Here is a 142774-nt window from a genome sequence, read left to right as displayed (position 1 = left end):
CTCTAAGTATGAGCTGATAGCTTCCACTATGCATCATATGAGTGATCTTGAGTCTTGATGCATCATAAGAAAGAACCTCCTTGTCCCAAGAATGGGATGTAGAAATTAGAATGCTGGGTTTGACAGATACCGATGCCAAAGTTATTTGGATTTGTTCTGACCATTGCCACTATCTTGAACAAATACTGTTAGGTAGGCAGCAGAAGTGAACTACTTGCTGCGAACAAGAGTTGAAAGTCCTTTTCATGCCAAAACCCCATATTAGTCCTACCTATACAAGTTTCTTGCACCAAGTGATTATTCCTGACAATTTTCCTTCAACGATATCTTTCATAGATTGTTTCCTTCTTTTTGCATCTTCAAGATCTAGAGTTCGATAAGCAAGAGCAAGCAAATAAATTGCTGGATGTAATCTCCTGCTGATGTTATAGAACTTTAGGTGAAAAAAATGAAAAACTAAGTGCCACATTTATGCAAAATGAAAAAAATCTTACTGAAACTTCACAAAGCTCCCAGATTCATGGAAATCAAAACCGAAGCATCAAGGAGGGAAAACTAAGTGCGAGTACCAATATATTTACCAAGGATAAGATGCTTATATATTCAGCATTTGCTGAATCTTGATGCATTTGTGAAATTAAGTAGTTTATAAGAACGAAAAGATGAAATTAATGTTTCATGTCAGATTTGTTTGTTAGGGCGGAAACCAACCAGATTTACACCCCTGAAGATGTTTACAGTAAGTTTTGGATTCTCTAACAACTTCAAATTTCAAGCTATTCTGAAATGTGCCTAGGTCAAGTTTCAAGGATATCAAAAACTTCCAAAGCATAGCAATTGCTTCTCTATTTACTCATTACTGCTAGGAAACACATGTCGCCGACTATTCCTTACAAAACCAACATGTGAATAAGAACCTTTTCCAATAATAATGCTTAAATGTGCTAAACCAGAAAGAACAGTGAAAAACTGAATTTGCTGAGGCTTATGTGGCTCGAACTTACTTGTCAAACTTTTCGTCCACATCAAACCCATCCCAATACCTTCTAGATGGGACAGTCCGGCCCTTCCTGTCTCTGCCAAATGTCTCCACATACCAACCACCAATGTCATGCATGCCACAGCGAGGCTCAAACAGCCAAAATCTGTTGGAAAAAATCATCACAAGTTTGAAACATTACTAACTACTATTATGTAGTATTCTTACAAGAGCTTCAATAAATACGTATATTAATAAATCCCATATTTATCTTGAAAGAAAGGGCGTTAATATGTTTGTTGATATGTCGACTGGGTACAGCGTCAATGTTTAAGGTTCAGTTCTGAGCAATAACGAAATTCTGAACCTACTTCAGTGTACCTCAGCTAAAAAAATTAGAACACAGAAAGTGATACAACATACTCCACTAGTTTTCAGCTCCGGACAAGGAATAGAAGCCTGTGTTTTGCACGTTTCACTGAAAGTGCACAGCCACTCAAGAACATGAAAATGGAGGGAGAGAAAGAGGGAATACAAAACACAAGGCAACAAACAAAAAAATGTGGCTCAATGGAAGCATGCAACATGTCAAGGTAACATCTGTCTTGCAGAACGGGAAGAGAATCATAAAATGCTTAGCAAGGTTATTGCCTTTGTAAAAAATCAATTTTCTCTTTAACTTCTCCTGAATAGTCGAAGGAGGATTATTCGTTTACTCTATTGGGAGGACAAGTAGAAAACCTCAGAAAATCCATAAAAGAAGACCTGGCAAAAAGGCAGAAGAAATTTCTTCCTTCAAATAGTTTAGGTCAAGGTCCATTTGTTTCAGCTGCAAAATTTGTTCAACACCTATGGACATCAATATCAGAGAAGAATTAATCTTACTTGCTTGGTGGTAACCGAGCTCTGCTGCATCTACATTCGGCCACGGAGACTCTATCACCAACTTGATACCAGTGCAAGTGTTTTACCTAAGATATGTTTAAATGTAGGGAAATCCAATTAGCAAAGAAACAGAAGCTTTTGATTACATCAATCCACTCCATGCATCAATCTGCTCATTCATGGAGCACCTTGCAAAATTTCTGGTATAAGATAAGTCATTTCGAACAAAAAATTCATGGTGTAATAGAAGCCATTTAAAAGACAAACGAAAGCACATAAACTCATCAGTACATTTTAAAAGGCTCTAGGCACACTGAAGCACCATGGTCCCCTAGAGCCTAGGCATGATGCAAGCGAGGCGCAAGTAGTGTAAAACAAAAACAAAAAAGAATTATGATATAGGAAAAAATTTCTACGTAAGCAAAAAGTCCTCAAGTTTCAAATACCTTAAGATAACATTCCACACATTCAAGTCACCACATACGAACAAAAGCATATACATCCATTAAAAAGAAGAAAAGAAAAGTAGCAACAGGTGTCCATCATCATAGTTATAGTCTTATAGAAAAAAAAGAACATCGAGTGAGAAGGAGAAAAATCAATCAAAGCAGCCGATTTACTCTGTTAACAGTACAGAGAAGAAAACAGAGCAGAGAAGAGAAAGAAGAAGAAGAAGAAAATAGAGCAGAGGAAGAGAAATAAGAAGGAAGAAGTTTCTTGGAATGGAACCATTCAGCAGACGAAATCTGAGTGTAGATATGAGAAAAAACCATGAGGCTCTCACCTAATGCCCCTCGCGGCAAGGCGCGCACCTCAAGGGCTTCAACTGTGCTTTACGTACCTGCACCTCGCTTCGCAGTGTCCAAGCCCTTTCAGTGCACCTTCCCTCGCCTTAGCATCTAGGAGTGCACCACATTGTGGGTTCCAAAAGAGAAATCAAGAGGCTCACTTGTATGGTCCTCCAAAATCCAATCCATTTTTAAGTATAATATAGTACAAGGACATTGAAGCATGTGCTAAGTGCTAAGTTATTTACAAATAATCTTTTCCACTTGCAGGCAGCAAATGGTTCCCAAAATCATGCTTATGCAAAAATATGCATATAAGCAAGAAAGAAACCAGAGCCTTTGTTAAATCACAGGCTAAAGAGAAACTAGAAGTTCTGATAAGCAGGGTTACACATACCAGTAGCGTCCGATGCTTCATAATCACGTGGGTTTTTGTTCTATTCGTATCGTAGAAAAAACAAGACCCTTCTTCAGGGTTGGTTCCTAACCCAATTATTGTTCCCAATGGAATCCTAGACCCTGCAATGGTGGCTATAGAACTTCCTTTGCTCGTGTATATTGGATCTTCCTGTGAAATAAGATAAACATGTATGTGATCCTGAGAATCTTCATTTCTCATCCCACCATAACAGCTTTTAGGCAGGACTCTGGTAGCCACAGCAACCATCTTCCCTGAAACATGAAATTCTAGATCCTTATATGCATCTGATGTGTGGTAATCGTTCTTTTTTGCTTGCATCCCACGAATTCCAACATCAGGATTCTCCGTAGCTTCAAAAGATGTCAGTCTTTCATTGTAGGATTGTGATAATTCAGGAACCTTGTCAGCTAGGCATATCATTCCAAAAAGGTCACGCCCTGAAACCAAGTGCAACACTTCTGGAGACTCATAGGTCGACCTCTCCTCAGCTTCAAAACAATCAGGGAGGAGGTTCACAGACTCAATATCAGGGCCGTAATATGCTGCATGTATAGCTGAATAGAAGTCCCTTTCCAGTATGTCAAAGTAGCCTGACCCAACCACTACTCTTTTCTCTGACAAAATCTCATTTAAAGCACATCTATACCATTTTAGCCATTCAACAACTTCCATCTGCTTCACAGATATTCTGTTTGTTTCATATGTGTACATCATTGAAAATTGCTCAGAACATCTCTGAACACGCATTCTTTGAGATAAAAGGTACCTGTCATAATGCGACCTCTTCTCAGAATCCGAGAGTATCTGCATTACATTGTCCATTGCTAAGTTAGAATTTTCTTGTATGTCTGAAGCAACAATTAGATTTAGGTTCCAAAATATGTTGGAATCTTGTATAACGACATTGTGCCAGATGCATGTGCAGCAGAAACATCACATTTGATGTAAATAATTTCCGCATTACCACTGTATCACTTAAACATTTCACACAGTGATACACGATATTTCTAGCATGTCCCAAATATAGGTATAAGTTCATTCAATCCCCTAAACTAATGCAACGGTCATGTCAAAGCACAAATAAAGTAATTCCCTATGACAAACGAAGAACCCAAGCTAGAACGAAACATCACTTGAGATATAACCCTCACCCTAATATGCTTAAAATGATGCAAAAGTTGAGAACCATGCCTCCAAGATGAGACAACTTCTGCAAAATGTATACCTAGGTTCTGTCAATTCACAATAACAAAAAAAAAAAAAGTAAAAATAATCTAGTGATACAAAAAACAACAGGAAGTACCCTCTTAGCATTTGGCAAGTATTTGCACAACCTTGACCCAACAACGTGGCATTTCCACATAAACAACACATGCAAATCTAAACTCAAACCCATGAGGATAGCAAAGATGTAAGAGGAACAAAAGATGATGATTTCTAGATCATAATCATATCAGTTATGAACGTCTCACTCAAGGCCCATGAAAAGGATTTTACTTCTAGGCTAAAAACTTTTCAAGATTTTGGAGGTACTCCAGAGCATAGTTGTTAGAATCATATGATTCACGATTCACAATTCGTATCGTACTATTCGGTTGGTAATCAATACAAATAGGCTGCCTGAACCGGAATTAGCTGCGAATCGTAAGTGAATCCGTTAATCGTTCGATTCACTTAAAATCTTTGAAATTCATTTTGTACTCTTGTTTTGCTTTGTTGTTGTTGGAAAAGGGTTCAAACTTCAAACTATTTTTTGAAGGACTTTAGTATTTTGTGGTACCTGCTGCCCACCCTTCCTCCAGTAAATCGCATATTACCAACATCCAACAAGACACTGGCCTATGCTGGTGTGGACTTACATCTAAGGGAGAAGCTGGGTCTCATTCTTCCAATTCCAGAAGCTAAGCTCCCTGTTCGATACCTTGGTGTCTCTTTAATTTCTACTCATTTGAGATCCAGTGATTGTGTGGTATTGAAGGAAAAGATTCTGAGAAGAATTCATGGTTGGTCGACCAAGAAACTGGCCTATGCAGGAACGGCACAGCTAATTCAATCTGTCTTGTTCTCTATTCAGGTTTATTGGTCCTCAATTTCATTCTTCCTAGCAAGATCATTAAAGATATTGAATCCTCTTTGATGGCCTTTCTATGTTCTGGCCCTGACATGAAACATACTGGGGCTAAGGTGAAGTGGGATCACATTTGCTGTCCTAAGTTGGAAGGTGGTCTTGACTTCAGAAAAGTTAAAGAATGGAACAAAGCTACCATGCTTAGATGGGCCTTTTCTAAGAAGGCAGATTCTCTTTGGGTTAAATGGGTACATGTTTACATTATCAAAAATCAGAATTTGTGGCATATGCATAATTCTAGAGATGCCTCTTGGACCATACCAAAGATTTTTGGAATATGGAGTCTTGGACAACCTTTGACACAATACAGAGTGGGCAATGGGCAGTCTACTTTCCTTTGGATTGATAGCTGGCACCCCTTAGGTCCCTTGTACAAAAGGTTTGGAGAAGGAGTGGTTTACAATCTTGGTACTTCCCTGAATGCTATAATGTCTTCCATAATCTACCAAGGTCAGTGGAGGTGGCCAAGAGCTAGAAACAGAATTATCTAATTCATCATCGACCAAACTCCTGCAACCTTACATCCTGATTCTGCTTCTGAGGATCTGGTGGTGTGGATTCGTAGCTCTGATGGATTAAACCCATAAGCATTTATTTTTTGAATGCTCTTACTTAGCGTTTGTATGGTCTACAGTTTGGATTTTGGAGTAAATCTTCTTCCAATAGAGTGCCTTACACTTTGGGAGCCCTCTTGTATTGGTTTGTCCAATCTGTGAAGGGGGATAGTTTCAAAAGTAGAATTATGAAATCTTCCCTGCCTGCTACAGTTTATTTCATTTGGAGGGAAAGGAATCTTTGGGCTTTTCAACAGAAAGCTCTGGCTCGTGATCGGTTGCTCTTAATACCTTGAGTTCCATACGTGATCTTCTTAGCTCTATGAGAAGGGTTAAGGCATCCATAGAGAATAGAGGGTTGTGTGCTAACCGGGGACTAGCTGAGGAGTACATTCTTAGATAGCAGTTGGTGGTTTGGGAACAGATGGATGACTCTGTGCTGCTCTTTGGCTTTCGTTCCTCTTTGCAGTTTTGTTGATAGGTTGTTTATGCCTTTAGTCCTCTGTATAGGTTTAATGCTTCATTCTTCTTTTTCTTATACTCTGTAATTCTCCTTTGAAGGAGTATAGTCGTATTGTCAGGACAGTCTCCTGGACTTGGTTTCTTTCAGTTGGGGCTTAATAAATGGATGAGTACTTATTAAATAAATAAAAAACATCCAACAAAAACCAACAAAATAGAGCATAATTTCTCAAATAGAGTATAATTTCAAGAGGACAACATCCAACAAAAAACAAGTGTAATTTGTCAACTTGTTCATGTCAAGTTATAAACCACATTTTTAGACGTGTTTTGACCAGTTTCTTATGTTATTCATCTTGCTAAACTCCAATCTCTCTAGCTCTTGCGGAAAAGCTTTCGATCGCACAATTCTACGTTCTGGAAAGTAGACATTCCACAATGCTTGTTCCAAAATGCAATTAGCTAGCATAGTAGTGTTTTTTGGTAACATAGGATGATTACAACCCGGAGGCCAAGACCGTGTAACAGCAGTTTCTCATTGAACTAATTTATGCAGATAAGAAAAGAAAAATGACGAAGTGTTTTTTTTTTTTCACAGAAATGACGAAGTGGTTAAGACCCTCCAAAGTGCTTTACTGCCATCTGACAGGTCAGCAAATGAGAAACTTCACTATATTGGTCATGCTGCGGCATCAACAAGTTAGACTCCTAGTTTGTAAGAATGACAAAGCAAATTCTTACCAATAATCGTATTTATCCAAAATTTCTCATCAATGAGTAATTTTTTTATCAGATTCGAGGTATTTGTTCACAGATTCCCCCACATTTTAACCATTGATACATATACAACTCAGTCGATTAACTTTGCAGACCATACAAATGCCTTTAACGATTTTAGTTCTAAACCAACACAAACAAGCATGTTATCCAACAACAAAAAAAAACCTTCTATTACAATATTCACATTCTCCTGTTACTTTGTGATGAAAGATGGAGAATCAATTTATTTCCACCATCATGTCCTATCTTGCAACTTGAACTTATTATCTAACACCATAATTTCCCAAGTCCCAGCCCATGCTACTCCTAAGCAACTTATGACCCCATCCACACAAATTCAGCGGCGGCTTGGACCTATGGTTTAGAGGGTTCAAGCGAACCCCTTGGGACTCGAAAAATGCACTAAAATTCCATATATATTTTTTTACCGTTTGATTTTTCTTTCATACTGTCTGCACAAAATTACCAAAGCAAACTCATCTAAAAAATTGGATACCATTTCCGCAAACAACAAACAGACACAAATTCAAATCATCGAAACACGCCAAAGACAATCACTTTCGACCAAACAATCGAGAGTACCTCGTAAGCAGCGAGGATTCGAACGAACTGATCGGAAGCAAAGGAATGGTTGTGCGTTTGAGCGAGGTCGGGGTGGGTTTCTTTGGCCAATTTACGGAACGAGGCTTTGATTTCTGCGAACGAGCTGGTTTCCGAGACTCCTAGGAGTTCGTAGGCGTTTTTGCCTGCGAGTTCGGACGGAGTCGACTCGGCACCGGTGCTGAGCCACTGGTTTCTGCTACGATTTGGGTTTAGGCATAAGAGAAGATAGTAAGCGGTGGCGTTGAAGGAATTGGATTGCGGAGTGAGCGGTGGAATTGGACGGTGGCGATTGTAGAGGCCGACGAGAGAGGTACGGCGGGTGAGGAAAGCCATTATTGTTGTTGTTTTTGATCGGGAAAAAATTAAAATGATGGGATATACAGTAGAAAAGAATGGTGAGAGCTTCAGGTGGTGTTCCAACTAAACAAAATGATTTTGAAAAATGGAGTTAATTTCAAATCCAAAAATTATCTGTTTATGCAAATAATTTTTTTATCAATATAGATCTTGTTTGATAGATTTCATTGACATCTTTTATACGATGCAAAAAAAATCAAAAAAATATTTTTCATCTTTATTATATTTAAATTTGAAAATTGAAGAAAAAAAAGTTTTAAAAAAGGAAGGTTACCCCGTTCCCCTAACAACTTTTTCTCCTTTTTTTATTTTGATTTTGATTTTTATGTTTATTGATTTTGCGGCAATTTTTTTGTAACTTATTAATTTGTCTTATCAAACTAATCGAAAAAATAATTTTTTTACTCTTACCCAAAAATAACCATTTTTTAGCCCAAAAAAAAGTCAATTTTGTCTTGTCTTTAACACATTGTGATCGCGGCAAACTTGTACTTGTTTATGGCTGCTAAACGAACCAAACAGCTTGAGCTTGGCTCGAATTTTGACTTGTTCAAACTTGTTTATAAAAATATACAGAAATGCTCAATCACATTTTGTTTGTTTATTTATGAATTCAAGTCAAGTTTGAGCATACAGATGTTTGACTCGATAAGTTTGTAAATAAAAAAGCCATTTTGTAAATAATGAAAATATAAGTGTACATTAATAAATATTCCAAATGATATAGGAGTTACGTTCAATATAGATATTTCACAAGTTTTATATAGTATTATTGCATCAAAAGAAAATCTCCTAGGTGAGATATGGAAATTTAGGGTTATATTAAATCGTATACATAATTCTTCCATGTTGCAATTCAAAGGTTTTATTGAGCAAATTTGGAACTGCTATCATATTATTCTATCTAGGTTTTCTCAGCAAATATTAGAGAGGTAATTAATTGATAATATACTTCATCTTCTCTTCTTTTATTTAAACTCTATGTAACTTTCTTCTTTAGATAATTGTTGATGTAGGACAAAATTCAAGAAGATTTAATATTCTTATTTTTATTATTCTAGAATTAGATTTTGAGGAGGAATTTTATTTTTACATATAGAAACTTCTTCTATTTAAACTCTATGTAACTTTCTTCTTTAGATAATTGTTGATGTAGGACAAAATTCAAAAAGATTTAATATTCTTATTTTTATTATTCTAGAATTAGATTTTGAGGAGGAATTTTATTTTTACATATAGAAATATCCAATTTTTTATTTGAGTTAATTCTATTTTTCTATTTCTTTAGGATTATTGATCTATAAGAATTAAGATTTTATTTAGGAATTTTTATTTCTTTAATGCCACTTCTTTTGGAATGCTTTAGAATTTATTTTTCAGTAGTATTTTTAGGATCATGGTCTTATAAAAAGGGCCGTAACCTAATCAATGATTCAACTTTTGATCAATAATATTTAGAGTTTCTCTCTATTTTCTTGTGTGCAAGGTTTGCTCGTGAAATTGAGTGTCTATCTTGTTTGGAATAGTATACAAACTATTCTCTCATGAATTCCACTGTGTCAACTATTCTTCTTAAAAGCTCGAAACTCATGCTTGGAAGCTCGAGATTGACTTCCATATTTCACAAGCCAAGCCCAAGCTTCTGTTTTAATCTGGGCCTTCAGATTAATGTGTTGGTAGTATTTGGTGCAAATGTGGTAGATGTGGGAAGAGAGATATGTGGAGAGGATCCGGATCCAACCTTCGCACGAATACAAAACTTCAAACGCAAGCCAAGCTTGAACAATTAGTCTCAAAAAGTTGTCAGGTAACGAGGAGTCAAGCCAAACCAAGTCTGAACAATGTTGTGTTTGCCTTGTTTGGTTCGATTAGCACCCCTGCACTTGTAGTTTTTTTTTTTTTTTTTTGCCACGGCGATATACATCAAAGGGGGTTTGTGGAGGTGTTAGAGTTAGTACGGGAAGACCCGTCCTGGTCCCCTAAAGGGCCTGCTCTTTGTGGGGCTCGAACCCAAGATCTTTCACAAAAAAAGAGGCAATGACTGACCAACTGCACTAAACAGTAGTTGTCATCTGCACTTGTAGTATAGCTGCGTGATTTCTTATTGAGCAACAAATTCTATAATTGTTGATATAATTGTCGATTGCTCGAGGCCTATTGGGCCACGATACATGATGGTCCACATTCAGTCTATCCACACCCCACTATCAAGTTCACTCCACATTGTCCAAAGTTAAGGCAAAACATCGCCACTCTCCTCCCAACCTTTCTTTCTTAGCAATCCTTTGCCCAGAAAACCCAATACTCTCTCTCTGGTGCGATGCCGAAGCTCTAGGACTTTCTTTTTCCTTCAACTCGATTTAGCCGTCTTCAGTTCTAGAGGTAGATTTCTAATCGATCACCCTTTTGCGTTTACAGTTTTGTCTATGCTTCTTGATTTATCCATCCATCATTTTGTTCGAAATCGAAGTCTTTGCTTTTGAATATAACAGTAGTGTTATTTCGCATTTTATTCTTACCTAATAAAAGATCTTTTTTGGTAGTGATTGTGATGGGGCCATGTGTAGTTGTTGTATACGTGGTCTACATATGTGTCTGTGTATCTCTGAGCGAAGGCCCATTTTGATTCTGGTGACATCAAATGAACTATGAGTTAACCTAAATTAAGGGTTTTAATTTCTTGAATGGTTTTGTATTGTGGGTGGAAGTGCGATTCTGTTTGAATGCTATGGAAAATGAGTTTTAATCTGATGATGTTGCTTGTTTGCATGTGAGGTTACGATGGTTGGAGTTCTGTAGGTTTTCTGCTCTCTGCTGGTTGTCTAGAATCATCTGTCGATTGAGTATGGTGTAAGTGCCATTTTTCTTGTGGTAGCAATGTAGATGGTACAATTTGGGTTACTTTTGTTGTAGAATGTATGCCAGCCGGAAGGTATTGATGAGATATAGTATTGGAATTTTTTTTATTGGGTATATTAATTGTATATATTCTCATCTGGTCTCTCATATAACTATGAGGGCTTTCTGAAGTCCATTCTCTTGGTCTCTCAGAACACTTTATGCCCTTGTTTATTCTCTTTAAGGGCCGCAGCTTATTAGAATTTTACTGTTCATGATTTTTGTGGGTGTGTTATGTGCAGTACACTTGGATCCGATCCCCCCCCCCCCCCCCCCCCCCCCGATATCAACTTCAGAGGTTTTGCTGTAAGATATCAGGTTTTTGGAAATTTTGGGAGATTTGAGAATGTCGTTGCGTCATTTGGGCCGTTACCTCCTATCAATCTCATGGATGTAAGTGTGGACTTGTTTTGTTTGACACTGCTAAAAAATCTGACAGGTATTTTCTCATGCTTGAACGTTTTTAAGGGTCCTAATGTTGTCAAATGTGTCTTGGTCAACGACTGAGAAGTCTTGATTGATTGGGTTAGGGACGATTTTCGTAGTTGGCTCGATAGATCATATCATGAGTTTGCTAGTCAACCATTACCGGGTTCCTGGTGGCAATTTATTCGGCCAAATTTCAAGATTTTATTCAGGTGATTCTGTTTGATTTTACTGTTCATGGTTTTTGTGGATTTTATTTGAACAAAAAATTGATTTTTCTACTTGTTTAAGGGTGTATGCCAAGCCCTTCTGCATGTGTTTGAACTCGGTGGATTTTGTGGTGATCTTTTGGATGGTTTGTCTATTGACATACTGACAAATTTTCCAAAGTTAACTAGGCTCAATGAGCGTGAACAAAATGGTTAGTTTGATTTTGGTACTCAATGTTTGATTTTCTTTTTTCATTCTTATACTTTTTTTGTTCTTATACTTTGTGCTGGATTTTTGATAGATTTGGCTGGAGTAAGGTTGGACTTGGCAGAGTTAATTAGGCCATTCAAGGATATAGAATTGGAGGTTAAAGGTCGCCATTCAAGGATGTAGAATTGGAGGTTAAAGGTCCTTGGGAACAGCTGGTTGTTAATTACATTGATCATTATGAGTTACCTTATGACTTAAAGCTGTTTTTGGCTAACCTTGAGGATCATCATAAAGTGTAAGTTTTTCTTTTTTTTTCTTTTAATTTTACATTTCTGACTTCCAACTTTGATTACGATTACCCAATTAATTAAAGCAAGCAGACCCAAGAGCAATTTGTAAAATCGAACAACCACAGCGAAAGATGCTATCAGTTATTTCAATCGCCTCCATATCATCCAGTTAACCCTAACAGAAACCAAAAATATTCAAAACTAATAGAAAAAACATTCACAAAACTATTAAAAAACAATAAATGAAAAAAACTTACAACATGAGTTGATAAATGTCCCACTATATTCTTGCACAGAATACTTATACCCAAAAAAATACTATCAAAAGGAATATGGCATTGTCCTCCTCTCAGCTGTCAGCGCTTTTGAATATGATCGGATAACGTTTGCATAAAGATGGCTCTCACCGGTCTAGGTGGGATTAAATTGTACCAATTGACATTCCTCACAAAGTATGAATTTTCCAGGTATGCATTTAACCGATATAAATGGGCAATATCGCGAAACCGATAGAACCTACAATGAGTTTTCCGAATAAAAGAGAGTTTCTTTGAACTATCCCAAAAGAAAAGGGTGTCCAAAACCCATGAATATGGGCAGTAAGCACTGAAGGAAAAAAAAAACATTATGAGTTAAAGCTTCAGAAGGCTGGAAATAATAAATTGAAAGGTGACCGAAGCTTTAACTCGTAATGTTTTGTTGATTCTGTGTTTCCTGCAGTTCTTATTGGCTTTATTCATGAGTTTTGGACACCCCTTTCTCCTCGGATAGTCCAAAGCTCTTTTTTATTCAGAAAACTCATTGCAGTTGGTACAATTTAATCGCACCTGGACCGGTGAGAGCCATCTTTATGCAAACCCTATCCGATCAAATTCAAAAGTGCTGGCAGCTGAGAGGAGGACAATGTCATATTCCTTTTGACAGTATTTTTCTGGGTATGAGTATTCTGTGCAAGAATATAGTGGGACATTTATCAACTCACGTTGTTGTAAGTTTTTTTCATTTATTGTTTTTAATAGTTTTGTGAATGTTTTTTCTATTAGTTTGGAACATTTCTAGTTTCTGTTAGGGTCAACTGGATGAAATAGAGGCGATTGAAATAGCTGATGGCATCTTCCGCTGTGGTTGTTCGATTTTACAAACTGCTCTTGGGTCTGCTTGCTTACTTTACATAATCAAGACACAACAACTGCATTTTATAAGGCTTTAATTAATTGGGTAATGGTAATCAATGTTGAAAGTAAGAAATGTAAATTAAAAGAAAAACTTACACTTTATGATGATCCCCAAGGTTAGCCAAAAACAGCTTTAAGTCATAAGGTAACTCATAATGATCAACGCAATTAACAACCAGCTGTTCCCAAGGACCTTTAACCTCCAATTCTACAGCCTTGAATGGCCTAATAATAGCATCTTCCACTAGAAGCCTTAACTCTGCCAAGTCCAACCTTACTCCAGCCAAATCTATCAAAAATCCAGCACAAAGTATAAGAATGAAAATCAAATATTGAGTACCAATTCAAAAGTGCACCTGGACAGGTTGGTACAATTTAATCGCACCTGGACCGGTGAGAGCTATCTTTATGCAAACCCTATCCGATCAAATTCAAAAGTGCTGGCAGCTGAGAGGAGGACAAGACCATATTCCTTTTGACAATATTTTTCTGGGTATGAGTATTCTGTGCAAGAATATAGCGGGACATTTATCAACTCACGTTGTTGTAAGTTTTTTTCATTTATTGTTTTTAATAGTTTTGTGAATGTTTTTTCTATTAGTTTTGAACCTTTCTAGTTTCTGTTAGGGTCAACTGGATGATATGGAGGCGATAAAAATAGTTGACGGCATCTTCTACTGTGGTTGTTCGATTTTACAAACTGTTCTTGGGTACCATTTGGGCAAGTGGCAGCAGGAGCTTAGCTTTGGACTTTCTACCTCAGCAGTCAAGCATACTAGTGATACTTGTGTTCAATTTTTCCCTTTCATTGTGTTCCTTAACATTGTTGGTTTGGAGTTGTGAACTTCCCTGTCATTTTGTATTTACTTGAGATGCTAAATATCTCTTGACCGTGTCGATACTGAGTTGCATATTTCTCCTGGTGTCTTGTGCTTTATTAAGTTTTGTGTGATCTGCTTGCGATATTCTAATTGTACGTCTCGATATTCTTATCTTCCAAGTCCTAGTGCTTTTCCCCAGTTATTGGGACTTACAAAGTCAAACAGTTTTACGGTTGTTGACTATAATCAATCATTGAGTTGAATTAAAAAGTCTCTATATGTTATTGTCTGAGTGTTATGTTGAATTGACTTTTAGAGAACGATGTTAGATAGTTTTGCTCAACCAAGCAATTTCATGACAGCAGCAGTACAAGAGAAGTACATGAATGACGATGAAATTGATTTTGACGACTAATGTTGGGGTAGATGCTGTTTACAGTAAAGGCCGAGGTTTCACTAAATTCCATAACAGTAATGGTTATTGTCTTAGATGGTATTGGCACAGGTCCCTTTTTAATTCCTTTTTGTTTAATTTTCTGTTGTTCTCTTGACCGCCATTGCTTTGTGTTTTATCCCTTTGAAATATGAGATATGGGCATACGTAAAATCAAGAAAATTCTCTTAGTTTCTAAAGACATGTACTATCTTTTACATATACGGCTCTTGCTCCGGCGTCGTGGTTCTATGCAGTTTTTTTGGTTTGTTGTATTTTCTTTTCTTTTCTTAGTTTCTATATTTTGGGACCGATAGTGTGCCAACTAATTGTACTATATTTTGCTTATATATAAATCGAGTTTACTTTCTGGTAAAAAAAAATGAAAAGAGTGACTTACATAGAAAGACACGAACAATAAAAAGTGGCCAATTCCCTGAACTTGGCACACCATAAATTCCTCCCCTGATTCGCTAAAAGCCCTTACATTTCTCATTTCTGAAGCTCAGAACCTACTACTATTCTCTCTAAAACCATAGCCACAAGCTACTCTTCCTTTACTCATCAAGTCAAGCCATGCTAGGAGCTTTTTTATTGCTTGCCACCTCCCAAACTCTCTCTCAATGATTTTTCATCGATTCCACACTGTTGACAGTCATTGATTCTGCTGCAACACACCTTTTAGTTCGATGATTTTATGTCAAAGTTTACAAAAATTGCCCTAGTTTTGCAAATGGCAGTATCATGCATTCTTTTGGACAAAACGGTTCTACTTGGTTGTTAAGTAGCAGCATTGAGTACAGAAATGATAATATTGTCATTATGTATTTACTTGAGATGCTAAATACCTCTTGACCGTGTTGATACTGAGTTACATATTTCTCCAGGTGTCTTGTGCTTTATTAAGTTTTGTGTAATCTGCTTGCGATATTCTAACACTACGTCTCCATATTCTTACCTTCCAAATTCAAGTCCTAGTGCTTTTCCCCAGTTATTAGGACTTACAAAGTCAAACCCTGTTAGTTGGCATGCGGTAGCATAACAGATTCACGGTTGTTGACTCCAATCAATCAATTGAGGAAATAAGAAGTCTAAATATGTTATTATCTGAGTGTTATGTTGAATTGACTTTTAGACAACGATGTTAGATAATTTTGCTTAACCAAGCAGTTTCCCAACAGCAGCAGTACAAGAGAAGTACAAAACTTCCAATTAAGCTACTAGATTATGGTTTATGTATTTGTTTCAAGAGAGTGGAATTTCTTGCAAAACTTCCAATCATTTTCTGCATCTCTTCCTTGGTAGGAATTGGTGATTTTTTTTTTCTTTTCCCGTTAGGGTTTTGTATATAAGTTAGTCAAGATTCTATGTCGAGTACTTTACCATATGCTTTTTCTTTCTTAGTTGCATTGTTTTTGTTTTGTCATTCTGCCATTTAGGATAGTTAGACGATAGTGTAGATCATGGGTTGCTAATATCAATTGATGTTGTCCTTCCAATTGCAGGCAGTTAAACAGATTTGAAATGACAAGATTCGATGATGATCAAGTTTCTCAAATAAGAAGAGGGATTGTAGTTGCTAAGGAGGGTTTGTTCGTCTTGAAGTGCAGGATTTGCGATTCATCCACTGTGGATGCTCTAATGGCATGGGATTGTAGACAAGAAAAGGGTTTCACGTTTTCTCTCTGTTAGCTTTGAAAGCGGCTTTACACTTTCTTCGTTTAATCTCAGACTAAATTTTTTTTGTGTTATAAATTTTTTACAGCCTTCGTTGCAGCCGGTCAGTTGTAGGTTAACGACCAAAAAAAAAGAAGTAATTGCATTATCATATTGCCTATATTTTGTGTTCGTTAATAATTTTGACAATTACATATTGGTTCCATAATGCATTTTACCACGAGTTTAGAAGGGCAAAGCTAGAAATCAATGAATTACCGAGTACAGCTCTTTAGACGGATCAAACAACTTATCAAATTTGTGTTCAAATTTCAACCATAGCAAACAAATTTCCAACTTAAAAAATTTAGTATTCAGTTTTGAATGTGGAAAGTGAAAACTTTATATCTATCTTAAACTCAAGCGGCAAGAAGTGGAGAGGTTCGAACATTATGTTAAGTGAGCACTAATTCCACTTTCAAGCAATGTGCGACTATATTTCTTTAATATTCCTATCACTTGCAGACGCGTTTTCACTCTATCACATGTAAACATCTTTTGGGACTTATCATCGTGTAGCCTTTTTATGGTTCATCATGGTGCGGTTTTTTTTTTTTAACAGAAGAATCGTAATTCCTTTATAAACGTTACAAAGATATCTATTCGACAACCATAATAGACAAACCAATCAAAGACAAACAATGAGCTCTGATGGAAATCCAAGACGACCAAATTCAGTCTCACTCAGGACCTTTAATCTCATGGTGCCGCACTGGCAAGCTTATGGCGTGAGGCATGATAAAACTCCGGCGATCAGGTCGCCAGTGAATCCCCGCAGCCACAAGCACAGACGCTACTCTGAGGTGAACCCCGCAATCATGGCAGGCCCTAGACGCAAGAAGCAAAACACGCAAACCTTCACAATCAAGGCGAACACTGGAGAATCCCCGAGGCCACGGCAAGGAAGATGCACTCGGAGGACCAAACGTGCAGCAAAGCAAACCAGCCGAAATGACCGCATCACTGCTGGTGAACGGCTACGATCTTTGGAGCCTCTGAAGCACCAACCACCAAGACTAACCGCAACAAGACTAGAAACAGAAAAAAGTCTGGATTTTCAGATTCGGTAACTCCGGATAAAGCCAAACTGGAAAGGGAAGAAAATCTCACAATCCAAACACAACCATAAAACGCTCCTACTCTGGCGAACCAAGCATGCACAAAACGGACCTCGACAACCACACCTGCAAAACTAATCCGCTATCCGAGACGCACCTCGGTGATGGAACGCCGACGACCACACAATGGAGAAGGCAGAGGAGGTTCAGCGGTGGAGAAAGCAGAAAGTCGAGGCAGCTGGAGGCGTAGGGCTAAGACAATGGTTGAGGGTGATGAAAGGAGGAGATAGATCTTCAATCAAAGATGATGGAGAGAAATCCTGAATGGAGAGGCTACCCCTGGAGGGAAGGGGGAGAGTAGTGAAAGCAACGGCTAGGATTTGGGAAATTGTTAGAGAGAGAGAGTCTCGTTTAATAAATAAATTATGACTATGTTCTTGAACTTTCCTCATGGGGTGTGAAATGTAAGATGAAATAGACCCCGCTCTAATATCAATACCATCATACCATGTAAAAATATCAAACCCAAATCAAATAAGCAATGTGGAGAGATCTCTGTTATTAAATAATCTAACATTCCATACTCAAGCAATGTGGGACAACTATTCTAACACCCCCCCTCACATGCAGCCTCATTTAAGTCTGTCACGTGTGCTCACATTTTGAGTTCTTTCACATGCAGCCTTTTTTGGGCTTGTCATCGTTGGATGGGAGCTTGATTTTGATATAAAAAATGGGATAAATAAAGCCCGCTTTGATACCATGTGAAAATTTCACATCCATCTCAAAACCAATTGAGTGGAGATATCACAGCAATATATTAAAGTGACGACTCACTCCGCTCTCAAGCAACGTGAAACTCTATTTCCTTATCATTTAATACTTAAACTTTCAGTTTCCAATTTTATCAAAAAAGCACCTTAGTCTTTGAATTGTTGCATGTATCCTCAGATGAGGATCTTCAAACGCCATCAAATCTATATACGTAATGATATTATAAGTATAATTACATATGCAAGAAAGAAAACAAAAAAATTCTCCCAAACCCTAATAATTACAACGGTTCCGACCATGCCCTACGAAAACCAGGGCTATGACTCTCTAGACATAAGTAACCGTAGACTTATGACTAGTACTTCATTTACATACAGAAGCAGAATAGTATAGTTGGTTTTCGCAATACCGAAGCTTTGAACCTTAAGCAAACTCCTAATCTGTGGAGGTACTGCTGCGGTCATGGAAGCAAACAGCAGAGAAGCCAATTGTTCTCCTGCATGTCAAAGCCAACCAAGTTATCGAATGAAGATTATTCTACACAGAAATATTGATCCTAAAACATGAATCAAAAAGTGGAGCGAGAATGGGTAAGGCCAGGAAACAAGACATCATTCGTCAAGTGTACAACGAGATAAAAGATCTCATTTCAAGTTAAGAGACGCAGTATGTTCAAAGAATATTCCCAACACATTGTAGTATTATGGAAGTGTGGATAATACAAGAACGAGGGAAAAATAGCAGAAAATGCCATTGTATAAGTTTTGAACGTGGATTCAGTTGGTTCCCAACACGCAAAACATCAACCAAACACTGAAATGCATCCACCATAGTAAATCTACCCTGCATGTCGTCATATGTTTTAGAAGATTTTATCAACACAAATCAGCATCCTCTTTTCCATTATTGGTGATTTGAAAAGGTTAGTTCAAGATAACTTGGTCATATGCTACTGCACCATAAATGCTGAAGCAATTGGGAAGTAGTCTGATGAGATACTCATGACGGCCAATTAGCCCACCCGTAGGTTTTATCGAATACAGAAAGTTGCCTGCTGCTGTGAACTGGGTTAGCTTACCCCATAGGCTTAGTAGGAAAAACACAGACACACGATACAATACATACACACGTCACAACACTCCAACACAAATTTGCTAAAATTTCTGGATACGAGTCGTACGACACGTTGGGACATTAAAAAACTATAATTATGCATTTTTATACACTTGATGCTCAAATAAAATAAGTACATAGGATACTAAGATAAGGTTTACTTGTAAGCAACTCTAAGTATGTACCAGAGGATTAAAAAAAAAACTGTAAGTCTGTAACATACCATATATGACATCATTCACATATAACAATACCACATCCAGATTTGTCATTACACCATTCAATAGGGTTCCAACAGAAAGTGTTCATTGTATAGATGTGTTATTTTAATCTCTTAACCATCATTTGACACACAAAAGGAAGAGTCCCCTAAGTTTTGATAGAGCATACTATTTGAATTGACATCCCTAACCTGTCCCACGTCTGCCATAGAGTGTCCAAGCACATTCTATAGTGTCCCCCAAGCGTCCAACATAATAAAGTCCGAACAAAATAGGACACTTCTAAATTGGTTGTCCAATGAAGTGTCCGTGATTCATAGCCCATACGTATTTCGAGATAATCAGTACTGCACGCAGGTTTTGAAGGTTTGGAAACAAATTTAATTGGCCCCTTCAATTTCTTAAAGAACTAAAAGACTGCAATCTTAACCATAAAATGGTGGGGGAAAGTTCGTAACTAGAACCTTTTCAAAAATGATTGAACCATGTACGGCTAGTGTGTCAAGTTAAAAGAACAATTACCTAGTCGTTATCCTCATCTGTAGAAACAGGTTTACTACCTTTTGCTCAATAGATTTTGTAATTGTGTTTGCATCTGATTTCTGGGGGTAGTAGTAAGTGATGTGGACGGGAAGCAGCGGAGATTCTTGAACTTACTGAAAGAGGGTGTGTGCAGGGAAGAATCCCTTTTATAGGACGGTCAAACCAAGGGAACCAACTGTTCAGTGAGCTAGTGACCTCAACGCCTCAACCCTAAATGATGTCAACAAAATTCCACGATGAACACTACCAGTCCAAAGCTATTGCATGAACATTCTAACTCATCCTAAGTTGCAGCATCCCCGAAGGAATTGTTGTTGACCAAAGTCGAGCTCCCAAGATCAGTCACCTCGACAAGACTGGCAGACACATGGAAGAATGGGAGACTGGATCTGCTAATTTCTGTATTTCAAGACAGACTATCTAAACTACAAAATATGACATTGAAATCCAGAATATGTTCATCTTCCATGAGCAAAAAAAGGTTAGTAAAGCACTCAAAAAAAGCATGTGCATACTGTGTTTATGGAGTTTGAATGCTCCCAGTCATTCCACGTCCCTCATCACCAGGCTTCAGCTCCCTCAACGTACTGCAGGAAAAATGAGAGAAACAACCAACAAATCAAATGAAAAGTAAACAACAGACAATCGGTCAATCATGCACCCATAACCAATTAACCAATTGCCGACGAAGAAGTAGTAAAATTTAGTGTTTACCTTTCATTTTCTGTAACATGTTGGTTAAGTACATTAACAGTTGGAACTGGAGCTGATTTCTCATCTGAGAAACCCTGTTTACAATCATGTGGCAACAGTTATTCAAGAAACACAATTATCAATTTCCATGTCAACATTACTCAAATGCAACTAGAGTATGAAGGAAAATACTTACTTTTGCATCACACCCCGTCCACCCTGGAATGCTCCTTGACAAATGGCTAATATATTGCTCCATGGCCTCCTCTCGACTCATGTCTCCAAGCTGCTGCCAAGCATTCCTAGCGCAAAATAACACTTTTTCTATTCATTAAGCAACTCTGAAATTGAATCCTATTATAAAAACTAACAGCCAAATTGCACTCTGGGACATGGTTAAGGATGACTTCAGATCTAGTCTACAAATTCTATTCCCTTAGTAAGATAACTACATACAGTAATCCATTCTGTAGTCCATTCGTTTGATACCTAGAAAAAAACTTTTGCTGCAAGTTCTGACGGGGCTAGGATAGTGAAAAATGAGGGAATCGGGATGTTGCCCCTGTTTTTATAAAATCCTATGCATAGTTGCGCACCGATCCCTTTAATAACTATGTTACGATAAAGGACAGAGTAAAAAGGGCCAAAAGTCAAGTGAGCAGGACAAACCCGACTATGTTATTTGTCCTCTTAAGAAAAACAATCTCACAAGCATTCCTTTCCTCTTTTGTATTCACTCAAAGATTCAAGAAACCCCTAATGTCAAAAGCAAAGAAATCATCTAATTTGTTTTGAAGATCATCATAGTGCAAGACTCAGAATTATGAAGTATGAAACTTCTTGTAGCAAATTAGAGATAGAAAAAAAAAAGGAATCATGCACAACAATGTGTTACTTTTTCCTCATATTTTCCTCTTTCAAATATTCAAATTTCCAATAACTTTTCATGTTCCAACCTATCACATTGCACCTGTGTCAAGCTTCAAACCTCTCAACTAGTCCCCACATACTATTTTACAAGCTGTATCCCATCGGTGAAAGAGGCTTATCCTAATGCTGCCATTGTCATTGATCCTTCCAATACAAAGCCCTAATCATTTGAGTCTACCGATTTACTGAGCTCTAATCTCTCTTTCACACCTTTGTTCCGTATATTTAACCCTGTTTCTAAATCAACCTTTAACATGTCTTCTATCCCTTTATGGTCAGTTTTGTGGTGCATATCTAAGTACTGGTTAGCCTACAAAACATAGCAACCCACTTACCATATCCAATAAGAAAACGCTGCAACGGATAGTAAAAGCATAACAAAACAAATAAACTTCTTCCAACCCAAATACTAATCAACAATCAAAGTAGCCAAGCTTACTACCACTTCGCGCGAGCAGAGACCTTCAACGCCATGGGTGCCGGCACGCTACACGTCCCTTCGATCGCAACCTTATGCAGCCCATACAACTGCATTTTCGCATCACTATCCAGCCTCGAAATCTGATCGGCATTGCTCTTAGACCCCACGAACACCACCGCGTCGCCGAACTGTTTTTCCAGCTCCGTCCTCTCCACCCCCTCCCAGTCACCGAAACCCCCCTCCCCCTCCTCTCCTCCACCCTCATTCTCATTGCTCCCCACTCCATCGCTCTCGTGTCCCTTATTGTCCTCGCTTTCGCCCACATTTACCTCGTCCCTACCCGATTCTATCTCAATTTCACGAAACCCCGCCGTTTCAGGAATTTCGTCAAACACCTGGTCCTCGTATTCAACCCCACCGACTTTTGCCGCCTCGGTCAAAATACTCCTACTACTCCCTTCTAATTTAATCCTGTTTTCCAATCCAACGGCCAAGGACGCGTTTGAGTCCTCTCGGTTCAAAACGACCTCGTTATCATTATCATCGTCGTCGTCGCAATTCAATATGGATCCGACTGTGTGAGCCCTAGAGAGGTCGTTTTGTTCGAGTTGGTTAAGTTGCGCCGCTTGATCGGCGAGGCTGACACGTGTCGGGATTTGGTCGGGGTTTTGTGCGACGAAGACGGATTCTTTGGAAAGGGCAGGGGAAGGGGAGGAGGAGGAGGAGGAGGAGATGGTGTCGTGTGGAGTAGTGGAAGGAGAAGGGGAGGCCATTGAGAAGAGCTTGGCGAGGACGAAAGAGACAAGGAGGGAGATACCGACAGAGATGAGGAGTTCTCGGAAAAGCTCCATGTATGGAGAATTGAGAGAGAGAGAGAGAGAGAGAGAGAGAGAGAGAGAAAAGGGGGAGTAATGGGAATTTGGGTTTTGGACGGTGATTGAGAGAGAGAGAGAGAGAGAGAGGGATTACGAGAAAGGAATTCGCAGAGCAGAGCAAAGTATATTCGGCTCTCTTTTTTTCGTTTTTCGTATTTTGCTTTTGGGCAGGTCCCCTCAGGTTGCCTTTTAGACCGCAAAGGATGCAGTTGGGCCAGTTTTTACATCGTTCTGGAAGTACTACAATGATCTAAATCGTTCATACGGTAGAACCTGTTCATAAATACGATAACCTGAAAAATTAAGTTGATCGGATAGAATAAATATCTTAGCCAAGCACATTTAGATGGGTTCTTCAAATTATATCTAGTCTACCCAAATTCATTTTTTCGAAAAATAAGTCTGCTATGTTCGATCCGTCTGACTCCATGTTTTGTTGATTGTTTCCCCAACAAGTTCTACGATAGAAACGAGTTCGATTATCGAAATGAACTCAAAAAAGGTCAGACCGAAGCCATTCCAATGGACAACTTGACTATCAGAGGGAAACCACCTCCGTTTAGTTTCTTCTTCTTCTTCTTATTTTTTTTACATTTTGATCTATGAAACCGTTCATTAAAAAAAATGAATAGTCCAAATTTACATCACTTGAAATTGTACAGATTCACAATAAATCTGAACCATTTGCTATTTTATTTCATGGACTGTTTCATAAACCGAATATCATGTACGGTACCATCCCTCTTTTGGGTCCTACTTTGCTCATGAGTGTCGGTCCCACGTTTGCTGGCGAGAGATTGGAAGGAGAGGTATTCGAAAAGGACTTTTGTTTCTCTTGTTTCTCTCTAAGCGGCGGTTAAGGTATCCCATGTCCACTACCTAATTTTATGAGCTGTTATCCCCCTTCGGTGAATTTTTCTTTGTTTTAAATTGAAAAGTAGTTCTAACTTTCTTTCATTAAGTAGAAGAGAACCAAAGATGTACAAATTCATCCAAGAAAAAATAGTAAGGCTTCTCTACAATTTAAGGTTGGACTACGAAGAGTAATTTATGTAATTCCGAACGTTGAAATGTAGTTTTGATAGTGCAAATTTGTTTGAAGACTCTTTTTCGAAACGAATCGTTTAAAGTCTAGATTATTTTCAATATGAACGATTATAATGTAACTGCAAGAAGGTCGATATATAAACTAAATCCAAGCCAGACTATACAGCACAAGGAGTAATTGATCTCTCCCATCGATTGACACAATATATATATATATATATATATATATATATATATATCAAGGAAAATGAAACCTTTGTCTCATGCTCACATTTGTTGATGGCTCCAAACTTTGAAACAATAAAATTGTACAAACTCACATGGTAGATTGTTTTAGAAAAACACTCAAAAGGGTAGCGAAGTAATTTTTCCAAAATCAAAAGCGATGTCTACATGCATGTTATTGCAAAACCTGTAATAACTATTTGCTTCTGTAGAAACAAACTTTCAGAAAGCAGACGTAACTACTTACGATGATGTATGTCACAAAATTATGGAACGAATTTGCTTTACTATAAATTGAAGATATCATGTCATAATCAAATTATATTTTCAAAAGGTAAAAGAATAAGTTTTTAAATGAGATTCTCCCAACAGCACTAATTCATTTGCCTTTCATATAATAAATTAATAACCATATTCTGTTTAGTAGTTGGTTTTCCAATGATCATGGGGCAGTACTATATGGAATTATGGAGTATTCGCCGAATTTGATTGTTGTTGGGTTTTGAGTTTTGAATAGGTAGCTTTAATTTGTGAAATTCAAATTGTGGCTTTAAATTATTAAAGTAGATATGATCAAACAGTACTCACCGTGACTATGATTTTGATATGATTAAAATGATTTTACCAATCTCCCTTTTACTCCCACAAGCACGCCAATCGACACTCGCTATCATCCTTCTCGGGCTCTTGTAAACTTCTGATGTACAAATTGAAAGGTTAATTTAATTTTAAATATGACTCACAATAAAATCATACTCCTTTTTCCATTCAATAACATATTTTTGCTTGCTTCCGTATAGCAAACAGGAAATCTGTAGAGTATATAGAAATATTATATGTGTGTGTGTATATATATGATAATACACGAAAATTTGGAACTCTCATATATAATCTCCCTTCCGCTAATTTTCTTATTTTGCTAATATTCTTATTTTTAAAGTACTTATTTCTTATTTTACAAAACATGTCATTCTCTCACAATATGTCACATTTAATTCAAAAAATAACTATTTATTTAAAAAATAAATACTTATTTCCTTTAGTGGAACGGGACTTATGGTTTTAGTAATATTTTAGCTTATTGTTTAAGGAGCGAACCTTGTATTATACTCTATAGTAAATAAAAAGCTAAATAAATCAAGACAAAACCAAAGACCCATATACTAGTACTAATCCCCCTTTCAATCTCACACGTCACCTACAATCTCCCTCCTCATGCTCTTGTAAGCGTTAAGGGAGTCCACTTTGATGTAACTGAAAAGTTCATTTAGTCTCAATTGACTCACAATAAAAAAATCATAATTTTTTTAATAAATACCATGTAATTTTGTGTGTTTTCGTATATTGAAAGCCAGAAAGTGAATAACTCTAATATGCATACACTACCTCCATCCATTTTTAAAGTGTATCATACGAAAATACGTGCAATTTTCAGATAAAAATTAAAGTACTTTCTTGCATATATTTTTGAACCAAATTAAAGATCTAAATTAACTTTTTAAATTGGTGCAAAAAAAATTTAAAAAATTATTCACGAAATTACTTTAGTAATTGTTAATCCAAATTGCATGTATTTTCGTATAGGGAAAAAAGTTACAAAAGGGATTCAGAGAAGTATAATAAAAGAATGCACAAAACTTAAACAGTAGTGGTCTTAGCTAGATGTGAGTAGTTTATTGTTCAAGCAACAAATAAATCAAACACAATAAATATTCAACAACTATAAGTGGGGGGAAAAGCACAATGTTGAGTACGCTGGTATTGACGTCAATCATTTGGACCAATAAGTCCTTTTCAGTGGAAGTGCACATTAAAAACTGAGTGCTTTCCAAGGAAGCCCCCAGAATTGTATTTGGATGATTATAAGCCAATTGGGTCATGTTACGGTACACACTTTCGTACCATATGCACTCGTATAATCAAACCATTAAGAGTCATAACCAAACACCATTGAGAAGCATAATAATTGAAGAAAGTGTTTGGTTACGACACTCAATGATTTGATTATATGGGTGCATATGGTACGAGGGTGCATACTGTAGCATTTCTCCAATCGGAGATTCAATATAAGGGGTATAATAATCAAGAATTTGTACGTACTGCCTTGTTCGTTTGGGGTTTTGAGGGAAGTTTTTTAGATTAATGAGTAGAAAAAGATAGATAAAGAAAATTTATTAAAGACCATGTCAGGAGATTTGAGTCTCCAAACGAACATGGTCTGGTTACACTGCTCTAAACTTTAGCTTCTTAATTAGGAATGGAGAATGACAGAGAAATTCATGTGTTCGAATAGGTCTATAATTTAACCAATTGGTGATAGCTCAGTTGGCCAGAACTCTTGTATCTCACTAAGAGGTCTAGAGTTTGAATCTCCCCAGTTGCATGTGGGTGTTCTCTTCGTAGAAGGACTTTTCCTTTCTTTCTTTCTTTGTTTCAACCTATAACGGGGCTTTATTTCTTGTACGAATTGAGTTGTTAGGCTTTGTTGTCTCGTGAACTCTCACTATTGATGTTGTATCCTGGATTCGTACTTTGTATTTCATTATAATGTAAATAATCTCTTCTATCAATAAATAAATAAATAAAAAAAAGTAACCTATATTAATCTTCTCAATAGAAATATTAGGAATTTTTCCTCTTATAAAAAAAACGAATGATATCGATTAAGAGGTGCATGTCCCATACCATTTTCAACCACACATTAAATGAGACCTACCAACCTACACACTTATTTTGGGTCTCAAACCAACATGTGTGGTGGAGGGAGGTCTTGGGCACGAATAATTTTCCCCTTAGTAGTTGAACATAAAATTCTCTGTTCTTAAATTCTGTGGGCTTACGTTTGTACTTTTTTTTTCTGAAATTTTGTTAGATTTACGTAAGATTTTTCGGTTAATCATTCGTCTTGATGAATAGAGTCTAAAAGGTAACAAATTATTACCAAAAACAAAAACAAAAAAATTTACTAAAGACGAAAATTACTCCACCAAACATCTACTAGTAGTATTTTTTCATAGTGTCGTCTTATATGAACTCTTTTTAACTTCGGTCCACATTTTTATATTTTTCTAATTCCTCACGAATGATTAATCTAAAAAATTGACTAAAACTATCAAGTTTTTTTCCCCCTCATAATTGACTAAAACATAGTATTGGTGTAAATTATATTGGAAATTGTTTTTGACACTCCAGTTTTAGCCACTAGCACTCCACTTTGTGTCTTGATCATGTGAAAAAACAAAACAAAAAGTTGAGTGCCATCGTCTAAAAGTGGAGTGCCAAAATCACATCCCAAATTATTTAGTCTACTTAAACAAACTAGGATTTTAATAGCGTGCTCCGCACGTTCGGTTATGTTCGTTGGTCACGGATGACGATTATATTCACCACAGATAGTACTTTACCGTAGCTTTCATTCTAATCAATAATCAGAATTTTTTAAAATTGAAAATTAGAGAAGGGAAAATATATTCACCACATAATAGATTCAATAATTTACATTGGCACACATTTTCACAATGGAAATATAGATTACATCTTGTCTTACTGTTGAAAATTAAAACTTAAGAATTCATCATACAGAAGCCCAAGTCAAAACAATACTACTCCCTCCATCCCTTTTTTTTGTCCAATATTCCATTTTGGCCTGGGCTGTCCTTTAATAAGTGTTCATTTTGTAAAGTTAGGGGGGTAAAAGTTGGTGCATTGTCTATTTTGTCCCTAAAAGTATATTTCATTTTGAAAAGCTAGTGAGTAAAAGTGTAATGATAATGGGTAAATAGGAAAAGTGGATGAAAAAGTTAATGTGAAAGGTGTAATGATGATGTCTTTTTAATAAGTTGGAGTTACGAAGCAAGACACTTAAAAAGGAACGGAGGGAGTAATAGTTTTCATAAACAGATCATTCAAACCATGAGTACATTTTTTCAAATCCATTTGAGTAGAGTACCAAAAGACGAACATCATCTGGATGCCGGAGGACAGCAACAAGCATGAGATTTGAGTCTTGTAAGTTCAACATAATTTGTAGGATTTCGAGACCTATGGGCTGAAGACTACCCTGAATTTTTGGAATTTCCAAGGTTAACCGTTTCATGCGAACAATAATTTTGTCAATGTTCTCCTCCTGAAGTAAAGGGTGGAAATAAACTGCAAAAAGCTGGAATATTTTTGCCATTAAACTCTAAATGGAATAAATCAACCATAAACTTATGTCAATTATGTAAATTTGAAGAGGACCTGACTCACTGAAGTTTGAGGTGCCTTAACATATGCGAATTGTAATGGGTAACGATCAGCAAAGAAAATTGAAGGCAGCCATGCTGTCATGATCTCACCTAGTTTACAAAACTTCATTGGAAACGGATTCAATATCATTTGACATGCAAGAAGTACTTAAAATTAAAGAACTTAAACCATGGCATTGCTAACCAGATGGAGCATTGTTGTCAACGAGATCAGAATTTGCATTCATAGGGCCATACTTATCACGATTCAAGTTTTCGTCTAACATAAAAACCTCGAAAATCCATTTGTGCTGGTAGCCAAAGATAATCTTAAATTCTTGTTGCAAGTGATTATCATCATAAAATTCACCCCACCCATCCTCCAAACTATTGTTGATGACATGCAAATTCTTACAGTATTGATTCAACATCTCTAGTCCTACACTGTGTTGGTTGCTACTTCAAAGTTCGAATTGCTGAAACAACATAAAAGTGAACCTTAAAAACAGAAAACAAAATACAGTTAAACTATCTCCAGATTTCACAGCTACCCAATATCCTAATAACATCACAACAACTACCAAAACAATGTCCTGAATTTGTACCTAATTTGATCTGTCAGTTTATGCAGCTCACACTCATGAACACGAATCCATAACCTCCATAAAATTTAATTCAACCTGCAGTCTTTCTTATCGTTTCCAGTTTAAAAAAAAAAAGGTGTTAAACTAATTTGGAATCTTGTAAATAAAGCCAACTCATAAGGGAAAAATCTTAACTTGTTATGCACCTCACACCCATGAACACAAAACCGTAACCTTCATAAAATAGAATCTAATTTATACCTATCCCAACAACTATACAAAAACTACATGTATGTGGTTCAGTAAACGAATCACTCATCAAGGGTTTATTAAAAGCACCCCTGAACAAACCAACTGGAAGCTAAGTGAGCCACCCTTATAGTCTCCCATAGGAGTCAATCCTTGCCAAGAGCAAAGACTTAAAAATTACCGCCTGAATGGGGTCGTTTGTAAGGGTTTTTTTTTTCTTTCCCTCAGCGGTTATTTGTTCAGTTGTTTGATCCCCTAATGGGCTATCAGTTGGGTTTAGTATTTGTGGGTAATTCGTTATTTATTTGTATTCTTTTACCTGTCCAAATAAAAAATAAAACATCCGTGAACCAAAAACATCAAGAAAAGAAGGAAAATATGCCAATTCAGGAGCCTAAATTAAACCCAATTAGAGATTCAAAATTTTGAAGAAATTAAAACCATTCCTCAGTAATCTAGGCCCAATTTCCTTTATTTTCTCTCCCTGACAAACAAAATATTTTTGGAAAAAAAAAAAACCCAACTCCAGAACCAAACTTACGAGGGAAAAGGAAATAATAATCGATGAAAAGAAGCACACAGAAACGAAAAGAAGGAAACCTCTGTTCTTCACCGTCGAGCCGATGTGAGCATGTAAAATAGAGACTTCTCCTGGAAGAGGGTCTTGCCGTACTCCCAGTAGCACTCCCTGAACTTGATCTTGACATTCTCCATCATGGACCAGTAATGGTCTCCGTACACCTTGGCCAGTCGCTTGCGCCGGCGCAAGCGGTGCTTCAGGACCTCTTGCCGGGTCAGGAACTCGGACCGGGACAAGGCGGCTGTGGGCCGATTCAGGACCTCCAAAATCGTTAGTAAGAATAAGAAGAGAAGAGATAAGCAAAACAGGAACAGCAAACCCTAAATCGATTTAACAAAACCCTGGAGTAAAAAATTAAGCTAAGATACGAACAACAATACCATTCTGCAAATGACGAAGAGCTACTCACCGGCGGCGTTGGAACCTCCATCTCGATCTCGCCCTTGCGGAGGCGACTGGTGCAGATTAATAGCAAAGATTTGTGTCCGTTTTTGGGTATGTATACGGCCCGGCCCGGCCGTCCCTACGATTTCGATACCGACGGGTCGGTACCTGTAGCATCACTCTTCTATCCCTTTGTTCAAGGGTTTTTCATGGAACATGGAGGAGGAGACAGAGGAGACCGCGAGGCACGTCGGCCTGGAGAGAGAGAGAGAGAGAGAGAAAGAAAGAAAGGAGAGTCGTACGCGTGGAGCAGGAGCAGAGGGACGAAAAGACGAAATCAACCTTACTGAAAATTGGGAATGCCAGCCACTAAAAGACAAAAACAGGCCAAAAATTGGGGACACAAACGGAATATTGCTAAAGTCAGAAAACCCAATTTAGTAATTTGGAAAATAACCAAACAGTAGCAAAGGCCCACCACAAAACACGTGAAAAGACGGTAATGCCCCCAAACTTTACACTGGAGCCTCTCCCACCCAGGGACCCAATTGGAAAATCATGGTAAAATTGGCCCGACCTCAATCTCAGGATTCCTTCTCCCTTTACTATGGCTTTGGATTTGGATTTGGAAATAGTACACTAAGTTACTAACTCAAAAGTTTTTTGGACAGCCCAATCGGAAAAAATGACCTTTGGTTGGGCTGGGACTAGAGAATTTGGGCTTCGATTTCGGGGCTGGACAACTTTTGAAGCATTCCGGATCAACCCGGATAAAATCTAAGCCGGTCAAAACCAGCCCAGGCCGAGTTTTTTTTTTTTCCCCGGGTTGACAATGCGGTAACTTAGATTAAGTATAACATTAAGTCTGGGATATTTAACCCCTACAAAGTCTTCATGAAATTGAAATGACAAACAAGAAGGAACAATAGTACAAGAACTAAAGCCAAATGAATGATCGATCCAGAGCTGTCTTGGCCAAAATGTAGGCACACTTGTCGGTCTCCCGAAAGTCATGATTGATCTACACCGTTGGGAAGCTCGCTTTCCATTAGGGACTTGCAGTCAGAAATTAGATTACACAACGGTTGGATATCTGCACTTTGAGGGTCTCAAACGAGGTTAACAGCAGAGACTGAATCAACAATAATATGAACTCTGTGGTAATCAGAATCCTTAGCCAGGCCGAGTTGCACCCCTACAAGTCACCATCTTGCCTGACACAACAGCGGAAATGACACATTATTCCAATTTCCAAGGGGTCCCAAACAATACGTATCCTTGGCTATTTTTGCTGGTTCGAATCTAATAATGTATACAAGGGATTGACAGTAGTTCTCTTAATCATAACTTCAGGACCACTTAGTTGTGTAAACTTAGCTCGAACATCTAGTTGTAAAAGCCTAGCATACACCTTTCACCGGATTAGAATGATTAGGTGCCTCAAAATACAACTAACAACAGAAAATTCCAATACAGTAGAACCAATTAATAATCCATTGACAAGATTTGATTTATTGACTTCTCAGTAGAAAATGAATGAAGGTGGCTCACTAGATTAGCCCTATCTGGTTATTAAGGCTAAGTTCTACTAAGATTTTTGGACCGTTTCTTATTTTGTCCTTATTCAATTTTAATTTTTTTGCATTTGTTATTTTTGCGCCTAACTTTTGTGAATTATTGATTCGTCTTGTCAAGATGAATCCAAAAAGTGACTATTACCCTCTTCTTTTTTTTGAAATATCTAAGATAAAATCCAAAAAGTTACTCCAGCTAAGTGTGAGAAACGCGTGCAAAAAAGTTTTAAGTAAGGACAAAACAAGAAAAACCTCCAAAACCCCAAAAAGCTCTCTAAGTGTACGTGTTACTTACAGCATGGCTCTTTTTGGACACTTCACTACTACTCTATCTCTTTGGCTGAAATATCACTTCAAGTGATTAAGGGGTCACATGGTACCCTTATGGTGATAGAGAGCGACACCTCAAAAGGACAATATTGGAGTGTAGGGTACTGTCCTCTGCATGTGTAGGGTTTTTCTCTTTGCATATATGGATCAAATGAATTTAGCAGGAATCTCAAAATCTTGCCCACTCCTGAAATTATTACTAGTTCAAATGTGGGGGCTTGTGATGCAGGTCACATCTTGGCATCGCTTAGCTAAACACTGGTGTGCAAGGTTAATAGAGATGAAAACATAACCAGAGAAAGACAATCTTAATTTTTCATTCTAGGCTGCTACAGTTCTTAATTTTCAAAGTACATCAAATAAAATTATCCCGCTTTCCCCACTTGTTACTCCTTTTTTTTTTTTTCCCAAGGCAAAAGTAACATTTTATTAGGGAAAGAAAAAAGTGAATACAGCCGAAATAAAATTATCCCACTTTCCACCTACCTTATAATGCAATTGCAACTTGTTACTCTCAATGGAAGGTGGACAAAATTAAGGAAACTGTATGGTGGATTGAAATAGAATGATCCGTCAACACAAGGGAGCCCTCAAATTTATTGCATGATTTGAAGAGTCATACCTGACTGAGGAAGCCCCATGACAAGTACAAGAGCCTAGCTTAGCTTCTTGTTTCTTTAATCTGAGGAACACCATTTATTGCAGAATGCGTCCTTTCACACTCGATCTCCTGCTCAAATTTGTGTCGGTACCAAACAAAGACTCTCCACAATCTTCATTCTGCAGCCCTTAATATTACACGTAGCTAGGAAATGGCCAGGAGGGCTGGCGCTCAAAATAGTTAATTACGTACCCTCTTCTCTTTTGGGTACCTCCATGAGTTACAAATCATCATAACCCTATTATTGAGACCAGTATTTCCTACCGTTTTTTTTCCTTCACAAACCTCAAGGAAGATTAGACAAGTATTGTGTTCGTGTTCGTGTGTATATTTATACGTACCCACGCATAAACATGGCTCTTCGAGTGATCGAAGTGCACGATGATGGTGGTGGCAATGTTTGCAATGTTGGTGCTAGCTCAAGAAGGTGTAGTGGCTCCAGAAATGGGGCTCAGACCGCTCACTGAGCTACAATGCACCGAGCGAGACCAAGAAGACCTCCGCTCCTCATCCAGCATAGGGTCCAGAGATCCCATAGCATCCCCTCGGAACATCGCCCGGTAAGAGGAGTCTGGCTGGGCCTTGTTGCTGTCTAACGGCGTGGAGCCCGACTCCCCGAGGCTGCTTGAAGGAAGACGGTTACGCCAAGAGGGCCCCATACGGTTACACTAGGAGAATTATCATTGGGGTCTGACCCAGCCATGTGCTCCATAACCGTCTTATCCCGTTCGTCACATATATATCATAACGTCACCCGAGGCGGTTACCTGAGCGTATCCTCCAAGCTAGCGCTTGGAGGCCAAGCAAAGCAAGGTCTATAAATACCAAGGGATTCTAATCTAAACAGGTATGTCATTCTACCCTAACCATAGACCTATACACTTTTCTTTAGATCTAACTTGATCGTCAAAGGGTCACTTGGCTTTCACAACCCTAGTGCAGGTTAGGCGACGGGCGCGCGGAACAATGGAGGAAGGAACCAGAACCGACTCACGATCAAGATTCCGTTAAACCGAACCCCTACAGAAGGCAACAATGCAAGTTATCTCGTTGGGATTTTTCTATATATGATGATGTCCAGCTGTGGTATTTGGGCACCAATATTCATGCTGGCTATTTGATCAAAATCTGAAAAGGTTACAGAAATTGATTTTAGGGCAGTGATCCCAAGTCTATGAACAAGAGCCTACCATCACATCCTTCCAATGAACTCTACTTACTTTCAGAGCCTACCATCACATCCTTCCAATGAACTCTACTTACCCCAAGTCCCCACCACTCACTAAGACTATCTTCCCCTAGATTATTTGATTATTCCCATTTCCCATATGGATTTGTTTCTCCAATCCTGTTGTCCAAAAAGACTATCTTAGTGCGGTGTACAAGAAGAGCCATGACTAGTGGATAGTGAACAAGGAACGGATCGATCCAGGAATTTAGCCTAGTTGAAAAATTCTTTTTTCTAGTTATACAATCATGCTAAAATGTTTGACTACAAAATTTATAATGTATACTTTTTATAAAAAGATCCAAAAATGGGCACACGATCTTAGACAAGACCTTGTAGAGTAATTTTTTCATTGGCATCAGCAAGTCTTTAGAATGGTTGAAATGGTTTCATTAATGACTTTCTTTAAAATATTTCCCCACAATGATTAAAAATCAAGAAAATCAAGAGATAAAGCTCCAAATAGACGAACTAATAATACGTAATGGTATATTAGAATACAAATAAAATCTACAATTTTTTCTGGACATTTTACAAATCAATAGGTCAAGTGACCTTATTTGGTTTGCTTTATCCCAAGGTTTCAAGTTCGATTCTCCTTGCCAACAACTCTCGGAGTCACCTCATCCCGTGCATAAGCGTGTGAAACGGCTGTGGGAGGGGCTATAAGAATCAATCCAAGGTGCGTGCAAGCTGGCTTGGGGCACTATGCATTACCAAAAAAAAAGAGGTGACCTTACTTGCCATACAGTCCCTCCGCCCATGCTTGTATATATTCCCTTCCACACAAGAGGAGACTCACATGAGTAGAAGGATTATGGCACAACAAAACTAGAAGTACTCGTACCCTCATTACCACTGATTCAATTCAGTTCTAATTCAAAAGAGAAAATGGTTAGCGAGGCAACAAAAGAGTTAGAAATGACATGTTCAGTGGGAGTAGTTGCTTCACAAAAAACCACAAGGGGAAGCGCATGAGAATGTATCTTCCCACTTCTCCCTCCATGTACTTTACATGATGGGGACTTGAACTAAGCAAAACATTCTCCAGCTACTGCAATGGCGGATCTTGATCATGAGAAAATTGGACAGCAGCCCGCCACCAATACTGTCTGCGCCAAGAAGAAGGAGCTCCTTTCCACTGCCATGAAGAGGACTAGTGAATGGTTCTTGTTTCCTACCCTTCTGTTTTCTTCATTCTCTCTCTCGTGGCTAGCTCTCTTCATAAAGGTTCTGAAATCTTGTTACTTTGATTAGAGAATTTTTTTAAGAGTTTCTTTGAATTTCAGCAGGATTTTCACCCAGGAAATTCCCATTGATGTCATCATTCACGCTGGTGGAACTGCCTTTTCACTACACAAGGTATGAGGAAACTTTTAAGAAGGGTTTCGCGTATCAGACTTGTGTCATATTCGTCTCTCGTAGTGAGACTGCTCGGCTGATCTTCGCCCGCGAACATAGGTTTTACGTAATAATCACATAAATCTCCCTTTTTCTACGTGCCATTGCTTGATTTCTTGTCTCCTTTGTCTCACCGATCGAGTATCACAGCAACAATAACAGTACCCATGTAACGACTTGTTTTACTTCTTCATATGCAGTTTCCATTAGTCTCAAAGTGCGGATACATAAGAAAATTGGTGTCACAATCAACCAATGATAATCTCTGTACGATTCAACTCCCTGATGTTCCCGGCGGAGCTGAAGCATTCGAACTGGCAGCGAAATTCTGCTATGGAGTAAATTTCGAAATTACCATAGAAAACATTGCTATGCTCCGATGTGCAGCCGAATACCTTGAGATGACAGAGGAATATGCAGTTAGAAACCTTGTGGGAAGAACCGAGGCCTATTTAAACGATGTGGCACTCAAAAGCATTGCAGGGGCAGTTTGCATTTTGCACAGTACACAAAATCTCATTCCAATAGCAGAGGAAGTAAAATTGGTGAGTCGATGCATTGATACGATAGCATATCTGGCATGTAACGATAGCCGTATTTGCGAACCAAACAAGGGCGAAAGTGGCATTGAAGGTGTCAAGTGTTGTTCAATGGATAACTTGGAAAACATAGTTGATTGGTGGGTTGAGGACCTAACTGTTCTCAGAATTGATATGTTTCAGAGGGTTCTGATTGCAATGGTGTCAAGAGGGTTCAAGCAATTTGCATTGGTTCCAATTCTTATGCTCTACGCACAAAAATCTCTCCAGGGATTGGTGAGATCTCGTTCCCGATGCAAATGACTGGTTTTTCATTGAAAAGAATCTATATGCAGTGTGACAGCATTTTATTCATTTTCGCGGAATTAGATTTGCGAAATTGAATGGAGTGCTACCTGCACAATATTTTTCCATTCTGCAAAATTTCTAAATGCGTCTAGATGTTAAATGACAACTTTTGATTCTTTCTGTTGGAGTTTGGCCATGAACTTTTGTCTAAAAAAATGTAGCATTTGCTGCGTGTTCCTTTCATTCGCGAAACATTCGTAGATGTTCTTGTACAAGTTCTTTGAGTCTATGTCCTGGTGGAAGATCGCTTCCATGTTTTTTTTTTTTTTGATAAGCAAGATCGTTTACATGTTTAGATTGATAAACTTGTTGATGGCAGGAAACTTTTGGAAACCGGAGGAAGAAAATCGACCCTAGACAAGAACACGAGAAGAGGGTAGTAATAGAAACAATAGTCAGTCTCCTGCCAAGGGAAAAAAACTCCATCTCAGTTAGCTTCCTCTCAATGCTGCTTAAGTCCGCAATCCATCTCCAAACAACGGTTGCTTCCCGTCTTGATTTAGAGAAGAGAATCGGGTTGCAACTAGGACAAGCCGTTCTCGATGATCTATTGATCCCTTCATTCTCTTTAACTGGGGACACACTGTTGGATGTGGATACTGCAAAGAGGATTGTGACGTATTATATTGAATTTGAACTAGAGGGGAGCTGGTTGGGATACGGCCACATGGGTGGCGATCTTCTCTCTCCTCCGACGAGTGACATGGAGAGGGTGAGGAAGCTGGTGGAAAGCTATCTTGCTGAAATTGCGTCTGACCGGAACTTAACCGTATCCAAGTTTAGGAGTGTTGCTGAACTTGTACCGGAACAAGCAAGGGTGAGAGACGATGGGATGTATAGAGCCGTTGATGTTTACTTGAAGGTTGCCTCTTCAATTACGCCATATGATTTTCACACTCATATTCATAGAAGTATTGCTAGTTTTTTTTCGTGATTTTTGGTAGGTGTGTTTCACAAAAATTATCTACTGAATTCACCTTTTCTCTTTTATAATCGCAGGCTCATCCTGCATTGAGTGAAACAGAAAGGAAGAAAGTATGCAGCCTTATGGACTGCCGGAAGCTGTCACCCGAGGCCAGCGCCCATGCCGCCCAAAATGACCGCCTCCCTGTCCAAACCACGGTCCAGGTGCTTTACAACGAGCAACAATGGCTCCGCCATATCATTAACGGCAGTTTCACAGGCACCGACGAATGCCCTGACTTACCCCACAAATTCAACTTGCACGACGCCACTGATTTCCACCCTGTCTCTAGTGAGCTCTCCAGTCTGAAAAGGGAGAATCAGGAACTCAAAATTGAGCTGGTGAAAATGAAAATGAGATTGCAAGGAGTTGAGAAACCAGGTGATGAATCTGCTTTGGGTAGTCCCTCGGAGAGCAGCATGGCATCTGCTGATAAGCCTCGTTTGGCTCGTAAATCATTCATAAGCTCGGTGTCTAGAAAACTTGGGCGATTGTATCCTTTTCTGCTTGGTGGGGATGGAGCCAGTACTCCTAGTAAAGATCGGATAACACAAGGAAGAGATCGACGCCATTCCATATCTTAATAAAATGCTGATCGAATTCAAATAATGTACTGATTGAATCTCCTGTCCCTTTTAGTGGCACTCAGTATTTTAGCTCTTATTTACTGAGACTCGCGTACTTAAAACTGGTGTACATAGAGAGTCAGAGACTCATGTATTTCTATATTTTCCAACGTTATCATTTCAATGAAAGTGCATTGAGACAAGATATGCAAACCTTTTGTAGCATAGCTGATCTCTAAATATTCAAAGGGTAGTAAATAGAGATTGTGATATATCAGTAAGCATTTTTCTGCATTCTCACCGGTTTCCAAGTGATAGGTCCAATTCTGAGTGCAAGTAATGGATTTTCTTAATAGTACCAAACATGAAGTTAGTACAACTTGTAAGAGCAAGTGCACGCGTTAGGGATGAAATAGAAACAAACAAAAAATTGGTTTTGGTTCGGTTTTTTTAAGGAATTGGTCCGGCCCAATTTTGACGTTGTAAAAATAGTTGGAATATGTTTGGTTTCGGTTTTGATCTGGCCTAACTCGTGAAAAATTGAACCGAACGGAAATTTCACTTTGACGGCCTAGATGGATTATGGGTGGAGTTGCTAGCATTCGCGGGGAGGGTGGGGAATTCCTCACCTCATTAGTAAAACTTGAGGTTACTTCAAGCAAGATGTAAGCTTTTAGAAACAAAAAGTGCAATACCTGAATAGGACCGAAAATGCAAAAAGTTTTTCCTGTGGAAGACAACTAAGTAATCAACAATCGTAATAATTTTAATCGACTTGACTCAAAAAGTTATTCAGTGTTGGAGCACCATATAGGGACCTTCATCACCACACATTTACGCAAGAAAATTATTCAGTGCTGGAGCACCATGTGGTGATGGAGGTGCTCCGAGAGAAATTAAAATAATTTCTCATTTTGTGTAGACAACTTTAGTAAAAGAATCACCAAAAGGACAGGCTAGAATAGAGCATGTCAATTTCTGGCCTCAATCATAATATGATCCAAAAGAGTATGCAATTGAAAGGGTGGGGAATCCATAAAGATTATTTTTAATTCCAAGGAAAGGAAATCATATCCAGGACATACCTTATTCAAACATTATTGCTCATTTGGAATGGGAATCTAGTGTCCTTGTAGTGGCAGACACAAACAGATCAAGGCCCTTCTAACCAATAATGAGATTCCTCTCAACTACCTTATTGTAGGAAAAATGGCTCCTTTGTTTGTCATAAAATTAGCCTATTGAAAACAACCAAAAACCTACCCAAATGTGATCTCCTCTTATTGTATAAACATGTTTCCTGAACTACTTAATGTTCAAAACAAATGATTTGAAAGAAGATGTGCCTTCTCATGTGAAATACCAACCCAAATGTGATGTTTATGTTATGTTATCATCATTTTTTGTTCATTATATGGTATTTTATTCGTCTGATTATGTTTGTCTACTATTTATGATATCTCAATCTTTTTTTCCCTTTTTTAAGTCAAATAAAAAAAAACCGTACGAGATTCTCTCTTTGCCCTTACCTTGTGAGTTGATGAGACAAGTCTTACGTCGATTGAAGGGAACGGAAATTCAATTTTAAAGAGAGCAATGGTTATGGTCCCTTAGTAAATTGAATTCCGAAAAATAAATCAACACATGATTTGGGATGGAGGGACTACTATTACGAGAGATTAATCTCCTGTTACAAACCATCCCTCGGTTGTGATTGGATTGGTTAAACTGGCGGGATCCCCTGTTTTTTTCCTCTTGCCATAACCACCAAAACTGCTGAAATTGATTTGCAGATAGGCCTGATTGCATGAGAAATGAAAACAGAAACTTAAGTACCCTTTTTTCTAAACCATAATGGGTACTTTCAAAAGCCAGGGAATTACAAGTGAACTAACTTCACACAAGACTTCCCATCACCCATTATTATACTACAAAAGACCAAAAAAGAAAAGAAAAGAAAAGAAAGAAACTACAGGGGAAAAAAATCATCACAGAATTAGTCCATGAGAAGATTCTTCTTCAAGTCATGTTCAGACTTAGAGGTTGGAAAAGCCAAGAATCTAGCTGTTTAATCCTATCTTCTCCTTCCACATCAAAACTGCTCTTCCTTCCTATTCGTAAACCCGAGTTCGCATCGGGGTTAGCCGCGGTTAGCTCCCATCTGTGGCCCGTTAAACCTTCTTCCCTTGTTGCTGAGGAGGAAGAAGAAAAGCTCGGTCCAGACTCTGGAGTCGGTGGCGTCTCGGCTTTCTTTCGCCTGTAGTACTTGGAGGGGCCTAATGTCAGTTGGATTTCTCCTTCATCTTCATCTTGAATCTCTAGCTCCACTTCATTGACCTGATTCAATCTGATCTGACTCCTAGAATAAAATTCCCATCTATCTAATTGGTTCTCTCTGTTCGGCTGGCTGCCTTTTATGCTTCGCATCAGGGATTTCTGGACCCGGTAGAGACGATGAAGCTCCAACACCTGCGATGTATGTGACTATCGAGAATTAAACAGAGCGATTCGCACAAAAACACAGCAACGGTTTCATAATTCGATCTAAAATAGGAAAATACAGCGAGTCGGCTATATCCCGCTTGCTCCCTTGGGGGGGAAAAAAAACAAACTAAAATCCCCAAGTAATAAGATGCACACGAACAATACATAATCGAGTTAAAAGGCAAAGATTTTTTTTTATCAGCAACAAAATTTTGTTAACAAATCCACAAAGGGTGCATCGAGAAGCCAAATACAAGCCACAAACATGCTCGCAACATCAATCGGAACCGTTGTTAAACCACGGTGGAAAAGAAGCAAATGTAATTCTAGGTACCTGTTGTTTGAAGGTTTCTTCGTGCTTCAGCATGGCCATCTTCATGCACTCCTTATCATATGGCTTCAACATCTTCTCCTCTCTAACTTATCTGCAAAAGTCTTCTTGTATAACTCTGTCCTACAAGATGAATCTGAAAGTAGAAATTCTTTGTAGCGAATATCGATCGATGAATTCTCTGTCCCAATCACTTCACTTCTAGCTGTTCAGAATCTAGTACTCCTTGTTGCCATGCCTGTGGAAATCGAAACATGACAGATCAAATCTAGGAATAAATTCGTCGATATGACACACAACAGATGAGAGAGAGAGAGAGAGAGAGAGAGAGAGAGAGAGAGAGAGATTTAGAAGGAATGAATCTTCTGACCTGTACTAGACCCATGAATTCAGGAGATGAAAAAGATGAAATCTTTATTTTCTTCTGGGAAAGGCTACAAAAGCTCTTTGGAATTTGATAGAGAGAGAACTTGATGTTCCTCTTGATAAATATTCCCACTAGTATATATATACACGCAATCTAGTAGACACAGAGCAAGATATGAAACTGAAGAGGGAGAATTTTTAAAGATTCCTTTGATTTTGGACACAGAAAACGAAGCGATTTATGTGGGCATTTTGGGGCGGGCATGCCAAACAAGAAAACAAAATCCCAGTGCCTTGGCCAATGTGATTCCGGTTTTGTGAAAGAGATATGCCCCCCAGACAAGTCCAGCGACGCAGCCATATTATAATTCCATATCATTAAACTAATTAATTATTTGCGGATCAAAAAAAAAAACTAATTAATTATTTTTCCTATCTCTGACATATATGTGCCTGGATAATCCCTTATTATAATTCTGATAACACATGCGACTTTGGATATTGGGTTTTTTTCTAATAGTGCGTTTAATCCTTTTCACTTTTTCCCAACTTTGCCCTCGTGAAGTCCAGGTGTGTTTTCACTAATCCTTTATAGTCTAAATTTGTGTGGTCATAAATTTTATTAGATTTGGGTTAATTTTTTTGAAATAATGATTCGTCACGAGTCACGACGAGAGGAGTCTAATATTCAAATAACTGTGATAAAAAAAAAAAGGCCACTAAAAACGAAATTTTTTTGAAACAACTGCATTTTTTAATTGTTAATATTGTTTTGTATTAACTTTATTTCACGGTTCTTTTTTTTTTTTTATCTATTCCTCTCAATGAGACGAATGTTTGTTAAAATTTTTTTGACAAAAAGCTAAACAAAGATACTCTCTCTCTCTCTCTCTCTCTCTCTCTCTCTCTCTCTCTCTCTCTCTCTCTCTCTCTCTCTCTCTCTCTCTCTCTCTCTCTCTCTCTCTCTCTCTCTCTCATACTTCGTACCTTTGATCTTTGTGGATCTGCGATATAAACAATAAGTGGTCTAAATTTGTTAAAGACATGATTGAGAAGAATGGACTCTTACCGGCTGGAGTTTTTTTAACAATATGATGATTAAATACTTTTGGACATACGAAGTATTTTTTTAAACCAATTTAAGGATCTCAATTAGTTTTTTAAATTGATGCAAACATTTAAAAAAAATTATATGCAGTAGCATTTATATTTTATTGAGAAATGACAAAATTTTCCAAAAATGTCCAAATAAATGAGGCGAAGGAGTTTGTTACGGCAGTATAGTGACTCAAGTGCATTTTATGTTACTTCAACATAATGAAATAATTGAATACAATGACACTACTGCACTGTGGGACAGATAAACTGACTAATCAAAAATAATATACGTCGGCATTCTAAAGTGATACATGTTTCTTTTTTGCACTTTTAATATTTATTATGTCAAGATTTTGCAAATTTAAATTGATTGAAAGACCCTAGAGTGAATTTGATTGGAAGACTCATGCATCATTTTTTCTCAATAAATGGAGTACCGCTCAGATCCGGGGAACCAGGCTAGAATATGATTAGATCTATAAGATGGGCAGATTAATAAAAATTACTAGTAGTATTTGACATTTACCACGTGGTTGGTTTAAAATATGGGTTTAACACTCGAAGACGGAGGGGTGTTAGATATTTTTTTTTTTTGCTTTTATTATAGGAGTAGTTGTTTGGTGGTGGTAAAAGTTAAAACTACTATTTTTTTTATCGGTAAAAGTAACAATTAAATTAGGAAAAGAGAAAGGGAGTTCAATTAAAAGTTGGAATTGTACAACCAGATACACAAAGCCCAATATAACCTGAGGACCTAAAGTGTCCAGATAAAAGCAATGAACAGCATAAGGCACAAGAGGCATCTAATTAGCACGTCGCACTTGCGACCTCCTTTAATTCAATATGTACTTTCTCTCGGTGGCGGAGGTACTTAAGGGCCCGAGGGGCCCCGGCCACCTCCCAATTTTAGAATTTTGTTAATATTATATATAAGATAATTAGTACTATTTATATAATCAGTATACAAATCTCTGAAAATTTAAATACTTTTGATGCGATCTTATCAAAAATTATATTTATTCTACATTGTCATGTACTAAAATTTTCTCACTTTTTTTAATAGATGAAAATAACCACACATGAGTATTGCAATTGTCAACTGAAAAACAAAACAATGTTGTATACAATATAGTAATGTAGTACAAAAGTTACATGATATGCTGTTCATATTTTTCAATGAAAATAATTTCTTAAGTCGGCCCCGCTCGATGTAAAATTCTTGTTCCGCCATTACTCTCTCAATCTCTGTGCAGTTAAATGTATAGGAACGAAACATTACACACATGAAAACAAATGCACATGTGTGTGTGTGTGTGAGAGAGAGAGAGAGAGAGAGGCACGCGTTGCCGGCGCAGGAAGGTGCAGCGTGGGTCCTTTTGGGTTTGCTGAAAGGCTGAGCTTAGGGCTCGCACAGTTTTTATTTTTCATTTCTGTCCCACCTAGTACAGAACATGAAGAAATGGAAGGACAGGAGAATTGAGGGTGTGTTTAGAATGAAAGGATAGTAAAAAATGAAAATTAAGCAAACACAAAGAACACGAATACCACAGAAATTACGTTGTTAAATCCACGGACAAAAGAAAATTTTGCTATATTGTTCGAGTAATTTCAATGAGATAAAAAAGAAGATAATAAATCTGTAGCCTAAACTCGGAAGTACTTTTTTTTTTCTTTTTTTATCTCTCTCATAATATATATTCTCTTTTGCTCCATATTCCGTCTATATTCAACAACCCAAATGACTGGAATATTTATATATATATGCGTACCTAAACAATTAAATAAACGACGACTCTTTCAAGAAATCTATCAGTGTGACAAGTAGTGCAATTCTCAAGTAAGAATATTTCTCTTGACCTTATACTTCCACCAATATCTATTTATTTGCATCTTCCTACCCAAGAAACGCACGAAAATTCTCAAGGCCGTTATTTCACGTGGGTGAAGCACAAGATTAATTTCATCTATTATTCTTTTAGAAAAGAAAACTAGATTGATTACAAATTTAGAAAAAAAAAAAAAAACAATTGGGAAAAAAATCTACAAAAGAAACGGTAAAAACTCAAACCATGTAAAACTACCCAGATAGTGAACAGAACCTGAATATGCAATTAGGAAGACATACGCAAGGCCCTATAAAGTCGCAATCTTACGCAAGCAAATTAAAAATCTCATAACATATGGAACTAAATAATAAGATACACGTATCTCTCAATTAGTGATCACGTATGCGATTAGCGATCACATATGCGATATCTTTGTATGCTATCACCATTATACGAAGTATTTAGTTGTGTAGAATTGAGAGGTACGTACAACCTAACTCTCTTGTTTAATTTCCAAAATATTTTTGAAACATAAAATAATAAGGGGTTCTCAATGGGGATCTCCCAGTCCTTTTTTAATGGACCGTTAAGCAGTCACCCATACATGGGCTCTAATTAACTAAATCCTCCCCAGTTAAGTGTTTCCTAAACGAATTAATTACTAGTAGGGGTAAGCAAATAATCCCTTAAACCGTGAATCCAGTCCAAATCAATCCAAACCGAATTATTTTGTTTGGTTTTTAAGTAGTGTGGTTTGGTCTTGGTTTTAAAAAATTCAAAACCGAGTTATATGGTTTGGTTTGTGGATTTACATTAACGGTTGCGGTTTCAAACCGATCCGAACCGTATATATGCATTTATATATACATATATATATATATATATATATATTTAATTTAATATAGATACACCAATAAATATAGGTTATGCCATGGTGAATTGATTCCTAATTTAGTACTCCACTTCACCGCTACATTCCTTTATTGCGAATAGTAATTGCCCTAAATTTCTATTAGTTCACGAGTTTTGGTGATGGTTGATTTTGATGAGTTTTTGTGATTTCAATAGAATTTTAAGTTTAAATATAAGTTTTGGTTTTATTTATCTATGTCATTTTGAGTACTTTAAATCGTGTGTAAAATTGATATTTTAACTTCAAGCAAACCGTGGTTCAAAATCGAAACCGATCCGTATCTTAAGGGTCTGGATTGGTTAGGTTTTATGAATTTTAGGAATTAGTTTGGTTCTCAAAATTTATAATCCGTAGGTATTAAATTGGTTCTTGGTTTACTACAAAATCGAACTAATCCGGACCATGCTCACCCTTAATTTCTAGTATTATCTAAAAGAGGTATCCAAATCATGCGGGTACCAATTCATATCGGATGTTTTTCTTTTCTTAATTTCTTGTACTAGGTTCATTGGATCATGTGTTTTAAACTTAAATGGCATATTAATTTTAGGTTAGGTATCGAACCAAACCCAAGTTTTTTTTGTTTTTCAACTAACATCAAAATCCATACCGGACAAGTTGTTCATGCAATGACTAAAATACGAATTGTTTTTTCTTTTCTTTTCTTTTCTTTTTCCAGTGGTTGTGATCACGGCACGGGTGCTGGCATATTTGCTGATACAAGTGGCAGGGGTTAACTCACTCTCATTGGTTTCAATTATTTCTTACTGTATAATTTATGAACCCCGGATAAGGACACTAATCATGCCTGATGGTGGAAGAATCTCACATTATATATATATATATATAGACACACACACACACATACAGTCAGTCTCAAATGAGAGAGTCTGCCTTTAAACTAAAATGCGGAACTCCTCATTTCTTCCATTTTCCGATCGAATTTCGATGATCCGAGCCGCTTAATGTGTTCCGAATGTGATTTTAAGGGTACTCGGTTGAAATCGGCAAAAAAAATGATCGGGAAGGGCTTCATCGGAGCAGTTTTTGTTTCAACCGTTCGATAAAAAATAAACAAAAACTGCTCGGATGAAGCCATTTTTGATCATTTTTTTGGCTGATTTCTTGTGGGTACCCTTAAAATCACGTTTTGAACACATTGAGCGGCTCGGATCATCGGAATTCGATCGGGAAGGTGAGGTCCGCATATTATTAAAATGAGGTGGTCCTCATAAGAGTCGGACTGTGTATATATATATATATATATATATATATATATATATATATATATGGTGTCCCCGGTCATTTTGGAGACACCGTAATTTTTGGCATAACTTCACCAGTATGAGCATAACTAAAACCTATTACAAGCATAACAGAACCCAAATAAAGCATAACCAAGGAATATCCAAAAAACCAATCAAGGCATAACCAAACCCAATCAAGGCATAACAATCAAATTATGCCTTGTTATGGTTCTGTTATGCTTATAATGGTTTTGGCTACACTCATAATAGATTTTGGTTATGCTTATAGTGGTTTTGTTATGCCAAAAGTTATGGTGTCCCCAAAATGACCGGGGACACCAAAGTCATTCCCACTATGGTTAAACAGATAAACAGTCAATGAAGTGCCTGAAACTTAAAAGTTTCTTCCTACATGGGTATTAATTCGAAATCTCCTACATGTTACTCCATCTCTTAGAGCATCCGCAATGGTAATAATCAAAATCAATAATCAAAATGCACGTCAGCATTTGATTATCCATTTAGCTCATAATCAAACTTAACAACCTCTACCTCCACATTGGTTATTTTTGCATTCCTAACCAAAAAACCTCGCACAATACAAAATGCACATTTGTCCAATCACAAATGAATTTCAATTATGCACCCGACCACACCAAATTATTCGTCTCGATGAGACGATTCCAATGTGGGGTGTTTTTGAGTTATTGAGTTTTGAGTTTGGTTATTAAGTTTGGTTATTGAGTTTTGGTTATTGATAAAAGTTGTTAAGTTTGGTTATGGAATGAGTGAAATTTGATTATTTACTAAAAGACTTGTAACTTTGCTTATTACAATGTGGGGTATTTTTTGAACATTGTTGTTAAGTTTGATTATCCAAACTCATTTGTTTATTACAATGTGGATGCTCTTATGAGGTTAGTCGATACGGTGCAGTAGTAGACATGATTAGCACCCAAGATTGTATAATCTTGGGGCTTTAATCCTCTAATTTGTAGCTTTTATATGTTTAAGTAATCGTTTTTATCCCATAATGCACGTAAGGTATTTTTGTGTGTATTTCAGGAAAAACGTGCTAATAAGGCGATTTTGTATGCCAAGGGACGTTCCGGTATGTCACCAAGAGTTCAAGTGCCCGGCGGCATATGGTCATTGTCACCGGAGCCTAACGGTGCCACAAGAAGCCTCGGAGATTGGCCGGAGGTCAAGGTTGGCGAGGAGTGAGCCAAAGTGTATCAAATGAGGCAAACGCATCAGTGATGGTTCCGAGGACATCCGTGGGACCAAGGCCACATGGCATACCTCCGCCAAGTCTCGTTGATCATGTAATGAAGCATTGGAAGGCCGTCGGGGCACGACAAGGCATGATGGCCCAAGCTGACCCTGTTCTGCTGTTTTCACACAGAGGTACCAATACCTCATTTTTTAGGTATTGGTACCATCATGCCGAATTAGAAGACAGTTGGATTGGTACCAATACCTCATTTTTTAGGTATTGGTACCAATGCCCTTCGGCCAGCAGCTTTTTGTGCTGAACATTTCAACCTTCTATTAATAGAAAGTTTCTACTTCTAGTATGTTTTTGGGATATTTTAGGGACCTTTTGGTCCATTGTATGGCTGATTTGTGTGGCCTTTAAATAGCTTTGTAAGCCATTATTGGCCATTATGTACTCTTTTACACTTTAAGTCTTTTATTTTCTTAAGAGCTCCATAGTTATTTCTCCCAAGTTCTTGCATTCAATTCCTCAACAACTCAAGTAAGTAGTGGTTGGATGATTAATTCTCGTTTGTTAATGTTGTAGCCACTAGTGAGATCTCTATATAAATCAAGTTTGTTTTCAATTCTATCGGTTAATCATGTTTACCTTTCTTAGCATGCTTTCTAGTCTTTTTATTATGAGTGAGTAGATAATCGGTTCGGTCATGGGGTGAGGTTCACCCTATGGATTAGTCCATCAAATGGTTTCTCTTAACTTTAGCTTAATCTCAAGGTTTTGAATGAATTAAACCCATGATTTCTAGCTTTGATCATGGGGATTGGTGGCTTCTTTGATCAATGAAGTCTATCGCCTTGTGCTACGTGCTTGATAATCCTATGCGTGCGAACGATCTTTTTTCGTCTCTCACTTGCGTTAAATGAGTTCAATTTGAATTAGAGCTTTGAATTAAGTTATAAGTAGTCTTCAGCTTTTAATTCTTCTAGTGGAATCCGGACGGTTTCGGTTCACTCATGAGTTAGATGAAGGAACCGTTTGATGGCTAAGTCGTGGGTAAATCAATCCCTTTGACTCGACCATCTTAACCTAGTTTATTTCCAAGTTTAATTTCATCAATCGAATCAAAACTCTAAAGTTGGCCGCTTGAACGCCGCAATCTTTAAGCAACTTCTATTCCAAATTCGCTAAAGAAGATTTCTCTGTGGGAACGATCCGGTCTTCCGGTTTATATGCTATCAACGACCTAGCCCTACGCTTGGGGTGCAAACCTATTTCTAAGAGGTTAGGTTGCGACGAGAAGCATTTTTGGCGCCGTTGCCGGGGATATCTTTCTTATATAGCTTATTGGGAGGTTTGACAAACCATTGTAAGTATTCCATTTAATTTTCCTTTGTGCATTGCATACTAATTCTAGTGGATACCTCTAACCGATCACACTATCAAATTGAGGTGTAACGAAGCTAGTGTTGGTATCTATTGCCTTTTGTTTTCTTTTCTTGCATACATATATATATATATATATATATATATATATATATATATATATATATATATATATATATATATATATATATATATATATATATATATATATATATATTGAGGAGGCGGCATAGCCCCTCCAGTCTGTTTTTCTTATTGCAGAGCGGTTCCATAGCTCTTAATCGGTCAAAGCGAAGGTTCATGCTTGTGGTATATCGTAGTCCTCGCTCAAACCGGCTGCATCGATCTAGCTCTCCACCTCGTGTTCGAAGCAATCTTCGAGCTTACTCTCCACCAAGCAGATATTCTCAACCGTACTCTCCACCAAGAACATCAATGGCAGATGAGGAAGCTCCTCCGGTTAGGACTCTTCAGGACTATTTGAATCCGGAACGGGTCACTCAATTGTCACCGATAGTTTTTCCACGGCCCACCACTGTTGCAAACACATTCGTGTTCAAATCAGACTATCATCGTTGCATTCCATTCTTCCATGGTATGGAGCGCGAGGATCCGTACCAACATATCCGAGAATTTGAGGAAGTTCTCCAATCGTTTGTTAGCGGGGAGGTGCTTCTCAACCAAGCAAGATTGAGGCTTTTTCCTTTCACTTTGAAGGATAAGGCTAAGACATGGTTTCACTCTTTGAAGCCTCAATCTTTGAACACATGGGGGGAAGTGCAAGATGTTTTTCATAAGAAATTCTTCCCAGCGAGCCGAACAAAGCTCTTGATGGATCAAATCCAGGGTTTCAAGCAACGTGAGGGAGAAGCTTTCCATCAGTATTGGGAGCGTTACAAGGATTTGCTTTCTGCGGTTCCTCACCATAACTTTGCCTTGTATCAACTGATTCACTACTTCCATATGGGTTGCACGCAACAAAGCAAGCAACTGCTCGACACCATGTGCTCCGGAGGATTCATGAATAAGTCACCCGATGACGGTTGGGATTACTTAGATGAGTTGGCCAAGAAGTCTTTGACTTGGAATTATGAAGATGCTGGTGATAGAGCTATGGCTAGCCAAGGTCCCGGTGGCTCCGGAAAGTTCTCCATAAATGAGCACAATGCTATCGAAACACGGATGGAGCAACTAGCACAAAAGTTGGAGAAGTTGGAGTTGAAAGGGGTAAAGGAAGTTAAGGCAGTGCAAGCGGTAGAGGAGATGTGTGCTATATGTGAAACATCGGGCCATTCCACCGACAATTGCTTGTCTATTCCCACTTTCAGACATCATTACGGTAACCTCAACCTTCCGCTCGAAGAAGTTAGTGCGGTAAACCAACGGTTTGAATCTTTTCCCCAAAACTTCAACCAAAATCAACGACAACATCCGGGATTCCGTTGGAACAATCAGATTGAAGGCGGACCATCTCAAGCACCTCCCAGTTCTCAAATGCAACCATGGCGGTCTGCTCAAGGCCAAGGGCAGCCTCGTTTTCCACAAGGACCGCCAGGTTTCGCACCATCCGGCCCGTTTCAAGGATCTAACCAATATCAACCCCCGCCAAGGCGATCTTTGGAGGACACTCTCCAATCCTTCATGCAAGCTCAATCGAATTACAATGAGAGTAACACCCAAATGATGGGGGAGTTGAAGAACCAAATGGGAAAGATAACCACATCTATAGGGCTTCTCCAACAAGAAAAAGGAATGTTTCCGACCCAGCCACAAGCCAATCCACAAGGTCAACTTCTCATTGGTAATTCTTCCATACCACCGCCCGAGCAAGCTCAAGCAATTATCACTCTAAGGAGTGGCAAGGCGGTTGACAATCTCGTTGTCAATCCGCCGGCTACACCTATCTTAGAACCAGCTTCGACATCAACAAGTTCTACAACGCTTGGGGAATCTCCCAAGTCATCTCCGGAGGAAGACGGGGAATCTCCCGTTCAAGTTTCAAATGAGGCCGACACCACTCCAAGCCCACAAGTCTCTCCCTTTCCTGCGCCCTATCCTTCCCGACTGAAAAAGCCGGCTCACCCATCCAAGGATGCCGATATTCTTGACGTGTTCAAAAAGGTAAATGTTAACATCCCGTTAATGGATGCTATCAAGCAAATTCCTTCTTATGCCAAGTTCTTGAAAGATCTATGCACTCAGAAGCGCAAGCTCAACGTGCACAAAAAGGTGCTTCTCACCGAGCAAGTTAGCCAAATTTTCCAAACAGATCTTGCACCTAAATACAAAGACCCCGGATGTCCTACAATTGCAATTACTATTGGGGGTAAGAGAGTAGAGCAAGCTCTTTTGGATTTGGGTGCGAGTGTCAATTTGCTACCTTATTCGGTGTATCAAGAGTTGGGTTTGGGGGAGATGAAGCCTACACGGGTTACTCTTCAATTGGCGGATAGGAGTGTCCGAATTCCTCGTGGTATGGTGGAAGATGTATTGGTCCAAGTTGATCAATTTGTATATCCGGTGGATTTTGTTGTATTGGATACTTGCCCGACGTCTTCATCGCCATTGTCTACTCCTGTTATTCTTGGGCGGCCGTTTCTAGCAACCTCGGATGCTGTAATCAATTGTCGGAATGGGCTATTGAACATGTCCTTCGGCAATATGAAGATGGCGGTCAATATGTTCAACGTTGGGAGTCAAATGGGAGATGATGATGATGTTCAAGGTGTCAACTGTATCGATTCATTAGTTCAAGATCATGTGGATGAACTCTTATCCAAGGATGATTTGGAGGCATGTCTTACCGCCGAGGAAGCCGATTTTTTGGAATCGCCGGAAGTTGCGAATCTTTGTTCCTTGCTAGACGAGGAGGAAGTTTGTGGGGCGGAACCGTGGATTCCTACCTTTGAGAAGTTGCCACTAATTGAGGGAAAAACTTTGCCATCTAGTGTCGAGCCGCCTAAGCTTGATTTGAAGCCCCTACCTGACCATTTGAAGTATGCCTACCTTGGCGACAACAAAACTTTTCCGGTGGTGATATCCTCAACTCTTGAGAATCTTCAAGAGTTGGAGTTGCTTGCATTATTACAGCGGCGTAGCAAGGCTATTGGGTGGACTATAGCCGATATACAAGGGATTTCTCCTTCCCTTTGTACTCATCACATTTATCTTGACGATAATGTGAAGCCATCGCGCCAACCACAACGACGGTTGAATCCTATTATGAAGGATGTAGTGCGTGCGGAGGTGTTGAAATTGTTGGATACGGGGATAATCTACCCAATTGCTGATTCTCAATGGGTGAGTCCTATCCAGGTGGTGCCTAAAAAGTCGGGGGTAACAGTTGTAAAGAATGACCAAGATGAGCTTGTTCCAACTCGGACCGTCACCGGGTGGCGTGTTTGCATTGATTACCGCAAGCTAAATGCGGTAACCCGTAAGGATCATTTCCCTCTCCCGTTCATTGATCAGATTTTGGAAAGGGTAGCTGGCCATGCCTTCTATTGCTTTCTAGACGGCTACTCAGGGTATAACCAAATCGAGGTCGCCATGGCTGACCAAGAAAAGACTACGTTTACCTGCCCGTTCGGGACCTTTGCTTATAGGCGCATGCCATTCGGCTTGTGCAATGCTCCCGGCACTTTTTCGAGGTGTATGATGGGTATTTTTAGTGACATGGTGGAGAAGATTGTTGAGGTCTTTATGGACGATTTCTCGGTATTCGGGGACTCTTTTGAGTCGTGTCTAGCCAATCTTAATAAGGTGTTGGAACGATGCGAGGAGAAGAACCTTGTTCTAAATTGGGAGAAATGCCATTTCATGGTAACGCAAGGCATCGTGTTGGGCCATATCGTGTCATCGAAGGGCATTGAGGTTGATAAGTCAAAAATTGATCTCATTGCCAACCTCCCTACTCCCAAGTGCATCAAGGATGTCCGTTCTTTCCTCGGGCATGCCGGTTTCTACCGGAGATTTATCAAGGACTTTAGTGCTATTTCTCGGCCATTATGCCATCTGCTTTCGAAAGACGTCCCTTTTGAGTGGACGAATGATTGTGAGGAAGCTTTTCGGAAGCTTAAGTCACGCCTTACTACTCCGCCTATTGTGCAAAGTCCCGATTGGAACCTCCCATTCGAACTTATGTGCGACGCGAGTGACTACGCCGTCGGGGCTGTTTTAGGCCAAAGGAGGGAGAAGCAGCCTTGCGTTATTTCCTACGCGAGCAAAACATTGAACGATGCTCAAATGAATTACTCCACCACTGAAAAGGAGCTGCTCGCGGTAGTTTTTGCCTTGGATAAATTTCGCTCCTACTTGATTGGTTCGCCTATTGTCATCTACACGGATCATGCTGCCCTCAAGTACTTGCTCACCAAGCAAGACGCTAAGGCTCGGCTTATTCGATGGATTCTCTTGCTCCAAGAGTTCGATCTTACCATCAAGGACAAAAAGGGAGTGGAAAATGTGGTGGCCGACCACTTGTCACGATTGGAGTTTGAGGATCGTACATCTAAACTTCCAATCATCGATACTTTCCCGGATGAGCAACTTTTTGGTGTCTCAAGTACCCCGTGGTTCGCAGATATTGTCAACTATTTGGTAACAGGGTTACTTCCGACACATTGGACTTCTCAAGAGCGGAAGCAGTTTCTTTCAAGGGTGAAAAGGTTTTCTTTTGATGATCCTTACTTGTTTAAGTACTGTCCAGATCAGATTATTCGGCGATGTGTTCCGGATTCTGAGCATCAGAGTATTATGAACTTTTGCCACAAGGAGGCTTGTGGTGGCCATTTCTCTTTCAAGAAAACCGCGGCTAAAATTTTACAATGCGGTTTCTATTGGCCTTCTTTGTTCAAAGACACGTTCGAGTATACTAGGTCTTGTGAACGGTGTCAAGCTTTGGGCAAGATCACCCGACGCAACGAGATGCCCCAAAATCCCATCCTAATCATTGAAGTCTTTGACTGTTGGGGCATCGATTTTATGGGGCCTTTTCCTACATCATTCGGCTACCTCTACATTTTGCTTGCCGTCGACTATGTCAGCAAGTGGGTGGAGGCAATCCCTACTCGTACCAATGATGCTCAGGTTGTAGTCGAATTTCTCCGAGAGTACATTTTGGCACGGTTTGGGATGCCAAGAGCTATAATCAGTGACCAAGGCACGCATTTCTGTAATAGGTCGTTTGCGGCTTTGATGAGGAAATACGCCATTGTGCACAAGGTATCGACGGCTTATCATCCCCAAACTAATGGACAAGCTGAGCTAGCTAATCGGGAGATCAAGGGCATCCTTGAGAAAACGGTTAATCCAAACCGCAAAGATTGGTCACTTCGGCTGATCGACGCCTTGTGGGCTTATCGTACTGCTTACAAAACCGTGTTGGGAATGTCGCCATATCGGCTCGTTTATGGAAAGCCTTGCCATCTTCCGGTGGAATTGGAGCACAAAGCTTATTGGGCGATCAAGAAGATGAATGCCTCCCTCCCGCTTGCCGGTGCTAAGCGGAAGCTTCAACTCAATGAACTCGAAGAAATAAGGTCCGATGCTTATGATCGCTCTAGTTCTTATAAAACCAAAGTCAAAGCTATGCATGATAAAACAATTCTTAGAAAGGACTTTGAAATAGGCCAAAAAGTGCTTTTGTACAATTCTAAATTGCATCTGTTTCCGGGCAAGTTAAGGTCCCGTTGGGCTGGTCCTTATGTTGTTAAATCTGTCGCCCCTCACGGGGCCATAGAGATTGAGAATGAATCCAGTGGGAATGTTTTCAAGGTTAACGGCCAACGGCTTAAGCCGTTTCTTGGTCATTTTGACGTTGGCGAGCCTGATGAGGAATTGGGCGATCCCATTTATTCTGATGCTCTTGTTTCTTAGCTTGTTTTGAACTAACTTTGCACGGGGAGCGCAAGCGTAACCGCTGAACTTAACTGTTTGTCGGACCCGGCCCCCAGGTAGGGGGTACCCTCCATTGACTTGGGTATTTGTAGCTCCGCACGCCGCTACTAAAAAAAGGATCGTGTGCCCAGCTCCGGTTAGTAAGGGCAATGTTTCGTTTCTTGTACATATTTGCATGTTTGTTTAGTTTTGGGTTTTTCTCATTAAGAGATTTCATCAATGCATCATTGTATCGGACTTTAATTAGTCCTTCTTTGCAGTAGTTTGCCGTTAATGATCCATGCTCACCAGATATGTCCCTATCGGGGGCAGTTTAGGTCTTTGGGTGAGACTTGATATTCCCGTGCTTTGGCGCTAGGCTCTGTCTTGTCTCACTTTGTTTTGATCATAGGGAACGCTGGGCTTAATTGCTTGGCGAGGTCAGGCGGTAAATTTTACTTCGGGCGTTGATGTAACAAATGTGACGGTCTAGTATAGCCACCCGTGTCTTACCTCGCCGGTGAGACACGGGAAGAAAAGTATGACTCGTGAGATTGCGTGAAAATCGGGTGGTGTTTCTTAATTTTTCTTTTGTATCTATGTTTGTTGGCGCCCGGATAACACGAGCCGGGCGGTTCTAATGTCAATTGTCTCTTAGTAGGTAGTTCGAGCTTAAGTCTTTTGCAGGGTGAACGTGCTACCACACCAGCCTTGGTGGATTGGGTCTAAAGTCGGAGTGAATGCGGCATTCAGGAGCCCTAAGCATGGGTGCGATTACGTGTCGCGGTTGTTAGTCCAATAAAGCTTTGACCATGACCCTGTGTGACTAGCTGTGGTTCCGTTGGAAGAGCCGAAGGAGTCGACCTTGGAAGCTGTTCGTATGACAAAAGGAGACGATGACGCAAAAGCCTCCAATTTGGTCGAGGTATACGGGGGTTGACATTCCCCCAGAGGTATGATTTTTTTTTGTTCTTTCTCTCTCAATACTGTTGTTCTGCATGCTATGAAGACATAGCTCATTTTAAGTTGGGGGGAGAGATATATTTATTCTATATATATGCTTTTATTATTTCGGTTAAAATTTTTCGTTTTTTTAGTGCAATCCTTCCGTGGTACATAATTTTTGGTATAACATAACTAGGCGCATGCTCATTGAGTTCTTAAATGGCAAGAGTTTTATGTGATCTTGAGTGTTTATCTACATCTCAACTAATTTGCATGATTAAAAGATGAGTGATCTAGGTGTTGAGTGTGTTTTTAAGTAAGTTTTACCCATATCCCATCATTTTTTGTCTTAAACTCTTAGTTAGGTTTATAATCTCATGTTCATGCCTAGTTGTGTTTGATATCTATGTTGAATCGGTTATGGAATCTATGGCGTACTTTGGAAGTGATTCAAGGCATTCTTTGATTGATTAAACCACAAAAGTGTCCCCTCGTCCTATTTTGTATCCTAGTCCGTATCCTACATTTTTCTCATTAACCTAGGGATCCGGATGTTCGGAGGTTCGTTCGGAAGGTGTGTTACTATGTTGCATATGGTTTGGAGGTGTTTCGGGTGAGTTACAAGGAGTCGGAACATGAAATGGCCAAGGAAGTAGTTTCCGCAGAAAACCAGCAAAAGGTATTGGTACCTCAAAAACCTGGTATTGGTACCATTTCTATCCAGTGGAAGACAGTTGGTTAGGTATTGGTACCTTAATTTTGTGGTATTGGTACCAAAGGTTACTTGACAGTTCCAGGAGATCAAAAGGCCCGATCCTTCTTTTTCTTTTCTAAACCCACGGCTCCCTCTCTCTATACCTCCATAACCACCAAGAACTCCTAACCCTAACCTCAAAATACTTCCAAACACCACCAAATCTTCCATAAACACTCCCAAATCTTGCATCTTCTCCATCAATTACCATGGTTCTTCAACAAATCACAAGGGTTTTCAAAGGTTCAAGCCCTAACCCATCAAAATCAAGGTAAACCCATTTTTTCTCTTCAAAATTCGAAATTTCCTCTTTCTTTCCATAGATTTCGAATTCCCCTCTTTTCTTTCCATTAATCTCCATATTCTATACCTCTCCTACATAATCCCACCATCAATCCCTTGCTACAAGCCCAAAAATCACCCCCACCCCACAAATTCCGAAATTTTACCAAACCCTTGTCAAAAATCCGAATTCTCTCTCCATCCTCCATACTCTGATCATGGTGCGAGAGAAGGGTAAGGGAAAGATTGGGGCTGGTTCTAGTGCCCCTGCTCCGGAAATTGTGGAGGAGCAGGTCAGTTCGGGCTCCGACGAGCCAGCGGCTGGGAAATCGGTTCGGAGGTCCAGAAAACGTCTTCGCAGAACGGGCAAACAAGTTCAGGCGGATAAGCGGATTGAATGGAAGGAGGGTATGTTGAATCGTACGTTAAAAAATGAGAGGCAGGTTAAGGCGAAATCCATTGGGTCCGATCACTTGGTGATTCAGCGCATTCGGAGCAAAGGTATGAATTTCTGGACTCGTAGATTGGAGGGCTATAATGTCGTCTGCGTTACTGAGTTTTACCAAAACATGAAAACCCCTCCGGCGGGTTTTGAAACTAGTGACACCGCTAGGATTACCTCTAAGGTAGGAGGCAAGGATATTATGATTGACCCTACGGTTATTGCCAAGTACTTGGGGTATGAACGGCCTCCTCCAGGGACGGTGAATTACCCCCGCAACGAAAAAATTGATGATGGTTTGATTAACAATGTGTTGTACACGAACCCAAAGAATGCAAAGATTCCACATGTTGTGGGGGGATTCAGGGATGATATTCGGGTGCTGAATACAGCTTTTCACCACAATCTTTATCCGAGGGGGTTGGAGCACAAGCTGAGTCGAAAGAGTGGGGAGTTAATGTATGCTTTTATGAATTCAAAGCTAGTGGTGGATTGGGCGAGGTTCATTTTCAATCAGTTGGTCGATTTTAAGAATGATACAATTTCTTCAGCCCGGATGCCATTTCCTTGCATGATAACTACTCTGTGCAAGCAGCAGGGTGTGAAAGGCAATGCTTACAAGAAGATGGAACGTCTCGACCCTGGGCCTATCACTAGTACCTTTTTAAAGAAGAGCAAGTCTCGCTCTAGCACTCCCAAAGAAAGTTCGAAAGCCTTTTTGACTACTAAGCCTGGCTCGAAGGAGAAGAAAGACAACATGTTGAATAAACTTTTCTGTCAGAATGTGGCCATTTTAAAATGCTTGTGGAAGAGTGAGGAGAAGAGGAAGAAGGATAAGAAGGAGAGAAGGCAGCTGGCTAGAGAGGTTGGGAAGCTTAGACACGAGCTAAATTGGCATACCCAACAATCAAATGATAAGGTGAATTACGAGGCACCACCGGATGAGGCGGTGGTTGACAGTAGTGTTGATGAGGAAGAAGAGAAGGATGAGACCGATGAGGATAGCGAAGAAGATGATGAGGAGGGAGATGGTGTTGACAGTGGTGAGGATGAGGACTAGTGTCGGTGGTTCTAGAGTTAGAAAATCTCTCTACTTGGTCGGGGTGTACGGTGGTTGACATCCCACCTCTTATCTTATCTTTTTATTGTCTTTGTTTTAGTTGAACTTTATCTAGAAAGATATGCAAGTTTTTGTAAGGCCGGCGTGTAGCCTTTGACTTGGAAATTTTTGGTATCGGTGGCGGTTAAGGGTAGATAACCAAGCTAGATATGGCCGCCACCCATTTTGCTAACCGTTCTTTGTTAACCAAGGTCATTATATGCTAATGAAGTCCTCCGTTGATCCTTAGTACGCCTTGATTCCTTGTTGATTCAATATTTGATGTTTAGCATAGTTAGTTTGTGGCATGTTACCTTTCATTAATATAGTTGTTAGTTGCTTATTTATCGCTTCTAATCAAAGTGCTCTCCACATATGAGGCATAGCATTTTTGTTCACTATTGCCTACTTTTCGAGCACTTTTTGTGGGATATGGCTGCTAGTGGGTGCGTGTGTTTGCAATATTGGCGTATCCTCTCTTTGGATGTAAATACAAGCCTTTTGTTACTTGCTTGGGACATGCTTTGTACTTAGTTATTCGTTTTGTATCTAGCTGCGAGTTGTGGTATGGATGAACTGTGATTTTTGAACTCTTGCTAGTTTGGATACGGTATGCGCATGTTCCTTAGTTGTGTTATCGGAAGGATTGTTAAGTTTTAAGTTTGTTAAGTTTTATATTATGTTTGCTAGGGACTAGCAAAGTTCAAGTTGGGGGGTGTGATTAGCACCCAAGATTGTATAATCTTGGGGCTTTAATCCTCTAATTTGTAGCTTTTATATGTTTAAGTAATCGTTTTTATCCCATAATGCACGTAAGGTATTTTTGTGTGTATTTCAGGAAAAACGTGCTAATAAGGCGATTTTGTATGCCAAGGGACGTTCCGGTATGTCACCAAGAGTTCAAGTGCCCGGCGGCATATGGTCATTGTCACCGGAGCCTAACGGTGCCACAAGAAGCCTCGGAGATTGGCCGGAGGTCAAGGTTGGCGAGGAGTGAGCCAAAGTGTATCAAATGAGGCAAACGCATCAGTGATGGTTCCGAGGACATCCGTGGGACCAAGGCCACATGGCATACCTCCGCCAAGTCTCGTTGATCATGTAATGAAGCATTGGAAGGCCGTCGGGGCACGACAAGGCATGATGGCCCAAGCTGACCCTGTTCTGCTGTTTTCACACAGAGGTACCAATACCTCATTTTTTAGGTATTGGTACCATCATGCCGAATTAGAAGACAGTTGGATTGGTACCAATACCTCATTTTTTAGGTATTGGTACCAATGCCCTTCGGCCAGCAGCTTTTTGTGCTGAACATTTCAACCTTCTATTAATAGAAAGTTTCTACTTCTAGTATGTTTTTGGGATATTTTAGGGACCTTTTGGTCCATTGTATGGCTGATTTGTGTGGCCTTTAAATAGCTTTGTAAGCCATTATTGGCCATTATGTACTCTTTTACACTTTAAGTCTTTTATTTTCTTAAGAGCTCCATAGTTATTTCTCCCAAGTTCTTGCATTCAATTCCTCAACAACTCAAGTAAGTAGTGGTTGGATGATTAATTCTCGTTTGTTAATGTTGTAGCCACTAGTGAGATCTCTATATAAATCAAGTTTGTTTTCAATTCTATCGGTTAATCATGTTTACCTTTCTTAGCATGCTTTCTAGTCTTTTTATTATGAGTGAGTAGATAATCGGTTCGGTCATGGGGTGAGGTTCACCCTATGGATTAGTCCATCAAATGGTTTCTCTTAACTTTAGCTTAATCTCAAGGTTTTGAATGAATTAAACCCATGATTTCTAGCTTTGATCATGGGGATTGGTGGCTTCTTTGATCAATGAAGTCTATCGCCTTGTGCTACGTGCTTGATAATCCTATGCGTGCGAACGATCTTTTTTCGTCTCTCACTTGCGTTAAATGAGTTCAATTTGAATTAGAGCTTTGAATTAAGTTATAAGTAGTCTTCAGCTTTTAATTCTTCTAGTGGAATCCGGACGGTTTCGGTTCACTCATGAGTTAGATGAAGGAACCGTTTGATGGCTAAGTCGTGGGTAAATCAATCCCTTTGACTCGACCATCTTAACCTAGTTTATTTCCAAGTTTAATTTCATCAATCGAATCAAAACTCTAAAGTTGGCCGCTTGAACGCCGCAATCTTTAAGCAACTTCTATTCCAAATTCGCTAAAGAAGATTTCTCTGTGGGAACGATCCGGTCTTCCGGTTTATATGCTATCAACGACCTAGCCCTACGCTTGGGGTGCAAACCTATTTCTAAGAGGTTAGGTTGCGACGAGAAGCAAGACAGTATGACTGATTTCCAAGAAAGAATTAGTTAGTCGGTGTGTGCAGGATGGAGCCAGAGAGGAGTCAGTAGGGACAATCGCACATGCAAGAAGAAAAAGAAACAATACTATTATATGTAAAAAAAAAATTCTATGAAAGTATATAGGCTCGTCCTTGTGTAGAATTTTGAAAAAAAATAATAATAGTAACCTTTGAAATACGAGAATACCAACATTAATTACTAAAGGCTAAGGGCTAAAATATAACAAAAAATAAAAATATATGGTTAATACTGTGAATATTCAAGTAATAAACTTCCACATTTCGTTAGATGGGTTTAGTGTTTTGCAGTTTTATTTATTTTTTGCTCTAAAATCTCAATGGCATACCAAATCCCCCATCTCTCTCTCTTGGCACAAACATCCCTAATTATTAAGACTTCAAAGACAATTTTGAGAAAATAGCGACGGAGGAGAAGAGATTTTGAAAAACCTAAGTAATTTTAGTGAAATTTAAGTTGTAGGTATGTCTTTTCTCAGTTGTTGTTCTACACTTCTACTAATTCTTTATTTTTTGAGAGGTAAAATCAAGTAACATAAAAGCCTATATACCGAATTTGTCCAGTTGTGATGAATGAAAAAAAGAAGATAAACAATAAAGAAAAACAAGACACATACATCAAGATCAATCTAATTAAACTGATTTATGTATTTAAGTTATTTTGAGTTTTAATGTATTTATATGATTATTCATATGTATTTATATTTTTTTCTCGCATGCATAATCGCCCCTACGTGATAAAATTCTTAACTCCGTCCTTCCAGACAACCATGAAATATATGGTACTAAACAATAGTAGTACTGTACTACTACTTAAAATGATGTGCTCTCTTTCCCACAAATCACTTTTGACATTTGTACAATTTTGAGTACAAATATGTGTGTGTGTATTATAATTAGGTTTAATTTACTAATGTTAATTCTAAGCTGTTGGGCGTGAAGGTGAAATTTCAGACACAGATTTCAGACTGGGTCAGTCTCTCGCCTAAACAACAAACAACTTCTTTACGTCATTTTTTAAATTACATTTTATTGCATGTGGTTTACTAAAATGCCACAGCATGAGGCCTCATGCAAAGTTTCAAAAAATAGAAAAAAGAATTCAGAGTCTGCAATGGATTTGTTAATTTCAATACGATTAACTTAAGAATTGTTAGGGTTAAATCTTTCATAAGTGGTTTTTCCTTTGTTAGTGGACCTTTTAATTTTGTTTACTTTTGGTAAAAAAAAGTTTTCTGACTTCTCCAATCCGGCTCGGAATTAGAAGGAGCAGAACTAAGAAAGGAAACAAAAAAAGAGACAACAAAATTTGAAGATAATAAGAATATGATCGGTCTGTAAGATTGATCTCATTCTCAAGAAGTAATTTCACTCATATATTGTGTTCAATATTTTGTTTACTTTTATGCAAATATCTTTTGTTATCTAGTTAATTTTATAAGAGTATGCAAATAAAGGTATTTTGGAGTCTTTTCCAAAGGTAATTTTCATTGACTTTCAATACTATTTTTGGAGCCTAATTTCTCATGATCTGCAAATTTCGGCTAATTAACAAATATTCTTAGCATGTCTCTGGCAGATATTAATTATCAAAACAAGTATTGGGCCGTCATTTTCCTCTTAAATTTTAGGGAAAATGACGGCTAAGAACGTGTTTTGTAATTAATACATTCTAAGGACATTTTCAGTATTAGCAAATATTCTTAGCATGTCCTTAGCGGGTATGAATTATTAAAACATATTTTGGGCCGTAATTTTCCCTAAATTTTAACAGTGGGCACACTCGATCAAACCAGTGAAAAGCCTGGCCCAGTATAATTTGGGCCACTGCCTTTTGGTCCATCAAGGTTTAGTAAACCTCAGCCCATACGCAGCTCATTGGGTAGGTTGTCTGTATTTTTCAATTTGGACTGTCAAGTCATGTTTTTAATAAGCACCCGGCTTCTATGCAGTCAACCGCAGAAAAGTCACTACAATTCTATCTCGATGGATGATCTCAATAATCGATGGTACATATTGTAAAAAAGAGTCTTCTTTCCTAAATTGTTTTTTTTTTTAAAAAAAAGAGTTCTAAAAAAGAATAGATTCTATAAAGGAATGCTCCATATTCAAGAACAGTTGTGCCACCGTATCCCAACTCGTATAGTGTTCGTCTACTTTTTTATAGGTTTTCTCACCCTTACTAAACTGGCGCATGGGATGTCCAAGAACAATTGTGTCCACACCCGTTTGATAAGTGTGTCAAGCGTCCACTCACATCGAACAACTCGAGACACATTTAGGTGCGGATCTATATTCCAAGCACTTTCTTATCATGACCTTTTTTCTCTAACTAACTACTAGTAATAAATTTGTTATGCTTTAAATGGGAGGAGCTTATGGTGCCAGTTTGGCAGTAGCTAGCTACTAATATAAGACTCCAATCATTTCTTTAACATGAGAAGAAGGGATAGATTTATTTTCTTAATTTCCACCAACCCAAGTGATTAATATAATTATTTTCCTCACATTGAGACACCAAATTAATTGACACCTCACCACAATTTTTTCAAACAAAGCCACGCCCGGCAATTACTATTAATTAATTAATGAGTATGTTTTACGTCCATGCATGCATATGAATTGACATAATATTCCAATTACCTGCTCTCTTTTTTTCCTAACATGTATTAAACTAATTTCTTTCTTGCAAGCAATGGCTGATGGTGTGATTTGACAACTTTGGGCGGCATGATTGATCACAAAAATTATGGACCAATCTGTTACTAGTCTAACTACATAAACTTTTTTTTTTTCCTCATAATGTAAGGTGTTCCTGACCAGCTTGCACGCGCTTCAGACGAAATTTTACGGTCTCTCGCACAACCGTTTCACACGCTTACGCATTGAGGTGATATGGTCCCAAGAATTTTTGGCATGGAAAAACGAATTTAAAATCTTTAGGAAGGAAGGAACAAACCCCTAACTTACAGGTCAAGACTACCACGCCAACCCTTCGGATTCTGTTCTCTGTAGCTCCTGTTACTACAGAAACTTGCCGTGATGGTTCTGAAAATAAGGATCTGATCATTGACTCACCTCTCTGTAGTCTCCTTTATTTTGGTGCGCATATAAAATGCTCCTTTATGATCTGTCACTTGAATTTTAAGAAGTTTTTCTCTAGTCGCCCATGACCAATAGGATCGTGCTGCTGAGCTCCAATTAGGCCGACCATAATCTTCTCTGCAAGTATCACAATATGAATGTTCTTAAATTATAATCCTGGCCATGCACCAGTCATTTGCAGGGAGTCCAATTGAAGCACGAGCGAAGTTTCGCGCAAACTGATTCCAAAGAGTTGATGAAAGATTATGTTGACCAATATGGGATGTAAATTGGCCGGGAGGGGGGCATGTGACCCGTCTCCACTTAAATCCGCCCCTGGATGCATAGGGTATTTTTTCCATAGTTGCTGTGATGAAATCCTCTTAGCTGGAATCATTATTGGAACTTGGACTTGTTAAAAGGAGTATTTCCACGTTCAAAAATAACCCAACAAGATGAGCCTCGTGGTGGGCCATTCAGACTCAACTATACGGTCCACTTGACCAAAGAGATAAGACCTATTTCCGATAAATAAGCAAAATGATTTTTTTATTTTTTTATTTGCTAGTTTTGAGTTGATTTTTATTGGATTATTGTGTCGCCAAGACGAGAGGAATATAAAAAAGTAAAAAAATAACATCAAAGCCCAAATTTTTGGGATAAAGACGAAAAAAATTGACTTATTTTGGTCTTTGTTTCGAACATAATTTTTACTTTTTAGATTTCTCTCGTCGTGACGAAACAATAATCCACAAAAAGTTACCGAAAAATTAACAAATATGAATTTTTTTTAAATAAGGATAAAAATGTAATTCAAATGGATTAATTAGTTTTAGCCAAAATGTCCAATTCAGACTGCTTAATATGACCGTGTTTGAGTACCATATTTTGGGTACGTATGTGTTACCAAAGTATTGATGGAATGTGCTCCACTATATAAAAATGAAGCATATTCCATTAATACTTTAGTTACGCATCACATGGTACTCAAAGATGGTTACCAAAGTATTTATTGTATGACACACATAATGCATCCCGAAGGCTTTTATTTTGACATGAAATAAATATGGTCTCATCTCATCACGGAGGATTAGACACAATTTTTTGGGGCCAATTAGATTCTGCCTTGTTCACTTCACTACTCTACTCAAAAAATATTTCTCAACTAAATCATTACTCTCATTTTTCTCTCTAATTTTTCAATCATTTCTCACTCTATCTCTTTCTACTTTTTATCTCTCTCCAATCATTACTCTCATTTTTTTCTCCATTCATTATCCAAAAACACTACTCAAATTACAAATCAAACAAAGTATTAGTCTCTTTTTGTATAGAAAATTTTCAAAAGTAATTGTTACAAGTATGTGAAGATATATAAAGACATAAACTGTAATTAATATTTTAGTTTAGGTGTTTAACAAAAATCGATTTGAAAAATAAAAGAATTAATTGACATTGTAATGTCAGACTATATTTGAAACAATTGCAATTATCGGCAGTACAATTTCAATATATACATCACGTCATTTTACAATGACATTTCACCATTGTTTAAATCAATTACGTACAAGAAAGGGAAGTGGTACAATACACACCCCTTATTTGGGTGTGTATCATATTCACCCTCATTGAATCACACTAAAATGTTATGATTCCCAAAATGTTATGAATCTATTGCTAAAAAGTTACGAATTATATTGATAAAAAGTTACGAATTTTTAGTAGAATTAAAGTTACAATACGAAATAAAATGTTATGAATGACCGGTCCTTCAAGTAATTTTTTATGAGGTGGCGTAATATGAATCACACAATAGGTGCATATGATAAAAAAAAAGAGGTAAAACTAAAGACAAAATCGATAATCAACTTCATTGGAGTTGGGCCAAACGGAGTTTTGCTCCAACTTTAATTAGATTTTCTGCAAGTGGGCGGTGGAATTAAACCAATTCCAAGATTAATCAAAATGCGGATAAGCTGACCCGAAAATCTGAATTATAAAAAAACTAGGACAAACAAGACCTTCATTCATACTTCAGTGTTCCAAAAGCCAAACCCTACGTGGTAACTCAAATGGCAACAACCAATAGGAATGATATGTAAATAAGACGTCATGATTTCGAAACTTGACAACCTTTTAGGTTAAGATGCCATAAATAAAGAGAAATCTTTTGTGAATTTCTCAGTCTCAAGATGCACGTAAATTAGTCCGAACATCCTGAAACGTCGAATCAAAAAAACCATAAAAAACCAAAAAAAAGAAAGTTCCTGACATCCCTTTCCATTCCTTCGCTTCCACACTAGTTACTCAATTATTTGGGAGTAGACTTGGCTTTTTTGATTCTACGAATGCTTTTAGTCTTGGCAGCCCACGGGAAAGCAGGCATGCAGTGCATGCTACGTTCCACCTAATTGTTGCACTCTCTCTCTCTCTCTCTCTACTTTCCACCTAATTGTTGCACTCTTATTCTCTCTCTCTCTCTCTCTCTCTCTCTCTCTCTCTCTCTCTCTCTCTCTCTCTCTGTTTTTTTCTAAATCGGACAACGCCTCTCCCTACTTGCTTCTCTCACCTGGACCATGATGTTCTACTTTGCATGCTTCTCTCACTTATCTTAGACCATGTTCTGTCTCCGAACTCTCACAAATTTTTAACACTCATTAATTTCGATTAGGAGGGGAGCAGTTACGAACAAAATTATAAAACGCCCAAAGGCGGCCACGTACCAAACATCAATTCAATTAGTCTATATATAATTCCCAAAACAAAACAAAACAAAACCAATTTCCTTTTCCCATTAGGCCAAACTTTCTTATCTTATTAATTGTACTCCTTGGCCTAGCATGTTTAAGCAAAGATTCTCAAATACAACTGGCTTCTGCTTTATCACCACTGCCCATATACATATATAAATCTCTACCCCAATCAAAACCATATCCACATCCCCCATTTTTCTCTCTCCACCAATTTTCTTGGCCAAATTTTATCTGGGGAAATTAAGAATGGGCCGGTTCTATTTCCTCGTGGTCTTGTGTATCTTCCCTTATCTAGCATCAGCACAACTCAGGCAAAATTACTACGCCAATATCTGCCCGAACGTCGAAAACATCGTTAGAAATGCCGTGAAGCTGAAATTTAGCCAGACGTTTGTTACGGTCCCTGCGACTCTCCGTCTTTTTTTCCACGATTGCATGGTCGAGGTAAGAAATTTTAAACTGTTCAGGACTAACTTCTGTTTAGGACTATATACTGCATGCAATTCGTTTCACGGGTGACGGATGGATGGATCGTTAATTTGGGAGATTGATATTGATACTAATTTTGTTGGACATGCAACTGTAATAGGGGTGTGATGCTTCGGTGATAATTGCATCTAGCGGAAGCAACCAAGCAGAGAAGGATAACCCGGACAATCTGTCGCTGGCGGGAGACGGGTTCGACACCGTGATCAAAGCGAAAGCAGCGGTGGATGCAATCCCAAGTTGCAAGAACAAGGTCTCCTGCGCTGACATTCTTGCCATGGCAACCAGAGACGTCGTCGCACTGGTTTGTATACTTCTTCTTCTTCTTCTTCTTCTTCTTCTTTTCATATGACAGACACAAGAGGAATTTAACCCCAAAATGCATTAATTTCTAATGGGTGGAGTATATGACATGATATATGCAGGCTGGTGGACCTTCGTATGCAGTGGAATTGGGAAGATTGGATGGGCTGAGCTCAACCGCGGCGAGTGTGAATGGAAAGCTGCCTCAGCCAACCAACAATTTGGATCAGCTCAATACCTTGTTTGCTTCTCATGGGCTATCTCAAACAGACATGATTGCTCTCTCAGGTACTACACCAATATTATTGCCACCTTCCAAACACAGATCGAGCAAATACTATAAGTTGCAACAGTGACACCATTCTAATTTCTACGTACGTCTACGTACGTTGTTAACCTGCATCGATGATTGGAGCGTTGACTACTTTACCCTCTCAACCAGGGATTAATGAGTTTCAGTCTCTCTTTTTTTGTAAGACTTTGAAATATTCGGATTCAGTACTGGTTCAAAATTGGGCCATATCATCCTTTTAACAACCCCCATACATTATATATACATACAGAGAGATCCTTCTCTTAAGAACTATCTTAACTTAATAAAATAAGAATCTTCCTTTCTCGATAGAATTTCGAAGATCCAAGCAGCTCAATGTGTTTAGAATGTGATTTTAAGGGAACCCACGAGAAATCAGCAAAAAAAAAAAGACCGAAAAGGCTTCATCCGAGCAGTTTTTGTTTGTTTTTTATCGAACGGTTCAAATAAAAACTGCTCGGATGAAGCCCTTCCCGGTCATTTTTTTTACTGATTCCTCGCAAGCACTCTTAAAATTACGTTCTGAATACATTGAGTGGTTCGGATCATCGAAATTCGAACAGGAAATGGGAGGAATGGAGAGGTCCTTATTTGAACTAAAATAAGGACCTCCTTATTTGAAAATGACTAATATATATATGTATGTATGTATGTAAAAAATATAAAAGAACATCAAGTTAGGTGAATGAACAAATTATTAAAAATAGTTTTCTCGAAGAAAACAACAACTCGGTAGTCCTGACAAGTGAATAATATTCCCTGGCTTGCTATGTATCAGTGGGAACCGTGGGGTTTCCACTTCCCACAGCTAGGGAGGTTAATTTGTTGGCCCTCTCACTTGTTTTTTCACCTTTGATTGTATCATAAATTTATTCACGGTTTCGCGCGATTTCGACTCTTTATTTCGGTTTTGGACAATTCGGATAAGTTTCATTAACGTTCGGACTATCCAAACCATTTGTGAACGGTCACGATTAACTCCATAAATAACTATTCCGTTAAAAAGATTTTCTCTTATCATAAGACCAGTCAAGTATTAGCTGTCATCAATAAGATTGCAAACGGGATAAGGCCGTTTTTTGTTTTTTTTAACCGGAAAAATGGAATATAAGGCCCTTGACAGCTAATTTGTTTGTGAACTAAAATCTGTTTGCGTGTAAAATTTCATGACCAATTCACCTTCAGGGCCTATAAAGTCAATGGAAAATCGCCATTAATAGGGTCTACAAGAAATTTCATCACCAATTCACCTTCTAGGCCAATAAACTATTTTCTTTCTCCTTAAAAGTTCATGAAATACCGGTATAAAAATAATCTCATAGGGTAGAGTTTATGATATCAAAGTTTTGTTCTACTTAATTTGTTTCTGTTTTCGTGAAACCAACGCGATGAGGAAAAGTAAATACTTAGACATCAACTTTTCCTGATCTGCTGCTATATAGGCTCCGTTTGCTAGCACTTATAATTCAACTTATTTAGCTTATTTGCTTAAAAGAAAGTTGATGAGTGATGTTTGGTATTAATTATGAATAATCACTTATTTAGATTTTTTAACTTATTTGACCCCAAAAAATGAAATTATTTTAAGCTTCGATTTGTAGGTTATTTGAAATTGTAACAGTACCATTTTACAGAAAAGTACTTATTCAAGAGTGTCTCTACATAATTATTAAGGTTAATCTAGACATTTAAATATTTTATAAAAGGCTATTCTACAACTTATTTAACAAATAATCTGAAATTTTAATTCAGCTTATAAAAAGCTATGCCAAACACATCACCAAATTATTTTATGTTTTTAAAGTGAATAATCAAAATAAGCGTAATGTAATAATAACTTATATAAGTGATAACAAATGGGGTCATAGTAATGCAACGGAAAAGAGCTTCTTTATGGTTATTGATGCCAAATTTTTAGCTTTAAATATTGAAAATTGATTTTGTCATTCCTCTTTTTGTTAACATCACTCCCTTTCTTTCACAAAAAAAATCATCTTATATAGACACATAGGAGAGTGACATTAACAAAAATGAAAATGTCAAAATCACCCCCTTAAATACTTGATGTAATAGCAGAAGATAATAGGAAAGAAACGACTTTGATCGATTAAGAGGGTAGGGGTTTTTGTTTTTGGTGCAAAAAGGATGGTTGAAAAGTACGGGAAAGTAGGTAGCCCGTCATTTTTTTTAAGAATGCTCGATTGTTATTTTATTTTTTTGGGCAAAGTATAAATTACTTCCTCGTGGTTTGGGTCTTTGGCACATCACTTTCTTCACATTTTGAAATGATCAATTCACCTACTGATGGTTTCGGACTAAAGTGCTACCGTTATCGACGGAAGGTACAATACACACGCCTATTATGAGAGTTGGGTTGAGAAAAACAAATAAATAAATTTGAACTTTAATGTTAGAAGACAACATTACCCTTCTTCTTCCTCCAACCCAATTATGCAGCCAATTTGAGCTTCATCATGGATTTGTGGTCTTTCTTCTTCAGTCAGATCTCTCTCTCTCTCTCTCTCTCTCTCTCTCTCTCTCTCTCTCTCTCTCTCTCTCCTAGCATTCAAGGCCCATCTTCTATCTACCCAGTACCCATAAATTTCTACCAATCCCTTTGCAGATACAATTTGTTTTAGTTGGGCCAAGACCAAGAGGTAGGAATACAGATAAATAGTTCGAAAGTTTAGATGGGTTTATGAGGTGTAGGATGTTTTGAACTATAAAAATCTGATGGGAAACATTAAGCTGGTCCCACGGACTCAAAATGAAAAAGAATCGAGGAATCCGCACTTCGTTTACTTGAAAAAAATATGGGGCAAACATTATTATTGTAATTTAGAGTTGATGTTGATGACTGTTTACAAAACGGAGCCGATCGATGTTGATAACTGTGTAAGTGGTCGTTCCGGTTTCTCCAAAAAAAATACTTTTTGAAAAAGAAAGTAATTTCAAGCTCAAAAATTATGTGTTTACGCAAATAATTTTTCTATCAATATGGATCTTATTTGATAGATCTCATTAAGATCTTTTAAACGGTGCAAAAAAAATTGAAAAAATATTTTTCATTTTCATTATATTTGAATTTGAAATTCAAACATTTTGAAAAAAAAAATACTTTTTCTTAAAGTAGAACACCACCTAAGTAGACTTTTCGAACAAGAACATCATAATGTAGGACTATTTGCACGCACACACACATATGTAGAGAGAGAGAGAGAGAGAGAGAGAGAGATTTTTTGGGAAAACAAAATAAGAACTCTGTTAGAGAAAAGAGAAAGTAAACTATAAACTTGATCGGTCTCAGAATGTGGAAAATTGGAAGGGCGGGGTTTTAGATTGGCAGATTGTGTACTTTGATTCACCGCTGTAAAGAGCGTCACCATGGCAATCTTAGAACCACCGACTGAATTTCCACGGAAAGATGGATTGGGATGAGGGGAAAAGAGAGAGAGAGAGAGTATCACAGTCATTTTAACATCTTCCGTTAACGGTGTTAGCGTGACACTTTGGTCCGAAATCATGAGGAGGTAAATTGATCATTTCAAAATGCGAAAAAAGGTAATGTGCTAAAGGCTTAAACCTAATCTATACTTTGTCATTTTCTTTATGATGTATGGTAACACTACTATGGTTGGAGGTGGCTAGCTCCTGATCACTTTATAATGTGCTTCCTCATTGCAGATAAGACTTTTGCAATGAAATAGAGTATCACTTATTTTATTAATACGATAATTTAATCATGACAATAACTTAGTCCTTTTCTTTATGATGTATGGTAACACTACTGTGGTTTGAGGTGGCTAGCTCCTGATCACTTTATAATGTGCTTCCTCATTGCATAAAAGACTTTTGCAATGAAATAGAGTATCACTTATTTTATTAATACGATAATTTAATCATGACAATAACTTATTCATGGAAGGGTCGAGCCGTGGATAAGTTATTCACAGAGGCACACAATTTCATCCGTCCGTCTCGGCAATCAATGATCGATATATGTTTTAAAACCTTGATTGTTAATAGTTTGTTTTTAATCCGAATCATCCAAAACACTTTCGAACGCGCAAGATTGAACTCTGTAACACTTATTCATGGAGGAGTCGAACAGTGGATAAGTTATTCACGGAGGCACCCAATCTCACCCGTCCCTCTCGGCAATCAATGATCGAGATATGTTTTTAAACCTTGACCGTTAATAGTTTGTTTTTAATTCGCATCGTCCAAAATACTTTCGAACGCACGAGATTGAACTCTGTAACACTTATTCACAGCCGTGAATAAGTTATTCTCTGATATATTTGTTAAATCTTTTAGTATAATTTTTTGCAGGTGCCCACACCGTAGGATTCTCTCACTGCAGCAAGTTTGCCAACCGAGTATACAATTTCAGCCAACAAAATCAAGTGGACCCCACGCTCGACAAAACGTACGCAACCCAATTGCAAGCCATGTGCCCCAAAAACGTGGACCCCAGGATAGCCATCAACATGGACCCAATCACCCCTAGAACCTTTGACAACGTTTATTACCAGAATCTACAGCAGGGCAAGGGCCTCTTCACGTCCGACCAGGTCCTCTTCACGGACTCCAGGGCCAAGCCCACCGTGAATAACCTGGCCGCTAACTCGCCGGTCTTCCAGCAAGCCTTTGTCACGGCCATGACGAAATTGGGCCGGGTCGGAGTCAAGACTGGATCCAACGGAAATATCCGTCGCGATTGTTCCGCGTTCAATTAATAACCCGAATGCGGGATTGCGATGAGTGAATTGGGAAGAAGAGGAAATTGTGTATTTTTGTGTGATTATGCAATTATTCTTTGGCAGGTGATTTTGTAATTTGTTCAATAAGAGAAGCTAATTGTTTCTCTGACAAAAAATAAGAGAAGCTAGTTGGGTGAGGATTCATGAATGTGGATTGTTGCTAACATGATCTCACGACAATATGAATGAAATTATTAGATGCTCATGTGACGAGGCAATGTGTTGACTAGCACCATTATCCACCACACAGGCTTGTAGGGTTCGTATGTTTAGTCAAGAACCCATGGCAGTTCATATACTTGGTTAATGATTATGGGGGCACCAAATGGCCACGTCCAAGGATCGAGAACGTTGTTCACACAGAGTTAGGATCCAATCCCAGTAATCCTCTTAATCAAAGCTAAGGAGCGGGAGTTAAGCTTATCAATAGGCCGGATCCGATCCGGATCCGATAGATCCAAATCCGATCCGGATCCTATAAGATCCAAATCCGATCCGGATCCGATAAAACTCAAATCCGATAGTGGTAATCCGAATCCGAAAACTTCGGATCTGATCCGAAAATTTTTTTTACTTCAAAAATTTTAGCAAAAAAAAATATTTTCCGAAAAAAATTAAAATAAAAAGTAAAAATAAAAATGCAACTTCTTAAACATTTTTTTTTCAAAATTAAAAATTTACTATTTTTTTTAAAAAAATTAAAAAAAGTAAAGTTCGGATTCAAATTGATAACGGATTTAATCTGATCCGATCCGTATTTGTATTACCAAATTCGGATTATCGAATTTCAGATTGACATTATCGGATCTAGATCCGGATCGAATCCGATCCATTGACAGGCCTAGCGGGAGTTGTGTAAACAGTCTCTCTCCCTCTCCAGAGCTGAAGAGAGCTTTGCATCGCATCGCAGAAAGCACTCCCGCATCTATCCAGAACAGTTACCGAGAGGATTCCAATTCCTTTATTGGAGCTAATTATAGCATGGCTTTTCCAGTATTGCTGCCTGAAACTTGTCAACATCTCCCATTGTTTATTCTTGATCAAAACAAATACACAGAGAGAGAGAGAGAGAGAGAGAGAGAGAGAGAGAGATTATTCTTGATCAAAACAAATACACAGAGAGAGAGAGAGAGAGAGAGAGTGGTGGACAACTGTCTAAGGATGTTTCTGTCCCCTAGTCCACTAAAAGGCATCCAAGTCTTTGGTCCAATTGCACGAGCTTCCACAATTCTCTAGATGGCTTTCTCCTGTGGGCACTAACAATCAAATTGACACAACAGCTTCTCCTTATCTGGTGTACTGTAACGATGTCTTCGTGCTCTGATTATTTGTTCCTCCGAATCTGCACCGAAACCGGTCAAAGATAAGATATACTACCAACATCAATCCCTCACAGCCTCGCTCATTTTCCTCTTATAAAAAGTGGAAGAAGAACAATCAGCCATATCTATCGAAAACGATGATTCCAAGTTTTCCGACCATTCAACTCGAAGTACCCAAGAAAATAGCACGTCTCCCGAAAACAAATTTGTTTCGATACAATTTGTTCACGTGTCTATCTACATACGACTAAGAAAGTTTTTTTTTGCAATTCCTATACAGGACAAACAGCAATTCCTATACAGAACAAACGAGATGAATGGCTCAAATCATTTGAAAAGTCTAAAAAATGAGAAGTTGGAGGGACACAGATATGGAGGGAATCTGATCCCCAAAAGAAGGGTTGATGTACAATCATTCATCACCAGTCCCTATGCTTCAAGTGGTATTCACCAACCTATCAACATCACCAAATAAGTGGAAATCATATGTTTTACAGAAAAGGTGATATATACCATGCGTACAAGTGGTAAAGATGTTCTCTAATTATGAAAAATCGAATTGTATCGTTTTCCCTTCCAACTTTTTGTGCTTTCAGAATAAAAAGAATGAATAATTCAAAAGCATACCCCCTTTTTTTTCCTGTGCGAAAAATGCTCAAGCTCTTACATTGTTTTCATTTTTATGTGCGAAAGAGGTTTCGATCATGTGAACAAATTGTTTGGTTTTCCTAAAAACTGGGGTTTTCTGTAGATTTTCCTGGCAAACACGATTTATGTGGCTTCTGAAAAGTGAAAAATGAAAAAAGAAACAAAAACACGACTAAACAATTTTGTATTTATCTCGAGGAGATGCAACAATTTGATGTCAAAATAAAGCCAACCTGTTAGCACTTCTCCATCCGCTGGCTGCTCTGTTGAAAACTATAGCATGATGATTATCTTCAAAACTGAAAGAGTTTGATAGTGCATACTGGAAGCCACTTCAGCTGTTGAGGAAAATACCTCCAAATGTTGTTTTTAGTGGTCGTCCAAATTTGCTCTCATCTGCAGAAATATATATACTGGGACGCCAAACCCTGAAACAAACACGAGTCAGGATTGAAATGGAGTCGAGTCATAATCTGCAAATGCCAATTGAACCGAATATCAACCACCATTCCAAAGAAACCAATGCCACCCGGTTTCCCCAATCATATCAACGCCATAATCATACGGTGATGACAAATGCTGAGAGAAACAAGGAAGAAGAAAGAAGCCTTCCTGTAGAACAGGTGATTATTCCACTAAAGAAGAAACAACACTTAATGCTGTACAAATGAGTAGCCGGTAAACAATGCTTAATATTAAGTCAGAATGAACAACAATGTGAATCTCTTGATTCGACCGTATCTTGATCATCGGGAAACCAAACAACGTATCAAATTTTTACCATACTATGTTTTTCCTGTAACTGACACAAACTTGGTCACCATCCCCCAGCATATTGTTATCAAGAATAAGAATCTAAACTCACCAAATCCTTTTTCTAATCTTTTGAGAATACAAGAATAAAAATACTGTTATATCCAATAGAGGCGGTATGAGTGAGGGAGAACCGGAGACAAATCTAATTATTTGCAATAAATGCATGAAGTGGCGGCTCTAAGAAAGTTTTAGCACAAAAATACCTATACGGTCGGAAATTAAAAGGACAGAGAACTAATCTCCTCATTTTAAAAATTCTAAGTCCCGGAATAAAGGACACTTGATCTGCCTCAGGCCTTCAGTCTATTATCCAAGACTGGGGTCACATCCAAGAGTTTTGACAATTCTAAGGAGCTTGTTTTGTGTATAGCGATCAAAAGGTACAACAAAGGTGCACTGACACCACGTCTCTTTGTCTAGTGACAACCAGTCCCTTTAAATCTGCAGTGTAACGTTGGCTACATGCTGGTAGTTCAGTGCATCAACGACCAGTCCCTTTAAATCTGCAGTGTAACGTTGGCTACATGCTGGTAGTTCATTGCACCTGCATCTCTGAATTTGTTGAAAAGAACCAGTCAATTCTATCAAAGTGAGAAAGATGTTGCATGGAAAAAGACATCCATGGTTGGACGTAATTGTATGGAAACATTATTATGAATACCCTGTACATTTGAAAAACAAACCCCAAAGGGCAAGACCCCAAAAAATAAAGTCAATTGGCTTGTCCCAGTTAGCAGGGCCTACAGCTACCAAGTGGGAGGTCATGGATTAGAATCTTAAAGATGGACCACTGATTCAATATTTAACATTTCATTCCCCTTGAGGCTATTCCAGAGCTTATGCCAGGTAATTACCTGTACATATGGTACAGAAGGACTACATATACATAGGTATTAGGTGGACGAACTCAAAAACCCTCGTCAGCCGGAGGGGAAAAAAGGCACTTTCAAGTGTTATTTCACAACTGAGGAACACAATCAAACACCCAATTTACAAAAATCACCCAATTACCCAACTCAGCCTCTAATTCTGGGAAGCGAAAGTTCAGACATCTCGGAGAGATGCAATGAATTACTGTAAATAAAGCAAATGTGTGATTGATTTTCTTAACTTCTGGCGGCTCTCTGTCTCAGTTTATAAAATAGCATGAGGAAAGGTTTAAGTTTATCTGGGGTGGCACCTGCAACCTAACTCAAAAGAAATGAATTTCAGTCATTAAACTGGAAGGTTTGGTAGTACCTTAACCAAAAGTTGCTTCATCAGCAGTTGGGGAAAATATCATCCAGTGTAATCCAAAAAACCGTAAAGTTTGTTGCCCTCATCATATGTATGCTATTATAGAGGAATGGGGAAAACAATCCTGAAAGGCACATAGGGGATTGAAATGTAGTTAAATCATGATACTGCAATTATCACTCAAGCCAAATATCAACCATCTATTTACATGTCCCCTTAGAGATGTATAAGCCTATAAAGTACTTGTGTCGAACACTCAACACTCGGACAAGGGGTCCATGTCCAACATCTTTATTCGGACATACATATAGCATTTGGTGATCCCCATATATTAAGCTATGCATGAATTCCAATATTATGCATGAAATATCCCAAGAACATTCGGACAAGGGGGTCCATGTCCAACATCTTTAATTGGACATTCATACAGAATACATAATTTTTGGACCCCATATATTAAGCTATGCATGAATTACAATATTATGCATGAAATATCCTAAGCCGCCTCCGTAAACACCATTTGTCCTCGTACATAAAAGAAATATAATAAGAATAAGAACACCATGGTGTGTCCTGGTGTCGTTCAAATCAAAATAAGATAAATCCATAACTTGGATGCACATCTGCACCCCAGGGCCCACACCCAGCTCCATTTAACAAAGTAAACAATATCTAATCATTCATATGGTGATGGCAAATTCTAGGTGAAAGACAAAAGAAACAAGCCTACAGTATAGACTCGGAATTATTTCACACTAGAAGAAACAAAATGTAAAACTGTACAAGTGAAATCCAAATTATTTGCAAGCGGAGCCTAAATAAGTTCCATTTAAGAAAATCAACTTTCACATTGGAATTTTAAGAGCTTGTACAAAGGAACTAAAAAAAAATGAATAGCTTCTAGGCTTCTAGCTACAACTACAGCACTTTGCATCTACAGCATTGAGGAAGTTCTCCGGAGGCTGTTGGGCCTATGAAAGTAGCAACTTAGCCAAACAAAGAAAACCCAACAAAGAATCCTATACAACTCAAATTTTCAAAAAAAGCTAATCTCAAAACCAATTAATCTAATATCTTTAACCTTTATCAAACCCACCGAGCCTCTCTCCTGCACATTCAATAAAATAGAAGGAAAAGCTAGGAGTCTAGGGCTAGTTACCGAGGATTCCTTCTATCGGGGCTCTCCTTCGGGTCTTTCCAAACCAAACCAAACGGAGCCTTATGTTCCAATCACTTGGGGTCGGCTACATGAATCCGTTTCCTCCATTGGACTCTGTCAAGTGCCACTTGTTCACACAGACCCATTATACTCATATCTTTGCACACTACAGCATCTAATGTCAATTTAGGTCTACCCCTCCCCGTAACATTGCTACCTAGAGCTATCCTATCCGCTCTCTTAACTACTGCATTTTCTGGTCTACGGTAGATATTCCTTCGGGTCTTTCCACCATCCATTAACTTTACAGTCCTTATCAAGAGACAAAAAGTGTAGGCAAAGCACTTGTACCAGAAGATCAATAACAGTCTCCACAACCACCAGCATTGTAGGAACCATCAAGCCTTGTTGAGGTAAATAGAAGTGTCAACATAAAAGTTATTCAAATAGATCCAGAAAAGGAAAACAATGCACAACAACTAACAATGTTTAATCACTCCCTCAGTCCCTCAAATCAAACAAAGTCAACAAATTACCAGGTTGAGACTTGCATAGTTGCATTTTTACTAGGAGATACCGCAGCAGAGACAACTTTCACGAAAATTGTTAATGGGGAGTATGATTATAAGTGATAAAACAATTGACCTTCAAGGGAGTATACGTACATTGCTAAATAGAAGATATCCTATCTGTGGCGTCAAAGCTCAACATCCATCAGTTTTTCGGTACCAAATTCCACTACATCTCTGCATCGATAGCCCATATTTCAACAAAGAAAAGAGAGGAGACATGTCAAGTAGCCTCTCAGGAGTAAATTCTTCCGCGTAGTAACTAATGATGGTTCCACCTTCAATGAAGCTATACCGCTGGTGTATCTGAGGACGCAATACAGAATCCCTTTTGCTGTCTCTCAGACCTAGTTGTCCCGTTACCTGCTTGAGTGCACAGGATCCCTAAAAAGAAAATGAACACTTTGACATGGAAACATGAGTGAACTTCAAGTTGAAAACGCCACACTGCGCAAAATCAACTATAAAACCAAAACACTTTCGTTAGTACCTTTACCCTATCCTTCCCAGAGCTTTCCCCATAAGCCTTACAACTCACCCCTTGGTCTTGGTGAGAGAAAGCCTACTCGAGGTTTGGGAACGAACCAGCACAGGAATCCCAGACACCTCAGAAAGACATACTGGACCTTGTCAAAGATCAGGTGGCAATATTCCAACTGAGCCAAGAAAATGCTAGTCGTATATCAAGATGAAAATCTCCTCCTTATCCAGAATGAACCAAAAAAAAAAAATCTGATCTCTCTAAGATGGTTCAAAAACATCAATACAACAGCTAATCCTTTTGCGCAACATGCATGCCCAACCATTTCTAGATAAAGGAACTCACCATGAGAGCCAATTATATCACTTTCCTTGAGTAAAAAGACCACACATTGCAGGTTGGACGGAAATTGGGTAGTTGTTTCAAAACAAAAGGTAGCAAAAAAGTGGATAATTTTCTCAATAACCATTCTTGTATCCTGTCATAAGGTAGGTAGCAAGTGTTTCCATATATACCAAAAATTCTTGACTATATTGGTTAGGATTTTTATTTTCTGCAGCCTAGTAGGTATTAATCCTGTGCCTTGTATTTGCATTTTTTGGGTGTAAAGAGGCCAAGTGAAAATGCACTATAGCCAGTTAAGTGATCAGATATGGAAAATCAACAATGAGAGCCCCACTTCAATTTTAAGAGTTAAAATCATACCAATCACTACACAATACGTACAAAGACAGCTAGGGAGTTCAACATGTTGAAAAACAGTCTAAAAGCAGCACACCTGAGGATGCATTTGTTCGCAGAGTACATCAAGACCCTCAGAATAACATGCACATGAGTGTCTGCCAGGCACTGTTCAGAAAAGCGCACTTGATGAATGCAATTTTGGGAAATAGCTGAAAGACCAAAAGAGGAAGTAAATCTTGGAGTGTGCCCTTCCCAAATTTCTCAAAAAAGGTCTCACAATTTGCTTCCTGACCTTCACAATATGGCTCCCACCCATATATAAAAATGAAAAAACACCTAAAAGTCTAAATTCATTAATGGAAATCTAAGAAGCACGTGCACATCTACCAGACACACTTCCAGGACGTGTTGGTATCTAACGCAGAAACAGACATGCTTCAGAGACATGTTAGGCCTAAATCCATGTCCGATTATTTTCCATGAATATATGGTTTGTGGCTGCTGATTTATATCTTCAAAGTGTTAGACACTAATTAGAAATAATGTCTCTGACTTTTGTATGAATACAAACGATATGTATATAGTATATACTGTGAAAATTTTTATATAGTATATATTGTGCACAAAAAAATCTGTGCATGAAATGTCTGTGTGGACAGACTTTTTGTTTTTATATCCCGCGTGTCTGTGTCTGTAACTTTGCTTCTTAGGTGGAAGTAAACACTGTATGGCTATCTTCATTAAAGTGCCGGAATTCCTTAAACTCGTGCAGGGAAAATCTAACTTATGGATGGGCCAAATATACCATTATGCCAGTTTGGAATGCTGCATTTCTCCCTCAATCTTCTTGCTAAAAATATACAAAGCAGAGCTTCTCATTACCAGCGCATCAGATTTCTTCTCTTCACTGAAATAAACAGAAAAAGGAATAAGGAATAAAAGGGAAGCTGATTGGAAGTCAAAGACAAACACTTACAGCCTTGATATTGATGCTCACAAGTGGGATCTAATTACTTGCCTCCACGTGCATCACTTCTCTGATAAAAACAAGGAGCAATCTCAAAGAAAGAGTTAGAATTGCACTACTTAAAGATCTAGGTGAAGTGAGAACTGCAAGGTAATCGCCAAATCTTTCTAGGGATACATATATATCATGTGAATACATACATGAAAATTTACACATTCATATGTTTATGACATAAAACAGTCATCATCCTTCCATACGTTCTAAGATTTAAAAGCTATAACCAAACCTGTTCACGGGCGAAGGGGGATGCCAAGATGGTAAATTAGTTCACAACTATCACAAAGTAATCTAGGTGTAGCTCTACTACATATCCAACTAACAAGAAAACGCCCAAAACAAGCAAAGGTCTTTTCCAACCTTCTAGCAAAGAAATAGAAAATCATGTAAATGGAAAAGGTAACTCCAAACACCGGATTTATAAAAAAAAAATGACGACAGCAAAATAATTAAAGGACTTGCAGTCCCATACTACAGTTGGACTTTAGCTTCAGACAATTGAAACTATTTTGTCCTGAGCAGTAACGAATACCAAGATGAAACTAAAATGGTTTTTAATCTAATGCATTTAAATAAATAAAAAAAACAGTTCAGGAAACAAAAGTATTATCATCTACAGCTCATGGCTTTCCCTTGACATTGAAGATTTTAGCAAAGTTCAGAAAATGAGTACCATGAAGCGATAATGAAAGTTAGATTACCCTTCTTCGTGACAACAATAAAAGAGGTAACTATTCATCTAACTTATGGCTAACGTAAATGTGCTCAAAGCATATTAAATGAAACTAGAAAATAAATTAAAACAAGACTCTCAAAGATGTTACTAGTAAATTTAAATTACCAGTGAATAAGGAGTGGTCCAGGCATGTTAACTAATTGGGAAAATAAGAAGCAAAATATAAAGAAAACACCAAACCAACAAAATGAATGGATTAGACTGAGACATTTTAACTTTCGAAAGAAGAGTTTATTCAGTCTAACATGAAGAAAAATTACAGCATATCCACAGGAATATAAAGCTGAAGGCCTCGGCAAAACTGGGAAGACTAAAAACAAAGCAACAATAGTAGGCCTGGAAACTCCAACGACAATCTTTATTAACAAAAGTGAATAAGATGAACAAACTATAGATACTAATTGAAGGAGGCCACTGAGCTACTTGTTGTGGCTAGATTTTTACAAGTGTCGACACATGTATACTTTACCACCTAACGTGTCCAATTGACGGAATAATCAGCACTAAGATCTATACTATATACAGACTATTTGCCTTGATCCAAAATTGTCCGCAGCTTCAACCACGTACCAAGTACGCTGAAAAAATGTGGTGTCAAACATCACTGTTAGGATGGATTCTAGAATCACAATAACACATTATCACTTTGATGAAGTCATATACAGTCCCCCCGTATTTGCGCAACAGTGACTGTAAATTTCACTTCATTCTTGATCTGATGCGTGAAAGCAAATCTTCTCAAGTTGTACAGGCCAATCTTCACCAAGCCTCCTAGGATCTGACTCCATCGCTACCCGAAAGTCCAACAAGGACGCGAAAACAGGTCTGTTTGGTTTTTGTACAAATCTCACGGGCCTCGTCCCGTTCAAACCATATACCACCTCATTACGTACTTCACTTGGAGGCTTATTTACAGACCTTGAACTGGCTAATGCCAAACATGGCTGTATCAATCTCTTTAAGTAAACATCCAAACCACTGTTCAGAAGGTTAACGCAATCTGCTGAAATATTTAAGCCCTTCGTCTCCAACTCCCGCTCCAATCTGGTCTTCAAAGAATTGGTATCTGGTAGCACACCACTACTGAGGCAGGAGTCTTTGCAAAATGAAGTTGCTGATCCGTTACGTAGGACTTTTCGTGTTTCTTTTCCATTTATGCAGATTCCAAATGGAGCTCTGACGGGGCTTCTGTTGTAAATGTCTCGTGTGTCATTATCCTGATCAACCTCTTCACCATCTTCCACAGAGTTTACTTCAGGAGGTGGTCTGCTACCCAAAGAAAGCAACTCAGTGGATCTTTCCTTTTCTTGAATTTTTGGAACAGGTTCTTCACATCCAGTACTATGGGCCTTCCCATGGAGCCCAAGAGGACTCGGACGGTCCTTAAACTTCCGGTCACGAAGATTCGGAGTCCTCCCCTTCCGGGGGGACTGTGGAAACACGTCTCTACAGAGTGACTGAAGACTACTCCTTTGATACCCATTTGGGACTTTAACATTCAATAAACCACTCGTTTTGCTTTCTTTCGGTGGAGGAGTCTTAGCGACAGATGCATTTTTCAGAATAGCTTGGATAAGTCGATTATGAAGGCAGATATTCTCTCTCCCAACAGTACCAATGCAGTATCTATCAAACTCCGATTTGCTAATCTTGAGGTTCAAGAATCTACTCAAAAGATTAAAGTACTTCTCCGATTTCTCATGCCCGAGTTTCCTCTCGATCTCGAGCTTCAGTTCTAGAGTGTCTAATCGCGATGGATGCCGACTTGCTGGCATTTTGATTTCTCAATCCCTCACCACCATCACAACTAGAACTCACAACTAACTACGGAAACACCACCCCATAACAAGTTCAGAAAATCAATATCCCAGTTCTCAATCCAAAAAGAGCCCTAATTTTCTGTTCTGTTTCTATCTGCAAGTAAAATTCAGTAAAGCAAGTCAACAGTAATAACTGACACGAGCTATATATCTCATTCTACAACGCATTAACAGAACTGAAAAAGAACTCCCAATTTACATTAAAAAAAAAATCAATTTTAAGTTGCTCTTCAACGAGTAATTCTTCGGACCTATCAATCACACATTACATTCGAAAAGAAAACACGCTCACGGAGACAATTCACTGGTGACTTCAATTTACGCGAAATTATCATTAAAAACATCAATACGAATCAAACTTCAACGAGAGCCCTAATTTCTGTTCTGTTTCTATCTGCAAGTGAATTCAGTACAGAAAGTCAACAGTAAACTGACACGAGCTAGACATCGCATTCCGCAACAAATTAACAAAACCGAAAAAGAATCCCCAATTAACGTAAAAATAAAAAAAAATTCGTAAGTTGTTCGCTTTACTGATTAATCCTACAATCACATTACATTCGAGCAAAAAAACGCGCGTACAGAGATAATTCACTGATGAACTCCAATTTAACGCGAAATTATCATTGAAAACATGAACAGCAATACAAATCGAACTTCGAAGTAAGAATTTCAACTTCGGATCGAAAAAAAACCCTCTTCGATCAGCGACTTCTGTCAGCACAAAAAAAAAAGAAAACAGTAAGTAAGTGAAGTAGCAAGAAACTAACCTGATTCAACGGAGAGTGCGTGATCGACGAATTGAATTGGGAGTAAGTGAATTGGGTGAGATCACTCGGTGATCGAGCTGAGCTTAATTCTAGAGAGAGAAAAAGGTCGGGGAGAGAGAGAGAAGGAAATTAGGGCTAGCTTTCGAAGCTTCTACTTCGGGTCGTAAGGGGGTCAACGGCACGTGCGGGTTAACCGGTGCGAGCGAAGTAGGAGGAGCTGGTGAGGTGAGGTGAGGTTCTCTCTCTCTCTCTCTACTTTTAGGGCGTGTTTGTTTCCAATCATGTGTTTTTGAGCCACCGAAGGGTTTTTGTCTTTTGGCTGCTGTGGTTTGGAATTACGGTCTGAATTCGGGAAGTCAATTTTGTCAGTGGGATTTGGACTTTGGAGTTCGAAAGTCCATTAACGAAACAACAATTTACAAACACATGTTGTTGCGAGCATCGTCTCGCCGGGATTGGTAACTATAAAATTACTTTACGAGGACCAATCATGGAGCGCGATGTTCGAATGTTGAGTACGTTGTTGTACACGTTGTTATGTTTGTAGACGTGCTCGATTGGTTATGGTTGGGTTTTGTTTTGTTTTTTTGATCGGGAAAACATCGATATATTAATAAACTCGACAATTGTTACATCGAGATTGGTTATGGAGTAGTTTGTTGGGGTTCAAATGTGACATATTCCTTAAATTGTTCTATACCCACGCGGAAGTAGGCCTGTCATGAAAAAAAAAAACTAGGTGACTTATTTATTTATTTTGTCTTTATTCAAAAAATCGCATTTGCTTGTTTGTATTAAATTTTTGTGAATTATTGATTTATGTCATCGAGAGGAATCAAAAAAAAAATTTTAAATGTGAAACAAAATAACAAAAAAAATCTAATTTAGATCATAATTTTTTATTTTTCTATTATTGACATCGAGACGAATCAATAATCCACAAATATTTAACACAAAACTAACAAATGCCCAAAAAAAAATTAAATAAAGACAAAAAAAAATATAAAATAATGGGATAACATGGGTCCTCATGCGATCTCATTTCTTGGGATGGTTAATAATCCTTTCATAAAAAGATGATTTGATGAGATGACTATTCCTATTCAAATTCACTTCAATTTTGTAAAAAAAAAAAAAAATCATATTTTATATCAAGATCTTGAAAAGGAATGACTCTAGTTATCAAAATGGGACCATGACAGGTTTCATATTATTCTCGTTATGATCGTATGAGAAGATCACTTTAGAAAATAGTTAGTGCATCATCTTGAATCCTATTGGACTATTGGTATATAGAAAAGAGAATTCTCTCTAGTTTGATTTTCTCATATGATCCTCTCATTTGATCATGACGTGAGGAGAACGGGCATGCAGCTGCGCCCAATCCCAATTGAAAATTCTTGCCACTAATTTTGAAATGTCTGACTAATATGCAAATCATGCCACAAATCAAATGATCAAACACTAATGATCACCTTTATAAATCATATTTATTATATAGAGAAATGAACTTTTTGTTTCTTTAATTGATTAGGACTCATAAAATGAACTATTTGAACGATTGTTTGTTTTATGAGATTTTTATAGCATATTGGACATACAGAAAAAGTAACATTAGGTCATTAGTCATAAACTAGTAGCCACATAATCAAGACTTATTATTAGACCATACCTTGTTCTTGAACCTTGCGTGTAATTTGTTCTTTAAAACATTTGTTACCTCATCAGTTAGTGATTGGCATCCGATCTTTTCAACTTTATTGCATGAATGGAATTCTCTAAAAAAAACATACTCCAGTTAATCTTGTTTTTGTCGAAATAGGATTTGGTTTGACCCTCTCTCTCTCTCTCTCTCTCTCTCTCCTTCCTTTTTCTTTGTCTTTACTAAGACAAAGACAATGAGGGCATGGAAATTGCCAATGTACTAATGAGTGTTAATTGGAGATCACTTGATTTCAACTTTCACTGCCACTAAAAGAATATCTGGAACCACTAGTGTAGTCGGAAATTTAGGTCGATGGGACACCATTAAACACGGTCTTAAAATTTTCTATCTTTTACTTACAGTAAACAACCATAATATAAAAAAAAAAATGAACTCAAAACATAATTTTGCTATAACATACATGTAGATAACGAGTCTTTATGAAAAACAAATACATACAATTTTGTTTATGTAACAACCACGTGGTTATACATATACTACTAGCATATGCTTTTGCCCAAAGCATGATCCAGCATAGTCAAATCTAATGACCACAAAACTGGATATAAGCACACGATCCAGCCGTGTGCTCTGTTGGGTGCCTCGGTGGTTGCCTAACGGCTTGGGTGATAATCTGTGATAGCGGTTGGTGTTTCTGTGCACCGGGTCGTTTTCTCTGTTGGGGTGGCCAATGGAGGCTTGGTAGTTACCGGAGGCGGCTGTTCGGTGGTGGCTAGTTGGTGGTCAGCAATTGTGGGGCGGCAGAGCTTGAAGGTTCTCAAAAGATTAGAGTTTTATTTTGGGTTTTCTTGGGGTGGGACTAGCCCACTTTAGTGGGTTAGGTTCTTTTTTTGTGCTTATTGTAAGATCTGGGGTTTTTAGGCCCTTAGGTGTTATGGGCTTTGTCCCTATAGAAGTGTTTGGGCTCTATTTCAACTGATTGTATTTTTCAACCCTTGGTTGAAATCCCCTTTCCCCTTCTCCATAGTTACTTTTGCAGATCAAAAAAAACTCCAGGGCCTCAGAATTAATCGAGGCGCATGTAAGTTGGCTTAAACATTCGTTTATCAAATAAAAAATAGGAATCCATATATATCTAATTGTATTAGCATGTCCACTTTCCTTAATAAGAAGTGTTGTTGTAGTGTTAGTGTCTAAATATACAATTTTTCAAACCTTGAACTGTATTTACAATAATGGCCAAAAAAAAAAAACTGTATTTACAATGCTAATAGGTATGGTGAGTCTTGTTGGACAATTGGGCCGAACTAAGCCTAGTATGTATATTGGGCCAAAAGAGCCCAATAAGTAATTATAGGAAAAAGGTGTCTGGACTGTGTGAACGCACAAACGAGTCAGGGGGTAAAGGTCAACGATCGCGGCGCGTTGAAGAATTGTAAAGCACGATTTTTTTTACAGTTTATGATTTACTCGAGGTTAGTTTTTTGATAATTTCGAATGTAAATTCATCTCTTTTTTCGGCTCCCTCGGGGTTAATATCTTAGTGCTGCCGCGGCTCCCTGCATGAGGTTTTGTAGCTCTCTCCCTGCGTTAGACTAGACGCTTTGCATTTCCAATAAGAAAAAAAAGAGTGTAAATTTTGTCTGGATGAGCCAGAAAAAGAGGGTTTTCCGCACCCCCCTTGGGCTTTCTTCACAAATTTTTTAGGTAATTCAAACCGTGCATCTTATAGAACTTGTAAAATAATGTATCTACGTAAAAAATCAGCTTGTCCGGACATCGATAATTATGTCAAAAGTTGAGTTTTTAGACAAAAAAATGAACGTCTGTGGACAGTTTATCTTAAAAAACAATTGACAGATCTAGACCGTCAATTTTTCGTCTAGAACTCAACTTTTGACATACCTATCAATGTCCGGACAAGCTGATTTTTTGCATGAATACATTATTTTACAGATCCTACAAAATGCACGGTTTGGATTATTCAAAAGAATGTGCGAAGGAAACCCACGGGGGGTGCTGGCGGAAAATTGCCTCTGTCCGACTCATCTGAACAGAATTTAAACTCAAGAAAAAATGATTTAGGAAAGTTAATATTCACACTATCCTCTCGTATAAACATACCATGTTAAACACCCATCTTGTATCTTTATCTTTAATATATATATACATTACAAACCCTCATATTTTACAACATCCATATGGTAATCCCATCCTAATTAACTCCTTTTTTTTCACGATCCTAATTAACTTTGATATGTAAATAACAGAACAGTACCTGCAGCTGGTACTCATTGGGGACAACCTTAAATAATTGGAAAAAGAAGAAGAAAGGAAATGAGGCAAACTTAGCTTGCTTGTGGCACAAGATCAGATGCCACAAGAGGCCAACTAATCTTTTATATACAGGACATTCAGATATAGCTGCCCCGGATGTCCTAAGCACAATTCATTTTACATACTCAATCATTTATACATGCATGAATGATTGGATAGTTTCTGGCAGAGGTGCAATGAATGTATGGAGCAGATGATTTTATTATTAATGAAATGAGAAACAAGATGACTTTAATAAATACCCATTCGAAGGGGAAAGCCAATATAGACAACCCCAGAGGTTGGCGTGGTGGTTAAGACGGCTTAGGATTTTGCTCTCTTTTAAGAGATTTCAAGTTTAAAACCTTTTAGGCCTTATCAACAATTTTGGAGCTAGTTTATACGAAGTTTTGCTCTGGCTTTAATGGGCGTTGCTATCGGGTCTTGAAATTATTCGAGGTGCACGTAAGCTGGTCCTAACACCGAAGTTATGAAGAGAGAAAAAAACAATATAGGCCACAAACCCAAATGAAGGTTTTGGTTGGATATATATGCATTACAGTAAATTTTCATGATGCTTATTAAACCAAACATACCCAAGTAGCCCAACATTCCGAATCTCAAAAGAGGACAAGCCTAGGGATTGCAAAATATATACAGGAAAACGACGTCATTCGCTTCCACTTTAAACTAAACTAACCTTTACTGCCAACTTGATTTGCAACTTGTGAAAAAACAAATATAACGACAAATAGGCCCCAGTGCTATCCCAACTTGCAAACCCCATCCCCAGCCATTTAATTTTAAGTTTGTGCTTCTGCATAGAAGTAGCAACAGATTAATAATAATGGAGCCACACAGAGAATTTGGCTTAGCTAAATTAAGAAAGATCGATGCGTTACTGAGCCAACTTACGCCGGTTACTCACGCCTGTTCTATTGTCTTAAGACCAATCTTACGGTCCTCTAGCGGAGGTTATTTAAGGTGCATTTATGTCACTAGTAACAAGTACGAGAAGACAATACCCTTAATTAATTTCTATGCAAAGATCCTGTTTAGGTTCCAAAAAATGAAAAATAAATAAAACAGAACGTCTAGAAATGAATCTTTGAACTTAGAAGGGGAAAAGACAAATTATAAAGAAAGACCCGAGATATAAAAAAATAAAAAAAATTATAAAGATCCAAGAAATTTAACGAAGAAAAACACATAATTTGCCACATACACACAGGTAGAGCTAAAAGTATTGAATGCAAGATAAACCGACTTGCCCATAATCTGCACATGAAAACTCTATTATTTAAGTATGTTGTCTTGATGATCTCTATAATGGGCTCCAGATAAGGAATTTTCTTTGCCTCCAATAATCAGCCAGTTTATGCCCAAAAGCTAAACAATTCAAATTTTAGATATATATTTCCCCTGATCTCTTTTACATAAGTTTCGTGGATCTAGCTAGAAGTTAGTGTAAAGATTATCTTTTTTAACTCTTTGTGTTCTGACCAGCTTACGCACACTTCGACTAATTCCTTGGACACAATCACCCCATCCACTAGCTATCGTAAATGCGTAGTTTGGAGTTTTTTTTTTTTTTTATTTATACAAAACTCAACATGTCCGAACTAGCCTAATTACGCTTACTCTGATTAATTTTTTATTTTTAGGACTAATCCTATCATTTACTAGCAGAGATGGCTCCTATATAAAGCTCTTGGCCAAAGCTCTATCTTAGCTAGCCGGCTAGCAGCACAAGAATCAATAATATGTAGATGTCAAGTGAAAGAAAACCGGTAGACACGTATCAAGCCTTGATTGACTGCCAAACTCTCGAATTATGTTATGCCATGTAAGATGTTGTGGTTGATGTTGTGGTCCGTTGATGTGTCCCTAACATTGTTGTTGTTAATATATCAGCAGTTCTACTTCTAAGCATTCAATCTTACCGTCTCCGACGACTAATGGTCCATCCAAAAATATACGATGGTGAAATTAAGAGAGAGTAGACTTTCTGAATATCATACTCCATGAAACAGGCTTGCATCGGCACCAAGAAGCTTGGAATTTGTCGTATATATTCAATGGAAAGGAGAGGTTGTGAAATCCGCGTCACACTTTTTTGTCTTGGCCTGATTAGATTATTGATGCTGAAACCCTTAACTAATAGTCTCATATATTCCACCTTTCCCCCCACGTGTAATTGTTTTTCAACTTCGACCCCTACATCTTTTGCAGTTGATATATTGGTCTCTCAAATTTCAGGATTCAGGGACGCTACCGAGCACACTACCAAGTAAAAAAACGGCACCATTTGACAAAGAAAAGGGACGCTGGCTGCTGATGTGTTTGTTTTAATGTTGGTTGTTTGGGCCTTTGGTTTGCCTACACATGTTACTTATTTTTTATTTTCGTGAGACCTCTTACGGCTTCTATAAATATGATTTAAACCGCAAGTTATGTTTAAAATATTTTTTTATGGGTTTCTAAAAAAAATTAGCTCAATTCGATATCGGTAAGGGCTATTTCAGTATTTGTAGGAAGTTTCAAAATTCATAGGGCACCTTACGAATTCTGAAACTCCCTATGAATACTGAAACAACCTTTACCGATCGGATTGAGCTAATTTTTTTAGGAATACATAAAAAAATATTTTAAGTATAACTTACGTTTTGAATCATTTTTATAAGACCCGTAATAGGTCCCACGAAAATCAAAAATACGTAACATGTCCCGTTTTCTTTTCTTTTTTTATTATAAGTAACATGTCTTTTGACAACCAACATTATAACCAACACAGCACCAAGCGTCCCTTTTCTTTGTCAAACGGTGCCATTTTTTATGCTTGGCAGGGGACGCTACCGGATCCTTCCAACTTCCAAGTAACTCAGTTTTGTTCATTCCAGTATTCCGTCGAACTAGATGAATGAATGACATGTGGCCAAAAGAACATACTCCCTCCGTCTCCAAATAAATGTCCATGTTACTATTTCAGACATTTTAAGATATTATTTATATCTTCCCAAAGTATATTATTTTTTATATACAATATGGATCTTGTTTGATAAATCTTAATTAATTCTATTATAAAAAAATTGAAAATTATGAAAAATGGTATAAATTAAAACTTAAAAAGATATAACTAATTTTAAAAAAATTGAGAAAAGTGAAACTAGACATTTATTTAGGGAGGGATGGAGTATATCAGAAAATATAAACCAACTATAAGAATTTGCTAGGAAAGAAAAAAAAATACATTTGTCGTGGGCTTTTGTTGATGAGTAATGAGTGCCACGAATAAAGAGAGAAGCAGAGGGGGAATTGCATTTTTTTTGTACAAAAAAATGTTTGATGGTTCAACTTGGAAATTAAGATTCTACGACCATGCAAAAGTAGTAGAACATTTCACAAAGTCTTTGCCAACTAGTGAAGCACAATTATTAACACGTCGTACATTAATGCTCAAGGTATTGGGTAGATATACAGCACAATACAAAAATAGAGAGATGTGTCATAGCATCAAAAATAAAGATCAAAACATAAAAACACCGACAGAGTTTAAAAGACTGATAATTAAATTTTTTAGTTTCACGATTTATACCAAATTTCACTAACCACATTTAAGATATTTTGAAATTCAATATCCTACTTTGTTCTGACAAACAAAATTCTTTTTTAATTAGTTTGGAATGGAGTAGTTTATTTAGTATGGATGTGAAATCTCATATCATATCATGTCATATTTAATAAAGAACAGGTAAGTACAATTAACGGGTAAAAGAAGCATCAAAATTAGGTCATGTAACAACATACATAGTATCTAATTCTGTGTAATTTTAAGAAACTCTGATCAATTGTGAAAAATTTTGACATAAAAATTTATCTCTAAGGACTAAAATTGAAATTTGAGCGTGATTTATCTAAAATACAGTAAATACTCCTAATCAAGAAGTGAGGCGTGAATAAATTTAACTTTTATTTTGGGCCAACTGGCCTGGGGTTCAAAAGAAGAATGATGACGCATATCGTTCGTGGTACATGATGCGGATCCCACCAACGAAAACGATAGGCGGTGTAGAAGGAAATATTATTGGGTGGTCCACCATTTTCCTATGGTACTCATCGCCGTTCTGTACAAGTTACGGCCAAACACTTATATATATGAGTATTGCTATATGTACCGACCATAGGGGAGGGAAAATGTACCGACGGCCGCCTGCGGGCCGTCTCCGGCCATGGGACGGCCGATCCGAACCGTCCAAAAATTAAAAAAAAAAAAACCGATGGGGCCCTCGTGGGAATTAACGGCATCCGAGGTGTGTAGGGTGCTTGATCCGATCACCCATTTTTCGTGTATATACACGTATATACATATATACACGAAAAATGGGTGCTCGGATCAAGCACTCTACACACCTCGGATGCCATTGATTCCCGCGTAGGCCCCATCGGTTTTTTTTTAGAATTTTTGGACTGCTCGGATCGGCTGTCCGGTGGCCGGAGACGGCCTGCCGGCGGTACGTTTTCCCTCCCCCATGGTCGGTACTCATAGGTTTTCTGTATATATATGAAGTATGAACTGTGCTAATGACACATACTATTGTGCACAAATCTTTTGTGGGGCTCATTTTTTGGTCCCACACAAATGACCTGATTCATTCATTAAATTTAAAATCTTTTTTTGAGGGACCTCGTAAAAAATCAGTTTGATAGAATATACGTTGTTTGATCAAATCTCTCAACTTTTCATTCAGAATTTCGAATGAATGAAAGTTACGTACATTAATTGTCTACTCCTAAAATCATGCAAGTAGGTGGGGGAGAAAATAGAGTTGCAAACCAGTCGAGTAGAATTGAACTGCGCTCTGTTAGTCTCGAGCTCGATTCGACAAAATATGGTCTGGCTCAATTCCGATTCAAGCTTGAATCGAGCTTCGATAACTGAACACAAGTTCAGGTTGTCTTAAATTGGATAGCTCGGGCTTGGCTCATCGCTCTTGAATAAACTTAAACGAGTTTAGTCGAATCGAGTCAAACTCACGCTGGTTTGAAGGATACTTATTTGGCCTATCACACTATATATACTCTCTTTTTATTTCCGTCAATGTAGGAGTAGATTATTGCCATCCTGTATGGATGAGCTAGCCCTATCAAATAGTACTAGAACTACTACTAGTAATATTGCATTGTTTCTCGAGCAGTGCTACAGCCACCACACCAAAATGCGGTGGTCGGCCACCGCACGTCGTGTGGGGCTCACTCCGAGCTTTGCACGAATGATCCAAGCTGTTCAATAATTTTAGAAAAAAAACCGAGTGGGCTTAGAAAAACATTAGCTCGATCCGAAATGTATAGATGCTCGGATCAACCTTTTCATCTTTCTATACACCAGAAAATTAATCTTTCCATTTTTTCCGATTTTTCAAAGATGAGAAGGTTGATCTGAACGTCTACACATATCAGATCGAGCTGATGTTCAAATTTATCCACTCGGGTTTTTTTTTTTAAATTATTGAACGACTCGGATCATCCGTGCGAGGCCCGGAGTGGGCCCCACACGGCATGCTGTGGCTGTAGACTTTCTGTTGTTTCTCTGAAGACCTAACAACGTACTACTACTACTTTATTACTTGAAAGTACATACTGCGCACAAAAAAGTAAAACTAAACACTCCCAATGGATCGGACTCCCCAAAGAAAAGAAAAGAAGAAAAAAGGAAAAAGGGCAGGGGACAAAGCCAAAACGGACGCTGTGAAAGGACGGTACCACCTTGTGTTCGCCTGAGAGGGACGAATAAACTTTGATGGACACCGCGATTACATTAATTAATTGATGTTTATAACGCGGCTCCGTACGCAAATTGATCCCTTTTCCTATAATCTTGACCCTATGCAAAATAATAATAATAATAATCAAGCAGAGCACTGTATAGTAGTTCTATACGCCTCTTTCTACCCTCCAAAAGAGAGCCGCCTCTCTCTCTTATGATCTTATCTGAACCCAGCTGCTGTGTCCTCCGCGGAAAGGTCCTGGGAACTACTGTGATTTTATACAAAGGGAAGAAAAGAAGACTGGCATTCCCTGTGGATAAGTTGAAGAGACTTGGAACCATCCTACGAACTGCTACACGTTTCGTTTCACACTCTACTTGTTTTTCTCAAACCAAATATAAGCCCTTTTTTATTTTGTATTTGTTTAAATTTATTAATATTTGTCAATTGCGTTAAAATTTTGTGAATTATTGTTTTCTCTCAACAAGGAGAATTGAAAAAGTGACAAATTATGATTGAACATCAAAATTCTTTCAACGAGGACAAAAATAAACCAAAAAGTCATATCTTTTGACATTATTCAAACATAAATAATCTAAATAAATTATTTAGCCAAAAAAGTCCTTAATCATTAGATTGATTCCCTTGAGATTATGTACTCTATAATTATAAGATGTCATTTCCCAGATTTGTGTTATTTTTCTTCTTAATTCATTTGCTTTCCAAACGGTGCAGTGCGAAGATTATTCATTCCCATCATTCCTTATAAGTCCTTAAAAAAAAAAAAAAAGGGTCTCATTCTCTAGCGGTCGGCGATTATGTAATTTGCCAACTTTATTGGGCAGTGAATGTGACATGAGTGCGGCCTACAATCAAACCAATTGGCATCCGAAATGCTATGTTCCATGAAAAATTATCTCGAAATTTCCTCCAATTTGAAAATCAATGGTCCAAATTGACTTTAAGTAAATCTAAACCATTGATTTTTAAATTCAGGGTAATTTATGGGTAATCTTTCTAGATACCTAGCACTCTTCGTTTGGCATTAATAATGCTATAATCACACACAAACACTTAAAAATCTTTAAGTAAGGACCTTATATACGGACCTCTCCATTTTTTGCCTTTCCCGATCGAATTTCTATTATCCAAGCCGCTCAATGTGTTCAGAACGTGTTTTTAAGGGTAACCGCGAGAAATCGGCAAAAAAAATGACCGGGAATGGCTTGATTTGAGCAGTTTTTATTTGAACCGTTCGATAAAAAAACAAACAAAAACTGCTCGGATGAAGCTCTTCCCGGTCTTTTTTTTTGCTGATTCTTTGCAGGTACCTTTAAAATCACGTTTTGAACACATTGAACAGCTCGGATTGTCGAAATTTGATCAGGAAAGAGAGGTTCATATTTTATTAAAATGAGGTGGTCTTTATTAGAAGGAGACTACACAAACACTTACACATATACTCACAAATGAAATGGGACTAAGTGTTTTTTAATAATTATCTTTACGACCCTCTTCTCTCTTCTATAAAATGTAGAATATCCACCTCTTATTCCTACGGTTTTTCCATCAATTAAAGTATTGGGGTTTTTTAGAAAAGTAGAAACAGAGAGAAGATGGTGAGCCAAAAATTAAGGCGTTTCAAATTAAGGGTTTGTTCCTTCTAATCTCGATGGCCAACAAATGTATGTTATTTATTATTTTTGAGATGTGTTGAATTCAAGATCCTGTTATATCTGTTTTTCGTATAATAGTTTTAATACAGATATAGATTTACAGTTGGTCTCACTTCCTCTGTGAGTATGTAAGTGTTTATGTGTGAATGTAAAATTATTGAAATACCCTGGTTGCCACGTATTGCTTTGTCGAATCCCGCATCACAATTGGTGAACGGGTCCAACTCTTGACCCGAATCACTCGAACGAGGTACCATTAAATACGTTAGCGTTACTTTAGCGTATATAGATAAGGTTGACCGAATATAGAAAGATGAAGATCAGAATTTTTTTTGGCTGTTTAGGTTTTTTCGAGTCACGGGCACAAAAAACGTATCGAAGTTTCACATCGGACGAACATTTTTAAGCCCACAAAGAAAAAATGTTAGGTACACACCAATCAACCAACGACAGTACCTCATGTGTAGGGCCCACTTAAAATTCTAGATCGACCTTGGTGCAATTCAAGTATAATTTCCATTTGCACAAATCCACCAAGAAAAATCGCATGCCATTAGGGAAAAACGGACGAAACATTGCTGATTTATTCAAGTCGCAACAGTCGTTTGCTAGACGCAAAGGCGAAATTACACAAGACAAAACGATCCACCGTTAGAACTTTCATTTTTCCAAACAGGGAAATCCAGTGACGGTGATTTAACAAAATCTCTTCCCCCAAACACTAAAAATTACAAGAGACTGGCTGATAATAACACCACAAAGATCATGATGCATAAGAAACTAACCCCGAAATTCCAAAGGAAAAGTCGAGGAACATAATTCCAGAACACAATTGTGTCCGAAAACGTTTGATGTAAGTGAAACCCTCGTGCATCGAACCGCTCTGGGTGCCGTCATGTGTGTGTCAAGAATTGTATTTTAAAGTTGCGGTTCGTGTCATTGCTCAATTTCGAATCAGTTGAACAGGTTTAGAATTTTCGTTTCTCCTCCAACAACGAAATTACCACCGCTTTCGAAGCAGTTACTCGTCCCAGATTCCTCAGAGTTAAACGACGGCGTTCCGTCTCGTCGCCGCTTCTCACTCTTACTCTCGAAATCTTCTAATTTAACGGGAGCAGACGGCGTCAAACTGAGTCCGAGATCTCCTAACTGATCGCCGTCGAAACGCCGGCGATTTGGCGCTTTCGATTCAGATTTGGGGCTCGGATCTCGATCGAGATTTAGAATGTTTGCTGTGCAGTTGATTTCGGCTTCGGAGGCGTCGTCGAGGTCCGGCAGGGATAGGGCGGCGCCGCCGGTGAGGAACTCGGGGAGCGGCCGCAAAGTGCCGCCGCGGAGGACGGTTTGGACCGCCGCCTGGCACACGTGCCAGTTCCCCGTCCATAGAAGCCCCACCGCTCCGTTCACCGGATTCACTGTTCGGCCGCAGGCTTCGAACAACAGCGATTGGAACAAAGCTGAAACACGTATCCAAATCACGAGTGAGTTCTACGTATTGGCAGAGAAAGTGAAAACAATTTGGTTAACCATTTTCAAATCTTATTTTGCGATTTTTTTTTGGATAATACTGAAATGATGTTTTCAACACTAACTTGGTGCAAAAATGAATACTCCATCTAGGGTCATTACGTAACAGGGGTTTCGAGGCAACGATTGTTATTTAAAACCCTGCCGGGCTATACTATTTGGTACGGAGTACTATTGTTTTCGTTTTCAAAAACTCATTTTCCCAGAAAATAGAGAAAACCGGTTTAGTTTTTTCCGAAAAATGACCTACATATTTTCGGGAGATTTTTTCAAGAAAACAATCAACATTCTCGATAAACACCACGGAATTCATAACAAGTTCTTGAAACCCAATTCGATCGGAAATCAAGAAGTTAGAACTAAAAGCAGGATCACAAAAGTGGTACCCAAACGGGGCGTTATGGATCTTACCAGGACGTTGATTAAGGGGAACGGCGGAGATGAAAGACATAAGGCCGGCGCGGCCAAAGAACTTGGCGACGAAGAGGGTGGCGTGGCCTTGCGATTCAGGGGATTCGATCCACTGCAAGCACGGCCTCAGGATGCAGTTCTCGCTGCATCCCTTTCGAAGCACTCTGCACCCGTTGCAACTCATGATCTTCTCTTTCTCTCCTCCTTGTGATTATATTGCTCTATCCTCTAATCTGTTTGCATATACTAAGCAAAGGGTGAACCAACGTCGGAATGACTTGGGCAGAAAAACACAGACAGTACAGAGAGAGAGAGAGAGAGGAGAAGGTCTCGAAGAGGCGGAGGAGAAGCTGTATATATAAACGCAGATGGGTATGGTCAAGTAAACTGGGGTTAATAAGTGGTTGTGGGTGGAGAGAGAGAGAGAGAGAGAGAGAGAGAGGATGATGGGGTTGGGTTAGGTTTAATTGGTGGTGGGGAGGTGGGGTTAGATTCCAAGGTCTTGGGCAGGAGCGGCTCCGTGTTTCCGCGGATGGATGTCTCTTAACCGTTGGATTCTCTTTTACTGTACTAGTTAGCTCTCCTTTATTACTCCAATAAGTTTCGGATATTGATCTGATCAAAAAAAAAAAAGTTTCGGATATTGATGCCCTTTCTCTTTTCCTTGTTTTTTTTTTCTTCCCATGGAATACTATCCACACGAGGGCTATATGAGAGCTGCTAGAGGTACCGACGGTGGGTGTAGGAAAATCGTAACGACGGTCGTATCGGGTCATTTTTTGTCACCGGACGGTTGATCCGAGCCGTTCAAAATTTAAAAAAAAAAAAACGAGGGGCCCTAGCGCGGGAATCAACGGCATCCGACGTGTATAAGGTGTTTGATCCAAACACCTTTTTTTTGTGTATATATGTATATAATTTTTGGACGACTCAGATTGACCGTCCAGTGGCCGGTTACGGCCCGGCACCGCCGTCGGTACGATTTTCCTACCCCACCATCTGTACGTATACCATCGGCACGTATAGCTTTTCTGTATATGTAATACTCCAACGATACCATTATTTGCAAAAGAGGGTTCATGGTTCTTGTATTTTTCAACCACCGTACTTGTGAAATTCGTATTTGCATTTTTATCACCAATTTGTAACGCTTTGTCTTCGGGGTTTTTTTTTTTGTCGAAATGGCGTAGGAATTCTTAGAATGGCACGGTTTAGAATTTTATACTCACACAAATTTATTAGTCGGAATTATATCATGAGGTTGTAAATAATTCTACTGTTTGTCGTTGTCTTAGAAGGAGAGATATCTTATTCGGCACCTAAGGCTATTGTGGATGACTCTATTAGAGCAATGATTTTCACCTGATGTATATGCATTTATAGCAATTAAACGTTGTTCTTAAAAATACATTTTTGTTATGCATATTGGTCCAAAAATTTGAACTTTTACAAATAAAATGAGGATGTGATTTCAACCTTCTAAATGAAAAAGTAGATCATGATGATTCAAATATTCAAAATGATTCGTACAACTAAATGGATGACACACGATTGTACGTACCACTCCAACCAAGCAATTGACTTGTGTCTCTGTTTGTTTATTGATAAAAAACATTTCAGTATGTGCAAAAAAACATAACTGAAATGACCCATAAAATATTCTAAGAGTGTTGTGACTTCAAATCTCTTGTGCTTTGTTCAAAAATTACATTGACTCCTCATTAACAATGGAACTTTAGGTGTATACTGCAAAATATAACAAAATTTATTGTTTCCATCAAGATGAGGAAAAAACTTAGAAATACTTGGTTTAACTTTTTGAGAGTAACTTTTAACTCTCGGTACAGTTTTCAATAAATCTTTCTATCTATCTCTCTCCACTCATTACCACTCAACTCTCAAAAATAACTTTCTAAAATGTAAACCAAACAAAGCCATCCGTAAGCATAATTCAAATTTGCACATAGCCAAAGAGCTAAAAAGAGAGAAGGTTAATAAAGGGTCAGCTCAATCAATGAATGAGATTGTTTTTGACATACATGCATTTGAAGAGGGAGATCATATAAACTCTTTTCTCTTTTTTATTAGCAAAAGTTAGTATTGTTAGAATAGTTAGATTAAAACCTTGGAGAAAGAATTGAACTCATAATCTTCTTTCTCCCACACTTAAGTACACCCCTGATGCCATTTGGCCAAAGGCTTCTTGGCTATAACAGCCTACATCCTTTTGGGTACATCAAGTTGGAGAAAAACCAATTCGCTTTAATCTCAAACATACTCCTTCCATCCCAATTTAACAGTCTCTTTTGAGAGTTTGTGCAACTTTTTAATTGATTATATCTCTTAATTTATAATGTTTTATATGATTTTGAAAACATTGTAAGTAAATGATTTTGGCACTCCAATTTTTGACGATGAACTCCAAAACTTGTCTTTAGTGTAAAAATTATGCATAATTAGGTACACTAAAAGATAAATTTTGGAGTGTCATTATAAAAAGAGTGTTGCTATATGTACCGACCACGGGGAGAGAAAACGTACCGACGGCCGCCGGCGGGCCGTCTCCGGCCACCGGACGGCCGATCCGAGCCGTTCAAAAATTCTAAAAAATAAAACCGAGGGGGTCAACGCGGGAATCAAGGGCATCCGAGGTGTTTAGGGTGCTTGATCAAAGCACCCTTTTTTCGTGTATATATGTATGTGTACATATATACACGAAAAAAGGGTGCTTTGATCAAGCACCCTAAACACCTCGGATGCCCTTGATTCCCGCGTTGACCCCCTCGGTTTTATTTTTTAGAATTTTTGAACGGCTCGGATCGGCCGTCCGGTGGCCGGAGACGGCCCGCCGGCGGCCGTCGGTACGTTTTCCCTCCCCCAATGGTCGGTACTCATAGATTTTTCGTTATAAAAATTAGAGTGCTAAAATCATTTTCCAACATTGTTTATAGAACTAATTGAAATCTATCAAACAAGATCTATATTGTATATAAAATTTATTATCGATTTAAAAATATAACTAGTTTTAAAAGAACGAAGGACTATTAAATTTGGACAAAATGAGTACATAGGCTGCTAGTGTAAGCTTTTATAGTTAAAGGGATGGAAATGTTTTTTCCTCCCAAGGGAAAAAGGTCAAAGTGAGTAATTCTTGAAATTTGAGGCCAAAGAACCAAGAGGGAGTTGAGGAGTGCTAGGGACAAAAAAAATAGGTAAAGAAAAGACCCTTAAAGTGTCTGTGAACGGTTCAGATTAAATGCACAATTAATCTAAATCGTTCATGTATACTTTAAGGGTATTTTTTTTTACCCATTTTCTTTACACTTAGCATTTCTCAGAGGGAGTTTGGCGGTGGCAGTGTTTCCTAGCAACGAGGAGGGATATAGATAAGAAGAATTTAGATAGAGAGAGAAAGAAAGTGTGGCGAAATGGGGGAAAAAAGGTCGCTGTCGAGGGTGATGTGGCGTCCTTATCCTCGTAGTGGGGCCCAATAGCCGGCCTCCCCCCACCAATTGTAGTATTGTATTGCATGTTACCCTACCTTTGCTCCCACTTGCAGAGCTGCTACTGTTTGACTTTTTTGGTTGCATATGAAACACACAACCACGACAACTTGCAATCACACTACCCAAAATTAATTTGATTTAATGTTCCGTACCCTAAAAAGAAAAAAACATTATTATTATTAATTTTTTTCGTGACTTATTAGGTGTTCGGATATCCTACGCATACCTCGACTAAATCTAAGGGTTCAATCGCACCGCCCTCATTTGGTGGGAGCGCAATTTAAGAAATAGAAGAATTATTATTTCTCTTGATTTTGTGTTTATGCGTTTCATCTACATAGACCGAGTAAAAATACTGAGGTCGCTTCACGTGACAAGATCATGTTGCCTCCAATTCACATTGGTTTTTTTTTTTTTAATGATCTCCTTTCCTAGCAACTTCTGAAGTCTTCTTGTAGGTAATTTCTTAAGCCTTGTTGTACTTGTATAGTAGAATAAGGGACCTTAGCTTACGATCTGGCTGCTTCCCCCCTTCCAAATAATCCCTGATCAGTCTAGTAAGCAAACGTAAAAAGTACGAAAGAGGAACTAAAGTTTATTACTATACTTTAAGCTTTTCCTTAAATATTTTCTAAAATATTTGTGAAAAAGTCATAATTTTTTACTTTTTCGATTCCTCTCGTCGAGACCAATCAATATTACATAAAAGTTTAACATAAAACTAACAAATGCCAAAAAAAAAAAAAATTTTGAATAACCACGACCAAAAAATTGTAGTCTACAACTTGTTGGTTAGTGGAAACACCCCCTGAGCGTAAAAATAAAAAAAAAAATTGTGTACTTATCCAGTTGAATTTACTCATTTCTGTACTCTCTAGTTTTATTTGGAGTCCATCTTCAATCGTTTAAACTTTAAGCACCATATGCTAACATGAATATGCATTGTAGAAAGAGCAAGCACCGTTTAAATTCCAATAATAATGCTTAGTGAAATACGCAGATGCTAAACGAAAAGTCTCAGCACACATATAAATAAATAGCTCTACCATTGTTTGTCTGCGTATGTGCGTGTGGTGTTAGCAAAACTGTTACCGTCTAATTCTTGATACTGAAAGCTGGTCATCAAAATACAAATGGAGTAACTCGAAATCAATGCTGCTAACCAATGGAAGGGAAGGGATTCCTGTGGAAGCCTTAGGGAAAATGAAAATCTCCCCACCCTGAGATGAGATCATGCAGCAGGCCAACTTGGCCACAGTCTCAGCCTAGCAAATCCAAACCCATATCTTGGAATTTAGATACGAATCTCGTCCTAAATCCTGCAGATTACGACGTCGATTTTCTTTTACGTGAAAGCGAAAAAGTCTATAATCATCAATCAGCTAGAACGGGCATAGGGTTTCCCAAAATCAACTAGCCTAAAATGAGACCATTCCACAACAGTCGTGAACAGCTGCCGGGACCATCACCTCTGTAAGAAAAGCAATTTCTCCACCATTTTAGGCCCCCCACAAACGCCTCATACCATCGCAGTCTAGAGCACTACTCTCAATTTCAGCCAAACAAATCTATTCTTGTATTTCCAGCTACCAAATTATTAGTAATTGAAGGTTTACAATCAAACTACTTCATACACAAATCTTGAATATTCAAACATTACCATATGCAATGCAACATGATGTATTTTTTCTCTTTTCCTTTCTATGTGGGAATTGGAAGTCAACCAAACCACTAAAGAAAAAGGGGGGAAAACAAACAAACTACAATACCATTAACCCCAAGAGGTTGGCTTCCTTGTGCCCTTGGTTTAGGATTTAGGAATTTGTTTCCTCCTGAAATCTCAGGTTTCATTCCTCTTGTTAGCAAAATTTGGGGTCACCTCACCCCCACATGCAAGCGTGTAAAAAGACTGTGTGAGGAGCCAGTGGCGGAGCCAGAATTATGGCCTGAGGGGGGCCGTCATAAAAAAAGTAGATTCATGCAAAAATGTACTCAATATATGGTGTAACTTTGTGGTACGTTAATATATCGGATATAACATCTTTTGCATTATTGTCGACAATTGCAACGCACATGTGTGATTATTTTCGATTATAAAAGAATTTGAGAAAATTTTACCTGACAATTTAAAACAACTTTAATTTTTGGCTAGATCAAATCAAACTATTCTTTTCCAAGGAAAAAAAATTCAAAATTATTCAAAATTTTAGAGATTGCTATACTAATTATATAAATAATGACCATATTACATGTAATATTAGTAAAATATATTAAATGTCGGGAGGGGCCAGGGCCACCTTGGGCCCCTATATACCTTCGCTAGTGTGGGGCTGTAATCCGAAGGACATGCAAGTTGACCCGATACGCCAACATTACCAAAAAAAAAAAACAATAATCTTCATTTGATCTCTTTCTCCCTCCCCTAACTAAGTACAGGAGGGTCTCGGAAAGATAAGACCATCAAATTTCTGTTCATTTTTCTGATTGAGAAAAGCAAACTCCCGGATTGGATGGCACTTTATTTTATTTAAGGTTCAAACTATCCGTACGATAATTGAATAAGATAACATCACTATTTTAATCGAGAATAAAGTTGGAACCCATGCCCAAAAGCATTGGCATTATTCCATGCTATGCGGCTAACTTTACTCGCAAAGTGACTAGGCCAAGCAATCTCGCCTCACCTGTCGGACTCCGACACGTATTTTAGTACCCCCGCTAATTGGTACGAGTATCTTTATTAATCCCACGATTTAGCATCAAGAGATCATTAGGCTGTGGGGGGTGGGGTGTTTTTTTTTTCATTCGTTTTTTATAACTTCGGACTAACTTACGCGCACATCGATTAATTCTAGGGTTTAATCACACCGCTTACTTACGGGGAATTCAATTAAAGCCGAAGCGAACGCCCCAGACTGGCTTAAAAGAAATTGGTACCATTTGAGAGGTTTCGAAACTTTAGCAAGGAGCAAACTTTTGGAGTCTTAGTTCTTGATCACTAGGCCGACCTCTTGAGGTTAATAGGTTCCATTCATCAAGTACAATAGGAATAGTTTTTAATACTTTTGCAATGATATCTTTCTAACTTCAAACTGTTCGATCTTCAATTTTGTCACCTAATTTTTTGGTTTTAAGTTGCGGTAGTCCTTTAGTAGAACTAAACCTACTTTTTAGTGCTCAAAGCACATGGTGGTACCTAAAAGCAAAAGGGTATCTGGAGTTGTAGCCTATCTGCATTTCCATCCCAACATAAGTGCGGTACGGAGGACCCCTGCAAATGGAGTTGTGGGCAAAGCACCCTAAAAGGGTATCTGGAGTAGTCTAGAGGACCCCTGCAAATGGAGTTGTGGGCAAAGCACCCTAAAAGGGTATCCGGAGTGGTCTATCTGCATTTTTATTTTGCACCCAAATCTATGATAAAATGATGGAGATGAGTGATTGAACCGTAATAATCCTCTGTGAGTTGGATCTGATAAAATGATAGAGATGAGTGATTGAAGCGTAATAATCCTCCGTGAGATGGATCTCAAGTTTTAGTTATTTCGAATGAAGAACTGAATCTGCATAAAGTTGAGCAATCACAAAGAAACGCAAACCCACACCGGGTACTGATAGGTTCAGGAAATTCACTATCAGGAGGAGATCTCCCACAAAACACAAACAAATTCATCATGACCTAAGGACAAGCGCTTGTTAATTCTTCAGTGCGGCTGTGGGGGTGTCGAGGGAGGATACGGGAAGTTCTGTGAACTTTAGAGCAGCTAAAATCAAGCCATAGTCATGGTGGATGCTCCTAGAGGTGAAGATGAAGAGCAACATTACCAGAACTCATATAAGACTTGAGGGAAGCTCGTAATTAGTTCGTCCATGGAAAAGGCTGTATCGATACTAGACATGGTTTATAGTAGTTTGCACAGCTTTTCCCTATAGTTTGAAGATGAAAAAACAGCAATAACATCAACTATCAACCATATGCAATCCTGATACATAGCTCATCATGACACCCACGCCAAGTACCTGCCACCACCTATACAACAACAACAGAAGAACCCATCTGGTCCTCAATCATTGGGGGTATGGGCGGAGGAGGATTGGAGACGGACCTAATCTTTGGCAATATATGCACAAAGTGGCTGCTCTCAGATTACCACTGAAAAAGTGGCCCCCTATACCTCCAAGAACCGAGGAGCTAAAGGAACGTTTTGACACGGAACCATACCCTCAAATCAAAGCCGAAAGACATCAAAGAGGACAAGCCTAGAGACCCAAATCAATTTTTGTGCACATTATCAGGCTTCCTTCATTCGTAGTCTAGAGCATCGGAACCTGCCACCACCTATAAGTTGCAAAAAATTATTGATAACTAGTGGCCAACTTTACTTCAGAATGGAATAGACCAAGCTATATGAGTGCCAATCACATCTTATCTAAAGATTGTACCCTTCTACTCACGATTGCCGTAGTCAACCTTGAAAAAGAGTGTCTCAGACTAAGAACTAAATCAGCTATTGTGGTCCATCCTCCAAAGACCCACAAAAAAAAAAACCCTTCTTTCACTTTGTGGGCTGCCAATGAAGGCTGGCACTGACTTCACCCACTTCAAAAGAATCTTCTCTTTCAAAAGTTGTGTTATGTCCTTGGACTCTGCTAGATAAATCTCACAAAGAGGAATAAGCCATGGCTAACTATATATGGTCCAAGACTGGTAATACACACCAGACCTAAAAAAGAAGCCCTTCACAACAATGCACGCGGACATACCTCCGTTTGCAGAAATCAAGTTGGAGAGGTTTTCAAACTAATGGTGATGGACAAATATGGGTTGCATAGGAATTTTCAGCTGAAAACATCAAACGTGTTTATCCCTCTATTGTGAGTCTCTTTCTAATTTTCTCATGTTCTAAGGCCCTTCAACCGGTATCTGACTAAACTGCGTGCCGCAGGTAGCAATCCAAACGCATAAAGACCAATAACGTTAGTTTCTCAAGGTTCCAAAAGTGGATTGATTTTGGGGGAAGAATTGAATAGCTAGTTTTTATTAGGAAATAAGGGGCGCACTTCTTTATGCAGCTTGAACTTTCTGAAAGAAAAATCTCACTATTCAGCTCCACAGGATAAGCAAAGATATGTTTGAGTAGTTCCTAGAACATGAATCTTAACTGCCTTTTGTGGGTTCATCTTTATGTTGACTTAAATCTTTCTCAATTAAGTACTTGGATTTTCTACGGTAATCTCTTCCAGAAACTAATGAAGCCTAGTCAAGTGACTCTGTGACCCCTTCATATGGTCCAAAGAAAGAAGGCTCTACGTAAAGGATGCTGCCATAAAATCTGCCTGTGCAATTTTCCATATTTGTTCTCTCAGTCCCGAAAGATGAAGTTTAACCAACTTCCAAGGAATGGATTATGGATCTCTATGGGTATATCCATGCAATTGCAGCAACAATATCAGTTGACAAGACACTCATCCTCTTACGATTTTGAAAAGAGGGTAAAATCATAGTAAAGGGGGACAAAACAAATAAAAACAGATGCCAAAGATCAGTTATTGCATTTTTCTATAGAAATTACCTGAAAATTCCAACTGTCAAAATTTCTCTATCCTTCTGACCAGTATAGCCTAAAATCACAAGACTACTAAGCTTCTAATCCCCACTTAGTAGTATATGGAGAGGGTCCGGTGATGCTGGAGAGATGGGCACTGGACACCAACAGACCATAGCCAAATATCTAATTCCACACTCAACACCTGGAGAAAAGCCGACACAATTAGAGAAATTGAAACATAATAAACGATAAATCATAATTTGAAGAATCGAGAGGAAAAAAGACGATATAGACAAAGGGAACATTTGGAGAATCACTAAAGGGAAAATAGAAAAGGAAATGCCAGAAAAACACAAGGGTATGAATAATTACACGTAGGATGATATATAAACAATAACATGTATACAAAAGATACTTAAATGTATCGTAGAATGAGTTTTCCATAGGAAGAGTGCCAAAGAATCCTCATCCATTTCCATCAGAAAAGTTTGAAACATCTAAGCAGGAGGCCAAAGTGACCGCCAGAGAGGAGTTGTGCACCATTCAATGTAGCAGTTAAGTGGCGGATTGTCACTCGTGCGTGGCCACATATTTCGCCCATCAATAATTCCAACAATGATGCAGCATCTCAGGTTGAAGTGCTACAGCCAGTTCATTATCACCATCAGATTATGATTTGTTTGATTTTACAGTGCAACTTACGCTGTGTAAGTGACATATTAGGTAAATTTACCAGTTACAGCAAAGTGGTTTAGGACAGGCCATAAAGAGACCAGACACTTTCTGGCATGTAAATTACAAAGTCTCGACAGCCACATACATCTTACCAGTTTCTAAGGTGCTTGATTCCTTGTTGCTGCCACTTGTACGTAACTGACTAAATTAGTAAAAACTAACAGAAAGAAGTGTTTTTCACTTTTTTGAGGAGTAAAGTAACTAAATTTTATCCATTAGTATTGCGGTTGCCGGATAGCAATTCACGGACACATAAAATCAAAGGGAAGCAGCACTTTGGTTGTTAATCCCCTCAGTGGAAAAAGGTCTTATATCTTTACAAGGGTTTATGTTTCTTGAGAAACTTTTTCAAAATGCAGCTCTGCAGAATAACATATTTAAGAAAGTAACGGACAAGAAGGACTCAAAATATACTTTGCCCAGTTGACACACACATACATGCGACACAACATTATTTGTCAATATGTTTCAGCCACACACCATTTGCAGATTTCAGCCTAGAATTTCAAATTTTTTGTTGTGTCCGAGTCTTAGTGGCTGCATCCATGGCACCTCTTTCGCATTGTGAGGCCTACACACTTAGGGATGAGGTCTTTGTGGTGAAGCACTAACGCTCTGGATTAGCTACTTCCAAAAAGTGTTGAAGGCTAAAACCACATTTAGCGTAGGCAAAAGAGACGGGGGTTAAAGAGATCAGCTGCACATGGGAGATCATTTGGTTGTGGAGCAACACATGAAATTTCTTTTTATTACGATAGAACATAGAGAAGAAATGTCTCTCAAAAATCCAGAGAAAACTCTCGTAAATTGAAGAGAGCTCATATTAGATTCAGTCAAACTGCGTCAATACAAGACTTGGAGAAATGATATTTCAAGCAAAACAATATCATTGCAATTTACAGCCACCAAAAACCACAACAAAAGAACTGCTGAATCGGAAGAAGGTACACAAGCAATCAAGTCAAAAGCAGAAAATTTTCCTGAGTTTAAGGAAGAAATATTGTTCAAAAGGACAGAAAGACAAACCTGCTTTCCAGATTTTTTCTGGATCAATTCCCTCATTTTCTCTACAGCACATATTGAGCAAGCTCTTAGTTCCACTTCCTCCTCACTACCCGAACCAATTTCAACATTAGCCTCAATAGTTGCAGCTAGGGCTGCACTATATTTCAGCACACCAAGCTGCTGAAGCACCGCTGGAACGATATAGTCAGCAAATATGGTAATTTCTCCAATGTCATTGAACTCCCCATATCCTTTGCCCTTGAATGCACCCCATAAATCTGCCGCAAATATCTGAGCTCTTTTGTACAAGAATACCTGGTGGCCCTTGTAAACTGAGTGGTCGCGGAAACCTACGATATCCAAAAGATTTATAGTTCATTGAACTATTCCTTGCAATTTGTTGTGGTAAAGCAGAAAACCCATTCGAACAATTTCCATGTCAAATACTAACGTAACAAGTACAAGGACAAAGATACCAGGAAAGTGGCGAGTAACAAGAGTTACAAGCTTTTCCGCTGATTTTCCACATGAATCAACGAGGTTGGATGCTTTACCCTCAAAGTTTTTCTCCAGTTCAAGGCCAACCTGAGCCATTTACATTAAGAAGAAATTAATTAGGCATCCTCTTTACTCAACTTATTTAGGTGTCCATCCTATAGGTTTTAAATACTTATGTTGACATCCTCAAAATCCATTATTACCCACTATACCCCTATATATATATATATATATATATATATATATATATATATATTATTCCCCTATATTTTAAGTTTTTCATCCCCAACGTTTCTAACTAGTCCTACAATCTCTCAACTTCAATCTGTCCGCTTCCCTATTTTCACGTTTCTCATCCTATATTAGCTCCATTTCAAGCAGTAAGTAGGATGGATTCCTAAAATATCTCGTCCACTCCCCCATTACTGCTATCCCATATCTCGAATTTGAGTTTCAAACTTCCAAGCTCAATTTCAAACAGTATTAGGATGGATTCCTAAAATATCTCGTCCACTCCCCCATTTGTGATATCCCTTATCCCGAATTTGAGTTTCAAACTTCCAAGGTTGGTTTTTGGGACCTATGAATAACAACATTCAACTTACGATATGTACTGAGGGAAACTATTTCAAATTGAGAGGAAGCATTTGACGTTGGTAGAAATCATTCGAAGTTGGAAGAAACACTTCTTTGTTTACCAGGTATGAAATTCCCTAACTTTTTGAAGTTTAGTTTTTTTTTTTTTTCCTCTGTCGTTTATTTCTTATAATTGTAGTTTACTAGCTGTTCAAGAACACCCGACCGGTCACCGCCGCTGCTGACGGGATTTTGGTTGTTTGTTAGATTCACATTTGTCATGTTTACTAAAATGAACGCAGCGTTTCCCGACTTATATAGTACTGTTTTAAATTGGATCATATTCATATCTTTACGTATCAAACCCATCACATTCGGTTGACTATTAATTTTTGTCTTTTGTTTTGCATTGGCAGTACACATTTGCAATGGAGGGTGGATTGATATTGGTTTGTAGGTACAACGAGAAGGTTGCCGGCATAATGATTAACAGAGGAATGGATTTTGGACAAGTGATTCAGAAGATATGCAGTAGGTGGATTGATCTCGATCCAGAATCTATCATGTTGAGTTACTCATTCATTGGAGGATTTTATCATAGATTTGTGGGTTTTGATCAAACGAACCTTATAGGTTTTGATTTTCCCTGTACTGATTAAATGGTAATTTGCAAAAATTTGTCATGATTTTTATGACGTGTTTGTAGCTTAAATTTGTTGTATTATGTATGGTTGATTTTCATGACAATTTTGCGTAGATCTGTCATGTATTTGTAAGATAAATTTATGCCATGATTTCCATTATAGTTTTGCAGAAATTTGTCATGATTTTTTGGGTAATCAATATGGATATATCTCTAATGTTATCATGTTTGTTACTAGTGTTTGCAAATTCATTATGTTCATTAGTGTTATGCAAATACGGGTTATCATATTTGTCATGATTTTTATAATGGGTTTGTAGCCGAGAGAGAAGATTAGAATAGAGAGAATTAAAAAGATTAGGTGAGAGAAATGTTTAAAAGATTGGAAAAAAAATTGGGATAATTAAAAAAGACCGGCAAGCCATGACAAACTTTGCGAGAACAACATAAAACAAATAAAACCATTAATGTGGTTTAGAAATTGCAACTTACTGGTTTTAGCCATTGTTGATTGTTGATAAAAGTCACCGCCTAGGATTTTTGAAAAAAGGTTGACGAGATGGATTTTTGAGAAAAAGTTGATTCACTTTGCCGGAACGGGGTGTGTAAACAGCCGACGAGATGGATTTGCCGTATTTTTTTCCGTTTCCCCTTTCCTCTATTTTTCTTCATCCTCTGTTTCGTTTCCCGTCCTCTTTTGTTTCGTTTTGAACTAAAACTCTACAAGGATGGGGAAGGTTGGAAGTAACTGTACTTGTGGGACCCATACCAAACTCAAGGTACCAGGACTAACGGGATAATATTCATCTACATCTAAATCTAAATCTAACGAATGCAGGACCTCTACCAAACAAAATTATATGGAATATTATCCATTAAATTTGTTTAAAGGAAAAACACATTAAAACATATAAGAAGGGCAATCTGGCCATTATTCAAATTACAGGACGCCAACATAAGTTTTCAAACCTTACAGGATGAAGACAAAAGTAACTACAATGGAGAGGACCCTTATTTAAGTTCCCCTTACATTAATTTACAGGAACAATTTGAACATAATTGCAAACTAATGGAGACAAAGATATACACAACAGGATATGAACATCTGTAAAGTACCTCGCGCAATAAGCGGACTCTTTCATCCTCCAGAGGAAGTGGCCTTGGCCATTTCAACAATTTGCGTAGTTCAGGACCTGGAAACAATATCACAACAATCTTGTAAAGGAGAATTTCAGAATTGGGGAGCTGGGGACAATTATCACTAAATCACTGTTTCATAGGGGAAAATTTCCTATAAAAATAATGAGGAAATCAAAAGATATAAGATCTTGACCAACAAGCAAACCCTATATCCCATAAGAACAATTTGAGCAGGAAAGATATGTCTATATGGGAAAACTATATAACACAAAATCCAGCCTCGGAAGATAACAATTGCACGTCGCCGCCCAGACAGGCCAAATGTGCATTCTTAGATGACTGATGACACAAGCCAATCTACCACTATCTTAGGCTATAGAAAAAGATGGGAAAACATGGAACTAATTATATCAATCGTAGTTACCATATCCTCTTTTCATCAGTTGCATACGGGAGAGAGAGTACTCTTGACATAGATTCATGCAATAACACATCTAAATCAATATTGGATAGTCAAAGGCTGAAAAGGAAGCAAAAGTACCAGTGTACTTCTGAAGACGATCAGCATCAAACACAGATTTGTCATTTTGAAGAGCTTCCTTTAGTCCCGAAGCCAAATCGTCATAGTTCAAATCCTTGTCTATTATGTACACGGGAATACAACAAAAATGTTAGAGATAAAATTAGCACGACTATTAACATCAAACTTGAATTCTATATGTGGAGTTTTGAATTTTCTATTATGAGTGTTGTTGGTTACTTAAAGAATTGTTGAAGCTACGTTATAAACTGCATCTTTGTGAATGTCAAAGTTAGGGTATCATGAAGATTTCCTGAGGGGAACTAAAAATAAGGTCTCACCTCACCTAAGCAACATCAAGTGCACCAAGTGATTCAATTTGGTAAAAAAGACCTAATGTTCTTTGGACTAGTCTAAATATTTTAAAAGAAATATCAAGATGCACTGATGCAATCAATTTTATTCATCAAGGTGAAGAAAATATTGAGTTTTTTGCCAAACTCTAAATCTTTGAATATCATAAAACAGTTTTTAATGACTAGTTCATATGTAGCACCGACACTCCAAAAGGGCGCCGTGTCCACGTATTGGACACGGGGACACGCCCAAATACGTATTGGACACGCCACGTGGAGTGTCCAATAATTTTTATTATTTTTTGATAGGGGACACGCCGGGGACACGGCTGGGGGTAAAATGTAATATATATTTTTAATTTTGAGGGGTTAATATGAAATTATTCAAAAATATTTGGGTTAAACGGTAATTATGCCTTTATTTGGACCATGGTAATCTTATACATTCATATAGAACATGTCTTCATGAACAGTGGAAGAAAAGGAAAAATATATGTATACATGTATTTATATATATATATATTTATTTATACACGTGGCGTGTCCCCCGCCGTGTCCGTATCCCCATTTTTTTAGAATTGCCGTGTCCCGTGTCCCGTGTCCGTGTCCGTATCTGTATCTATGTCCATGCTACATAGACTAGTTGGGATGAAGTTTAAAGCCATGAAGTGGGACAACAGAATTGGGGTATATTTCAACCGTTCAACGAATACAGCAACGGACATAACAAAGTGGGGCTAATGAAGTGCCTATATTCCACCCCACTCTGTTAATGCTTCCATATATGTGTGCTGATCGTAGATTCCCACAACCACAGGAATTTGAATCTACAGTCTACAAAGGCTAAACATGCCAATACTAATGGAACCTAACAAAAGGATGATTTATTTCCTGGAGCAACTCCAAATCACGTCTCCGTTTGGAGACTCAAACAATCATGTTTTGTCCAACAAGTGCATTTCGAGCATACCACTATTCATAAACACACCAATCACAATTCCCATCTTCCATCTCTTCTTTCATAATCATATAGAACAATGGTGTCCCGTGTCAGTCTCATTTTGAAGGTATTCAAGATACCTTTTTAACAATACCAAGTTTGTGTGCATCGTCTCCATTTTAGAACTCCCATATGGAGGATGGTTGGAGCAAGTTTGGCCTCCCTTCTAGAGTTATAGAGCTTGGTTGGAGTGGGTCGGTCTTTTAGTGAAAAGCAAGGGCTTGGGCCTACACTAATACCATGATTACTACTAATATCAACCAATTCTTTTCTTTTCTTCGACTTAGGGACATAGATCACCGAACAAAATTCTAACAGTGGCCATACGGGCAAATGCAATAACTTAGCACCAAATACTGATAGGAAGCAGAAATTTTATTTGTTTGGAACTTGTGGAAGAGAAGGGAAAATTAAAATTTTACTCGTCTCTTGTTTGGATTCCTATAGAAAGAGGAAGGATAATAGCAAAATGAATTCAATTTTCCTCCTATTTTCTCTCCAACTTTCCCTTTCCCTCTACATGTATGAAATGGACAACAAACAAAAACCAAGATTACATGGACAACAAAAACAGACGTATAAGCATACCAGGCCAAAAACAAAAGTTCAAAGTATCCAATACAAATAAGTACTGGACGGTGAGCGGCCCGTCATCGAAGTAGTGAATCCCTTCAAAATCCCACTCCACTTTTGGGATTGAGGTTTTGACAGTTTCCACAACTTTCTCAATTCCTGCATTCATCCAAAACCAAATCACATACTCCATCATTGCTCGAATCCGCATTTGAAATATACACTACATTCAGTGAGAATATGGAAAGGCGAGAGGACCTGAGTGGTCGATTGTGACGTGAGAGGAGCGAGCGGCGACCCAAGCAGAGGTTGCCCTAACCTCGTCCATGGCGAAACCAAGTCCAAAAGCCAATGCCGCCGCCTTGTTAGGTTTGACCGGGTATGCGTTGGAATTGAGAGAACCCTAGATTAGACGTCGGTTGACACACGAGGAATAAATGGGAGGTGGTCGGCTGGGTATGCGGATTGGGGACAAGTGGTTTGGTTTGGTCTCGTATTTCGAAGTTTCCCGCTTTCGTTTGTTTGTTTCTTTCTTTTTCCCTGCTGTTTTGTGTTCCACTTTTTCCTCAATCCTGCGTTGGCTATACCTATATGTCACAATTCGTTGTTATCCACGTGAGGCGATGGGGCCTATGAACACCTGTGTTCGTCTGAGGATCAAAAAAAAACACCTATGTTCGTCGCCTCAGAAAGCTACGGGTACCGACTTAGGCCCGTTCCGCAACGGAAAAAAAATCTTTTTTTTTTTAAAAATAATTTCAAGTTTAAAAATTATGAATTTATTGAAATTTAAAAATATGTAATATAAATCTTATTTGAAAGATTTTTTATACAATGCAAAAAAAAATTGAAAATTTATTTTTCATTTACATTATTATTAAGTTTGAAAATATGAAATAAGCTTTTTATTTTTTAAGAAATTTTTTGGAACGGGGCCTCAGTTCGGTCCGTTGGATACATCCGGACCTTCCAAACACCGATGTTGCAAAGACGGCTGGTGGGGTTTATTATAAGATCCTAATTTATGAATGAAAACTGAAATATTGGATCAAGCAATATTTTCCTTTACCTGCTTCCAATCAAGGCCTATCATTATAATTATATATATGACTACGGTTTTTTATCGTGGTTATGAATCTGAGCGAAAATTGTTCATGTTAACAGAGATTCGCTTAAAAAAAAATTTAAGTGGGGTTGTTCATATAAAAGATGAATCTTGCAACGTAGTTTAAATTTTTTTAATATACTTGTCCACAATTTGAAACACTAAACAAATAAAAGATTAAAATTAGTCAACGTTATAGATATTACATCGAAATTCATACTATATGCGACCGTTATTAGGAGAGAAGAGAGAGAGCATGATACTTATACCTAGGGCTGCAAATGAACCGAGCCGCTTGAGCGGCTCGCAGCTCGACTCGTTAGTGGCTCGTTCAAGCTCGGCTTGGAAGTTAAACGAACGAGCTCGAGCCGATTTTTTCAACTCGTTTTGTAAACGAGCCGAGCTCGAGCTAGGATAAGCTCGGCTCGCAAGCCGGGGTATATATACTTAAGTTTAAGATTTTTATTGTTATTTCATAATTTGCTTTTTCCTTTTTTACTTTTTAGTCAACCAAGGGAAGCGAGAGCACATGCACACCAGTACACCCCCGCTCCATAGGAAAATAAAAGATATATACCTTCACAATCAAAATATTTTAGTTGTATTAGGCCTATGTGAGGATATATATACATTTTTCGTTGGTTCGTTAAGACTCGTGAACAAGCTTGAGCTCGAGTCAAGTCATGGCCTACTCGGCTCGAGCTCGACTTGTTAAGTTTTCACTGAGCTTGAGCTCGAGCTCGTGTTCATTAAAAATTTAATAAACAAACTTAAATACCGTAAAACTCGGCTCGGCTCGTTTGCAGCCCTAACTTATACCCATGAAGTACTCTCTCTAGATTGCTCTCTCTACTTTTATACCATCCATGAAGTACTCTCTCTAGATTGCTCTCTCTACTTTTATACCATTATGAGTGTGGACTTTGTTTGAGCTAAGGTACAAAGCATCTCCACCCCATTGGTTTAAATCCTATGTCAGGTAGAAACGGTAATGTTAACATCCTCCTTTAATCCAACCCTCATGCCAGCGGAAAGTGCTACACACACAGCGGTTGTATAAAATACAATATATAACCAATCTCTAGCCGTCCATTGCTGTAATAAATGGACAGAATTTGCTCAGACTCTTCCCCGAAAACATTCAAATTTTCCCTAGAAGAGTTTTTTTTTTAAATTTAGACCGTCCAAATACATCTAGATGATCAGAATTACGCGCATAACCAACACAACAGTTGTACGCATAGCATTTTTGCATGCGGAATGGAATGCCAAATCCAATGTGGATTTGGCTCCGCGCATTTTGCTTCACATTTGACTCCTCATCCTACATCTAATTTTGGCCTTTCGAAATTCAAAAAGTATGTAACATCAAGATTGGAATGGAGGTCTAATGATGCCAAATAAGCCTTCGAAAAAATTTGACATCTTAAATTTGAAGTTATGGGTTGAAGGTATTCAACTATGTGTTTACAAGGCCAAGAAATGTTCATAATGTATTGAGCATCGTGTTAAAAAATAATCTAACAGAATATTATTTTTCTAAAAAAAGTGTAGGATGTTCAGCTGTACACATAAGTGCACCCCCATTGATTCTACATAAGTGACGGCTCCGATCATCCAAATAAAAACCAAGACTGCACCATACTGTCTGATGGACAAACTACGACTGTTCCTAAATAAAAAGAAATAGGTTCTCTGTTGTCTTAGGAGAATTGCATCCCATGCATTTGCTTCGTTTGCTCCGATATATGAAATAACGCCCCAAGCGTAGGGCTTAATACGACAATTGAAACATGATAATCCGGAAGACCGGGATCGTACCTAAGGGAATAATTAATACGAATTTGCTGGATTTGTAGATGCAAGCAAGGACTTTCGGCTTTTAGACAGTCAACTTGGTTTTACGTGCGTAGTGGAAATGAAAAGGGGCTAAATTGAAAATCGAATAAACTAAGATAAAAAGCAGGTTAGGTATAGGAATTACTAACACTCGCAACTCAAGTTAAACTGCATTTCTCACCCAATTACACGGTTCAGGATACACAATTAAGGCTCCCAAATCGGAAAATAAAATGGTTCGATCACCAAGCTAGCTCTAGAATTTATTTAGCAAATGCCTCATGTGACAGAGCTTCAAGCATCATGTGTGGAGATTAACACCTTAGCGATTTGACAAATAAACCTGAACCCCACATCGATTCTAGAACCAAAGATTTAAACTTTATGGTGAAAAATGCAATTCTACTTGAGTCATGAGGTGCTAATCACCTCATTACCTAACCTTGAAAAACTACTCAAACATATCTATTGAGATAGGAGCAAGCAAAAATCTATTTAGCATAATTGAATTAATAACGCTAGAAGAAAATTAGATTAAACGATAGATCGAAAGATTTGCTACAACTTTAATAAAAATAACAATATCAAAAACTAATTAATGAAGACAGAAAATAAATATTCAAAACTGGAAATGAAGAACATTCAAGAACAAAAATAAATCTAGATCTAGATCTATAATGATGTAAGCAAAAATCTATTCTACTTGTTTGTACAATGACATTATGGGCTTTTATATCTTCCAAGTACGCGCATAAAATATTCTCCAAGATGCTCCAAAGACGCTCTTCTAAAGCCCTCGGCATCAATGGAAAAGGGCTTATGCTGCTGTTAGAGGCTTCGGCATCGATGCAACATAATACTTCCCATCAATGTCGAGATGGGTAAGGAACAGGACCTCTAAGTACTTCGGCATCGATGGATCATTTCCCTTCCCATCGATGCTGAGCCTCTTATCTTCAGCACTTCAGCTTCATAGCTCCCAACAGCTTCCACAACACTCAATAGCTTTCATAGCATCTTGTTTTCATTCCCTAAACTCAAGTAAAGATTGTATTTTAAACATTTATTTTACCTTTTCTTTATTTTAATTTATTTAATGAAAATAAGGAAGTACCCCCTATTTGGAAAAAGATTACATTTTAAACATTTCTTTTACCTTTTCTTTACTTTAATTTATTTAATGAAAATAAAGAAGTACCCCCCATTTGGAAACAATGGCATTATCAGAATTTTGAGATTTCAATCAAATCAAAATGTTGACCCCCAGCTTTTAGTGTACAACAGAAAACAAACGATTTTCTATAGATGAAATGACTCAAAACATGACCTTGTTATTTGAATAAAATCTTGCAAATTTGAAGTTGCTTTTAGAAAAATTCAAGGATCAATTACCGCCATTTTTTATCTCGAAAATCGATACTTTTTCGAAAAGTCATTTTTCTATACTCAAGACAGATTTTCAGGGGCCCACAGGGTCTTCATTGGTTCCTCAAGTACTTGGACGCATTCGGGCCATCCATAATGTCAAAACATGTTTTATTCACACGATTTACCTGAAAACACTAAAACATACCTTACGTGCAAATATAAAAGAAAATAACTAATTGAACGACATAATTAAACTAAACTAAGGATTTAGCACACCCTTAATGGCATTGTCGGGTGCTTATCAACAGTCTGGCTAGTTATGTCCCCATTTTGCATTCATCTTATTAATCGAATTTGTTCAAATTGTAAAGCTCGTTTAGTTCAACAGTCACGTAAAATCAAAATCAATCTCAAACTGAATAATATATGATGGACTCTCCAGGTTGTTATCTAGGGTGCCCAACTCATTTTAGTTCCTTGCAATGAAATGAACGATTGCAAAATGGGACAGAACTGGCCGAACCGGAGTGCACGGGTGCAGTCCGCGGGGAAACAGACATTTCTCTTAGAAAAGAGCAGTGCTACGTGCACAGCAGCTGCTACACAGCAGTTGTGTACAAACCCCGTTTTCTCCCGCCTCGGGTCGCGCAAAGATGATTGGAGCCGCTCATTTTGTTCAAAATATGTCGTTTAAGGTCTCTGTAAAAAATGAGCTTCGTTCGATATCGTTAGAGGCGTTAACAAAACACCCAAAATCACTTCAGAATTTAGGCCTAATTTCTGAAGTGATTTTGGGTGTTTTGTTAATACCTTTAACGATATCGAACGAAACTCATTTTTTACAGAGACCTTAAACGACATATTTTAAACAAAATGAGCGGCTCCGATCATCTTTGCGAGACCCGAGGCGGGAGAAAACAGGGTCTGTGCACAGCTGCTGTGCTCGTAGCTTTTCTGCTTAGAAAAAGCCATTATTAGCTACAGTATCTACATCATCCACCGTGGCACAATTTTCATATGCGATAAACACGACGAAAAAATAGATGAATGACACCGTTTTGGTCTGTGAGGTGGACCGTCCGTGGGGAAGAATTATTCTAAGTCGCTGGGCACTGTCCAGGCCAATTTATTATGCTACTATCACATTATGGTGGGACTCAATAAAAATGTATGAACCCCATTACAAATATAGAGGAATTTTCAAGTGAGGGATCCCTTAGGGACTCAATAAAAATGTATGAACTCCATTACAAATATAGAGTAATTTTCAAGTGAGGGATCCCTCAGGGACTCAATAAAAATGTATGAACCCTATTACAAATATAGAGGAATTTTCAAGTGAGGGATCCGGGACTTTCATTTTCCAATTAAATTTTGAAAATCCGAACCGTTCAATGTGTGCAGAACGTAATTTTAAGGATCCTTGTGAGAAATCAGCAAAAAAAATGACCGGAAAGGGCATCATCCGAGCAGTTTTTTTTGAACCATTCAATGAAAACTGCTCGGATGAAGCCCTTCCCGGTCATTTTTTTTGCTGATTTCTCACAAGGACCCTTAAAATCACGTTCTGATAACTTTGAGCGGCTCGGATCATCGAAATTCAATTGGGAAGGAGAGTCCCGCATTTTAATAAAATGAGAGATTCCTCACCGGAACTTAACTCTACAAATATATGTAGAGACTAGAGAATAGCTTGGATAAGGGTACTGAATAAAGCTCCGTTCTGTTAAAGGTTTTATTTTTTAAATATTTATTTTTTATTTTACGATACATATTATTATTTTTATAATATATTATTAAATACTTATTTTTAAAAATAAAAAATGAAAACAAAGGAATAAAGCCGAAAAAGGAAAGAGAGATGGTAAATGTTATTAAAGAAATTAAAAATACTTAAAAATAAAGAAAAAAGAAAAAGCAAAAGGAGGGGGGATATGGGAAAGAGGAATGGTTGATGAGTCTCTCTGGATTCTCCTTTTTTTCTCTCTCTATAAACCCGTTTGATGGCCGTAAGGCCTCTCCTGCAATTCATCGTCTCCACTTCCTTCTCCCACAGGCTCTCTCTCTCCTCCCTCCTCACCGCCTCCCCTTCTCTCTCCTCCTCTATTCTCTCTCATCATCCCTCCCCCGCCCCGCCCCTACCGATTTTCCTCCGTCGCCTCGCCTCGAGGGCCCCACTCTCCCTTCCCCAACAACAACCGCATCAACAAAAACACAAAAACAAACAAAAACAGAAACAAAGATACACGCCGCCGCCGCTGCTACCGCAATCTCCACAGCAACCGTCGCCCAGCCTCCGGCCGCTGCCGTCGCTATCCGAAACCCTGGCGCAGAAGATCGGGAAATCCGTCCGCCGCTCCGGCGCCCCTTCCAAGGCTAGGGTTTACGCCGACGTCAATGTGATCCGCCCAAAGGAGTACTGGGATTACGAGTCCCTCACCGTCCAATGGGGGTAAATATATGTAGCCTATGCATACAGACATATGGATGTGTGAATTTGGTTCTGGTTTTGCCCCTTTTTTTTGTTATTAATGATGAGAGTATGTTTGTGTTTGGATTGGCAATGTAGGGAGCAGGATGACTATGAGGTAGTGAGGAAGGTTGGGAGAGGGAAATACAGTGAGGTGTTTGAGGGGGTTCACTGCACCAACAACGAGAAATGTGTTATCAAGATCCTTAAACCCGTGAAGAAGAAGAAGGCAAGTCGAATTCTATTCGTCTTTAGGATTTGATTTATTGCTGTAATTCAAGAATTTACAGTTTATGCAAGGAGTATAAAGTATCAAATGTCGTGTTAGGTTTCTTGTTTTTTCTTTTTGGGTATTTTCTGCTTGTAATAAGGGATGGGGTTGATTGATGCTAAGCTAGTTCACTCTCTGTTGGTTCAATTATGGTTGATTCCCAACTTTTGCAGTGGGGTAACTTATGGCTTGTTTTCAGGGTAACAATTAGGTTCTTAGGAACTAGGGCTCGGGAAATGGCACTAGTGTGAGTACATCTTTAAGGGAGTTGGGGGAGCTCATGGTGTTGCAAGTTATGCAGCTTGGTGACTATTCCATTGGATGTCTAATTTAAGTTTTTTTTCTTTCTTTCTTTTGGATAAGTATGATTCTTTTATAAAAGCTGAAACCAAAGAAACAATGGTCAGGATACAACCAAGAACTACACCCCAAGCTTAGCACAAAACCAAGCTAAACACCCAACTGGGCAAACAAAACTACACAGAAACAAAGAACAATACCAGAGTAACAACAAAAGGGAATAGAACCCCAAAATACAACAAACACCAAAACAAAACAACACTAACTAGGCCTCGCAGCACCAGGTAAGTCCCACACATCACATAGATCTTTATTCTTTTGAGAGTTTTTCACCAATCTGAAGGAGGATAGGAATTCCGTAACATTTGGGAGAACCACGGTTGTTAACTGCTCCACACACACAGCTTTTTGTTGAAAAACACTTTGGTTTCTCTCCAACCAGATATGATATACTGCAACGGCCAATGAACACCTGCATATAATACTTCTGAAGCCTATCCCATTCAAATAGAATCCTCCATGCTTTGGCAGGCCTTTGAGTTTCAGCTCAGTATTATAGTCTCCTATGGGTCTGATGAACCTGTAATTTGTTCAATGGAGGCTTGTGGCTGCACTGTGATCAATGTAATATTGCTTGAAGAATACTGGTGAATAACTCATCTCTAAGACAGTAAGACTCTAACCGCTTGACAGGTGAGCAAAGGTGACTAGAACCCTTGGTTTATAGGAGTCAAGTCCATTGGTAGGAATGAGCAAAATGGATTAGGGTTGCTGGCTAGGAAAGGATACGCTACTTGGGGCTCTTGTTAGATGCAAACGTCATACGCTACTTGTAAACTCGTGCCATCCGTGTCAAGTGTGGATGCAACTTGGGTGACTATTTTCTATGGCGCTCTCACGTCGGAGTCTGATCCATTGGAAGGGATCGGATGAATCTCAAATGCATGTTTAGGTTGTGAAAAATGGTGACAGGGTAAGTTTTTTTGTGGACCGCATTCTCTTCTTGATTTAGATTTGGATACACCAAATTGGTATTTTGGGTGAAGTTTCAACACCTGTCTCTACATGGTTGGGATTTGGGAGATAGACGCGTATCAGGTGATATTGGACTGCTTGGTGCTTCGTGGGCATTTCCTAGGTCCAGTTCACCATTATGAAGGGTGTAGAGGACGAAGAGGAGAAAGGCATTGTAGTGGGGTATACTCATGCTTGATGTTGTGGTGTTAGGGGAATTAAAAAGTGCTATTTGCTAGGTTTTGAGCTTTTGATTCACCAACTGAAAAGGACGTACGAAATACTGCAAAAATCTCCTTGGCAATTATAACACTCTAATTTCATAATAGAACCATCATCCTCTACGAGAGAGAGATTTCAACAATTGTAGCACCTAAAGACTTTGGAGTAAAAAGAAAAGGATCCCGTCTCCCTGTTATCTTTAAACGTGAATAAGGGATTCATTGCTGCAAGTTTAACCACATCATTGCTCTTGATACACTTTGTAAGGATCGTCAATTCATTCTTAGTGCTACTCATTTGATGGTCTCCCTTCAAATGTATCTCTTTTTCCCTTATACGTAATATGTGAGTAGAACATTTATACAAGGATTCTTGAGGAGACTAACCTTTTTTTTCCCCAGAAAATTTGCATAAACCAAAGTTCACTACTGTCTGGTTGCAAAATAAACTAAGAACTGGACATTCCCCACCCCTACTGTTTTGGAACATTGGATTCCTTGAGACTTAAGTTCAGATTGTAAAGCATTTGGAAGACTATATGTCACTTTCCAATTTTGGGTTCCTTGAAAACTTGAGTAGAGATGATAGTAGTTTGATGGACTTTTATCTTTAGTTTGGGTGGGGAGGCGCTGGTTGCAGACTTGCAGTAGTTGCAATCCAAACAAGTGTTCATGCTGAAATTGCAATTGACACTTTATGAGTAAGAAGTTGAGTATTCCTTATGGGATCTCCTGTGTAAAAGATTAGGTATGAGAAAAGAGAAATGCACTCCTACATTTGGCTGTGCTATGTTATCACTTACCGAATCTGTTTTGGTATGCCCTCCTCCATTGGATGCTCTTTTGGGTTGTTGGCTAAGGTCATGGAACTGGGAGTTTACTTATTTGGAAGGTTTCTATTTACTGCACAATTGGTAACAGGAAATTTTTTGTATCTTAGTTTGTGAACCTAACTCTCCTTGTGGAGGCTTAGAGTTTTATCTTTCACACAACTGGTTCTAAGCCCGGAGAAAGGAGGAGGGATATTCGTTTGGTAGTGTGACAGGTAATGCGTGAAAGTATGCCAGGTTGTTTCTTTTATCGATTGTGGTGCTTGCTTGTGTGTCGAATAGGCTACACCGCTACGGTCCCCATGTTTATCTGGACAAGCGCGGGCAAAGAAGTTCGTCCGGGATTATATGTTTAGATTTGTGACATAGAATATATTACCACTTTACGGGTGAAACAATGAAATTATTGGACAATAGACACAGACTAAATAGGAATGGCATGTTTACAAGAAAAAAAAAGATTGGGTAGTAGAGAATGAAAAAGCAAGGGCAATAAAATATAAGATCTATTAGCTTAAAAATGGTGAGAAAGAGCAAGGAAGTTGCTACTACGGGATATTATAAGCTCAACACCTTTAGGACAATGTAAGTTTCTGTTTTGAAGAATGTAGAAAGAATAGTTTTCAGGACACTTGTGATTGGAGTAATATACTTATTGATTAAGTGCAATTTTGAGATCAAATGGACAAAAAATGGAGCAGATATACCCATACAAGTGAGGATAGCAATGAGGTGGAAAAGGGCATTCTATATAATATATAATGCTGTTGCTTTTTATCTTACAGTACTCAATAATATCTTTAGATTCACTTAGTTGCACGAAGCGGGGGTATGTAGAAGATCTTATTAAGTTGGGACTTGGGACTTGGGACTGCCGAAAGGAGCGTGTATAAATAATTAGTATATACAAACATGAGAGAGAAGAGACTGCCAAATCAAGTTTTTATATCTAATTTATCAACTGAACTTGTAGATATATCAATAGGAGATGAGAGTCCTAAATCTCTCCTCTTTTTCTTCTTCCTTGCATGTGTTTGCAAAGAAAAGTCCTAATTTCTTCCTTGAGATTAGTGTGGAAGCTCCCATTCTATTTAGGAGAGCACTCCTGTCTCGGGAGCGCACCCACTTTGGAAGCTCCTTGCAACTAGAGAGGATCATTTAATAAAAGTCAAATTGGATTAGGTTCTTGTTAAAATCGTAAAATATCTAAGTTTATCCCTAGAAAGAAGTTAACATTACGACACACTCATGGTACTAGAGATTTGCATTAAGGGGCAACATCAAATTAGAAAGGATATTTAACATCCACATGGTAGATGGTGAAATCTTAATGGTGAGAAATTAGAAAAGTTTAAGAATGAATTGTTTGAGAAAACAATGTGGAATTGGGAGGACAGTAGTAATAGATGTAGGTTCGTAGAATACAAGGGCTGATTATGGGAAAAGAATATTGAAAGAGGTGCTTGGAGAGGCAAAGTGAAACCTAGACTGAGGAGGTCCAAGCCATTGTACGAAAAAGGAAAGAACTGAAGAAATTTTGTTAAGTTGTTAACTGTTTACAAATGGGTTTAGAGATGCTAAGTCAAAAGCTTATGGCAATGTTGTGGTAGCTAAATTAGGGTGGAGAAAAGATTAGTTATGAACTTTCTGTGTTAAGAGACAGGAAAAAAGTGATCTTATTGAAGGTAAGTGTAGAAAATGTGAGTATCGAAGGTGTTGGTGACGCAGGAGGATTTAAGGAGAGGTAGAAATCTTACTTTGGGAAATTGTTACATGAAAAGAATTAGTACTTTAATAAACGAGGAACATGGTAAGTTTTGATGAAATTAGAGAATAGAAGTTCAATCGTAGAAGAAGTAAGTTTCAGGTGGAAGGTGAACGAAGCATGTGAAATTGGGTATGAAATTAGATTAGATTAAGGTATGGAAATGCTTAGGTGAGGTTGGAGTATCTTGATTACTAAATTTGTTGATATGATCACAATGATTAATGACTAGGAAAATGCTTGAAGAGTGGATGCAAAAATTGTTGTACGTATGTATAGAAATAAAGGAGATATAAAAAAATGCAACAACTGTTGGGAACTGAGTTAATGAGTCATACAGTGACATTAAGGGCGAGAGTAATTGAGCATAGTCTAAAAGTGGAAACAAGTAACAACCGTGTCACTGCATCAGTTGGGGTGTATAAATGCGTATGAAGTATGGATTCAATGCACTTACTAAAATACTAATTGGAAAGCACAAAGCGAAGAAGGGATCTCCATATAATTTTGTTGAATTAGACAAGGTTTATGATAGGTGCCCAAAGATACAATATGGTGGTTATTGGAGAGGAGTAACAATGAATTTCCCATAACTAAGGTCCAAGGGTCACAGATTTGGGACTTTTTTTTTTTCATCAATTTTTTTTTGGCTTTAGTTATGGATGAATTGACAAGAAATATCCTGGATGAGGCTCCATGATATATGTTGTTCACCGATATAGTGTGGTGTTGATAAATTAAAAGTAGGTTGGCTCAATTGGAGGGTTGCTTTATTGCGTTTCATGGGATCGACTGGTACCTGCGCAGTTGAAAGGATAATGATAGCGAACAGCAATATGTCTAGCATTGCCACATAGAAGCAGGCCAATGTTGGGCATTTAATACATAACACATAAATGTATAAAATGAAAAAAAGACGGCAGTGGAGATGAGGATGTAAAGTAGGTGGGGTAAGACTAGGAAAGATAAGGAGTGGAATACTCATGAATTAGCATGTGTAACAACGATTATGGGTAAGTTGAGCGAAAATAGAATCTAAGTAGTTTTTGGTCCATGGAATGAAGAGGACGATTATATAGTAAAAAGGGGCGATAAACTGTTAATGAAAATGCTAGGGGTCGGGGAATGCCTAAGCTGACATGGATGCTACGGTAAAAAAACATTACGACTGTGTTCGCTTTGGGTTTCTAGAACCAACCCCTCTCTATGTGCATGATCCCCATTAAGTTTTCTCTTCAATTATTACTCTCATTTCTGTATCTCTCTTCACTCATTACTCCAAAAACCTCCTTCAAAACCCAAACCAAACAAAGTCTACAAAACTTTTGGTTATATGGCCCTTGACGGTGCAGAATGTCAAAAAAAGATTCATTGTAACTGTCCCCACTTTTTTCTTGTACAACACTTAATTTGGTTTGGTTATTTTTTTATTATATAAATTAGAGCTCTCTTTTTGCATTTTTTTTCCGGGACATGGAAGGAGGCCTATTACTCGTTGGCAAAAAATTAAAAAGAATCTTTTTTCTGCAGCAATTGCCATTGCAAATAAACTCCATGCTCATTTTTCTTTTCTTTGTTGTTGATATTGAATTAGTGTTTTCCATTCATTGGTCTTGTTATTCTCTTGAAGTTTTTCTGTCAATTTTACTCTCTTGAGTTATGCATAGACTTACATTCAGCTTTGCTATCAAATGCAGATCAAGAGGGAAATTAAAATTCTGCAGAACCTTTGTGGCGGGCCGAACATTATAAAATTGCTTGATATTGTCAGAGATCAGCAATCAAAGACCCCAAGTCTGATATTTGAATATGTGAATAATACAGATTTTAAGATGCTATATCCCACACTTTCCGACTTTGACATACGATATTACATCTATGAACTCCTTAAGGTAAGCTTCACGTGTATTTTTGTTTCTTCTGGTGATGAGTTATATTATGGATCTATGATTGTTATGCAACTGCACCATCTAGTCACAAGTTCTTGATTCACCTATTGATTTTATGTTGTGATTCAAGTGTTGCAAGTCCTTAGTTATATGTTATCTTAATCTTATAGTTATAGATCAACGATTCAACATGTTTAGAAGACTCCCTTGATCTTTGATGTTGCCCAAAAATAAAAAAAGGCAGTCCTCTCTCTTTATTTCCCCTCCCAAAGCAGGCCTCTCTCTATTTTATTTCGTTTGGTTCCTTCTCTCTTTTTTCTTTTTGGATGAAGAAGTGGGGTTTTTTGGATTGATATATACACGTGTTTCAGAAATGACCTAAATTCTTCCTTTTCTGCATTAGCTAGAATGGTAAGGGTAACAATATCTTAGCTATTTATTGTGCATCTATCCATGGGTCATATAGATACGTGATAAATCAAAGCTTGGCAGTTGTTTGGATTGTGTGTATAAGTCGAATGGATGTCATTGACTATTATGAGGGAAAAATTACTAGTGAACTTCATCTCCATTCTGAACTCCCTGTAAAGTTTGGTCATGAAATAGAATACATACAAACAACTTCATTTGGTTACTGCCGGCGAAGGGTAAACTTATAAGGTCATTTGGTTTAATGGTGTCTGGTTATTTATTCCAAAGGAGGTCTACACTTTAATGTTTTGGCTTTTTGGCATGAGAAATACATCTCTGAGTGGCGATTGGTTGCATGAATTTCGCAGAATACGTACAATCACCACTCTTATGAGCTCCATTTCTGATCTGGTTACCTATTTAGTTATTTGGTTTTCTCAGCTTGATGTTTTACTTTTTATATGTTTCTGAAGCACGGTATCTGTAAAGGTATCCTACTTGGATGTTGTGATTCCGTTCTTTCTGATTTGGCCCCTCTTTGATTCTAATCACGATGGTAGATCTGATGTTTTGAGGATTCCTTGTTATCTACGTGAATTGGAAGAGAATTCACAATTAGCGATCTTGGGTTGTTCATGGTATTAGTAATTACATAGGTTTCATTTTAAAAACATGAAAGCCACGTCTTTGCTTCAAAGCCTTGTTAATGGTGTGTGGTTGAAATATTAAAGTATTCTGGCCTATTTTCCTTCTTTTTATGCTATTGGATCTTCAATCCTCTTTTCTTCTTGTTCACTTCTTCTGCACCAACTATGGAAGTACTCTCTCTCTGTCTCTCTCTCTCTCTCTCACACACACACACACACACACAAGTGAAGGAACCCCCCCAGTCACTTGTATTTGGAGTTTGTAGGCAAGTGCACACCTATCAAACAACATGGCATTAAGTATAACATCAGAATGCTACTAAAGATTGGAATCCTTCATTTTTACTGTAAACTGTTTAGTATTAACATGTATGCATGCAATTTGTTGTTCAGAAATTAGAATTTCTTTTTGCAATTCGGATATATAGTTAACACGATCTCACACTATATTGCTGCACCTGCCTTAGATTTTATCTGTGAATATACATTGCTCAAGCATTGGTGTTATATTGTCAACTGAGAGATGGCTTCAAGTTTACCCTAATTATTTGTAGGCACTAGACTATTGCCACTCCCAAGGTATTATGCATCGAGATGTGAAGCCTCATAATGTCATGATTGATCACGAGCAGCGTAAGCTTCGTCTTATAGATTGGGGCCTTGCAGAGTTCTATCATCCTGGGCAAGAATACAATGTTCGTGTTGCTTCAAGGTTTATTTCTGTCTCTCTTATTGGAAGCATGTGATGAGGCAGTTCACATGTTATGTTTTAACCTTTCTGTATTTACGTAATTGCTACATGTGATTCCTTCACGGTTGTAGTGGTTGTCGGTTAAATATTTGGGCATTCGAGGTTCACCCGATTCAGGATTGTAGATTCTAGACATTTATGTTACATAAACTGGGGTAGAATACCTGGTACGGGGTTGTGTCTAGGTGGTAGATTCTTCGTTGAGGACATCGGCACACTCAAAATAGTAGCATATTTCTTTTTTTCTTTTTCTTTTTTTTGTAGGTAATTTATGTTTGCAGTATGCCATAGATCATTTCATGCATACTCCAAGAATTTTATATGAAGTCATGCTGTAATTTGGATGCTTAATATATAATATGCTGTTTAGGTGCATGTCCAACTAAAATGTCGGGCACATATGCTACACCCTTGTCCGAGTGTCTGCTATTCGACATGGGTGTTTCTCACATTTAGAGGAGTTCATGTAATATAGCTAGACATTGGACTTTTCTAACTTGGAGGGTGAAGTAAACATTCCAAATGCCTTTACCCATAGTGCATCGTGTATTCATGTGCTAGGCAGCTTCCTTTGAATCTCACAGTTTTCCTGATCGTACATGAATACTGAACAATCCATTCACCTGGATTTAGGAGTGAGTTATGTGATAGGTAATTCTTATGTTGATTTGGAATGTTTGAAGCATGCTACATTTGTTACACCCACTTTGTTGCACAGATTGGGAAACTTGAGGAGCCGTTCATTGGGTTATCCTATAGAGATCAATTTAGCTGATACTATTGCTCCTTTTTGCCAGTGAGTTGACCACAAACTCCCTTAATAAGTTGGGGAAGACTGAAGACCCAATTAGTGATTCGACAATGGATAAAATGGTGAATTACCACAAGACAAATTTTTTTTTATACGTAAATAATTATATTAAAGAAGGCATTAAGGGAATGCCACCAAGACGAAAAGGCCCTATACACAACTGAGTGAAAAGAACAACTCAAACCACCCTAGAAAATGGTTAAGGGAGGGATTACAATCTTCCTTGTCCCAACTATACAAACTACTAACCACAAAACTTTTAATTTTAAACAACGGCTTTTCGACCCCTTTGAAACATCTCGAATTCCTCTCACGCTAAATAGTCCACATCAAACAAAGAGGAATCATAGCCCAAACGCGCTTTCTCTTCTTGCCCGCTCTAGCACCCCGCCAAGCGATTAAAAGCTCCATAACATTTCTTGACATAAAAGTTCCCATGCCACTGAATAATGGATGAGGAGGTGATTCACCGATTCGGTATCCCTTTTACACATGCAACACCATTTAACAATTATCCTTCGTCCACGAATCAGATTATCGATAGTAAGAATTTTGCCTTGAGTCGCGCACCAAACAACAAAGGCCACTTTCAACGGCGCTTTTGTTTTCCAAATCATTTGCCACCCACTCCCCCGTAACGCTTGTTAATAAGATTTGACTTGAAAAAGACTTGATTTGGTAAGTTTCCAACTCATCTCATCCTCTCCTCCTATTCCTTGCAAACCATACACTCTAGAAAATAAAGCCATCAAAGCTTCCTCCCCCCCTTCTCTAACATGTCTATGCAAACGAATATCCCAAACTGTAGCCCCATCATAGAGAAGAAGATAATTCAAGACTTTTGCATCCCTTTCGCAAGCCAAGCAATAAATACTTGGGAAGGCCACCCGCAAGCTCACGTCCCCACACCACACATGGTCCTAAAACTTCACCCTATTTCCTTTGCCAACTGCCAAATGAGTATAATTTACTAAGGCTTCCCAACCTTTCGTGATACCCCTCCACAACCCCACCCCATAAGGCATGTTCACATAACGGGAAGACCATCCTCCCCACTCACATCCATACTTTGCAACCGCCACTTTCCTCCACCATCTCTCTTTCACATGCAAACCTCCAAAGCCATTTTTCCAACAAAGCTTCATTGAACAATTTTAACCTTCTCACTCCCAATCCTCCTTCAATAATAACTGGCGTACCACTTGTTGTGCATGCTTCATAGTGCTATCTCCACTTCTCCGCATGCACTGATCCACCCCTATCTCTTTAGATGATAAATTTTCTCTCTTGTTCTTTTTGCAGATACTTCAAAGGCCCTGAGCTTTTAGTTGATTTGCAGGATTATGATTATTCTTTAGACTTATGGAGCCTTGGTTGTATGTTTGCTGGAATGGTGAGCATCTCCCACTCTGCCATCTACCATGGTTGGTAGGTAGCATCTTTGTTAGTTCAGATGTGTTTATCGCTGTTTGTGTTTGTTCAAATGGCCCGGGCATATCATTTGATGGGCCTCCTCCTTGTCAGTCCACCAATAATACTCCGATCGAACGTTCACCAGCAATTGGATAAGGGAACTGTTTTGTATTAATGATTTATTTGTTGCAGACATTATTTATGTTAAATGTTTAGTATCTTGGACCTTTTTGGTGGGGTCTTTTTGGTGATGCTTATTATAATTTATGTGGTGTACAGATATTCCGCAAGGAACCCTTTTTCTATGGTCACGATAATCATGATCAACTGGTCAAAATTGCCAAGGTAAGTGGAATGGTTTCAATACAGACTTCCGTATGGATTTCTTTAAGAAAGTTTATTAATACGATCTATGCATTATCCTTCAGTATTGTTACATGTCTGTGGACTGTCCTCTGCCCTCTTTTGTGAAGTGAGAGATGCTAAGGTGCCAGATTCATGTGTTAATGATCTCACACAGCTGATTTGAAATTTAGGCTGTTTGTTTGGACTGAAAACAATTTTCTGTAAATATTTTCCCAATTTCTTGTGTTTGGTTGCTCATTATATGGGTAAAAGGTGTTCTGTGTAAGATTTTTGTTTCCAACAAAACGGAAAATACAGGTCTAATTCAGGTAGTCATTTTGAAATCTCCGATCAGGATCTTTCTCCTACACCTTCACCTGCCGGAAGCATGTGCTTTGCTTTCCTCACTTGACACATTGTGCTATGTTGGTACATCTACTGTCGGTTTCATTTTTTTGAACGGCATCTACTGTAGGTTTCATGCTCTCTCTAGTAACCTATTGAACCCATAACCCAACCATCTCGCTCTCTGTCTCACTAACACAAATATAAATATCCCTGTTTCTCTTTCAAGGTAGATTGTAGGATAGATAAAGAGAGGACAATGGCTCTGCAAGCCATTCTGATATGTCTTCCATTATGTTCCTCTTGCAGCCTGCAGACCCTTTAACATTCTTCCCAGAGTAGAATGTGATAATTCTCATCACAACTTCAAAATTTTTTAGTTTTTTAGTTTGTAAGACCAATCCATACACCAAAAAACAGAGGTAAAGTAGCTCTTTGAATGTAATGGTGATTTTTATGACATTCTTTGAGTGTAAAATGTTTTATATCGTAACAACACACAGCCTTATTAATTTGGCTTATTCCCTATGCCAGCCGTAGGGTGTACTTGTTTCTCTGTTTTAAGTCTTTGTGCGTGCGACATGCAGGTAGTTAATCGCCTTTTCATTAGTCCTCCGAGAATTTGAATGAGGTAGTGGATATATAACTTGACCCTATTCATATTTTGCATTCAGGTACTTGGGACGGATGAGTTAAATGCTTATCTCAACAAGTATAGGTTAGAGTTAGACCCACATCTAGCTGCCCTTGTCGGGAGGTTAGTGTTGCAATCTCATACACAGTGGTTATATAGTCTTTTGTTATAAGAAACTAGGTTTCAACTTAAATGATTTCATTTCATGCGTGGGTATAGACACAGCAGGAAACCTTTGACAAAATTCATCAATGCTGATAATCACCATTTGGCTGTTCCAGAGGTGAGTTTTCTTGCATTTTAAAGCAAAATCCAAGTTCTATTGGCTGTTCATTTGTTACGATACATGCTGATGCTCTTTTGTAGGCAATTGACTTCCTTGACAAGTTGCTGCGATATGATCATCAAGAAAGGCCAACTGCAAAAGAAGCAATGGTAAGAAACCGTTGTTATGCCCAGACATTAAAATGTATGAAGCTGTTTGAAATTTTTTTGTATGGTTCTTGGTCTAAACCGGTGTGAAGGAGTTGTAACAGTAGAGATACAATGCCCTTTGTGAAGACTTAAGATCAAATTTATTCATTTGCTGTACTAAAGACCGTGTTTGGATTGAAAAATAGCTTGCTATTTTTATTTTTATTTTTTGAACAGTTATGGGATAGCATTTATAAGGATAACTGATAATGTTGTCATTTTTGATACATGCAGGCTCATCCCTACTTTTACCCAGTAAGAAATGCTGAAAGCAGCAGAACTCGTTCCTAGTGGATTGAGCCTACCAAAATATGGCGCCCTATTGTCTTGGTGATGTCGTTATTGGACTTCACTAAGCTAGTCAAGCTTCAATTTGCTTAGAATGCGTTTACGCACTTTTGTTAAGTACGTAGTGAAGTACGCAACAAGCTAGTCAAAGCTTCTTGTGTATTCTGATCAAATTTCTTGTGGGCTTGTATTCTTGGCAACTATTTTGACTGCATTTTGTGTGCTCTGAAAGAGTTGAGATTTGAATTATTTTGTTTGAGGATTGACATTGTATTCTCTTTTATTTATTTTTCATCACCCGTGCATTCGAGTGGAGGATTTCTACCTGTCACATTCTTTTATTACATTGTTTCGACATGGGTTTTCCCAGAAAACAGAATGAATAAAAGGATTGTACTGACAGTTGTTCTGAAGGTGAGATTTTTATCAGGTGGCCCGGTCCTGAAGTTTGTGAAAATACAACGAAGTTTCAACCTAGCGAGCAGACTCTATTGAAATCTATAACACAATTCAAGACGGTGTGAGTCCCAGTCTCCCGGAAAAGAAACTCTCTCGGAGTGACTTGAGGTTGTTTGATTTAACGCTTGCATTGGTAGAATCTTTAGGGCACGGATTTTAGGTCGTTTTGGGTACAACTAAGAACCGCCAAGATACCCAGGTATTGGCTCTTAGAATTTAAATACCTGGTAAACTATTCCTTGAAATAAAGTCATCCCAATGTCAAGAATTCGAAAGTGTCTCATCATAACGTTACAAGTTTGTAGAAAGTTATTGGAGTTGATATTTTTTTAATTACCATGGATAGAAAATCCTCATGAGAGCTTGATTTGGAGTCTAATATGTCATTCGAAATCACATTCATAGCTCAGGCCATTTCAAAACATAGGAATTGGAATTTTCTACTACACAAACCGAACTAGGATTGATGTTCAAATCACTAAACGGGCCAATGCTCTCACCTTTTGGCAGAAACTGCAAACGAAGGGAAGCGAAACGGAGCGGATATGGTGGAGTGGGAGGTTTTGGCCCCTAGCTATATGCAACACCCACCTCCAGAAAACCTTGGCAGTATCATGTGACTTGTGGTTTTCTTAGAATTTTGGTACATCGCTTGTTAACAAAATTGCTCACGTTGTACCAAAACCATCTTCACGTTAGTCGTGAACTCAATGTCTGGTTTCGCAACTTCTTTTTTGTGTTTATGCGTGTTGTTCGCATTCCATTAAATATTCCTTCCGTCAGTGTTCATTTTTTCGGGTCATGATTGCTTACGCATTCTTTTTTCCTTTTTTTCCATTGTTCGATCAGTTCGAACTCAAGGCCTAAAACAACGAAGTGCCGCTACGTGACCGCTAGACTAACTGTCCTACTCGGTACGTGTAAATGTTCGAGAGAGAAACATCTTGGTTCACTACGCCAAATTTTACCTTTAGCGGCATTAGAAAACTGCCGAAAATAGTCTCAAAACCTCCTGTAATAGTCTAAAAACGGCCGTTCAAGTAACTGTTGGGCAAACAAAAAACGGTGGTAAAAAACCGCCAGCAGTAAAATCGATGGTTTTTTTTTTTTGCTTTCCCTTGACTCAAACCCGGGATTTCTGGATCTTTGGCATAGTGGTTTCACCCTTCATGGAAAACGGAAGCTAAACTACCCGTGCAATAGCCATTAATGTAACAACGAATTACGAATTATAACGCGGGATAATAAACTCACAGTACTCTCAAATCATTAAAAAAATTATTCAATACACTATACTTGGTATTATTATTATTTTTTCAATCGATAAAAGAGATCATTGTCAAAATATGATGATAATCTTTTTTTAATAACCGGTTATTCGGGCCAGCTTACGCACACCTAAAATAATTCTGGGGCCCTGAAGGTAACGACTGGGCATAACTCCCAGTGGCCCCTAAGTTTGGAATATTTGACCTCCGTGGGAATGGAGCCTGTAATCTCATGAAGAAGCACTTATTATTTTCTCACAATCACTTGACCAAACTCCTAAGGGTTAATAATCTGAGGGTAATTTTGACAAAATTCTATTCATCCAACAGTCAAATTCGCTGCCTAGTTACGGGAAAGTCATTCTTATATGATAATTCTTTGCAAATTAATCAATTCCCAAATTGAACCACCCCGAAAGTTGATTAGAATACAAGGTCAAATTCCATTTATTTTTAGTTTTTTGAACCAACACCACTAATTTGCTCGACATATTCTGTGAAAATTATCAATCGTATAGCGTTACACGTGAAACACATATCACGTGAAGCATCACATCTGATAGTAATGCCTCAACGGTAGGGATAACAATCTCACTTGAACTGATAATTAACAACCGATCAATAGAACCGAACCGAATTGATAGGGTCAATAGAGACCCGATATAATTAAGGCAGTGGGAACCGGCAAAGTGTCTACAGCTTTTATAAGCTGAAGCCCTGAGGGGTCCTTGTTCTTCGCCTTGAATTTACCCCACAACGACAACCAAAAACTGCATGCCTCACTTACCATGCCTGCCTCTCTCTCTCTCTCTCTCTCTCTCTAGATCTCTCTCTCAACCAAATTTTAGGAGTTTGCTCCTCAAACGCAGCTACAAATCAACAAAGATCAAGGGGAATGTGTCCCAAAAATAGTAATTTTTACAATTACCCTAGTGAAATTGACAGCTGGGGGAGTGGTGGTCCTTGCCTTTCTGACAGCTGGAGTTATCGATTCTGGAGCTGCAACACTTGATTTTATATGTAACCTATGGGGAAAAAAAACAAAGGTAGCCTAAAAAGGTGGAGAGATAATAGTAATTTTCGAACCCCCTTTTTAGTAAAGTTTTTGTGTGCATTTTTTTTTTATTAAAAGACAAGAAAATGAGTACCATAATTAAAAAAAAGAGTTTGAAAATTATTTTTCAAAAAGTAAGCTGCAAAATAGTATTATATATAGAGAGAGTAGATATATATATATATATATATAAATAAACTTGTAGCCTAAAAAAGTAAATAGAGAGAGAAGAAATAATTGGGGGGACAAGTATTGGACAAAAGAATCGAACGTCTCCTTCCTTGTCAATGAGACATTTCGCATCCAATCTGATATTTTCGCTTGGGACCTAAGGGACCATTCCTTTCGGAGTACTATTATTTTACAGAAAGTCCAAGGCCACCGCACGTGGCCATTGGGTTCCGGAGTGGGCCCCACTAATCGTGCGGTGGCCGTAGCACATTTAGATCTTTTAACCATCACCCCGGTGCAAGGAGTATTGGATGTCCACCACTTGACTGCTACTCCATTAACCGAAGTGACCACTCAATCTTCTTTTGTATTCACCGAGACTGCTTGGACGCAGGATTACTTATTAGAAAAATAATTTTCACACACCATTTTGTTATGTCATAAAATTATTTTAGAAAACACTAACGTGTTAGGATGGGAGTAGTGAATTATTTAAGATTAAGCCCATTAATATTTTCTCGCATTATTATTTAATTTGTCATGTAATGAGAGACGAAATTCATCATCGTTGTACTGTATTTCACAATTCAAATTGTTGATTGCGTAGGCGACTCAATATGTACATTATTCACGTAAAAAATAAAGTTGATTGTACATCGGTGTTAATTTGAACAAATCATATTTAATTTCGTTAAGAGATCGACGTTCTAAATTAAACAAACGGGATTCTATCAAACTTTTATAAATCCTGATTTATAAATATATCGACGTCTGCAAATGCTCAAGTCATCGATCGAACATGGGCCAAGCGTTCACTTGCATGTTGCCCGTGGGAGTACTTATCGTATATAGGAAACCTCATGAATGACGATGACAAGAAAATTGAAACTAATAAATGGCTGAAAAGATATAAATAGCCATCACAATATATATATATATACAGTCCGTCTCCCGTAAGGACCACCTCATTTTAATAAAATGCGGTCCTCCCTTTCCCGATTGAGGCCCATTTCTCTAATTTTTCGATCGAATTTCGATGATCCGAGCCGCTCAATGCGTTCAGAACGTGATTTTAAGGGTACTCGCGAGAAATCAGCCAAAAAAATGACCGGGAAGGGCTTCATCCGAGCAGTTTTTGTTTGAACCGTTAGATAAAAAACAAACAAAAACTGCTCGGATGAAGCCCTTCCCGGTCATTTTTTTTGCTGATTTCTCTCGGATACCCTTAAAATCATGTTCTGAACCTTTTATTGTAGAGATTTTCTATTTGTATAGCACCATTCTTTGGGATATCATGACCCTCACTTTCACACTATTAACCCTAAACGTATCAGTGTTAGAATTGGGCGGTGGGATTAGTCTTCAGAATTAATCGAGGCATACGTAAGCTAGGCGAGATACCTGATTATAATAAAAACAACAAAAAAAACTCGCGTTATGCTTATAAAAAGTGTCACTGAACATCGATGATTTATATAATTTGCATGCAATATTAATTAGGACGGAAATACAGAAGAAGACACTGTTATGAAATACCGAAGAATTCAAGGGCTCTGATCGGAGCTATGAATATCATTGAGGCCAAACATTTCTAAGTCATGGGGTCACTGATGGTTTGCATGGTCGTTAAATTTTAAGATCTCGAAATTAGTTGATGTGCATGCAAGTTAACCCGACACCCGACATCTGGTTATAAAAAAAGGTACACTTTTTTTCTCGAGACCATGCATATCGCTATATATCTATGGATGGGTCATGAAAATTCTCACATCCATATGATGGATGGGGCATTTCCATAATCGTAGCAGACAACATACAAATAAGAATCATGCATGGCATGCATGGCATGGATGAATGATGTTGATGGATCGTATATTGACACGTGGAGCAGGATTCTGAATTTGTTCTTATCCGGGCCGGGCGAGACGAGTCCCCATCCCCATGCCTTTCAGTTTCAGTACTTTTTGTCATTTTGTTTCCAACTACTTTGCATATAATTTTGACGCAAATATATACCCAATAAATATATATATATATATATATACACACACGTGCCCATAACTATATACTAGTAATTGAAAACAAAAATGGTTTGGACACAACGATCCATGCAAAAGATGCGTTCGGAGGGAGTAGCGTAACCAGAAATTTATACCTGCAGCAAACTTAGAGTAATGTAACTAGAAATTCCTACCGGTGGCCGCGACTATTCAACATGAATCGGCGCAGAAAAAAACTCTCTTCTCTAATATCCTTGTTAAAAATATCAAATTCAAAAAACAATTTATTTATTTATTTTTTGTGTGTGGAGGTACTGCACTAAAATTTATTTAAAAATCTGTGTATTATATCACACAGTTCCCACGCGGAAGAAGAACAAAAAAGGGCCAGTCCTTCGGTGGATAAATAAGAAAGGAATTGAAATGTTCTTTTTCTTTAGTAGGCATTTTCTTAATTTCTTATCATCACTATACTGGGGATACAGAGCGATACTTGGCAACATCTTAATTTCTATGAGTTTTTTGATGTTCAGTTGGCGTCTTGCTTTTTTTTAGGTCTCGGTTGATTTTATGTCGGTGTGCCATTGATCCTTTTAATCTTTGTAATCCTTTATAAAAATTCATAAATTTTTTGGTTAAAAAAAAAAAAAAATCTCTGATCATTCCCTACTCACTGGTGTTGTCTTTCTAACAATATTCTAAATTGAATGGTTAAAAATGACAAAGAAGAAGTACCCCAATTTCCATATGAACAAGAGAGTGCGAAAATCATTAATTACTCCATATATCGGCATGCAACAATGTATATTCAAATGCGGTATAAAATCAAAAAATTACGAAATGGTTTCGAGTTTTTACGAAGATGGGTTGTTCATGAATATCTAAAATGCTATATAACCACAATGAAAACGCTGAATAAATCAACTAAATCGGTCGCTGTATTTGAACCTTAATAGATAACCATGCATTTTAATACCTTCAGTATACATCAATATAATCAAAATCACATCCGCGCACCCAACCCTTAACATTTCGATACGTACCGATTCATATTTGACCACGCCTATTACTCATTTGCTATGTATACCAAACGTCCAATTCCCATAATGTATGATAGACGCTATTTAAATTTGTTTACACCCGTTTTTTATCATATGATATACATGACTTAAGGGTTTTGAGAATACAACTTTAGTTTGTTGTACTCGAATTTATGTAACTTTTGGAGTTGAATGCAAACGTAAGACCGGTTTGAATAATCTCTGTAGTTTCACAACTGCAGTGAACAATTGAACGACCAAATTTTATGATACACGACTCCACATGCGATGCCCTATAAAAGAAATTCCAACTTGCTCAAAAAAAAAAGAAGGGGGATAAGCTCGATCGTTAAGGGACACATGGCACATGTAACAACCCCAAAATTCATGCTCCAATATATATATGCTTCCTTGTCTCCTTTTTACGTCCTTTTGACTGGACATAACCAAATACTTTACCACCTTTTCTTTCCACTATAATTATTGGTGTTCGAATCATAATAACTTCACATCGATTCATGAGAAAACAAACTATTTCATTTAGTGTGGATAGACTGCCATTGATCGGATCGGAGGGAAAAATAATTGAGATCGATGTACGTAAGTTGGTCCAGAAACTGTGAAAAAAAAAAAAAAACTATTCCAAAGCTTCACTAGATAGAGCACCACTTTATAGGAGTGGGAAAAAAAGAAAGAAAGGTGCTGAAATACCCAAGAAATAAGCTGACTTTTGAAGAGCAAACCGGACATAGAATCGATCAAGCATTGCCTAGGCATAACTGAGTTTTTCTCTCTTGTTTTTGGTTTTGCATGTACATTGTTTTAAGCTAGTTTCGACAGCTTCGATTCCACGCTGCAGGGCGTATATATACGTACGTTATGTATGGTGGTTTTGATAAGGCGAGGTCAGAGTTGGTCGAACCAAACTGATACAAGGCAACCCCTGATCATAACAGAACAGGGTATGTACCTACATTAATGAGTGGTGTCGTGATTTTTGCATTAATATATATATTTCAAGTCAAATTCTGGTTTCACAAGAATCTTGACAAATTCGGAAATTTGTAACGTGATGATCTCTGAAAGGTCATTACTCATACTCCATTCAACGAGGAGGGAGAGGGAGAGAGAGAGAGAGAGAGAGAGAGAGTGAGAGTGCATGAACATGGGGATATGGCCGAATCACGGCCGCAACCTAGTGTCCCGACAGTTAGCATACAGAAAATCCAAGAAAACAAAAACAAAATTCAAAAAACACGAAAGAGAAACAAAACTGAGAAATGACAGCTCCTTAGCCAGCTGGCCCGGTTCCCAAATACGCTCCCCCCCTGCTCTGCTACTAGATCCTCACGTACCACAAACCAAATCCAGTCTCTCTCATCTCATATATATATCTCTCTCTCTCTCTCTATGTATCTTTTGTCTGCTCCCTCTTCTCCACCTTTTCTCTCTCCTTTGCCAAACTAAACACTACTTACATCAACCCTAAAGTAACAGGGGTAGTTGGGTAACAGGTTCATCTTCTAAAGCTCTCAAATCCTATAAAAAAAAAAAAGAAAAAAGAAAAACTGCTAAGAAATACTATTGGCATAGGTCAATATGTTTTGGTCGTTATAGTTTTGGTGGCCGGCCGTACGAAATGCCTAAATGGTCAAACCATGCCTTTAGATTTGGTCACCGACCCACAATTCATGCAACGAGAAGGAAACAATGGTCTGCAGACTCTCTGCATGGAAATGGAATCCTTTTACATTTTGATAATTTTATACGTACGTAGTATGATGTGATACAAGAATAGTATAACATTTTTCTATCTGTTTTGAACCAGAGACAGAATCAGTTTTGCCGGGTCAAATTGTGGTCTCACATGACAAAAGACCCAGGTGGACCTGTCCTAGCCATACATTCACAATTAGTGCACATATCGGCACCCATGGCCCCTTTTTGTGTCTCGTACAAATGATTCAAATCATTTATTAATTTTAAAATATTTTTTCAAACAATCTCGAGAAAAATTAGCTCAATCAAATAGCTGAAAGTGCTTGATCCTGTATTCTAAATAAAATATTCATACATTGGATCAAATACTTTCAGTAAATATGGTGGCTAATTTTTTTCCATGCCACTCGGAATAATATTTTTGAATTAATAAATGGTTCAAATAATTTGCGTGATACCGAAAGTGGACCCTGCGTGTTGATCTGTGCACGATCGGTGCACTACTCGTCTGTTCCCACGAACTTTTTTTGCGAATAAAGAGAGAGAGAGAGAGAGAGAGAGATTGATTTTAGTACATCCTCTATTATTATTATGTCTCGAGCCACACTACCTACTGGCAAATTCTAGTACAAATATTTTTGGGGGTCAACTTTGTTCAAAATATACTTTCCAACTGTCTAAACCAATTTTAAAAAAGATTCATTAACAACCTTGCTACCCGGTGGTTATAGCAAGGCAATTAAAAAGGTCATTACACCCAAAATTAAATAAAACACGTACGCATGAAGGTGTAACCTCAACAAGATAGGCCTTTTATTTAATTTTAATGTAAAACTCCTCTAGAAACATTAATACACACCGCAAATAGTAAACTAGCTAAGTAGCTTACAGACTCATCACCCAAAGGAAAATATGCCATGCATATATAATGCGTCAAAAGATGTGTATCGACACGGTGAAAAGAAAAACGTAAACATATTGATATCTGTAAATGTGTATATATTGATATACGTGTATCAAACTTCAACTTGATTGGCATTACATATACTCCATAACGAATGGTGGATAGCAAAACGTACGGTTTGAAAAAAAATTCCAAGTTTCTTCACCACAATTAGCTAGGGTTTACCATGTGATGTCCAAGAAGCTAGGGACATTGCATGGTAATGAGACATAACAATGCCAGTGGTGGTTCAATTGTCGGGTCTAGTCAATTAGAATATATGATTTGGCGCAGAAGGAAGCGTACGGACCATGCATCCATGAGATAGACTACCAAGAAGACCAAAAACAAGATCCCCAGCTAGCTAGCTAGCTAGCTACCATGATCACATCCCAAGGCATTTGTCTAATCATTTGTCTCCAATTGTGTTATTTCTCCATGTTCATTTCATCAAGGTTTTAAACTTAATTATAGACATGTTGTTGTTCGAGGATCTATATATATTCTTCTTGTTTGCTAGGTCAGTGTTTATTAATACGGCGACATTAATTTTACCGTTATCGTGCATTGCCAGTTGATTAATTTCGTCTTTCAAGCAAACCTTTGTGGTCCTGCTAGAACTCATCGTATTTCCTCTGTCTCCCTCTCTCTTAACAACTGCCCTAGCAAATGGCTGGCTTTAGACAAATGTATTGAGATGTTGAAGATCCATCTTTGAGTATTTGGTCATTTCATCGACCTAATCGGTTTGTACTCCATTGAATAAATTCTACTATGAAACTTGGACATGCAGAGGAAACATGAGCCATAAATATCGAGCGAATCATGTGCTCGATTTAATGATTTTTCTTTGGTAAGTATTCTGAATTATTATCGTCGTCTGTCTAGTTATCAAATCGTCATGTTAAGATCGTGCTAGGGTGGTTTAACTTGTCATAATTAATTTAGAGTCAAATTAGTGAGATTTTGATCCATAATTTAATTTTCGATAGGAGATTTCGGCACTCCTTTATAGCCATCCAGTTTGATTTCGGCACTCATTAGAGTAGTACATGAAGCTTACGATTGCCTAAAAGTGAAAAGTTCAGATTTATAATGATAAGCAAGGAAAAAAAAAACAAGAATTTATCTCTCCGTGACTCGAATTCTTTCCATCTCACTTTATTTTCGGGTGGCTTCTTGCCGGTGTGCCCTCCATCTCTCTGCAAGTGCTACCAAGACAGCGTGATCGTTTTTGACCGGAGTAAGTGTCTAAATAAAGTCGCCAAAGCCCGCCTCATCTACTAACTGCCTCACCCTGGCAGGCAAACTCTGGTACAGTGCCAAAGAGCTGCATGCACCTCCAAAGCCGGGGATATCCCTCTGCCTCGCTCTTTCCTGTGTCAGACACAAAACATAATACGAGCAATAAGAGGGTATATTAGCATGCGAGGCTTTCATTCTCAAGTTCTAGATAATCAATACAATTTGGCTACAGATGATTAGTTCAAGTTATTATGTTGCATGCATGGCATTCAAGGTCGAGTTCATGATTTTGCAACGTTGGTATTTCCTTTCAAGAATTACCACGTACGTTTCAACAGTCAAGCACCAGTGGGCAAATTCAAATTTGAAACTACAAAGGGGGATTTTGAAAAGTTACCTCTGTCCAGTTGCTTGAAATGTGGATCTCGGGATCTCCCAAGACGAGCACAAAGTCGTACTCCGTTCGCCGTGGCCTGTACGCTGCGAAACCCGACGGCACAAACAAGTGTGGTGTGGGTGGCACGTATCCCTCTGCTATAAAAGGAGCCCGGGTCAGCCCCTTCGCCTCTGTCACCGCCGTCACTCTAGGCTCGTGCACCCTAACTCCGGCTCTCTCCTCGGCCTCCAAGCCTCTCAAAACCTCCTTCTCAGCGGCTCTTTCCCTTTCGGCCCTCGCTGCGGCTTCTGAAGCTGCTATCACTCTCTCGCGTTCCTCCCTGGCCTCCAAAACGGCAGCCCCTCTTGTGGGGTTGTCCTCTAACAGTTGAGCAAGTTGCTCGTCGCTTAGAAGCTCGGCAACATCCTATTTTGTGATCGGCCTGTGGCCCGATGATATGGCCACCGGCCGGAAGAGTACATCATCTTCTCTGTATGCGAAGGGGATCCCCGTGCTCTCTACCTCCTTGGATGCCACACCCTTGCCTCTTGCTGGATCCCTCGGCGGAGACCCGTTCGACCCAGTGCCATCACCACCAGCACCACTGC

The 142774-nt window shown here is 38.2% G+C and overlaps 11 protein-coding genes and 1 non-coding gene across 21 annotated transcripts in view; 4 read left to right on the top strand and 8 right to left on the bottom strand.

Annotated features, from left to right (window-relative positions):
* The window catches only part of LOC131336409 (uncharacterized), an 8607-nt gene extending 615 nt beyond the window's left edge, over nt 1–7992 (bottom strand). For 2 of the 5 annotated variants that reach the window (XR_009202821.1, XM_058372238.1), the window contains exons 1-5: nt 7580–7984; nt 3050–3877; nt 1865–1950; nt 1005–1145; nt 1–419 (exon numbers count right to left, since the gene is read on the bottom strand). The exon at nt 1–419 is cut by the window's left edge. Coding sequence is in view for 3 of the 5 variants with exons in the window: in XM_058372238.1 (XP_058228221.1) it covers nt 272–419; nt 1005–1145; nt 1865–1950; nt 3050–3877; nt 7580–7933 (1557 nt within the window). In the remaining 2 variants the exon portion in view is untranslated. Of the gene's footprint in view, nt 420–1004; nt 1146–1864; nt 1951–3049; nt 3878–7579 lie in introns of all 5 variants that reach the window. The other 3 variants (XR_009202822.1, XM_058372239.1, XM_058372240.1) reach the window with 3 other exon arrangements.
* A 5220-nt stretch (nt 7993–13212) lies between these two features.
* LOC131298536 (uncharacterized) lies at nt 13213–16268 on the top strand. Its single transcript, XM_058324019.1, has 4 exons — nt 13213–13282; nt 13531–13712; nt 13794–13944; nt 15926–16268. The coding sequence occupies exons 1-4, from the start codon at nt 13213–13215 to the stop codon at nt 15931–15933; spliced, it is 411 nt and encodes a 136-aa protein (XP_058180002.1). The 3' UTR covers nt 15934–16268.
* A 1858-nt stretch (nt 16269–18126) lies between these two features.
* LOC131336520 (acyl-CoA-binding domain-containing protein 3-like) lies at nt 18127–22885 on the bottom strand. Its single transcript, XM_058372396.1, has 5 exons — nt 21911–22885; nt 20735–20840; nt 20560–20633; nt 20361–20432; nt 18127–18464 (listed from the first exon to the last, which is right to left on the bottom strand). Exons 1-4 carry the CDS (start codon nt 22738–22740, stop codon nt 20366–20368), a joined length of 1077 nt encoding a protein of 358 aa, XP_058228379.1. The 5' UTR covers nt 22741–22885; the 3' UTR covers nt 18127–18464; nt 20361–20365.
* Nucleotides 22886–27488: 4603 nt separating this feature from the next.
* On the bottom strand, nt 27489–30338 carry LOC131336518 (uncharacterized). Of its 5 annotated transcripts, none has more exons than XM_058372392.1 (5): nt 30085–30338; nt 29696–29916; nt 28468–28738; nt 28276–28373; nt 27489–28195 (listed from the first exon to the last, which is right to left on the bottom strand). In XM_058372392.1, the coding sequence occupies exons 3-5, from the start codon at nt 28691–28693 to the stop codon at nt 27938–27940; spliced, it is 582 nt and encodes a 193-aa protein (XP_058228375.1). In that variant the 5' UTR covers nt 28694–28738; nt 29696–29916; nt 30085–30338; the 3' UTR covers nt 27489–27937. The 5 variants fall into 5 exon arrangements, with proteins under 5 accessions (XP_058228375.1, XP_058228378.1, XP_058228376.1 ...); XM_058372395.1 differs by having other exon boundaries at nt 27489–27638; nt 27921–28096; nt 29696–30115; XM_058372393.1 differs by having other exon boundaries at nt 27489–27638; nt 27921–28195; nt 29696–30108.
* A 4246-nt stretch (nt 30339–34584) lies between these two features.
* On the top strand, nt 34585–37875 carry LOC131298036 (BTB/POZ domain-containing protein SR1IP1-like). 2 transcript variants are annotated; one of them, XM_058323305.1, is made up of 5 exons: nt 34585–35018; nt 35142–35214; nt 35454–36068; nt 36460–37002; nt 37140–37875. In XM_058323305.1, exons 1-5 carry the CDS (start codon nt 34912–34914, stop codon nt 37686–37688), a joined length of 1887 nt encoding a protein of 628 aa, XP_058179288.1. In that variant the 5' UTR covers nt 34585–34911; the 3' UTR covers nt 37689–37875. The 2 variants fall into 2 exon arrangements, with proteins under 2 accessions (XP_058179288.1, XP_058179290.1); XM_058323307.1 differs by having other exon boundaries at nt 34586–35018; nt 35145–35214.
* Nucleotides 37876–39485: 1610 nt separating this feature from the next.
* On the bottom strand, nt 39486–41188 carry LOC131298472 (uncharacterized). Its single transcript, XM_058323952.1, has 3 exons — nt 40856–41188; nt 40489–40723; nt 39486–40139 (listed from the first exon to the last, which is right to left on the bottom strand). Exons 2-3 carry the CDS (start codon nt 40558–40560, stop codon nt 39690–39692), a joined length of 522 nt encoding a protein of 173 aa, XP_058179935.1. The 5' UTR covers nt 40561–40723; nt 40856–41188; the 3' UTR covers nt 39486–39689.
* Nucleotides 41189–65715: 24527 nt separating this feature from the next.
* On the top strand, nt 65716–72181 carry LOC131298016 (peroxidase 51-like). Its single transcript, XM_058323277.1, has 4 exons — nt 65716–66555; nt 66701–66901; nt 67023–67188; nt 71546–72181. Exons 1-4 carry the CDS (start codon nt 66358–66360, stop codon nt 71950–71952), a joined length of 972 nt encoding a protein of 323 aa, XP_058179260.1. The 5' UTR covers nt 65716–66357; the 3' UTR covers nt 71953–72181.
* Nucleotides 72182–80992: 8811 nt separating this feature from the next.
* On the bottom strand, nt 80993–83517 carry LOC131298060 (uncharacterized). Its single transcript, XM_058323338.1, has 2 exons — nt 83242–83517; nt 80993–82565 (listed from the first exon to the last, which is right to left on the bottom strand). The coding sequence occupies exon 2, from the start codon at nt 82424–82426 to the stop codon at nt 81356–81358; it is 1071 nt and encodes a 356-aa protein (XP_058179321.1). The 5' UTR covers nt 82427–82565; nt 83242–83517; the 3' UTR covers nt 80993–81355.
* Nucleotides 83518–95230: 11713 nt separating this feature from the next.
* Nucleotides 95231–97051, bottom strand: LOC131298033 (LOB domain-containing protein 38-like). The gene is made up of 2 exons (XM_058323296.1): nt 96603–97051; nt 95231–96121 (listed from the first exon to the last, which is right to left on the bottom strand). Exons 1-2 carry the CDS (start codon nt 96784–96786, stop codon nt 95619–95621), a joined length of 687 nt encoding a protein of 228 aa, XP_058179279.1. The 5' UTR covers nt 96787–97051; the 3' UTR covers nt 95231–95618.
* A 7255-nt stretch (nt 97052–104306) lies between these two features.
* LOC131299306 (small nucleolar RNA snoR100) lies at nt 104307–104414 on the bottom strand. Its single transcript, XR_009190691.1, has one exon. It is a non-coding gene; the product is annotated as a small nucleolar RNA snoR100 (small nucleolar RNA).
* Nucleotides 104415–105629: 1215 nt separating this feature from the next.
* On the bottom strand, nt 105630–113266 carry LOC131298098 (uncharacterized). The gene is made up of 7 exons (XM_058323397.1): nt 112959–113266; nt 112716–112859; nt 110793–110891; nt 110228–110304; nt 107871–107979; nt 107416–107744; nt 105630–105856 (listed from the first exon to the last, which is right to left on the bottom strand). The coding sequence occupies exons 1-7, from the start codon at nt 113026–113028 to the stop codon at nt 105764–105766; spliced, it is 921 nt and encodes a 306-aa protein (XP_058179380.1). The 5' UTR covers nt 113029–113266; the 3' UTR covers nt 105630–105763.
* A 5646-nt stretch (nt 113267–118912) lies between these two features.
* On the top strand, nt 118913–132204 carry LOC131336252 (casein kinase II subunit alpha-like). Its single transcript, XM_058372037.1, has 10 exons — nt 118913–119464; nt 119582–119711; nt 125581–125775; nt 127385–127542; nt 129695–129785; nt 130085–130150; nt 131170–131252; nt 131349–131412; nt 131496–131564; nt 131838–132204. Exons 1-10 carry the CDS (start codon nt 119016–119018, stop codon nt 131892–131894), a joined length of 1362 nt encoding a protein of 453 aa, XP_058228020.1. The 5' UTR covers nt 118913–119015; the 3' UTR covers nt 131895–132204.
* The last annotated feature ends 10570 nt before the right edge of the window (nt 132205–142774 follow it).

This window comes from Rhododendron vialii, chromosome 8a (assembly GCF_030253575.1).
Source record: "Rhododendron vialii isolate Sample 1 chromosome 8a, ASM3025357v1".
Lineage (NCBI taxonomy): Eukaryota > Viridiplantae > Streptophyta > Magnoliopsida > Ericales > Ericaceae > Rhododendron > Rhododendron vialii.
The sequence above is the reverse complement of the archived record's forward strand: the minus strand, read 5'-3'. Positions and strand labels throughout refer to the sequence as shown.

Coding starts and splice junctions, on each gene's coding strand:
- LOC131298033 (XM_058323296.1), bottom strand. CDS start 96,786: ATGAGTTGCAACGGGTGCAGAGTGCTTCGAAAGGGATGCAGCGAGAAC. Junction 96,122..96,602: donor TCCCCTTAATCAACGTCCTG/GTAAGATCCATA, acceptor TACGTGTTTCAG/CTTTGTTCCAATCGCTGTTG.
- LOC131298036 (XM_058323305.1), top strand. CDS start 34,912: ATGGCGGATCTTGATCATGAGAAAATTGGACAGCAGCCCGCCACCAAT. Junction 35,019..35,141: donor ATGAAGAGGACTAGTGAATG/GTTCTTGTTTCC, acceptor TTTGAATTTCAG/CAGGATTTTCACCCAGGAAA. Junction 36,069..36,459: donor AAAAATCTCTCCAGGGATTG/GTGAGATCTCGT, acceptor TGTTGATGGCAG/GAAACTTTTGGAAACCGGAG.
- LOC131298472 (XM_058323952.1), bottom strand. CDS start 40,560: ATGTTGAAGCCATATGATAAGGAGTGCATGAAGATGGCCATGCTGAAG. Junction 40,140..40,488: donor AAGAAACCTTCAAACAACAG/GTACCTAGAATT, acceptor CATACATCGCAG/GTGTTGGAGCTTCATCGTCT.
- LOC131336252 (XM_058372037.1), top strand. CDS start 119,016: ATGGCCGTAAGGCCTCTCCTGCAATTCATCGTCTCCACTTCCTTCTCC. Junction 119,465..119,581: donor TCCCTCACCGTCCAATGGGG/GTAAATATATGT, acceptor TTGGCAATGTAG/GGAGCAGGATGACTATGAGG. Junction 131,253..131,348: donor CTAGCTGCCCTTGTCGGGAG/GTTAGTGTTGCA, acceptor GCGTGGGTATAG/ACACAGCAGGAAACCTTTGA.
- LOC131336520 (XM_058372396.1), bottom strand. CDS start 22,740: ATGGAGCTTTTCCGAGAACTCCTCATCTCTGTCGGTATCTCCCTCCTT. Junction 20,841..21,910: donor GTCTCTGCTCGCGCGAAGTG/GTAGTAAGCTTG, acceptor ATTTTGCGCTAG/GAATGCTTGGCAGCAGCTTG. Junction 20,433..20,559: donor CATGTTACAGAAAATGAAAG/GTAAACACTAAA, acceptor TTTTTCCTGCAG/TACGTTGAGGGAGCTGAAGC.
- LOC131298098 (XM_058323397.1), bottom strand. CDS start 113,028: ATGGACGAGGTTAGGGCAACCTCTGCTTGGGTCGCCGCTCGCTCCTCT. Junction 110,305..110,792: donor TCGTCTTCAGAAGTACACTG/GTACTTTTGCTT, acceptor TATTGTTTCCAG/GTCCTGAACTACGCAAATTG. Junction 105,857..107,415: donor AGAAAAAATCTGGAAAGCAG/GTTTGTCTTTCT, acceptor GCTTTTCTCCAG/GTGTTGAGTGTGGAATTAGA.
- LOC131298016 (XM_058323277.1), top strand. CDS start 66,358: ATGGGCCGGTTCTATTTCCTCGTGGTCTTGTGTATCTTCCCTTATCTA. Junction 66,902..67,022: donor CCAGAGACGTCGTCGCACTG/GTTTGTATACTT, acceptor TGATATATGCAG/GCTGGTGGACCTTCGTATGC. Junction 67,189..71,545: donor AGACATGATTGCTCTCTCAG/GTACTACACCAA, acceptor AATTTTTTGCAG/GTGCCCACACCGTAGGATTC.
- LOC131298060 (XM_058323338.1), bottom strand. CDS start 82,426: ATGCCAGCAAGTCGGCATCCATCGCGATTAGACACTCTAGAACTGAAG.
- LOC131336518 (XM_058372392.1), bottom strand. CDS start 28,693: ATGTTGAATCAATACTGTAAGAATTTGCATGTCATCAACAATAGTTTG. Junction 28,374..28,467: donor TGACAACAATGCTCCATCTG/GTTAGCAATGCC, acceptor TTTGTAAACTAG/GTGAGATCATGACAGCATGG. Junction 28,196..28,275: donor CTCAAACTTCAGTGAGTCAG/GTCCTCTTCAAA, acceptor AAAATATTCCAG/CTTTTTGCAGTTTATTTCCA.
- LOC131298536 (XM_058324019.1), top strand. CDS start 13,213: ATGGTAATCAATGTTGAAAGTAAGAAATGTAAATTAAAAGAAAAACTT. Junction 13,283..13,530: donor ACTTTATGATGATCCCCAAG/GTTAGCCAAAAA, acceptor GCACCTGGACAG/GTTGGTACAATTTAATCGCA. Junction 13,713..13,793: donor ATTTATCAACTCACGTTGTT/GTAAGTTTTTTT, acceptor AGTTTCTGTTAG/GGTCAACTGGATGATATGGA.